General features: G+C 35.6%; 1 protein-coding gene across 1 annotated transcript; it reads left to right on the forward strand.

Annotated features, from left to right (window-relative positions):
- The first annotated feature begins 12,792 nt into the window (after positions 1 to 12,792).
- Positions 12,793 to 105,574, forward strand: PLOD2 (procollagen-lysine,2-oxoglutarate 5-dioxygenase 2). The gene is made up of 21 exons (XM_025376682.1): positions 12,793 to 13,530; positions 51,135 to 51,226; positions 54,100 to 54,236; positions 66,211 to 66,374; positions 69,978 to 70,090; positions 72,287 to 72,350; positions 73,746 to 73,843; positions 82,988 to 83,089; positions 86,228 to 86,353; positions 88,008 to 88,129; positions 89,624 to 89,728; positions 92,820 to 92,945; positions 95,446 to 95,587; positions 96,742 to 96,804; positions 97,774 to 97,887; positions 101,327 to 101,392; positions 102,019 to 102,123; positions 103,276 to 103,422; positions 103,532 to 103,657; positions 103,827 to 104,537; positions 104,868 to 105,574. Exons 1-20 carry the CDS (start codon positions 13,422 to 13,424, stop codon positions 103,980 to 103,982), a joined length of 2,277 nt encoding a protein of 758 aa, XP_025232467.1. The 5' UTR covers positions 12,793 to 13,421; the 3' UTR covers positions 103,983 to 104,537; positions 104,868 to 105,574.
- The last annotated feature ends 38,605 nt before the right edge of the window (positions 105,575 to 144,179 follow it).

The following is a 144,179-nucleotide window of genomic DNA, read 5'->3' on the forward strand; positions in this document are numbered from 1 at the left end:
ATGCTATAAAATACTTTTTAGTAAAGAAGTTTTTGCAAAATTAAGTAAATATGGGATGCATTCCCATTTAAATAAAAATTAAGGAATCAGTGCCTCAATATTAAATGTAAAATTTTCATTGAAAACAAATGCCACTTGGTAATGTTTTATTTTCTAAGTTAGATGCTTCATTGTATTATTCTTAATAGATTTTTAAATATTATACATATAATTTATTTATAATATTTATATCCATTTTAATTCTGGCCAATTATGATAATAGAATTCTCAGGAAAGTTATATTATTAGACTTACATAATTAAGTAGCTGTTTCTGAACATATTTAGACAACATGCATTGGACTGGTGCCCAGCTTAGGGTGTCTAAAGTCGGTTCTGTTTCATTTCCTGTCCTACCTACCAGTTAAAACTTCCTTCTATGAAGGAGGTTTTTAGCAACTATTAGGAGAAAAAAGATCATTTCTTAAAAATATTGTTTACTATAAGGAAAACAAATAAAATCTTATTTTAATTCTATTCGCTTTACAGGGGAAAAATAAAAAGGATGAAATTGAGCTGTCTTTGACCATATCCAGGAGGTAGAGTTGCCTCCAATCCATTGTTTACATGGCAGTTGGTAGAATATTTTTGAACAGCAAATCTGATTATGTTTCTCTTGCATTTTGAACTCTTCAACGACTTCCAATTGACTTTTTCATAAAAGCCAACTCTCCTCCACCAAACGTCCTTCCAACTCCACCCTGCCTCTTTAGTTCCACCTCCTCTCACACACTTTGCTCACTACTGGTGAGCAATTTGAGTCTGTCCTCATGCTTTATGATTTTCAAATCCCTGGAATACTCTCTCCCTAACTCCTCCTTCGTCTAATGAGTCTTACAATTTCGGTCTTCATTTAAACGTTTTCTTATCATACCCTTCCCTGACTATGTTAACCCTCCATACCAGCCCACATCCACACACTTCGTACTTCTTCCTTTCATCACATTTACAATGCTTTTATTATTTTTTCATCATCATCCCCTATGATAGATTGCAAGTTCTCAAAGGACTAGAAATGCTTCTGTTCCCAACACACTCTATTCCCAGTACACACGATATATACAGTGCCCAAAGCTCTACAGATGAATCAATACATTTTTTTATTTAATAAAGCATCAAAATAGTTTCATAAAAGACATTTTCATCCAGTCCCTGAGAGCTGCATCTATTGATTTAAAGCACCCTTAGCACATTTTATTTCTTCAAACAGAAGCATGAATAAAGCAGAGTAGTTTAGTTGGAATCACAAGTATGTCCTTATCAGCAGATAAAACAAACACAGACTTTCTACAAAGAACCCTTAAAACATTTTCCTCCAGATCACCTCATTCCCACAGGTCAAGCTCAAATTTTATTGAGGTGTAATTATACAGATACAGTAAAATAAATATATGTTATGGAATGTTGACACCATCAAGCTCACTCTTTAGTGACTAAGTTCATTTTGATGATACAGTTTTTAAAGAATATATGTTTAATATGTTGACCATTCAGACTTTATATACAAGTTTCAAGAAGCTGAAATGTGTATGCCTGCAGACGAAAATTTCAGTAAGAAACAAAGCATTTCTTGCTAGAAAAAGACTCGTAATTTGGAGCTACTATGTATGTTGGAATGTGAAATTATGTGATAGGGCCACAAGCCAAATATAAAGTCTTTATAGAAAGTCTCTGCACCTCAGATCTTCTGTCTTTCCTGGCATAGACAGAAAACTATTCCTCCCTTGACTCCAACTCTTCTGCGAAATGGAGAATTATTTTCTGCATTGTAGAATAGAGGGAATTGACTAAGGAACTCACCTAAGATGAATATAACATAAAGTAACGCACTAAAAATATGGCAGCTAAATGAATCTCTACATTCTGAGTAGTAAGACCCACACGATTATTTTAGCCCACCCTATTCAAGAACTAAAATATAACAGCCAAACTTAAAGGCCATACCTCCCCTACATTCAGGAAATTGAAGGTTTTTTCTATAGAGAAGTTGCATCAAGGCCAGGCACAGTGGCTGATGCCTGTAATCCCAGCATTTTGGGAGGCCAAGGCAGGTGGATTACCTGAGGTCAGGAGTTCAAGACCAGCCTGGCCAACATGACGTGACCCCCCTCTACTATAAATACAACAATTAGCTGGGTGTGGTGGTGCATGCTTGTAGTCCCAGCTACTAAGGAGGCTGAGACAGGAGGATCGCTTGTTGAACCCAGGAAGCAGAGGTTGCAGTGAGCTGAGATCACGCCACTGGCCTGAGTGACAGAGAGAGACTGACTCAAAAAAAAAAAAAAAAAAGAAGTGGCATCAAAAGAAAAGACAGATACTGACATTGGGAGCCTTCCCCAAACAAAATGTTTAGATGTTCTCTTCTCTCATCACCTTACAGAATGTATGCCAGTTGACAAACCCCACCTTTGCACATAGAGCTATCTGTCATCTTTTAAACACCTCGTCTGACTAGAAAGTCAAGGATAAGCAGACCATATGAGACAAGCTTTCACATAAATATAGTGGCCAAAACAAATGAACTGAAGAAAACAGAGTGCAGGCATGAAATTGAAGAAAACTATAAAAAAACCACTCTTATATTTGAAGAATTAAAAGACAGTATATTCATAAAACAATAATGGAGAGACATTTAAAGATGAACATTCAGAAAATAAGAAACAACTTCTAAAGTTTAAATTATGAAATAAAAATTTGAAAGTGGCAGATAAATTTAAATAATATTCTAAATAGAATAAAAAGGCAAATAAATGAAAAATCAGAGAAGGTAAGGAAATTACAGGATCAATATAGGAGAGAGAATAAAGAAAATGGAGTGGAAATTTTTTCAAAAAGTGGTTCACTGAATACACAGAACAATGAATGACAGAAGATTTACCCCAAAATGCATCATTATGTCACTGTGAATTTTAGAACACTGTGAATACAAAATATTTTAGAGGGAGGGAGGGAGACAGAGAGAGAAGAGATACAGGTTGTAAACACAACCTTGATCAGAAGTCATTGTAACAATGAAACAATCTGAAATTCTGAAGGAAAGTGAAAACCAATCTAAAGTCTTATATTCACTAAAACTAGCATTTAACTTATAAGAGTGGAATGAGGAGATTTTTAGGCATGAAAAGTTTCAAAACATTTACATTTCATGAACGTTTTCTCAGAAAGTTACTGGAGGATGTGTTCCACCAAAACAATGGAATGCATCACAGGAATGAGGATCTACTAAAGGAGAGAGGCTAAGGTATTCCAATGATTCCAATGATGAGAAATCCCATGGGAATTTCAGCTCCATCAATCCAGGTAGGAGAAGGATGAAGGTTTCCTCTAGGAGAGTCATCTCTAAGAAAAAAGAAAAAGAAATTGCTTGATGTGATTGACCACATTGGTTGAAGTTTTACAGCTTATCCCAAAGAATTAAAATGTAGTGATGGCATATAGAAAACTAAGTAACTGAATAAATAATTTAATGATAATTTATTACACAGTGAATAAATTTAAAAGGCAATTATTAATTCCAGGAAAAACAGAAAACATATAAGAAAGGAAATTAAATTATGGTAAATTACTTAGCTTACCAATAAATATTATTTATACAACCACAATCATGCAAACACTACATATTAATCTAACTAAAATTGTGACACACGTGCAGAAGATTGGCAATGGTACGTGTGTGAGTGTGAATGTATGTATGTGTGTGTGTGTGTATGTGAGGGGGAGAGGAAGACACAGAGAGAGAGAGAGAGATAAACAGAAAGAGACAGAGAGAGAAGACAGACTTCTACCAATCTACCATCTTCCTTGGCAGGCAGTCAACTAATAGGTAATGGACTATATTGGTTACCCAACCATTCATAATTCTTCCTTATGGAGCCGAAATTTTATTTACGTTTCCAAATCAAACTGTCTCTTGTGTGATTCAGAGAAAGCTGACATCATCTATAGCTCTAGTGATAGATAGGAAGCTAAACATGAATGGCAATCATTTTCTTCTGGCATGGTTGGTTTAAAAATGGCCACATGACCTAATTCTGGCCAGTAACACAAGGGGATGTCTTCTGGGCAGTTTCTGGGTAAAGACAAAAATAAAAGCACTTCTTTTTCTTTTTCTGGGTAACTTCCTGTCAACATAATGCCGAGGACTTCTGTAAACATGTTGCTACCAGTACAAGAACCATAGGAGGGCAGGGTCAATAACATCGGAGAGAAATAGAGGCAGAGACCTAATAGACTGTGCCTGGGGACTTCCCTGTCTCTGGACAACTTCATACGTGCACTAATAAGTTTTATTTAATTTCAGCCAAATCAAGAGGCTAAGAAACAGCCCAGGGTTTCATAGATGATAAGTGGCAAAATCAGGATTGGAACCCAGAGTGGCCTGAGTCAAAGACCTGAGGTCAACATAATGTCATACTGTCGTTGTTGAGCAATCTTTGAAGTATCCTCTTAAAAACAGAAATCAAATTTGTGATAGAGAAAGAAATTAGTGCATGTGAAAGTGGGGGGATGTGCCCTATTGTCAACAATGAAGACTACAAATAAACTCTAATTAAACTTACCTTCTACTGATTTATTCTCACAATAAAAAGTGGCATTTTTGGTTTTAGGTGGTTGCAGTATCAAAACTAATTATTTTCTTGACTATGAAATAATTATAAAACTTTAATTACTTAATTATAGACCAATGTCAAATACACTTTAGCAATATCAACAACAAATAACAACAAACTATTACCATAAAAAGATAATTCAAATTATTATTTTATCTGGGACACTGCAATATATTCAAAATAATCCAGTTTCCCAAATTGAGAAAATTTATTTTTTCTTTAATACGTTTTAATGTAGATATATTACAGACTAAATCAAGTTATAACAATTTAATTTATTATTTAGCACAGTGATTTGCTTTTGTATGTACATATTCAAAGAGAAAGCAGGATCTAATGCATTTTGAAAGCCGAAAGACAAAGAACAATGTCTGGAATGTGGTCCTTGCACTAAAACTATTTGTTGAATGAAAAACTGTGCATCTACTTTAAGAAAACCAAGAGTGGAATAAAGATAAAAAGAGATTTTTGACTTTTGGGATTGATTTTGGCCAGTCTTGCTGTGTGGATACTAGTTGTATCATTTATTTATTTTGATTTAGAAAATAAGTTATAATTATTGAAAAACTGAAGCATTCAAAGAAGGCATTAAAGTAGTTGATTTGATAATATTTCTCATTTCTTTAAATTTAAAACGTTTAGGGAAAAAATTTTTATTTAATAACCTGTTGTTCATATAAGTATTTATCTTTGATTATAGCTAAAACCTTTTTCGGTAAATACTGATAATCCTTTGCACTTAAATAATGTTTTTAGGATAAAATTGGTGTCAATAGTCTCTGAATTCCAATTTTTAAGAATCATGTTAACAGCCGGAAAAAAAAAAAAAAAAAAGAGTGCCCATAGACATTAACAAAGTAACACTGCAACAGTAATTAAGAAAAATACTGTGGTTGAAGTAAAAGATAAATTAGAGGGCAGTAACCAAATGGTTACCTTTCAATACCAGAGTGGCATAATGTAATGTTAGAGAACTTTGCAAAATAAGATGTCTGCAGGGAGTTCACCCACCATTTCACATGCATTCAGCAAATGGGCTGCATGATCATTATAGTGATCTTCAAAAAGGATGAAGTGGCTCTGTGCATTGTGATCTGTGCCTATAATACAGAAAATTATACCTGATAGAAACCATCCCTTTTAGAAACCTGTTATGAAAAAATACGTTAAGGAAGACAACACTTACAATTCTAAGGTGCTGCAGTCAGACTGGGCATGGTGTGGCACGCTGGCCAATGCCATGCTTTTCTCTACTGGTATATGCTTTAAAGTAAATTCTCCTTCCTTTCAGTTCTATTGCAAAAATGTTTCCTTTTTTGGGAAAAAAAAAAAAAAAAAGCCACAGAATGCATTACCCAGATTTTAAGAATGTAGATTAAGAATACCATTTGTACCTTTATGCCATATTTCTGAAGAATATCCACTTCCCTAAGGCCAAAGTTTTATAATTTTCTATGATTTTATCCTCTCTGTTCTTTATATAACATCTAATATTAGAGTTATTTACATCTTTAACAAAATAACATCTAATATTAGAGTTTTACAACTGTTTCATTACATAATAGATCTCAGTATTTTCTTAGGTAGACTATACTTCATTTCAAGAGAGCATCCTTAGAGATCTCACCAAGTAGAATTATAATACAATTGTTTAACTGAAAGTTTCTGTTTGAATCAAACACTTGTGATCAATGTATGTTAATCTCATGTCTATCATAAAAAGCTCTGCCAGAATAGGGAGGACCAGAACCAGCAGACTAAGAGGCATGGGCAGGACAGGTAAAGAAATACTTAATAGCAGATGGTAAGACAATGCAGGCAGGAGGCCTTGAGGAGGTTCAGGGGTTCAATTAAGTGACAGAACTCCATTTTCTGGAAAACTTAGAAGAAGATCAGGAAATATCTCAGTCTGAGATGAATTAGGCAATCAGACAGGGATCGAAGATAGTGACTAAAATACTTGAACCAAGGTATATAAGGACATGCTTAATCATAGAGGAATAAAGTAACAATATCATTATCGGAAATTGAGCATAGCATACAATCAAAACTGACTCAGAAAGATTCAATTCCATGCTGAGCCCAAGAATTATTGCTCATAGACTCCTTGTATTCTCAATACTTACGGAAAGGATTGGTTTTAGATTCTAGGGGTAGGAAAAGAAGCCAGTCAAAATTTATGGGGGTCTAAAGCATTAGAGATCCTTTTAAAAAATTATATGAGTTACAAATATAAAATAAAACAAAGAAGTAAGTCCTCATTTAGAATAAGAAAAGAAAACCTAATAATTTAGAGAATCCTTGGAGCTCAGGCACTTTTTTTTCTAAGATTTCCCCAGGCAGTTTCTGAGAAGTGTTTTCTTAGTGATTGTTCCTGATTACAGCCTGGCTTCCCTTCCAGCCTAGCATATTGTACAACTCCCAGACACTCCTAACTCTCACAGGGACCTTTGCAAGTGAGGGGCATTGACATTTAAGCTTCAATAGTTCCAGGGTAAATCTACCTCTGGGCAGAGCAGATGTCAGAGAAAGGAGCTAAATGGTCCCAAGAAGCAGGAGAATGAGAGATTATAAAGGCAGAGAGTCTTTCAAAAAAAATCATTAGAGGCCGGGCGCGGTGGCTCAAGCCTGTAATCCCAGCACTTTGGGAGGCCGAGACGGGCGGATCACGGGGTCAGGAGATCGAGACCACCCTGGCTAACACGGTGAAACCCCGTCTCTACTAAAAAATACAAAAAACTAGCCGGGCGAGGTGGCGGGCGCCTGTAGTCCCAGCTACTCGGGAGGCTGAGGCGGGAGAATGGCGTAAACCCGGGAGGCGGAGCTTGCAGTGAGCTGAGATCCGGCCACTGCACTCCAGCCTGGGGGACAGAGCGAGACTCCGTCTCAAAAAAAAAAAAAAAAAAAAAAAATCATTAGAAACTACTGTTGAACAAGAAAATGTTGACGATACATGGTGATTAATCATAATTAATGCTAATCTGGTGTTAGCTATGCCAACAAGTATGTCATCTTGTGGAACTGTGGTCAAACATATTTGGAAGACTGAATGTGAATGCCACAATGATTGCTGACCCTGTTGGATGACTCATGGCCTAGACAGTTCTGCCCAATCGTTTTGACTAGTCACAAACATCTGCTAAAATCATCTTCAAAATACTTGTGTTTGCTGGCATTCTTTCCTATCCTGGCATGCTCTTCTTACTTTGAACTTGACTGAGTTTCGTTTTACATCTGACATCATTTTGCTAGGTACAAGGGTTTCACAACTCATATCCACCTAAAGAAGATTCCAGATAAGTACACTAAGATGACTAAAACATAGAATTAGTGTTATTTAAAAAATATACTGAAAAGTGTCCTTATCCTCTCTTGAAGACAAATAAGAAACGAAAGAAATAAAACACCTCAGAAAATAAACCATGCTCATTTTCTCTGGGATAAATCACTGTTTATGTTGCACCAGGAAACCTGTTTGACTTATGGTTAAACAGGTCATTTTAATGTTTAAGTCTAGCTCCTAGGAAGTTCTTCCCCTTACTATTTGTGTTTGGTTCTTTTTATTTCTAATTTCTTAATGTAGTTGGTCTCATACAGGCTTCGTTTGAAAGGATGTTCAGCCTTGAAAAAGTCACCTGGTAAATCATTCCTGTCAAATTACAGCTTAAAGAATTTAAAGGGAAAACTGCTGGGGCCCACAGACTATACTGCAAACCTCTCATATGTAAAGGGCAGCTTCAGATTTGTGGCAACTCAATCATCCTAAAATTAGAGAGGTCATCCCCTGACATCTGCAGCAGAGGCCTGTTTAGAATGAAGAGTCACAGCAAAAAAGCTCTGCTTCATGGTGTTCTCTAAACCCTCATCTCCAGTTTGTATCTTATATTTGCTGTTGTTTCTGCTTCCATCTAAGTTCTGATCTTAAACTATGTTTCCCGACGCTACAATCAATGACTTCTCTGAGGCTTCCTCCTATTGCCCAGTCTCTCTTCTGTAAGACTTCTCCTATTTATCTGAGTTTAACAGTCTCTTTTGCCAATTTCTTTTTTCCTGTTTCCTCAAAAGGGTCCGCCTTCTCTGAGTTTCAGCTCTTGGATGTCTGGTGGTTTTTCTTTGTCCTCTAATTCATTTAACATCCCCCTTCATCTGTACCTCCAGGGTTATTACACAAATTCCCGAAGCTTTACTTCTTATTCACTCCACAAATATTCATTGAATAAATATTCGTTGACTCCTTTTTCTCTCTTACGCCCGCATTCAAACATCAAATTTTGTTGGCTCTACATTCAAATCTATCTGGAAATTGACCTTCATTTACTGCTATGGACTTGCTTAAAGCCTCCGTCATCTCTCTCCTGGACCACTACATTATCCTTCAAGTTTGTCTACAGGTCTACAGGCTTTCTGCTTCATTTCTCCACTCACCCTCCCTTATCTTCCTCTAATGTGGCAGCTGTGGACTCTGTCATCCTTTTTAAATCCTACTTCAGATCATGTCGCTGCTCTGCTTACAACCATCCAAAAGGCATTTCAATTCATCCAGGGTAAAGGACAAAGCTGTTACCAGGCTTTACCCTTATCACACTGTTTATCTGCTTGTCTCCGCCCTGCTTATTACCTCTCAGGCTTCATCTCCTACTATTCTTACCCATAGTCACTGAACACTCAATTGCCCTCTTGCCTCCTCATAACACTCCAGATATTTCTGGTCTCATGGTCCTTGCATTTCCTGTTTCTTCTGCCCGGAACGCAGGTTCCCTGTACAGCATGGCCCCCTCTTTTTCTCACCACTTTCAGATCTTTGCTTAAGAATCATCTTCTCAGTGGGGCTTTCCCAGGATCCCTTACTAAGGTTTCAGTATACCTCCCCTCCTTATTGATCCTTCCTAGTTACATTTCCTGACTTACTTTCTTTCTACCACTTACTACCATGACATGTTTATCTCTGTTTCACCTGAAACTAAAGCACAATAGATTTTTGGTTTTTTCTGTCACTAATAAATTTGTTTTTACCAACATCTATCTAGAACAATGCCTGAGATATAGCAGTCACGGAATATTTTTTGAATGAATCAATGAATAAACAAATGTGCTACTATGGTACTTACTCTTCAATGATGAAAAATAATTCAATCCTGACCTTAATAGATAGACTGTCTAATAATAATGCTAAGAAAAGACCCTGTCACAAATGAGAGAGGTTTGCTTCAGAAGTTAAAAATCATGGAACAGGGACATCTCTACCCAGCCTGAGGTACGGCAAGGTACCCCAGTTGGGCTTCCTGTAGGAGGTGGCACTTCAGCTTGACAGATTTTAGCCCGATGAAGGAAGGACAGGTTTTGTCATCCTTTTTTTTTTTTTTTTTTTTTAGATATAGGGATAACATGAACAAAGGTATGGTTGCTGAGCAAATGCTGCTTCTCTCATTTCTCCTCAAATTTCCTTACCATTTCTGAGCATGTCACCCTGAATTCTTATGATCAAGAGTTATATCATTGGAGTGGCTGCTACCACAGCAGGTTGGGAATGCCTGGGAATTAATGAGTGTCCCTCAGCCCTTAAGTCAATGACTGATAGGTTCTCTGACCAGTTCTCTGACCCATTGACCAGGATATTTTTGAGTGATATATAGTATATCAATTTTGCGGGATTAAGCTCCAATTACCCACTGTGGTTGATTTAATTGGATATTTTCCCCTTCCTGTGTCATTTTAGTCTCACCTATCTTGTTTTCTCGAAACTCTCCACAAACTGCTAGTCACTGAATTTGGGCTCATGCTCGGAGGAACCCAAATGATTCCTACCTAAACTTTAGAGAATGAAAGTGACAAAGTATTTGGTCTGCTTTAGGAGATAATAAAGCAAACTACATTGGTTGGGTCTAGTTTGGCATGAAGGGATCTGAATACTATGTTAGGGAATTTGTATTGTTTCCAAATCTCTTATGAAATCTGTTTGGGGATGAAGCAAGCAAAAGGACATGAGTATGATTCATCTAGTTGTGGTATATAGTGGTATTATACTGGTGGTAGGGAAAGTCTACAGGAAATGGCCTAGGATACACTCAAGAGTGCATTAGTTAGTGAGGTAGTAGTGAGAATGGAAAGGAATAGATGAAGACAGAACATAAAGGGGAAAAAATGACAAAATTTGAGTCCAGCTCTGTGAGCTGGCGGGTGTAGGGGATAGGAAGAGAGAAGTAAAAATGTCTGAGGACACATGAGTTAGAGAGCAGTAGTATCAACAGAGATGAGGGAGCTGACTAGGATCTGGATTTGATGAGTTAAAAGACATATCGGGCCGGGTGCTGTGGCTTACACCTGTAATCCCAACACTTTGGGAGGCCGAGGCGGGTGGATCACGAGGTCAGGAGATCAAGACCATCCTGGCTAACACGGTGAAACCCCATCTCTACTAAAAATACAAAAAAAATTAGCCGGGCCTGGTGGCAGGCGCCTGTAGTCCCAGTTACTCCGGAGGTTGAGGCAGGAGAATGGTGTGAACCCGGGAGGCGGAGCAAGCTTGCAGTGAGCAGAGATTGCACCACTACACTCCAGCCGGGGTGACAGAGCGTGACTCTGTTTAAAAAAAAAAAAAAAAGACATATTGAGTTTGTGCCAATGGAACATCCAAGTAGAAATGTTCAGCAGATGGCTGGAAATATAAGAAAGCAGGAAGGATTTGGTTTCAGAATTGGGGCTCTTTCAGACTGTGTTAGAAGTGTCTAGGTATTTTGAAAATCCCAAAGAAACACTTGCTTCATACGAGTCTCACAGTACAGACATTGTGATTCTTAACAGAGAAGGAAGAATGTCAAAGTAACCTGAAATTATTAGTGGACTTTTGGAGTTTACACACACACACACACACACACACACACACCCCTGTGATGCAGAGAAGCCGTTAAGCATTCATGAGGGGAACGGGGGTGCCAGGTTGTAGCTCTGCAAGCTCTTAAAGATACTGGAGAACCAAGGAAGCAAGAAGTCAAGTTCAAGGAGTTTGGCAATTGCAGGTTTGGCTTTCTGGAGACAGATTTGGCCAAAACACCGGCCACTCACAGCAGAGTCCTTGGACTCAGAGGACTGATGCTGTTTGCTTTGTGCCTAGTTTTATGAAGCTGTACTTGCCACACATGAAAGGCTGTCATTAAGGAATCCATCTTTTAGCTTTTTTCCCCCCTTCAGACTAAATAAACCTTATTTTATTCTTCTCACAGGTCATAGTTTCCATTTCTTTAATTATTTGTTACTCTTCTCAGAACTTTCTCCAGTTTTCCTCTTCTTTTAAAAAAGTGAGACCAAACCTTCAAAATAGAGTAATAACTGGCTTAGTTGTGGGCACAGGAAGTGATTCTTTTTTAAAATGTCACATCCCAGGCAACATTTCTTTGCAAGTTTTCCACCTGTTTCTAATGCTACCAAGATAAGATGAAAGCATTAAGTTCATGTTATCTTGATATGTTAATTTTAGACAAAATGTGATCATAATGGAATACATTTTTCCATAATTTTCGGTTTTAATTTCAAAGGCTCGGAGTTATAACGGGTGTTGTCTCAATTCTGTTTTTTTTTCTCATTTCACGAAAATTGAGGCAGGAGATTCCAGAATGGAAGCAGTTTGGTTCTCTTTCTCCTATAAGATAGCGTACGTCATTAAATGTATGAGGCAAAACTGTCAAGCGTTTTCTTAATTGTTCATTTGCTCCCACTCATTCCAACAAATTAAACCCTTGGCTAGTTAAAATGTGAGAACATAAAAAAGGGAATTTTCTTAGACATCAGTCAAAAATGGAAGGAGTGGCGGCCAAGGCTCAGAGACCTCGACCTCTCCGACCACGTCTTTAGGAGTAATTTTCCATGCGGACTGGAGGAAGATCTTGTAAGCACAGCCCTGGCATTACACACGTTGGGCTCTGATTCCGCAGGATTTACAAGCCTCATTACTGGAAAGAGTCTAAGGCTCTCTTGGCACAAGCGGCGGAACAAGAAATGTTCACTGGACAATAAAACTTTCGGTTTACGGAGTAAAATAAAAGCACGGCCTTCGTTTTACAGGGTGATGAACCTGCCCCTGAATTAATGAGGGGCGATCCATTTCCATGGCTTAGAGTCTGGCAAGGTTCCATTCAGACAAGATTGCGGCAGATCTGCAGTCACATCAGACTGGGTGGGGTATCCAAGGCCATAGAAGAGCAAATTCTCACCCTTAGCGGCTGCTGTGGAAGCTACTGGGGCTGGGACAGCAGAGAAGAACCCAGACGGGAGCACCGCCCTCCCGCCAGATTCCCGGCGGCTCCTCCTCTCTCTCCCAAACCCACTCCCAAAGCTAAGGGCAGTCTTCCCCGTTCCAGGCAGAAGCGCTGCGTGAGTTTCCACACGTAGCCGCAGGCAGCTCCTTAAATAGCGTCCGAGCTGAGCAAACAGTCCAGACGTGGGGCCCAGGAGGGCGAGTGGAGGCGACCGCACCGGGCGCGCAGCGGCGGCGGGTCAGCGGGCGGCCAATAGCCAGGGCTCGGCCCGCCCCGTCGCCTCCCCTCGGGGAGCCTATAAGGCCACTGCAGCGCCCCGGGCGCCTGCTGCTCCGCGCCTCCGCCGACGACCTGACTCTGCTGCGTTACGCGCAGCTCACGCTGCCGGCCCCGCGCCTTGCCCACCCGCTCCCGCCCGCAATCGCTAGCCCAGGGCGGACCCGGGTGTCTGCGCTCTCGCGAGAAGTGCGGCGCTGCGGGGCCGTGGGCGCCTGAGCCCGCGCGGCCCTCGAGGGCCGAACATGGGGGTGCGCACGGTGAAGCCTCAGCTGCTGCTCCTGGCGCTCGTCCTCCACCCCTGGAATCCCTATCTGGGTGCAGACTCGGAGAAGCCCTCGAGCATCCCCACAGGTGAGCACCCTGCGGTGTGCCGCTGTCCCGCGAGGTTCGGCCGGCGGGGGGGCAGTTCATTCATCCACCAACCCTTCCGCGGGGCTGGCCAGGTGAGTAGTGGGGGCCTGTCCCTCCCCTCCAGGACCGCCGGGGTCTTCCCCAGAATTGCGGTCGGGCGGCGCTGGTCCCAGGGGAAGTGTAGGGGCACCCGCGCTCGTTGACTCCTTGGAGTTCTCGGTGAACTCAGCTTGCCCGAATTTCCCTGCAGAACAAGTTGGAGTTTCCTTTTGGACTTGCAGGTCATGGGCACAACACCTTTCCTGCAGCTGTCCTTTCTCTTTCCTCCTTTCTGAGAGTTGGCATGGATTTATCCGTGGTGGACGAGGCAGTACTCCTTCTGTGACCTAAACACGGGGCTTAGTGTACTTTCTAATTGATGGTGACACATTCCTTCCAGCACCCCAGGAAGCAGCCGGTAACACCTCCCTCTTGCCAAAAACAACGCTTGCTCAGAAACCTTAGTTGTTTTCAATAAGGCTGCCTGGCTACCCAGTACCTCCAGGCGGCAGCTTTCCTCCTTTGGGATCTGAAGGGGAAGCTGTGGATACACGGCTGCTCCCCTTACCTACCCTTTTCTGGAGCCGGGTCCTGTTTCTTGTTTTCAGAAGCTGGAGCTGCACGAGAGTCTAGTCAAGTTCTTGTAAAACAAAACTTTTTACATTTAGCCAGATTAAAGAGAGTTTCACAACGTTTGTCTAAACGTGCTTTGCTGCCTTTTGTGGCACATGAAAAATCCTTGGAGTTTTCCACATTTGTGCTCTTTGTGCTCAACTCTCTGAAATTAGATCTTGCATTTGAATGACCTTCTAATGTCCTTTTGTTGTCGTTGTTGTTAAGTCATTTTGGCACCTTTTTTTCTCCCAAGTTAATAGAGTGCTTTTCTACTTGAACTTTTCTTAAGCCTAAGGACAGAAATTTCTATTTCAGAGTTACATTCAGAAAGTGACATTTGGTCTGCTGTCCAGCTCATCCATGTAGCAATAGTTTTGTTTTCATCTTTAAGTGTTTCAGATAACGTCAGCAGGCTGAACTGCCCATCTTTCTACAAAACAGTGCTTGCTTTGTTAGCTTGAGAAACTACAGCATTCAGATGGATTTCTATCAGTTACAGGATGCTTTTCTTTCTGTTAGGTATATGTGACCATTTAAAATGGATTTCTGAACCCGTGTGAGTCCTCTAAATTTGAACTAAACTTTTGCATAATTTAAAAATATTTCTTCTAGCATAATATCTAGAAAGTAGAAAGTAAGTGCCTTCAACAAATTTGAAAGTAGAGACAGAGACATTTAAAAAGGAAAAACAAAACAAAACAAAAAGACTTCTCCAGAAAAATGTCTTTCTTTGTTGAAACACCCAAGGAAACTTTAATTGGGAAATAAAACAATCTCTAAGGACTTTGTTATATTTAGAGAGGCCTCTTTGGCCTTTGTATATTTTATTCCACTTGATTGCCAACACCCCTTACTTTTTAATAGAGGACCTCTCTTTGTAGCTGCCTTTGTGTTTATAGTCAAAATCGACTTCCCTTCTCACTCTGGATTTTAAATTTCATGGAACTGGACAGTAAACTTTTAATGGATTGTGATATCAGAGAAAGAGAATTTTAGATATGAAAGTTTCCTCAGGAAAAGACCACATGAAACCCACTGTTTAAATCTGAGGACTGGTCACTTTTGGTAAGCAGGCGGGAATTCGGTTAGGATCGAAATGTGGGGAAATACTAATTTGTGATAGGTGAAGCCAGCACTAGTCAGTTTGGTTACAAATTTCGGTGTAGGTAGATGTTCTTGTAGGTTATGTGATAAACTAATAAACGTAGAGGTGAACTGCTTGATAAGGTGGGCAGAATCACGGACTGTGGTCTATATTATTCTTTACATATTTCAACTGAAAGTTACTGAATAGAAACCTATTTGTTGACATAAATATCAAGATCTTCTATAGGACCCTAAATTGTCTAGCTTAATAGTTCTTTAAGAAGAGTGCTTATCATCTCTAACCCTGTATATTTGTCAACATGTCCCAACTAACCAAGAAGAAATGGTTTAGATCACAATTTCTTGGCCCTATTGACATTTTGAGCCGGACACTTCTTTGCTTTGGGGAACTATGCTGTGCGTCGACGTTTAGCAGTACCCTTAACCTCTGTGCACTAGGTGCCAGTAGTATTCCCCTTCTAATCTGAGCACCAGAAAAAAAAACAAAACAAACAAACAAAAAAAGGCCAAATGTCCCCAGAGGGACAAAATTTTGCCCAGGGTTAAGAATCATGGGATTAGACAAATCTATTTGTATTTGAGGCAGTGTGGCATTATAGCGTTACTGAAATGATAACAGCAAATCATTTTTGAAAACAAATATTTATAATGATTTTCAGTTTACCCACTGTAGCTGGGAATGTGACACACATTCATCAATTTTTGGAGTGTAATTTTTCCTAGCTCTGGTGCTTTGTTGACCAGAGTTGAGATCTTAGCTTTTTGTTACATTTTTGAGAGTTCTGTGTGCTGTGTTGGTTCCTTTTGGTTGCCACTTTATTCTTAGCATGGAAAGACTGAATAAGATTTTGGTTAAAATGATCATTTTCTCTGAAAATAATGTATAGGAATTGTTACCTGAAAATCATATCCTTATGGGAACTTTCGGAGGCAGAACCTTCCTAATCAGTGCCAGTAAATCAGGTTCGTACCCTGATTTATCTTTCCTGCCTTTTCTGCCTTCTAGATGGAATAAGGAGAAGGTGGACATATTCCTGCCAAGTCTTTGCCGTCAGGTCTCTAGACGTGAATCAAATTTGTGTGTGTTTTCTGAGGCACCTTACTATTCTATGATCCAAATTGGGCAGAAACCAAGTTTTGGGCAAAAATAAAGGAAATGGTCTCAAATGTTTCTGTCAAGACCAGTATTTTTCTACCACATTCATTCATTTATAAACTCTCTAATTTACTGTGGTACATTCAAGGAAAAAAGGAAAGATTTGTCCCTATCTACTGATGCAAACCAGCAATTTACGGGGTGGAGAGGAAAAGAGCAAGGGCCTGGAGAAACCTCTGGAAGAGAGAGGGTCTTGTCCTCTGTACTTTCTGTATTCTGTGCTTCAGCCACACAGAATGACATATCATCCATAAACAGACTGTGCCTTTTATTTCACATGAAAGCAGACATATAAAACAACTCTAGAGAATGTGAAGACAAGAAATGAAAATTGAATTGAGCTACACTTTTCTATCCATCACATGGGACAAAGCATCTTAAAATAAACTCTGATTGTACCAAATGTCAGGATGGGAATTGACCGTTGGTGGAAGCACAGTGTTTTTGGAGAACAATTTAATAATGTCTACTGGAATTGAGAATCCACATGTTCTGTAATCCTAGATATGTACATGAATAGCTGTCTCAAATTTCTGTTCCTTTTTAGTTTTTTGAAATCCTGTTTATTGTTGAAGTCTAGCTCCTAGGAAATTCTTCCCCTTGCTGTTTTTGTTTGGTTCTTTTTATTTGTAACTTAATGTGGTTGGTTTATACATATCATATTTACTTTGTACTGTAGGTCCTTATGTTAAATACATTATAAACTCTTTAAAATGAAGGGCTGAGTTTTATTCATTTTTATGCTCTTCAGGGTCTACACTGTACTTTTGCCACAGACATCCTCAGGTTTTGTTTACTGAGTTTCTGGCCTGTTCTGAGAATTATGAAAAGTAGCATGCAATCGATGAGGTTGCTGGTTTCTCCTTCCCCCAGAACTTTACCCGAATTCACTGAGCTTCCTTTCTCTGCTTGGGAACCCATACGCTACATGATTTAACAGCTTACAAGTGCAGTATCTGCTGCCTTGTTTCTGAACCATGTTTGGCAACCCTTCTCCACGGGTTATATTTCTCCCTCTACCTGCTTTACTCAATACAAAGTGGCAGCTGCACTATTACTTTCAGGTAGTTGGGTGCCGTAATTTTTTTTATTGGTGGTGAAATGGAGATTTGGAATGGTTGCATAACTTGCACAAGCTCACATAGCTGGAAAACAGTAGAAGAGGAGGCTGTGCCCCTTCTTCAGGCTGTGCTTGTCTTTCCTGACCTCTTAATTGTTCTCTTGGACTTCTGGGACCTACGGGAAAGAAACAGAAACTGGCCATCAGTGACTTAGAGAAAGAAAAGGAAAGCTTTGCTAAAAGGGAAGAGACATAATTTGCAGGTTACATAAAAGGAGGAGAAAGAGTAGGCACAGGCTGAAGGAAAACTGGGCCTTAGGCAAGAGTGGCAAATTATGGCCCATAGGCCAAATCTAGCAGACCCCTGTGTTTGTGTGGTCTGTGAACTAACGGTGATGTTTACATTTTTAAATGGTTGAAAAATATCAAAAGGAGAATAATATACTCTGAAACATGAAAATTATATGAAATTAAAGTTTTATTGGCTCTCAGCCAAATTCTTTTGTTTACATATTGTCTGGCTGCTTTGGTGCTACAAGGCAGAGCTGAATAGTAGTTACAGAGACTGTGAGGCCTGCAAAGTCTGAAATATTTACTAGCTGGTCCTATACAGAAAACTTTGCCGAACCTTGCCTTAGGAGATGACATTCCCACTTAAGCTGTGGCTCATGCCGATCTGCTGCTCTGTGGGAAGGAGCTGGCTTCTGGACAGTAGCAGCTGGCTCTGGGCATTTCAGAGACCTGTTTTTCATTTTAGAATTTGCCAGTGATTCCTATGGTGTTTTGCATTCAAACATAGAGCTTCTCTGTTACATCTTTTTAAACACAGCACTTGAAGCTAACAAGACATGTTCTTTGGTGTAAATAGTGTTCTCATGATAAAAAATGATTAAAATACTGATGGCTAGTTGGAAAGGAGATGCAAATTTCTTCTTCAGAGCTTGAGTATATTCTAGAAAATAGTTCTTGAAACTTCGTTATGAATTTGTGGCTGAGCTCCTGGGAGGAAATAGTTAGCATGTTGATCAAAGAGTGTTTTTATTTTTCTTTAATCATTGCTATAAATTAGGCTTAGCTGAGAATTTGGTGGCTTTTAAAGTGACATATTCTTTTTAATTTACGTTTTACTCATTTGCTTTTGCTGTAGAATGGTTGCCTCACCAAACTAAACTGAAGAGAACTAATTTTCTTTCTTTCTTTCTTTTCTTTTTTTTTTTGAGACTGAGTCTCGCTCTGTCATCCAGGCCGGAGTGCAGTGGTATGATCTCGGCAACCTCTGCCTCCCGGGTTCAAGCAATTGTCTGCCTCAGCCTCCTGAGAAGCTGGGATTACAGGCGCACGCTACCATGCCAGGCTAATTTTTGTATTTTTTTTAAGTAGAGATGGGGTTTCACCATCTTGGTTAGGCTGGTCTTGAACTCGACCTCGTGATCCAACCCCTCGGCTTCCCAAAGTGCTGGGATTACAGGTGTGAGCCACCGTGCCTGGCCAACAAAACTAATTTTCAAAGCTATTGAGACTGCAGTTAAAAATGGTTATCTAGAATAGTAGAATTATAGAGACTGTGTTATTTTATTTATTTATTTATAGACAGGATCTCATGCTGTGGGTCAGGCTAGAATGCAGTGATGCTGTCATTGCTCACTACAGCCCTGGCCTCCGTGATCCTGTTTATCACCTCAGCCTCCCAAGTAGCTGGGACTGCAACTCTGTTGTTATTTGTTATCTTTATTCTGCTTACCACCTTAAAGCCTACGTCTTGCCACCCATATTTGGTAATTACACTACTAAAGATGGTGTAGCAGTACAGAATTGATTACTGCCCGACTGTGTCACAAAAATACCTCTTCGAAAACTACTGTTTGTAATTTAAAAATATAGTAACTTCAAATAAGTTTTTGTTTTCAGAGTAACTTTACAAGCTATTCAAAGAGCAAAGATATATTGTTTTTATACACAGAAGGAAGATTTTCATTACAGATTTTCTTTTGTGTATTAAAAGAGGGAAATGTACTTTTGTTAATTTTAATTTGGTTTTCTTCAAAACAATACAATCAGGTTTATGCATTTACATACTTAGTTACTGATTGACTCATGCATTTTTTTCAGGCCTTGATTGTTTTAGTAGCATATTGTGGCAGATTTAGGGAAATAATAATATTTTAAAATTTCTAATAAAATATGGATATACTTCCCCTTTCTTGCATTTATTTCTTAAATGAGATGTGATTAAGTGAGAAAATGCTTAATTTGTTAGTGTTGAAATATGCTTCATGTTTACAATTTCTTTTCTGTTATAAGAAATTAGGTTTAAATGAGAACACTTGGACACAGGAAGGGGCACATCATACATCAAGGCCTGTCCTGGGGTGGGGGGAGGGGGGAGGGATGGCATTAGGCGATATACCTAATGTAAATGACAAGTTAATGGGTGCAGCACACCAACATGGCACATGTATGCATATGTAACAGACCTGCCAATTGTGCACATGTACCCTAGAACTTAAAGTATAATAAAAAATAAGTAAATAAATAAATAAATAAATAAGAAATTAGGTTTAAAGTTTAGTTTGTATAGGTTTGTAATTAAATTTTAACCAGGGAAAAATCTATAAATAGCAACTGGATAACCTTTGCTCTTCATTTCAAGAGCCATTAACACTAATTATTATTATTATTTTTTGCTGTTCTTTTTTATTGTTAGTCTTCTCGCAAGAGAGTATCAGTTTCTGTGCAAGTTTGTGAGTGATGGGGATACTCCCCAGGCATTATCAATACAGAAGTGACAAGGTATACTACATTGGAGTGTCCTTTCCTTTTTTTGGCTAAAGAACTGTATTTATAATAAAAGTCAACACCAGAAGTTTAAAGTAAAAACCTTATTTCAAGTTTGTATACGCTAAAGAACATGATTATTACTGTAAATATATTCAACAGACTTTTAATACAAATAAAAGTCTTGGTGAACATACGGCTAAAATGAGGGGCTACTTGAGGCAGGGGAGTGGTCAGAAAATGTGTTTCATATAAACATTGGTGAATTTGCAAAAACAGGCCAGAGTTGAAATTAAATATCATTTGTTATACTGATAGTTTATTGGTTTTAATATTGCTTTTATTATCTTGTGTGCATAAGACATCCTGGTGCATTAACTAATCATCTGCTTATTTAATTTGGGGTTATATTCTCAAATTTTTGCAAAGAACTTTCTCATTTGCTTTCTAGTTACTGCTAACCTGTTTTAGGGTTCCTTCCTTAGGGTAGTGAGACAGGAATTTCCTCTGATTTAAATGCTGTTTTTCTACTCTTTAAATTTTTTTTTTTTTAATTTTTATTTTTTGCTGTGGACAGGTAAAAATTCTATATGGGACAAAGGAATTTTTAAGTACACATAATTTGTATTGTTCTTGACAGTACTCCTGGTCAGTCATGAACACTCAAGTGCAGTAAGGAGATATTGAATATGCATCATGCTCCACAACTTGACCCTCCCACAGGCACAGCAACAAGCAGAATAGATAATGTGGATTTTGGCAATCTTGGCTTTCTGATGCTAGGGCATCGATCTGGCTTGGGAGAAGAAAAGATCCAGAAGCTATACTTTATTCCAGAACCCCAGCACACAGTGTCTCATAGGCAAGGCTACTCTGTCATTGACTATTCTGTTTTAAATGATTTGGAGCCACAGCTTTTGTGGGCTTTCAGGTGCAAAATACTTACAGATGCTGCACACAGGGCTAAGAAGGGAGCCATAACATTTAGGTCTTTTTAAATGCCTTCTCTAACAGGTTCTTTAAGCATTTAAATCTTTCCTTCCTGTTTCTAGCAATGTACTGAATACCAACAGCTATTTCATCTTTAAAAATTTGGCAAATATAGAATTTAAATTATTTCTTTCTTAAAAAGGGAACCAGCTAACAGTTTACTGGTAGACTAAAATGATCTCCTTAATTTGATCACCTGGGGAAGTCTTAGAGCACTGTTGTTATGAAGAGGGTGGATGGGTTCTTTGATGGGATTTTCCAGTCTTGTCCAAGCCAGATCTGAGGCTGCTTGTCTTCAGAGGCCTCTTCTCCCGCTCTGGCTCTACTGGTTCTTTCCTGGCCTCCAGCTGGCACCACAGTGGTGACCAGAATGTCCTGCTGGTCCAGGGCCTCTGGAATTCCTGCCGGCCACGTCTAGAGAAGGACAATCCTCCTTTTCTTCTTAGTTTGGTTTAGACAAGGTTGGAATTTTTTAAACAGTGACTTTACTAAGTAACCAAGGGCAAAACAAAACAAAACCCCACACTGGAAAATCACCGAAGCAAAGAAATGAACAGACTTACCAAGTAGAGATTCAGAGTTCTTACTCTCCTCTGACTTTGGTATAGTTAGATACCTGCACACCTGGCACATTTTGAGGGTTCATGAGTTCTGTGCCTTTGCGCAGCGTTTCTTTCTCCCCTCTTCACTCTCATTCCTCACTTCTTCCTACCACTTTCTTTTACACCGACAACTCTTCTTCATGGTTGGGGTCCATGAGATCCATGGGTTGACAAGTGCTAATAGGTGGTCTAGGTATATTTGTCATTTCTTAGGGACATATCACAATACATATTAGCATAACTCTAGCCATTGGGCACTTTATTTTCTTCAATAGGTAGAATCTTTTTTTTTCTTTCTTTCTTTTTTGGTGAGGGGGAACAGAGTCTTGCTCTGTCATCCAGACTGGAGTGGAGTGGTGCAATCTCGGCTCACTGCAGCCTCTGCCTCCCAGGTTCAAGTGGTTTTCCTGCCTCAGCCTCCTGAGTAGCTGGGTTACAGGCGTGTGCCACCATGACCAGCTAATTTTTGTATTTTTAGTAGAGACAGGGGTTTCACCATGTTGGTCAGGCTGGTCTCGAACTCCTGACCTCAGATGATCCGCCCGCCTTGACTTCTCAAAGTGCTGGGATTACAGGTGTGAGGCACCGCGCCCGGACAATAGGGAGAAAATTTTTATGCTATTGTCCATAACAATTTTTGTATTGCATTAATTCTTGATTTTAGTAGCAATTTGTGTATGCTTTTATAATGCTACATAATTTAGTAAATCTACGTTAATTTAGCTAAGCTTTATAAATTCTCTCATAATACAATTTTTTTAGAGGTAACTAACAGCCTTTTAACTTTTTAAATGCAAATGTATGCCAACAATAATTTCCATTGTGTAATACTGTGAAATTTTTGTAATTAATTTTTTTTTTTTTTTGAGACAGAGTCTCACTCTGTCCCCCAGGCTGGAGTGCAGTGGCCAATCTCAGCTCACTGCAAGCTCCGCCTCCCGGGTTTACGCCATTCTCCTGCCTCAGTGTCCAGAGTTGCTGGGACTACAGGCGCCCACCACCTCGCCCTGCTAGTTTTTTGTATTTTTTTAGTAGAGTCGGGGTTTCACCGTGTTAGCCAGGATGGTCTCGATCTCCTGACCTCGTGATCCGCCCGTCTCGGCCCCCCAAAGTGTTGGGATTACAGGCTTGAGCCACAGAGCCCAGCCGGTAATTAATATTTTAAAATATATTTGGAGTATTTATTGACTGACTAGTCTGTGTTCTGTTGCTTTGTGTGAAGGAAAAAGAGAGAAAAAACAAAGCCAGAATGAACAAACAAAAACCACACAAGGCTCAGTTCCTGTTCTGTATTGAAATTCTAAGATTCTCACAGGGAAAATAATGTATATGTAAAACTGAGCAAATCAAAGAAGCACTTACGGGTAAGCAGCCTGGGCTAGAGGGAAGAACATACACATCTGGCATTAGGAAACCTACATCTAAGTTCTCATCCTTCCTCCTTCCACTCACCAACCTTGAGCTGATTCTTGAGCCTCTTCAGACTTCACTTGTAATTTGTGATCCTTATAGTGTTGTGATTTGATGTCTCTTGACTTTTTTGTTTTTGAGCTGGAGTTTCATTCTTTTCGTCCAGGCTGGAGTGCAATGACGCGAGATCTCGGCTCACTGCAACCTCCGCCTCTGGGGTTCAAGTGATTCTCCTGCCTCAGCCTCCTGAGCAGCTGGGATTACAGGCATGCACTACCATGGCCAGCTAATTTTGTATTTTTAGAAGAGACAAAGTTTCTCCATGTTTGTCAGGCTGGTCTTGAACTCCCGACCTCAGGTGAACCGCCCACCTCAGCCTCTAAAAGTGCTGAGATTACAGGCGTGAGCCACTGTGGTTGGCCAATGGCTCTTGACTTTTAAGTGTCAGAATGGTGGTAGAGACAGAGTGCTGCAGGAATCAGAAAAGAGGTCTCAAGAAAACTTACTATTATTTGTTAGGCCAAAGAAGGCATAGATATAAGGTTGTTTTGTGTTTTAAATTCTACTTTTTCTACTGGTTATTGTATCAAGATCTGGAGTTGACCAGGACTTGGTGTTACTTTTTTCTCTAATTAGATTTGATTTAGATGCAGGACAATAGGCCAAGAATAACTAGAATTAAATTTACATTTAAAAATATTCCAAGTGTTTTTATATGAGAAGAGAAAACAGTCTGGTGTTTTTATGAAGCTATTTTCTGTTTTCAGAGAGGAACCATATCCTCTTCAGTACATTTAAATTTTGTAAGCTGTTAAAAAAATAAACTTATATTCATCTGTTTCAGTCCTGAACTTTAAGTCAAATAAATTAATAACAACTATGCTGGTAACTTTTTTTTAACTTTTATTTTGGGTTCAGGGGTACATGTGAAGTTTTGTTACACAAGTGAACTCATGTGATGGGAGTTTGTTGTACNTTTTTTTTTTTTTTTTGAGATGCAGTCTCACTCTGTCGTCCAGGCTGGAGTGCAGTGGCCGGATCTCAGCTCACTGCAAGCTCCGCCTCCCGGGTTTACGCCATTCTCCTGCCTCAGCCTCCCGAGTAGCTGGGACTACAGGCGCCCGCCACCACGCCTGGCTAGCTTTTTGTATTTTTTAGTAGAGACGGGGTTTCACCGTGTTAGCCAGGATGGTCTCAATCTTCTGACCTCGTGATCCGCCCGTCTCGGCCTCGCCAAGTGCTGGGATTACAGGCTTGAGCCACCGCGCTCGGCCTATTGTACAGATTCTTTCATCTCCCAGGTATTAAGCCCCAGTACCCAGTAGTTATCTTCTCTGCTTCTCTCTCTCCTCCCACCATCACCCTTAAGTTGAGCCCAGTGTCTGTTTTTCCTTTCTTTGTGTTCATGAGTTCTCATCATTTAGCGTCCACATATAAGTGAGAATATTCAGTATTTGGATTTTTGTTCCTGTGTTAGTTTGCTAAGGATAATAGCCTCCAGCTCCATCCATATTCTCGCAAAAAAACATGATCTCATTTTTTTTTTAAATGGCTACATAGAAATTAAAGCGAAGTTTTACGATATGTGCTACTTAAAAATTGGGGACCCTTGTCTAACTTATTACATAAATAGTCATCAGAATACCTAGATTCAACTTTTAGATTCGTTATCTTTAAAATATGATTGCATTTAGTGAACTGAAAACATGGTAAATAAAAACGAAATCAGTTTGTGGGAGAAAAGTATTTATGTGCATATGTATACGTGTATATGTGTATGTACACATTTGTGTTTCCTAGCCATGGAGATTATTGTTGAGCCTTAAGAAAGGAATAGAAAGTAGGAGTACCTTTTAATCTGGACTTTTCTTCTTCGATATATAGCTAGGTTATTGTCACAACAGCATTTGTTCTACATGTGTTTGCATCTTTGAATGGAGCATATCTAGTGAGTGGTACACTCTGCAACTTAATCCTTGGAGAAGATGGTGGTATGCAGTGGTTTTTTTTCTGGCTATTTTTCCTACTGTTTCCAGATGGATTTTATGTAAATTGAAGGAAGCAGTTCAAACAGAACAATTGGAAGGGAAAGAGGGTGACTTAATTTTAAAAACGTATATAGTTACTTATACAGTTGTTTTCTAAGTGTAAGATTAGCAAATATTACAGAAGTATTTAGCCTGGGTGTTGGTTTTTGGAAATTAACAATTATTTATTGAATAAGTAAATAAAAACCAGTAGCTGTTTCTTTTGTACAGTATATTAGGTTGAAGAAAAATTTGGTTTATTAAAATGATAACTAACTTTTATCTTATTTAGTATCACTTGATATTTTATGTTCCTCAGGCATAAACATGGTTTTTTTAAAAAATGAAGTATTACATTTTAAACAACTAGTGTAATATCCTAAAAAACCGAGCTCCTCCTCCCTGAGTGGCTGTATGACACCAGTACCATCAGCTCCATGAGTTGTGGCAGAGTGGATAAGTGAGATTTTTTTTTAATGTTTTGATAAAAGATAAAGTAAGAAGTCTGCTTTATAGACACAAACTTAAAAAATAACTATGATTGATAATTATATCTCATTTTCTGTAACCAGATTTAAATTCTTTATTGATGCAAGGCATGAATTTTTCTTAATAATTCTCAGAATATCCCACACTTAAATTAGTTTTGAAGCATATTGGGTTTGTAGAAAATTCTTTCGAAAAAGAGTCCTATTCAGTTTGAAGAGGTGATGGGAGTGAGAGGGTAAGTGAAACAGAGGAAGGTAAGTTGCTTTTAAGTGTGGTACAGAATTACAAAATATGTGACTTGAGTGAGTTCACAATTAATTCAGAAAAATCTGAACTAGAAGCCACTGCTGAGTGCTGGCAAGGGAAATTTTGCTTATGTAAAATGTGACACTGAATTCTTCCCTGAACAGAAATATGGTTTGGGTAGTTTCATCCTTGGGATTTATGTATCTGGATTATGCTTATTGTGGTTGTAGCATTTCATATTAACGGCAACAAATGGAATATCTCAGCCATTCTTTGCATGCTATGACTTTCAGCCTGTGGTCCAGTGTGCATGGACCCCAATGCAGCATATACACTGAGACAGTGTATAGTGCTGAATTTGTTTTTTATTTGGTTTCAGGAAGTCAGCTGGTTACTTCAGTAATCAGCAGAGATTCAGAAATATAGATGCTGTAATATTATGATGCAGCCATGGATGTGTTTCATATCACTTTGCATTTCTGATAAATTGAGGTACAAATCTGTTGTGCTTTGAATTATTGGAGAGTTGTGTTATTTCCTCTTTTATTATGATTAAGTATATTACAAAGAATTTGGGATGATGTTTTTAAAATATTAGGGCAAATGCAGAAACAGTGCAGAGGAGTGCTTGCTTTCTTGATATAGCCAGAGGGTGCTCACTATACAAGGAGACTAGAGACCTCTAACTTTGAACTTCAAAACTTTGAAGTCACTTTTTCTCATTCCTCTGATTTATTCTTGATATTCAGGTATATTGCTTTGCTCATTATTTTGTCTCCGTCTTTTTTTGTTTGTTTCATCTGTAGTGGAAAATGTGTGCGTGTGTGTGTGTGTGTGTGTGTATGTGACTCCCTGCCTGCCTGTATAAATAATTAGATATCTGAAACAGGTAAAGATTATTTTTAATATGATTTTAATATTGTTATTGCATTCAGCAGTGATTCCTTAATGTTATTTAATACCTATCCAAATTCACCTTTGCCCCTTTTTCTCAAATATGTCTTTTTATAGTTGATTTGTTTGATCTGGATCCATAAATGTATCTTCCTAAACACCTTCCCAGCTGTCACTATCTTAGTCTACAGTGCAGGACTCTGGTGGCCTCAGGGTCAAATCTAGCCTGCATATTGTTTTCCAAAGTCTCAAATTAAGTTCTGTGTTTCAGGAAATTTTACTTAAAAATCAGAATTTTTCTTGCCTTGGAGGAAAAAAAAGGAAAAAAAGGCCTGGAAACCCTGGATTTTCCTTCCCATGTGGCAGCAATAGTTGGCTGGCTCTGAGGAGTCCTCTCCTTGTATGGGGTGCTTTTGCACTCCAGTCACCATAGCAGGGGCCTGGCCTCTTCACTGATGTGTTTGCAGCCCCCTGTCAGTATACATCACTGAATTAGATAATTATCGTTGTTTCTGAAATTATTTTTCTCGTCTCATCTTTCTTGAGTTCAGTGACTCTTAACCAGGAGTGGTTTTGTCCCCCCTGGAATGTTTGGTAACATCTAGAGACTTTTGTTGTGAGTAGTGGGTGCTCCTGGCATCCTGTGGGTAGAGTCCAGGGACGTTGCTGAAACGTCCTGCATTACACAGCATGACCCCATCACTCTCTCCCACCCCCACCCCAAGAAAGAATTATCTGGCCCCAAATGTCAATAGTGCTGAAGTTGAGAAATTCTGCTACAGTCTGATGGCACACTTCTGATATCACTGCCCTGCTTCTAGTGCCCTCTCTATTTCCAAATGTATTTATTATCATTTCCCAATTTGCGCTCTGTATTCGTACTGGATTCCTCACTATCCAGTCAAGAGATCATGCTTTTACCCATCTTTTGGGGGAGGGGGGATTATATTTCCAGGTTCCTTGACTGTCAAAATACTGTTTGTCATTTTTTAAGGCCTCTATCTAGCTCATTTGGCTAGTTGTTTCTGATGACACTTTATCGCAGTGTTCTCAAAAAATCATTTTGTTATAACTGGAAAATTCCTTGAAAATTTATTTGAACTCTTCCCCTCATTACAGTCCCTGCTTCTCCAGTACTGAACATAGATATATTAAATCTTATATTCTAGTTATTTTTTTTTGTAGATTTTTATTGTCCCTTCAGTGTTGAACTTCTACAGTATTCTCTGGAAATATATAATCTGTGATTTAAATTAGTATTTAGTATGTTATCCTCAGTCTTTTTATATGAACTGACTTTACATTCTTAGTTGGATTTTAACCGGCAAGAGGATAGAGATTGTATCTCTTGAATTGCTGTGCCTTAGAACTCCCAGCCTCTGAAGCTTCTCTGCCTATAGGCCTTACAGAGGGACAGTCCATTAACCCTTGGCTTGCCCTAGTCACAACTAACAAGATAAGTGGGCACCCTATGTTGGTCCGGGTTCTATTCAAATGAAGAACCCATTTTAGATATCTTGAACAAAAGTAGATTTAACAAAAGTAATTACAAGCTTATACAATTATTAGAAAGCCTGGAAGAATGGGCTTTAGCAAAGCTTCAAACTGTGAATTCTAGAAGAGCAGAAATAGCTGACCATACTAGGAGGCTACTACCTCTGTCCCAGCTGGGAATCAGGAACCCACCATTGGAAGTATTGAATTCAGAAATAGGCTTCCATAAATGTAACCCAGGGATGGAGAAGCTGTCTCCATTGATTCCTTATGCCCATGAGGCTGGTGACTATACCAACAATGCAGAATTCAACCACAGCCTTTGCTGCTGTCAATATGTCTGTCTGTCTGTCTCTCTGTCTGCCTCTCTGTCTCTCTTTCTCTCTCCTTCTCTCTCCCTCCATCTCCTTCCCTCTCCCTCCACCCACCCTCCTTCCCAGTTCCCACAAAGTGTGAGATTGACCCTAGAACACTGATGTAGGGTAAACCATATCCTTCTGACCATGCTTACCAATGGAAATGTCCAAAAGTGGTAGGGAGAAGACCATCTGTTTTTCTGATCTCATAGGAACACATCTTGGAGGAGGGGTATAATTTACATCCAAATGTTTAGCTCCAGAGAACTTGGAGAAATGCACCTTTAATATTTGATTTTTCTTATGACTTTCATCAGTAATTGTTCTTCTTGAAGGTTGGCAAAGCTTTAAATTATTTTAAAATTTTATGGATGTTTTTGACAATAGGGACCCAGTAAGGGCTTAGCATTACATGAAATATATGCTTTTTAACATGGAGCTCTATTACAAAGTTCTAAGCATGTTGAATACTTTCTCAGCTTCTAAGAAGAGCAATTTCTAAGAAAGTCATGGGAAAAAATAAACTAAACTATGAAATAGAGGCAACTAAGTAATCAAAATTTATTGTGCCTTCACCATCCTTATTGTTTTAAGGCCAGTGGATCATAACTTTTATGGAAGAGACAGCATGGTACAACTTAATCCTAATTATAATTTTATGATATTTGTTTGACTTATAGTTATTCATTTCTTATTCAGTAGTGCTTTTATTTTATACAGCACCCTCTAACTTTCAGTAAATTCTTGGCTGACTAATGTCACTTTTCTGAGATAAAGACAGTGGGGCTTCCTCACAGCTTCTGGATTTTGAGAATGTCAATAATAATTCTGGCTCATTAAGGAAGGAAGGATTTAATTTGACTCAGCCTTTTAAAAATTCATGATAACAAAAGTACAAAAGAAAACTTTGTGGATTACCGTAATTGTACTTTCTAATTGTAAATTTATGTTTCATGATTTTTATTTGAAAGTTTAGTTTTTATGTAATTGTTTTTTACTTTTGTAGTTTCTTTGCTCATAACAGTAACGGTAGTTAAGCTTATGGCTGAAACTCCTGCTGAACAAATCTACAGAGGAGTATCTTGCATTCAAATTAGAATGTTGATCTTCCTCACATTATTTGGAGTTGGGACACCCCAAGTAACGTGGTATTTATTTATTTTAAAATTTCATTTGTTTTGCTCACGGTGACAATTTCAGGTGCTAAGTAGATGTACCTTAGTGTTCAAATTAACACACAGACAAAACTAGATTGAGAATGGCTGGAATAGAACTAATACATGTCTATCTGTTACAATGCCACCATGGCAGTTTTAGTTTTTGGTTTTGTATGTGTGTGTTTAAAATGATACAGCTAAAAACATTTGCTTTTATTTTGATGAAGAGAAAAATATTTGGGAAATCTGGATTTATTTTGATGATATGCTTAGGATGTAGTCTGTTTAGCCCTTTAAATGACATTTTTCATCTAAATTGTTCTGAAAGCTCTGGTAAGAAATGACAGAGCTCCTATAAGAAATGTTGAAGCACCAGTAGAAATCAGTAAGAACTAGGATATAGTAGATCTAGTGAAGATGGCGTAACTTCGTTTAAGAGTTGAATTTTCGGTTACAATGACAATAATTGCTTGTAACTGAAAACAAAGATAGTTAAGAATAAATTTAAATTTGTCCATGAACTCACTATCAATTAGTAAACAATGTAAAACACTGTGATAGTATTCATTTTTTTCTGTTTGTATATCTTCATATATTTTCTTTATAAAATCAGGATATACATACATATTGATAAGCATACTGACAGTTTTGTATTTGTCTTATTTACGAAATAGTATATTTTAAGCATTTCCCATGGCATTGAATACTCTTCAAGCCATGATTTTTAAGTAACATTTTTATATCTGTCATGGGATTATACCATAATTTTTATAACCATTACCTTATTATTCAATATATAGCTTGTTTGCCATTTGACGCTAATAGAAATAATATTGTTAGGGGTATTATTGAAAATAGGTTTTGGTTTCCATTTTTACCTATTTTTATAGGAAAATTTCAAGAAACAAAATATTTAAATCAAAAGATATGTACTCTTTTTGTATCTTGTTACATATTGTGGAGTTGATTTCCAGAAGGTTTTATAAATTTTCACTTCCATGAGCAGTGTACAAAATGGTATGGAAATCTTAGCAAGCATTACTTTTCAAAATACTTTCTTCAAGGTTTTAAGGGAAAATTTTGTCTCTCTTTATCCTCCTTTTTTATTTCTTAAATTTATAGTGATTTATTTACTTGCTAAAATATTTTTTGCTACTTCTGTTTCCTCTGTGAGTTGCATATTCATATCAGTGGTGTGTACATTCTAGTGGAGTTAGAAAGGACAGTAAACAAATGTATTGGGAAGGTATAAATCTTAAAAAGAAAAATAAAATGAGATTAGAGTGATTAGGTTGAAGAATACCAATATAGGTACTGTTTTCAGGAGAGCCTTCTTATTTTTGATTAATTTGAGCATAGAAGGATGGAGGCTTTCTGAGAGAGGAGGGTTACAGGCAGCAGGGACCACGATATAAATGCTCTTGGCTGAGGATGTGTTTGATGTGTCTGCAGAGCAGCCAGGAGAACAGTGTGCCTGCAGTAGGGACAAGGAGGGTACAGTGATGGAAGAGATCAGATTGTCAGTCAAGACCAGATCGCTTAGGTACTTGGAGTTTGCACTAGGGTAAGGAGTTTGGATTTTATTGAGAACAAGAGGTAAACCCTTAAAAAAAACTTGGGGAGAAACGCAAGATATGTGTGTGAATTAGAAGAGGTTATCTTATCTGGACTTTTGGTTGGTGAATGTAATACGTGCTGATTTCAGTCCCATTTTCCCCTTTAGCCTCTCTAAAGGGTGGCTGTATTATATAGTTGCTAAACTATGTACATTGTGACCCTGAATTGATAGAGTTGTAGCTTTATCATTCTGACCGGTAGAAAGGAGAGATAGACAGTGGCCAGGGTAGATACAGGGAGATTCTCTAACAGATGATTTCAGTAGTCTAGGGAGAAGAGGATAGTGCCCAGGTTTAGACTAGTCACAGAAAAGATGGTTAGGAGAGAGGTTGGATCCTGTAATGCTGATAGAATTTGTGGTCAACTTAGATGGAGAATGTGAGAGAAAAACAGGAGTTAAGGATGACTCCAAATTTTATTCTTAAAATTTTACATCTTAGAAGTTTCAGTTTGTTTAAGTCTTACACAAATTGGGTATATACTCTACATGCTCTTTTTTAAAATATTCTCACTCGTGTTTACATAGACTGGAACAACTTTGAGGGACTCTGGTGACTGTTTTACTCTTATTTTGATAATTACTATTAAAATTTTTAGTCTTCTTTGTGTCTATAATGTTATCTAAATGTTTATTCAGTAGAATGCTAGTGGTGGAAAACAGGACCCTAAAAATATTTTTACAAGGGCAGTCGAAGTGTTTAACTCTAGGAAGTAGGCCAAAATAGCTGCTGTGATTCACTGAGCCGTGAGTTTGGGAAAAAGCATTCTGCAAAACGTTAGCCGATAGCATTGAAAAATAACAGAGCTGCTCGAAGCAGATTTTTCAGTTTACAGAAATTGTTTTATAACCAAAGCATGGGAGATGGGAACAAATGGCAGGGAAATCTGGCTACATGACTCTAAGATCAGTGCTGCTGCAAAGAGTCCCTGAGTCAGCTTTGGTTTGTACCAAGGCATCAAGTGTATTTGGTTTGACAAGAGATTGGAATGTGCTGACATTGCCCCTTTCTTATAATCTTAGGCAGTATATTACAAAGCTTTATTTTCAATGTAGCTTTTATTGTTTGTTGTTTATTGTACTTAAATTATGGTTAAAGGCAAGCACTGGGATATTTGTGTGCTTCAACTTTGTTTAAGGGCAAGAACTGGAGATTTATTTGCCTGGAACAGACCCTGCTCTGCCTCTAGTTTCCATTTAGGTCAGTGGGCAATTAATCTTGTAATATGAAAGGTTTCAGGTTTGTAGTGTTTTTATTGACCAACCTTTACATGAAAGTACACTTACCACGTAACCGGAAAAAGATCCCTGATGACTTTTCTATGTACCACCCTTAGTTTTTGGAAATAGGTAACGGAAGAAAAACTGACAGACTGAGAATGAATAGGCAGAGAGGTGGAAAAACAGTAGACAGAAGTACCAGGAGGGGTAGATTCATACAGCTGGAGGGTGAATTTGGCACTGATCCATTTTGCTAACTTAAAACTTGTTGGATTACATAAATTTCTATTAAAAAAGAAAACACTGCATCCATATTAATTTAGGCAGTATTTTTCTTGATGACAAAAATCTGAATAGAAAAAAATTAATTTCTTTTAATAAAGGACATAAAATATCAGTAGATAGTAGCTTTACTTGTAGTTTATTTGGAAGTACTTTCAAGGGAAACTTTCCTCATCTTTTTGAAAGTTATAATTTGGCAATTGTTTTCTGACAGGAACCTTTGGTTAATGATACAGTAGATGATGTTTTTACCAATATTCTAACTCTCTGGGAACAGAAATGGAGAATGTTGAATCCCGTTCCCCTGTTACACACATTTCTTCACCTGGTGAACTCATGTGTCCTCAGTTTTGGTGTGAATTCCTCACAATTTTTTTCATAAACTTCCAATTTAAAATAACTTCCTCTGTTAAAACCTTTCACCCTCTTTTTGTTTTTGAACTTATTCTTAGTATTTACTGCAGTTTCCACTTTAAATTGTTTGTGGAATTATTTCCTACTCTCTCCCATCACAACTGTATTGTAAGACCCATGAAGACAGGGATTGGTTTTTCCAAAAATGTTTATTGAGTGACTTCCTTCCTTCCAAACATATTTATTGAGTGCCTACTATGTATCAAGTAGGATTCGGGGATACATGAGGTTTACATTCTCTTCAATTCCAGCATTTACTTTGTTTACTATTATATCTCCAACATGTAGCACAGTGCCTGATGAACAGCGAATATCAGTACCTGTGGAAAGAATAAAGATGAAATCCCATTGAGGAGTATCTGCAGGGCTCAAATGTGGTGTGGAGTCAGGGGTTAAATCTGTGGTTGAGGAACACGAACTTCTCCCGAGGTGGGGGATGTGTTTCCCCATCTCAATCTGAAATTTCCAACTGTCCCTGTTCTAACTTTTCTTTCAATAAAAATGAGAACTTCCTTAGTGTTAGATCCATTTTGTAAACTGCATGTGGGGAATGTATGCAGTTTAAGTAAACTACAAGATAAATCACAGAAGAGTTAATGCAGTAGTGATCATTTTATTAGCAGTCCACATTAATAAAATACAGCAGTTTAAATTTTAATGTAGTTAACTTTGTACTTTTTTGGCTGTAATTAATCCAGCCATTTATGTTACTTATAATTAAAGGTAAGAAAGCCATTAGAGAACTCATTTGTTCATACTGTGTATTAAATTATCTAATTTATTATTTATCTAGTTTATTATGTACTGAGAGTACATAATAAAACTTAATAAAACCTCATAATAAAACTTATTAGGGGGCAGTAAATGAACAAACATGTTGTGTTTTTGACAGAGCAGGTACGTGGACACTCAGACATTAAAATGGAGGCCAAGAAATTAAAGGTCAGAAGCAGCATGTGAAAAACATTGTGTCTGGGGCCACTTTTTATAGGAATAAACAGCTCTGTAGATTTGGATGTTCTGGGGAAGTACCCTATCATTGGAAAGTATGGAAAGTGTTCATGAGTCCTCAAGAAGAGGTTATATTTGTTTGGTATTCTTTGCTTAATTATCACATTTTACAGAATGATTTGCCTTATTAGCATCATTAATAGAAAATGTTTAGAGAAAGTTGAAAGGCACCATGGTTTAATTGACGGGAATGCTTTATGACTAAAAATGCAGAGAGTAGTTTGTGAATTTTTAGAAACTGATCCTATTCTTTATTAAAGCGTATTGTGTATTTCTGAAAAAGCACACATAGTATAGTTTAATTCAGATTCTTTGAGCTGTGTATACTTCCAATTATATACTAGTTTATGAAATTATTGAGTTCCTTCTACTTTGAGAAATTCTGGAATTAAGAATAAGTGAGGATTGTTGGGGAGAGGTTGTTGAAGCTGACAGAACACTGAATGCTTACCCTTGTTTCTAGGTCACAGTGAAATCAGACTTCACTGGGGAGCAGTTATCTGATGAGGAATGTCATGAATCCTTTCAGAAATGGGAATGTCTCTATGTTTGTCTCTGTAATGTAGAGGCATCTTGAGGGGCTGGACTTTTGATGAATTGTCATAAGAACTGGCCCCATATAGCACTGGCTCAGCTTTCCAGCAAGGGGATTCTTATTTCCTGCTACACAGATTCCCCAAATGAACCATTGACTCTTTCAGATACAACCTCACCCAGTGCACTGGAGCATCCTGACCCTGTGTGGATTTATACTGCTGAGAATAAATTGCATTCAAAAGAGTGCAATTTTATGAACATCTACTTTAAATATGCATCTCGTTTATGACTAATTAATGCCTTGCTATGTTTTTGTGGAGCAGTCTTGAAGAACCAGGTGGTGAACCATTCGTTTCTAATGTGTTGTAGCTAGAAATTAGTTGAATATGACTGTATACGAGATGGGGAAAGAGAAAGGGAGGAAGGGAGGGAAGGACCAGCTTTTACACAGTGACATTCTTCAACCATTTTTTTTTTTTTTTTTTGCCAGCAGCTGATATTTCTTCCCTAGTGCTGTTTCAGTGCACATATTCTAAGCCTTGTAATAAATTTCTTGCTAATGACTTAAAGTGATGGCATTTGTACAGGAATGTGTAACTGTTGGCTTGATTTTGTTTTACAAACTGGTTTGAAAAAGAGAGAAAATCCTCTGAATATTCATTTCAGATTAAGTCCAGTGGAAATCTCAGTAAAATATTGGATGTGCAGAAAAGCTTTACACTTTAGAATGAGCTGCGTTATTATCTTTTTCCTGCATCCTAATAAAACCCTTAATCCAACATTTAGGTTGTTTGATAGTTGGCGTTTATAACACTACTGGGGTGAGCATTTATCAAGATAAATTGTAGAGATTTATGTTCCTTCAGGATAGGGAATGTGGCATTTAGAATTCTTATTGCTTAGAAAGTCACAGAAGATACTTTAAACATTTTCTTAAAATTTTATTTATGTAACAGACTCATCTTTTCAGGTTAGTTTTATGAGATAATTTGGAGTCCTTCACTACTTTAAACATTTTCTTAAAATTTTATTGATGCAGAGACTCATCTTTTAAGATTAATAATTTGGAATCCTTCTTCACTGCTCTTTTTCACAAACCCCATTTAATCTGTCAATCAATGTTGTTTAGTCTGCCTTAGAAACATATTCAAATGGATGACTTTTTACCTTCTTTACTACTACTGTTCCTTGTCTGTGTCACCTGGTCTCTAACGTAGAACACTGTTTGAAACACTCTTCAACAGACTTCCTAATTTTATCCTTGGCCTCTTTCTGTGATAGCAACCAGGGTAATCCTGTTAAACTTGAGTCAGATTATGAGATGCAGTATTGCATAGCAGTTAAGAGCACAGCCTCTGGAGCTAGTCTTTCTCAGTTCAAATAGGGCTCTGCCACTTACCATATATTTAAATTTGGGCAACACAGTTAAATGTAATATTGGAAGAGCAGTAGTACTTGGATTAAATGAGTTAATAGTATCTATATGGTAGACATTGTTATTATATTGTTATTACTATTATTTTAGTAGCTATTATGTCATCTCTTTACTCAGAATCCTCTACTAGCTTGCTATTACATTTGAAATAAAAACCAGAGTCTTTACAATGACCTCCTAGACCGTGCACAATCTATTCATTCTGACTTCCGAACTCATCTGATTTTCCCTTGCGTAGTCTCTTCTGGCCATTCTGGATGCCTACTGTCCTCCCTTTTCTTCCACTGCTAATATATGAGGCCTGAACCCAGCTCAGTCAGATTCTCTGTATTTGTTGTTTCCTTTTACTGGAAAGATGTCCCTCAGATATCTGCATAGCTCACTTCCTTTGCTTCAGGTCACCCTCTCAGTGAAACTTGGTTATGTTATCCAAGATAGCAACCCATTCAGGACTCCCTGTGACACTCTATGACACTTTGTTCTTTCTCTTTAGCTGTGAAAGTTAAATGCAATTTTTTTTTTTTTTTTTTTTTGTCTCTCTGTATTGGAATATAAACTCCATGATGGCAGAAGCTTATTTTTGGTCTCTTGTCCAGTCTTGAATGCTGAGTCTCTAGAACAGTGACATGTAGTAGGCACACAGTAACATTGAAGGAATTAGTGAACTTATGGCACCTGGTTAATTCTCTTCTCAAACCCTCATGTGGTATCATCTTTCCCATATATACCCAGCATTCTTTCAGCTGTGCCCTCTGTGGTCTGTGATCTGCTCCATCTTGGCTTCCAGCTATCTGCTCTTAATTCTAAATGGTAATTTGCAATTAACCATTTCCTGTCTTTTGAATAATGAAAACACGAATCCCTCTCCATTTCTAACTAGCAGTGTTTCTCATGTCTTTGAGACCCACTTAACTGTTTCTTCCCCCTGTGGTTTTACCTCACCTTGTCTTGATTTCTTCCTCCTCTGATTTATTGTTGCCCTTCATTGTTTAACCTCCGCATTGTGCTGTTATCTAGAATCAGAAATACCAATTTTTTATTATTTGGCATACCTAGGATGGTATTTTTTTTAGTGTGATTCCTGTTGAGCGTCGTCTGCATCTCTTCATGACGATGCCTGGTACTCGGAATTTATTCCCTAGGAGCCCATGTATACTGAATCAGAAACTCTTGCTGGGGTGTGACCCAGCAATCTCTGTTTTTACAAGGCTTTGGGTAGTTGTTCTAGTCTATGCTAATGTTTGAAAAGCACTGAGCAAGGACATTGGCATGATAGGCCAGTTTCCAGACTGGGAATATCTGAGATTAAGGGTCTAGTTGGGGCCAGCACTGTGGCTCATGTCTGTAATCCCAGCACTTTGGGAGCCCAAGGCAGGCAGATCACTTAAGACCAGGAGTTCTAGACCAGCCTGACCAACATAGTAAAACCCTGTGTCTACCAGAAATACAAATTTATTAGTGGGGTTTGGTGGCGAGCACCTGTAGTCCCAGCTACTCAGGAGGCTGAGGTGGGAGTATCACACTTCAACAGTGGGAGCTAATTGAATCAGAGGTCGTTATGTCTTAGGAGAGTTTTTGTGAATGTGGCAGATAGAGCTTCTTACTGAATCAAAATGATGCTATAAAGCCAATTATTTGGAAACAACATTATGGAGCTGTATTATCTTCCTGTTATTTTCAGAATTTTTATGCTTTGATATATAGAAAATACCTTTCAGTCATTTCCATCTTTTTTAAAAACTCACAGGTCATCTTGGAATCATAGTTGAAATAAATAGTATTTCTCATTAAAGCATTAACATGTGAGTTCATCATAAGTTTGGTAATTCAGAATGGAACCAAAGCACTTCATTGTTTGGAATACAGGTTGGATATCCCTTATCCAAAATGCTTGGGACCAGAAGTGTTTCAGATTTCCAATTTTTACAGATTTTGGAATACAATCATCTTGCATAATGACAAAGATCTCTTCTGAGAATTGAGTCATTAGGCGATTTTGTCATTATAGAAACATCATAGAGTGTACCTATATAAACCTAGATGGTGTAGCTTACCACACCTAGACAATATAGTATACACTGTTTCTACACTACAAACTTGTAAGGAGTGTTACTGTACTGAATATTTAGGTAGTTGTCACACAATGGTATTTGTGTATCTAAATATACCGAAACATGAAAAAGGCAACCCATTGTGCTATGACTGCTACTATATCACTAGATGATAGGAGTTTTTCAGCTCCATTGTAATATTATGGGACCAGTGTTGTATATGTGGCTCATCATTGATGGGACCATCATGTGGCACATTACTGTATTTATATACACATAATGAGATATCTTGGGGATGGGACCCAAGTCTCAACATGAAATTCGTGTATGTTTCATATATACCTTTTACATATAAGACAATATTATATAATACTTTAAATAATTTTATGTAAGAAATAACGTTTTCACTGTCCTCCTCACATTAGGTCAGGTGTGGAATTTTACACTTGTGGTCTTTCAGCACTCAGAAAGTTTTAGTTTGAATTTTGGATTTCTGGACTAGGAATGCTCAACCTGTAATATGAATTAGTAAAGTCTTATCAGGTTCAGTATTTCATTTATTCAGTATTAAGCATATGACAAGGTATCAGTGTAAAAAATGAAACTATAAAAGTACTGGAAGAAAATATGAATAATTATTTTATAATTGCAACATGTAGAAGGCATTTCTGAAGTGTGAGAAACAAAACCCAGAAGATGTAAGAATTAATGGCTGATTTTAAAAAGTCATAAAAATAAAAATTCTGTCTGGGAAAAAATCATACAGTCAAAACAAAGTTGAAAGATAAGTGGTAAATGGGGAGAAAATGTTCAACTCACACGGTTTACTTGGAATTTATTGTAGAGATACAATCTTACATGTAAGAAAATTACTTGTGAACATCATTATCAATTGCAGCATTTTAATATTTAATTTTTATTTTTTTAGCACAGCAGTGGAATGGAAACAGCCTAAATTTTTACCAGCATGCTGGTTAAATTATGCTTCATTCATACAGCAGAATATTATATGTCTGTACTCTATTTGGAAATGTCTCAAAGAAATACAAAATTTTTAAAAAGATGCAGAGTGGAATAGAGAGTATGCACATGTATGAGAAGTATTCACTTGTGCATGCATTAAAATATCTCTTAAACCATACATCAGAACCAGTATTATTGATATTTTCTGTGGGGAAGTCAGTTAAATGTCTGGTAAAGATTATCACTTTCTACTTCACCTAGTCCAAAAGTTAAATTACAAATAAGGAAAGATCAGCCATGTATATAAATACATGTTTTAGATCTCCAGCTTGGCACAGTGGATGCTAGAATGTTTTTTGTATTTTCTGGGATATACTCCAAAAAAAGATGTCTCCTTACATAAAGATGAGAATTATGACAGTTTTCAACACGGAGTGAATAATAAACTTTTTTGGAGTCTTGTGGTAATTCTATAGAAGATATTTGTAGTTGTCTTCATCAAATCATCATTTAATTTTATGTACTGAAAATATATAATATACAGATTCAATTTTCTGAATTGAATTCTAGTAATCTTTTATATTGCAACTTCAACTCGTGGAACAATGTGGAGAACTAGCAACTTGTTGGGGGAGGATTCTGAGCTTCCAAAACTGATACCATAAAACTTTCAAGACAGTATGAGGATGAACTGCTCCTCAAGTTAAATGTACTTATTTTATGCAAGGTAGATAACAATGGAAGATATCTCCTTATAAAAATCATATTATAATGTGTTCATGGCCATGTGGAGTAAAGTAAGCAAATATTTCACTATAATTAAAGATGGTAAATGAAAGTTATGTCTTCTCTCCATTTTTGTTCCTGTTTCAGTCACATCACACTTTATCAGGTCTACATTTAGTTTTGTGTACCTGATTCATTTATTTTCATTGCTTTCGTTTTGGCAGACTTGTGCATAAAGGCTGTTCTTTTTCCGTTATGAAGAATAAAATGTTATCTTGATTCAGGCACCTCACCCTTACAACTTTCTCTTAGAGCATGGCTTGCCTAAGCGTAAGTCTAACTCAAGCTTTCTGTTCCTGGGCAACTCTCCTTATTCATATGCAAATTGGCAGGAATATATTACCTCAGCCTGTGCTTGTTTGTCCTGGTTCCTAACTTTACTATTGATCCCCTTTTCATATAAGCATTGGAAATATTTTTAATGTCTGTGTAAAATATGAAATAAACAGTAACAGATCGTATGTGTTTCAACAAGCTATGTAACCTTGGTACCAGATTTCTGGCAGGCAGTTCATATTATCTAATAAAGCATTTGGCCAGCAGATGGGTTACCCCATCCCACTCAAAGAAGGTTTCTCATTCATTTGTGGAGGTTGCTGAAACCTTTGAACCCTTGGAATTCAACAGATTAAAGTACTGTATTTGTGAAGGGACAGATCCATTTTCCTTTGACGTTAAAATTATATCTAGTGTATATATTTTTATAACATTTGAAGGGATCAATTGTATTTTCCAAGTCATAAATTTTGGAAAATGGTCCTATACTCTTTGTTTTAATTTTTATAAAGATAGGAAACATACTGCTTTGCCAAGATAATCTTTTCATTTTGGATGTTGTTTATTATACTTTGTATTGATATGTAATCCGCACTCCTCAATTAATTCCTTTCTCTCTCTCCACCCCAGCCAGTTCTTTCCACTAAAATCATTTAGAGAAAATCTAGTATTGCTTTCTCTAAAAATGTAATGAGTTGGTGGGGAGGTAGTGAATCTTTCTTTTCTTTTTTTCATGTAGAAAAATTCTCAGTCTCTCAACTATTCAATAATGATATGATTGCTAGACCCCTGAACCTACTGGTTAAACTCCTTATTTGTCAAAATTCACCTTAATTTAGCATCCCAAGTTCTTACAGTTTCCACAGATGGGCTATACAGATTGCAGTGTAATCATCACTTCTGTTAAGATAGCTTTTGTTTTTGTTTGTTTGGTTTGGTCAGCCATCTCACATATTGGCTCATTTTTGAGTTTGTATTCAAGTAAGGCCCATAGCACACTTTTTTCCCCAACTTCTTAAAATCAAGTTTTACTCTGATTGAACCTCCTCCCTGCCGTGTGTGATCACTCTTTGCTGTTTGAATTTTACTTTTCCCTTCTGAACTCTGGAAAGAATTTGCTGAAACTCAGTGTATAGTCCTTGGCTGCAATCCATTCATTTCATCTGTGTTTCTGGGAAGGGATTGGCATACATGTGGAGGAGCAGCTCCCCCTTTTTTTAATTGCTTATCATGTTTAGGTTGAGTTCTTAACTTTTAGGTCATGGACAATTGTTGAGAGGCAGAAGTAGAGAAGTACAGAGGTGATGAGGGCCTGTGGGATTTACTGAAGGGAGTTATTGCAAGCAGTTCTAAGTAAAGTGGTTTTTTGTACAGATTGGAAAAATTATAGGGTTCATATGTATATATTAATGACTTTCTAAAGTATATGGATACTGTTGAGATTGTGAGAATGTAAATTTATTTAAATGTCACTGTATTTATTTCAACATTTTCTCATAATTTTCTTGATCAGTTGTTGCTATAATATGGCTATAGAGCAGACCACAATGTTTTATATTAAAAATTACACCTCATATTAGGAAACTGGAGCCTTTTATTTTATTTTATTTTTATTTTTTTGAGATGGAGTCTTGCTCTGGCACCCAGGCTGGAGTGCAGTGGCACGTTCTCCGCTCACTGTAAGCTCCGCCTCCTTGGTTCACGCTATTCTCCTGCCTCAGCTTCCCAAGTAGCTGGGACTACAGGTGCCAGCCACCACACCCAGCCAATTTTTTTGTATTTTTAGTAGAGACCAGGTTTCACTGTAGCCAGGATGGTCTCAATCTCCTGACCTCGTGATCCACTCGCCTTGGCCTCCCAGAGTGCTGGGATTGCAGGCGTGAGCCACTGGACCCGGCCAGGCTTTTATTTTAAGATTCAGATCTTTGTCTAATATTTATTCAAGTTTTATTGACCATAAATATACTAATTTTGGTATTTTTTGCAGTATAATCTGTATGTTTTAAAAAAATGTCTTGAAGCTTTCATAGCATTTTGAAAGTAACTACTACTAGAAATTCTTGATCATAATATTCCTTTGAGTTCTGTCTTGAAATTTGTCATCCATTCACTATTAGGTTACCTAACAGACAAAAGCTCACATGTGGGTATATCACTGGAAAACATGAGTATCCAAAAGGACGATTGGGAAACCTAAATAAAAAGTTCTTAATATTTGCGTGTATAACATTTTTATTTCAAAAAATGATAAAGATATATCATGGCTTGGTTTGAAGTATTTATAAAGGTTGGGGATGGTCTCGGTGCACTTGGTCTTTCACATACCTGTTATCTCTGGAAGTGTTGATCTATTTTTCTTCATTTGGTATCTAGTTAGTGTCGGACCTTATGGTTCTAGAAGGGTTTATTTTTAACTTCATGACTCCTATCCAGGACCATTTGTCTTACAGCCTTTCTGTAAATAACTGGCAATACTTGCCCTCTCCATCCCACTGCACATACTGCTGTGGTGACCAACTCATTCCAGTTTGCCTAGGACTTTTCCAGTTTTAAAACTGAAAGCCCTGTATTTCTGGAATCTCCTCAGCCCTGGGCATACTGGGATGGTGAGTCATTCTGCATACTACCCTCTACTTTTCAGCACTTCTCTTAAGTTGTGGTTTGTCTGTTCATTGTCCAGAGTGGGCTGTGGAAGCCCAGGCATCCATCTGAAAGCTAATGTGTGTGAAGATGCCTTGTATGTAGCGTTAGAGGTTGGAAGTGACTTTTTTCTTTAAGCATTCCATTGACCCTCTTTTTCTACAAAAATGGTAGGAAATCATTGGATATCTCTTGACACATCCTTTTTAGGTTTCTTTTTTTTCTTGTTGAAATTGTGACATGAATTACCCTTGAGGAATTTTTGTCTTGAATTTTTTTCAACAATTCTGCAAAATAAAATTAATTATCTCCAACAATTCCACAAAATAAAATTAGACTGCATGGCTTCAGTTTGTCATAGTTTTTGGTGACTCAATACTTAACAAAGCAACAAAATTGTGCAATAAAATCTAGGAAAACCAAGTTTTTTAGTAATTGTGAATCCCAAGTTATCTTAGATTGGTTACCACTTAACTGCAGGATCCTGGACAAGTCTTGTTTTCTCTTTAGATTATGGTTTCCTCCTTCATGAAAGAAGCGGGCTTTGCTAGACTGACCCTGAGGTCATAATTTACGTTAAAGGAAATGACTTTCAGTCAGTGGAAGAGCAGGGTATAATTGCTTTATGTACCAAATACTTATTTTCTGGAGTCCATTTGGAGTCATTTTTGTGTCTCTCTAGCTTGGCCTCTGAGTACAGAACACAGCATAATGCACTATCCCCATAGTACCTCTTTCAGATAAGACTTCCTGACTGTAGCTAGGATATTATGTCAGACATCCCCAAGACTTATCCTTGGGGTTCAGTGATTCACCAGGAGGACCTACAGGATTCGGCATATAGTTGTACTCATGTCTATGACTTATTACTCTGAAAGGATACAAAGCAAAATCAGCAATGAGAAAAAGCACATGGGTGAGGTCCAGGGAAAACAGGAATAAGCTTCTAACAGTTATTTTCCAGTTAAGTCACAGAAGATGTGCTTAATTCTCCAAGCAGCTAACTAGTTGTGACAACATGTGTGAAATGTTGAAATGTTTACCTACTATGAAAGCTCATTAGAGATTCAGTGCCCATAGCTTTTCTGGGGAATGGTCACATAGGCAGCCTCTGTACCAAAATTTCAAACACCCAGAAGGAAGGCAGATGTTCAGCATAAACCACGTTGTTTGTATAATTTAGCCATAGTGAGCCATCTTATCTAGGAATGATGGGAACCCTTCCCATTGGAAAACCATCTGGAAACCATATGGAATCCAACTTTTCAGATGCCTGCCAAGGACCAACCTTACAAGCAGATCTTTCTAAGGATAGAAGTCTTAAGTTGCTATCTCTTTTCTGAACGTAGTAAAACTCAAAGATTGCTTCAGCCCTTAACCTGTTGTCCAAGGGAGGCCACATGACATTGAGGAGTAACTCTGAAGTTCTCCTTCTGGCCCTACTAGTAATTTGTTAGGTGACTTTGGCTAAGTTGAGAGGAACTGTACCTTCTTCACCTATGAATTTGAGATGATTATGCTAACTACATAGGGATTTTGTTAAATTATTTTATGCACACGTACGTGCAAGATATATGATATTACTTGCCCCTGAGTCCACTCATTCTGAAATGTTTTTTAAGAACCTACTGTGTGCTTAATATTGTGATAAGCTCTGGGGGTCAAACTGTGAGCAAAAGAATGTTCTCTGCCTTTCTGTAACTTATAGTCTCGTTGGAGAGAGAAACTTTAATCTCACATAATTTGAGAGTATTCATAATTTGAGATTATGCAAATTAATATGTAATTACAATTTGTGGTGAGTGTCCTGAAAGAGAGTTAGAAAGTGCAGTGAAAAATTTTATGGGTACTGACCTATTCTACTAGGTCAGAGAGGGTCTCTCTAAGGAAATAGTATATGTGTAAGAATCTCAAGTTTGCCTGGGCAGTGGCCACATCAAGATGTCAGGGAGGAGTATTAGATAATGGTCTTGAAAAGGCTCTTCTCTTTGAATGGGAGGGTGCAGACATTATTAGAAAATAAAACACAGGCCAACGTGGTTGAAGAAGAGAGAACAAAGGGGAGAGAGAAAGTGGATGAGACTGGAGAGAAGTAACCTAGGGCCACATTGTAGTAATGGAGTTTCTCTACTATCCTAAGAGGGTATTTACCAATGAAGTGACATGATCAGATATCTAACTATTTTGAAATGATCACCCTGGCTGCTTTGTAAACAAAGGTTTAGAATGTACAAAGTTGGCTTAAGAGGCGATTGGAGAAGCCTGAGCTAGTGCTGATTATAACTTGAGTTAGAGTTATTATAGCTTGCTGGGAGATGGAGAGGAATGTAAAGATTTGAGAAGGCCTATCTAGAGTTACTTGCTAAACTGTTTGAATAAACAGTTTCATGACTGTTTTTCCATAATTTTTAAAAACAATCTGTATAGCATCTCTGGTAGAGAAAGGGATGGGAGTTATAACTTGCTGAGTTTTGCACATCAGCTACAATCTATCTTGCCCATGCTTCCTTTGAATATATATAAGATACTGTCTAACACATACGTAGGAGTTTGTGTCGACTGCTTCATATATACTAACTCATTTTACTTTCATGGAAATCTTGTCAGGTAGATGCTATTATTACAGACATATTACAGTTGAGACACAGAGTTTAAGTAACTGACCAAATCAAAACAAATAAGAAATAGTAGAGCTGGGATTTAAGCTAACTAGTTTGCGTTCAGATCCATATGGCCAACTATATAGATAAGTAGCAAACTTATGACCCTTAGGCCAATTCTGACCCATGGCTGTTTTTGCACAGCCAGCCAGACAACTACAAATTTTTAAAAATTTAAAGGGTTGTAAAATATAAGGAAAAAATAAAATTTTGTTAGTGTATGTGGCTCACAAGGCCTGAAATGTTTACTATTTGACCTTTTGCAGAAGAAGTTTCTCAACATCTCTATTATGCTAACTTTTACTACGAAAACATTTTTCTTTAGTAGAAAATTGAGAAACTTTCTACTTTACAGATAAAAGATGCGTCCAGTCATAAAATCAGTTAGTAGTAGAATGAGAACAGTGTACTCCCTGTTACTTCTGTGACAGAATAATTTGTTTTTTATTGTTGCCAGTTTAAAATTAAGAACTGTGTTTAAAGTTACTTGAGAAGATATGGATAAAAGGCAGCTGGGCTAGTGCTGAGTTACTTAACTGTGATGCCCTCATTAAGAAAACGGATTTCAGCGCCGCTGAGACTCCGTCTCAAAAAAAAAAAAAAATGGATTTCAGATGGATTTTATAAGCTGCTTTAGCATTTGGTGACATGATATATTAGCAAAAACAGTTTCTGTTTTGAAACCATGGTTTGTTTTTAAATAGAAAAATTGTGTCACTACTGAATATTGGTAAATTCTGTTCCGATATCAACAGCTATTTGGAGAAAAAAATGACTCCAACAATGCATTTTTTTTTTCTTCCAGACCTTTGAGGACATAGCATGTTTTAGCCTTTCTAAGCAAATTGACCTCTTGATTTTTGGAGAAATTATAAATTCATCTGAATTTTCAGACGGAGAAAAATAACCATTTAACAAAGATTTATTAAATCTTACTGTAATGTTAGGTATTTTGGAGGATTATGTAAAGATGATTACATAGTCTGCCACAGGTTTTCATTTGGTAAGTGGTTGTTCAAATCTACCACACTGTATAGATGCATCACCTGTTTCTTATGCATGGAAACTGTATTGATCTGTTGTCTAATAGAGTCTGAAGGTGGCAATAGAGGTTACATTTGGCTACTGATGAGCTTCCATTTGCTTGTTTTTTTAACATCATGGTGCCAGGTATCTTGCTGAAACCAAGAAAAAGAGATAGCTGTTGCTGTTATAGATTGGTGGTAGCAGTGGATGGCGGGTGCCTGTTATTGAAGCACCATTCCTCAGTCATCTCACTTCATCATTCATTTGGCTGGTGGAGGGTGGATTGGAAAAGGTATTAATTATAGTTATTTAAATTATAATATTGTTTGGTTAAAGAACTCTGTATATTGTATGTTTCATTATCCTTAGATGATTCAGTCTGCTAAAAGATCCACATTGCAGAATTTTCTATTATTTTTTTTTGATTGGAAGTTTAGAGATTTTACCTAAAGTTGTACTCTGTCTTTATAGGAATTCTGTATTTTTAGTTATTTGATAACTTTCCATACTATTTTCCATAGAGGTTGAACTAATTTACATTCCCACAAACAATGTGTAAGCGTTCCCTTTTCTTTGCATCCGTGCAGACATCTGTGGTTTTATGACCTGTTAACAATAGCCATTCTGACTGCTGTGAAATGGTATCTCATTGTGGTTTTGATTTTCACTTCTCTGCTAATTAGTGATGTTGAACATTTGTTCATGTATTTCTTGGCCACTTGTATTTCTTCTTTTGAGAAATATCTCTTCAGCCATCCCAATACTGGGTATCTACTCAAAGGGAAAGAAGTCATTATATAAAAAAGACACCTATACTCATAAGCTTATTGCGGCACTGTTCACAACAACAAAGTCATGGAGCCAACCTAAAAGTCCACCAGGAGTTGACTGGGTAGAGAAAATGTGAAATGTGATATATATGGACCATGGGATATGACACAGCTACAAGAAAGAATAAAATCATGTCCTTTGCAGTAGGATGAATGGAACTGGAGGCCATTATCCTATGTGAGCTAACTTAGAAAACCAAATACCACATGTTCTCACTTATAAGTGGGAGCTAAACAATGGGTACACATGGACATATAGATGGAAAAAATAGACACTGGGGACCCCAAAAAGGGGGAGGTTGGGAGAGGGTTGAAAAGTTACCTGTTGGGTACAGTGTTCACTATGTGGGTAATGGATATACTAGAAGCCAAATCCTCACCAATATGCAATGTACCCATGTAACAAACATGCACCTGTATCCTCTGAATCTAAAATTAAATTTAAAGAAATAATAAAAACAAGAACTATTCAGCTGAGCTCATATTGTAGAACCATACGAAAATAAAGTTTTATATTTTTTAACACTGAATTTTGTGTTTGTGTGCAACAGTGAGTAACTGAACAAGGGACTTGGAAAATATGTGTTGACTCAATAAGTAAATGAATGAATAGATGGAAAAATAATAATTATAGGGATTTTTAAACATACAAAAAATGCAGTTTCAGTATTTATCACATATGACCAGTCTTGTTTTAATCTGTCTACCCGAATTAACTTTAAAACACATTGTAGGCCTGATATCATTTGATTGGATATTACTTCAGTATGTGTCTCTAAATTATAAGGACTCTTTTTTTAAAAAAAGTAAATGAAATTAGCATGCTAAAAAATTAACTAATTTCTCAATATCACCAAATATCTAATTAGTATTCAAATTTCTCTAATTTTCTCACAAATGCTTTTTTATAGTTTTTACAAATCAGGTCCGAACTCAGGTCCATGACTAACATTTGTTTGAAATGTCTCTTATGTTAATATTCTATATATTTCCCTTCCCTTTTGTGCCTTTTGCCATCGATTGCATAAGTCATTTGTCCTATAGAATTTTTCATGTTCTGAATTTTATTGCTGACATCTCTTTCCTGTCACCATATCTTTGTCTCTCTATTTCTGGTAAATTTGTAGTGTAAATGGTAGTGAAATCCGAAAAGTATGTATCCAGTTTAGGTTACATTTTCTAACAATAATACTTCATAAATGGTGAGATGGTTGAATTTTTGAATTGGTTGATAAAAGCATGTGGGTGATACATGTCAACACTATTGTTTTTTTTTTTTTTTTTTTTTTTCCCTCCAACTGAGATTTATTTCTTATTGCAGTCATGATGATACTGAATAGCAAGTTAGAGGAAACAGCTGTTCATGTGTAATGTTACTAACCAGACCTTTCTTTAACAAAGTTACGTATTTGTGATTTGGTTTAGGTTATTTATAAAGAGCAACAGCACTGTGAAACAGTAGGAGTTCTTATTTGGCATAGGATTGCTAGACATGGTCAGACTACACATGAGTAAGCTTTGCCTTCTGAGTCATTGGATTTGGTTACATTTTTGTCTACTCAAGGGTCTGGCCAACTTTACTTTTCCTACTAAGGATGATGAAATCCTTGCTGTTAACTTTATGCTGGAATTGTAAGTGTGAAAATTCATCCAGTAAAACCCGAAACTTGTAGTTAATTTTTATGATTTATATAGAAGAATTTAAGTAAGAAATGTAACTTTAAATAGAGTAATTTTATTACAGATAGACTTTAAAAGCCTCTTTGTTCTTATAAAATAAAATGTGGTATTCCCTATTTTGAAATTTATTCTGAATAATGTTAAATTTTCATAATCAGTTAAGCTCTGTTGGAAACTTTATAAACGAAAATTTTTTTAAATAGTTGATTTTAAAAAATATTCTTAAAATATATTTACTTGGGCCTGATCACTCAGACTGGAGTGCAGACATGTGATCTTGGCTCACTGCCATCTCTGCCTCCCGAGTTCGAGCGATTCTCCTGTCTCAGCCTCTTGAGTAGCTGGGATTACAAGTGTGTGCCACCATACCCGACTAATTTTTGTGTTTTTAGTAGAAACGAGGTTTCACAATGTTGGCCAGGCTGGTCTCAAACTGCTGCCCTCAAGTGATCTGCTCACCTCATCCTCCCAAAGTGCTGTGATTACAGGCATGAGCTACTGTGCCTGCCCAGGAAATACCTTTTTCTTAGAAAAAATTCTAAGACTGTTGATGTTTATCTTCATGGAATTTTTTTTTTTTTGGTTGACTAATGAGCGTTTGAATTTAGTATTTCTTTGTATATTGTACTGATTTATATTTTATTGTAGTTATTTTCAAAATTTGATGGATAAGTATATTGGTTTATCTGCTGTAATTTTTATAATGCATTATTGCCATGTTTGGTGATTATTGCTTAGGGGATACTCAAAACCTGTATTGTTTTCTTATAAATAGAGTGCAAGTGAGAAACAAATGATGTTACTCAGAGAATATTGAAAAGATGTTAGTTTTGCTTTCTTAGAGTGTGGGTCCTTCTAAATCTTTAGTTAAAACAAAAACAACAACAATAATAACAACAAAAAACTGTTCCAGCCCTTTTGGCATTTGTTGATGCACTTGTTTCTTTTGTACATTTTCCAACATGCCTTTTCCTATTAATAATAATCATTATCTGTAGTAGCTTATTGTAGGTGTTTTGAGACAATTCCTTAACTCTGTCTACTTCTACTGAAAAGTGTTATGTGGGACTGAAAATAATAATTCATTATAAAATGGTCGTTAACAGTTGTGTATTTACTAGGGCAGTGATTATTTTGATTTCATTTATTCTTTAAAGATAAACCAAAACACAATAAATAATGTTGTTGCTTATAAGAATTTTCATAAAAAAGCAATCTTGGATAGTAGAAAAAAATTAAGATTTTGTTTTTAAATATTTGCTCCCAGTCGTCACAATTTATTTTAGAAAATTGGGATCAGATTTAATGGTTGTATTGTTTTTTGTATATGTCATTATTTTGATGAATATAATTTGCTGATATCCTCGCTGATGTCATAAATCAGGAATGATTTATAGATGATAGTGAAGTTTGTTAATTAGATAATGTCAGAGAATCAATCATTATGGATTATAAAAAATGTTCATTTTATGGAAGTTTTTCTCAATGTTGAAATACTCTATTGATGGCATGCTTTTTCTTAATCATCAGTGTACTTTTTTGCATTGAAATAACTGTCATTTGAAGGTTCATCATTTGTCAGTAATACAACCAATTTGAATCATCTGTTGTTTCAACAGCTCTTTGTTTAGTCTTGTATAGATCAACAAACCAGAATATTTCCATGGGTTTAGTGAGGTCTCTGATTATTGTAGTGAGTTGTAAAATGTGAGCATTTGATCTCTTGGTAAATCTTCTTGTGTTTCCTTTTGTCTTTGCAGATAAATTATTAGTCATAACTGTAGCAACGAAAGAAAGTGATGGATTCCATCGATTTATGCAGTCAGCCAAATATTTCAATTATACTGTGAAGGTATGGTATATCTTTTAACCTTTGAAGATCCTGTAATGTGTGCCTAAAGTACAGTTTTCATAATAACAGCACTACAATCTGTAATCCTCACAAGGAAGATAGCATTTGGTTACATAATTGCTATTAGTTCATATAGTTTTTGGCCTTATTAATATTTCCTAACACAAATAAATGGTAAATGCTTGAGGTGAGGGGATAGCCAAGGTACTCGGATTTGGTCATTACATGTTGTATGCCTGTACCAAAATATCACATGTACCCCATAAATATGCAACTATTATGCACCTATAATACTTAAAATAATACTGTGCCACTTAAACAATAATTTCTTAATTTTTGCCAATGCTTTGTATAAATATGTTCTATAAAACAGCAAAAAAAAATGTTAATATGTATTTGCATATATATATATAATTTCTTTCTGGCAGGTCATATACAAATACAATGTAAATAAGATTTGGCAGGGATTTTTTTCACTGAATAATTTTTTCTGTAATGGACTTTGCTATCATAGGATGATTCTTTGTTTACAGAGAATTAGAAACATAAATGTGAAGAGGGTGCCTTTTCTGTCTGTTGAGAATTTTCTTTTTTTTTTTTTTTTTGGTTCATTTGTTTTCATTTAGAGGAATTTGGGAGCATTGTTATTGTATTTTTAACCAAAGCGTTTTAGAAAATTTATCTCCAGGTGAACATCTCATTGACAAGTGATCAGAGGAAACTTGGGGAAACTGATAGAACTATTAAACTTAGCTATGAGAGGTCTGCCATTTTATTTACTTACTTGTTTTTTCTAATAGAAAGAAGGATCTGTCAGCCAAGTCTTTTCTACAAATAAGAGGAGAACAAGGAGATACCTAGGTAGGAACACAAAAAGCAAAAAAACTTTTTTTTAAAAAAAGAAGAAAGATTACTTTTTGGAGAAAAAACTGATCCATTTGAGTATATAATGTATTAAAAAGATAGTTTTTATTAAATAACCACTGGAATGCTAAATGTAGATGTAAATATAGAACAGCTTAATGTTAATATAGAATAGCTAATAAACAGCTAAACTTTGCTGAAAAGGAGATATAGTGGTAATAAATAGATGTTTAATATAGGATAAATGAAAAACATGTTACAAATATGTTACTATGGTAGAAGAAAAATGTATGCACCAACAGGAGACACTGTGGAAATAAAATTAAAATTAAGATAAAATAATACTGAAATCTAGTTGGGGAATCATTAGGGTTCAGACTGGAGAGAGAGTGGAATGTTTCTTATATGCAAGGCGCCTTGTAGGGAAATTTATATATTATATGCTGTTAAGTCACTATATGAACCGCGTAACGTGGATACTACTTTATTTCTGGATGAGGAAAACTTGTCCTAATGCAAATAACTATAAAGTATAATATCAGATCTTGGACCCCATCCCCACTTAACTTACTGGAATTTATGATCCTTTTGCTGTCTCCTCATGTAATGCAGTGGTTCCCAAAGTGTGGACCTCAGACCACCACCATCTGCATCACCTGGCTGCTGGTTAGAAAGGAAAAATAGGCTCCACCTCAGACCGACTGAATTACAAATTCTGGGAGTGATACCCTGAAGTCTGTGTTTGAACAAGGCTTCCATGAGATTCAGATGCACACTGAAATTTGACAACCATTAGTGTAGTGGAACGAACATAGAGAGTGGTGCTTAACGTGGTGTATTGCACAGAGCAGATTCTCAGATGTCATTGGGTCCAATATTGCTTCAGAGTTAGGGATTCCAGATGGGTTGTGAAATAAATCTCAGGGCCAGAGGAGGCCAGTTTTTAGAGCAAGTACTATTAATGCTTCAAGATTAGCCTAGTTTGAATCCAGATCCAAAACAGCTTGAGTTTTCTTGGGTTGTATTTTTCCCTCAGCCTTCCGCAAAGGAGGTGATAAGTTTTAACAAGACATTTGAGGCTGGGAGCCCCACAGGCTTTCCCGGCAAGACTTATCTCTGACTCAGTATTAAGTAAAGTTAGAACTAATGGTATTTATTATTAAATTTTATTTTATCCTTTTCATGTGTGTTTATTTTTAATTTCATTCTCCATTAATTTCCCAGATCTCTTAGTAGATTATTATAATGGCAACTTCAGACTTTGTTTTGATGAAACGAAGAGAAAAGGTGTGTGTTGTGTGGGGGAAGGGTCATGTATTGTACTTTCTGTTCCCTTAGAGTCAGTGTGTCATAATGCATTTCCAGTTCAGGGAGCAGCTGCTGAGGCTCAAGCAAATAGTGAAGAGAAAGGGTACAGGGTAATTAAAATGAAATTTAAAATAATCGTACTTAGGCAGTTTTTTGCATTGAAAAATCCTTGTTAAGCTTTAGACAATTACATAAGTTTAGGAAGTATAAGGTAAAGAAGGTGATTATTTTTTTTTTCTTGATGCCCTCTGTAATTCCCTGAAAAACCCATTTGGGTTCAGTAGGAAAATCACTTAAAGGCCTCTCATCAAGGAGTTGCTGAGCTTCAATATTGATCATAAAGATTTCTTGCCAGATTAAAAAAAGTGATATGGGAAATGTATTCGTTTTTCTTCTTTTTGGTCTAAACAAATAGGAAGAACATGATACAATGTGAGAAATACTTTCTGGGTCTACTTCCTTGGGTTAGACTCACAACTTTTGAGATGGTAAAATTGAGAAGGGCATTTTGTGGATGGATAACATTAAAGAATTATGATCTCACTTAGGTATCTAGATTTTTTTTTTCTAGCATCATGATTTCATGAAACATTAGAAGAGTGGTTATTGTATAGTACTGTTCAAGTTGATGATGTCTTTAAGTTTTTCATAGTACTTTCATAATTTGAGTTTTGCTCAGGAATGAAATGTTTTGTTCATAGGTCCTTGGTCAAGGAGAAGAATGGAGAGGTGGTGATGGAATTAATAGTATTGGAGGGGGCCAGAAAGTGAGATTAATGAAAGAAGTCATGGAACACTATGCTGATCAAGATGATCTGGTTGTCATGTTTACTGAATGGTAAGAGAAACACCTGTGAATTTTAAAATCTGTATTAAATTACTTTTTAAAGAGATGAGATTTGTATTTGTAGATGATGTATTAAAATACGCTTGGATGGGTGGCTCACGTTTGTAATCCTAGCACTTTGGGAGGCCTAGGCAGGTGGATCACAAGGTCAGGAGTTCAAGACCAGCCTGGCCAAGATCGTGAAACCCCGTCTCTACTAAAAATACAAAAAATTAGCCGGGCATGGTGGCGGGCACCTGTAATCCCAGCTACTTGGGAGGCTGAGGCAGAGAATTTCTTGAACCCAGGATGTGAGGTTGCAGTGAGCCGAGGTTGTGCCACTGCACTCCATCCTGGCGACAGAGCGAGACTCCATTTAAAAAAAATTATTGACAAGGAATCATTGTTTTAAAAAGTAGATATTACTCAGTTATAAAACTGTTGTATTAATTAGTTCTCATGCTACTATAAATTCCTGAGACTGCATAATTTATAAAGAAAAGAGGTTTAATTGGCTAACAGTTTCACAGGCTGTATAGGAAACATGATGCTGGCCAACTGCTTGGCTTCTGGGGAGGCCTCAGGAAACTTAGGATCATGGCAGAAGGCAAAGGAGGAATGAAAGTCTCACATGGTTAGAGCAGGAGGAAGTGAGGGGAGGTGCTACATACTTTTAAACAATCAGATCTCGTGAGAACGCTGTAATGAGAACATCACTAGGGGGATGGTGCTAAACCATTAGAAACTGCCCTCATGATCCAGTCACCTCCCACCTGGCCCCACCTCCAGCACTGAGGGTTACATTTCAACATGAGATTTGGTTGGGGATGTAGATTCAAATTATATCACCCATGGTCTGACATGATGTAATGCCATCAAAGACAATGAATTATCATGAACACTAATGAGACAACATGGCAAGAGCTAACTAACGTTTTTGTGAAATTCATACTTTAGTCTTGAGTTAAGAATAAATATCATATTGAGCTTTACTCTTGAGAAGGGTGACTTAATGGATTCTGGTTAAACAGAAGAAAAAAGACCACGCAAAGTTATAAATACAAGTGAGAGACATAAGAAAGCCTGTGTTACTAAGAAAGAAGAACCTTTTTAATGTAAATGTATTTTGTGTAATATTTCCCTCTCCTAATTAAAATATCCACTGTCTTTTTTTGCCATCTTCTTATAATTTTATAGTAACATCAAATTGTCGTGAGTTATTAGTTACTACTTCCTTTCTTTTATTCTCTGTATCTTATTTGTTTTTGCTATTGATTGCTCATTTTAAGTCCTCGTGAATTTTCCCCTCTAACTTAGGAAAGTCGTTTTATATGTTTCTTCTCAACTTGAAAATGTAAAGACACAAATTATTTGCAGATGAAAAGAGTAATATTTTTATGCATTAATATACATAAGAAAGTTGTAAATTATGAAATGAAAATAGATATTAATATAATGAAGTGTGCCATACACACTTAAAAATTTTCAAAAGGTACATAACACTTGCATCTGTAAAATTTTCCTGTTATATTTTACGCAAAAAATTAAGTTCTACCTGTGGTTACCTATTTTGCAAGATGAAGTATGGTAAGGCAAGTGTTAACCATAGTGTACTGGCAATTTTTCTACAGCATTTGTTGTTTTTTTTTACACTTAGAAAAATAATACCAAGTTCATTAAAATAGCTCTGTAGAGTAAATACTGAGTATGTTTTGGTTTGAAATTACCATGGATTTCAAACAACCATATTAGTCAACTTATACTTGTCACATGTACATTTTCACTTTGGCTCTGAGGCAGATTCTCCTTGTAAGAGTTACTACATATGAGTCAGTAAAGATTTTAGATCCCCAAGGTTCCTTTTGGGTTTTAGGAGGAACTCTTTTTCTCTACCATTACTCTCACATCACCATCTGCCACCTCTGGCCCCCTATCTAACGTTTATCCTTGTGGACAGCTGATATAGTGAGGGACCTATTTTTTTCTCATGAGAATTAGGACACTGTGAGATACCTAAAGCTAGCTTGAGTTTGAGTTTGTTGATTTAGATGATACTTTAAGACCTAGCTTGACAGAAAAGGTAATAAAATTTTAATGGAAGACACAGTGTCTTCCAGGCACTGTTAGTGTTTGGGATATATCACGGAAACAAACAGATAAAATTTCTTACAACTCCTGTGAGAACAGCCAGCTAACTGAAAACATGGGTGCCCACTCAGCCAAATAATTGTCTAAGAAGAGTTATTAACATTTTCTCCGTCATAACCTACCATGACTACCCTGTGGAAAAAACCTAGGGGTCATGAGAAAGTAGCCAGGGGAGTAAAGAGGGATGAGCAATTGAAGCCACATAAGAACTTTTTTTTAACCCCACTTATTTTTTAAAAACAACACACTTTTTAAAAAGTATATACAGAGTGATGAATTTAGTTGAAAATTGTAGGTAATCTAGGGCCCGGGAGAATGAATTAAGTGAACTAAGCTGTTTGTAAATGGTTTGAAATATGATGCCCATTCTGTAACACAATTCTTAAACTCTTAATTAAGGTTAGTTCTGGTAAAGGGCTGGAATTCAGGATATATTTATTTTAATAAAGCAAACACATTCTTATTTTTTACGTGGTATTTTTAAGGACAATTCAACTGTAATAATTAGTTTTATGGAAGCATAGGTCACTATTATATGAAAATATACAGAGATTTATAAACTTGGTGGTTTAGATGAGCCTTTTAAGAAACACAGCTTTGTTATGGTATAATTTATATAACATGCCATAAACATTTGTAAGTGTAAAATTCAGTGAATTTAATTAAATTTACAGAGTTGTGCAGTCATCCCCATTATTCAATTTTAGAACATTTCCAATACCCCATAATTATCCCGTATGCCATTTAGACATGCTAAAAAGCCCGAATTAATTTGGAAACAATTTTGTCACATTCCTTCCATGGAATATGTATACTAAAATTACTTTTGGATGAACATTTAAAATTAGAAGCTGGCTCTTTATAAATATAATGTGTAGGGTAAGATTTATTATACTTAATTTAGATAAAAATAAATATTTGGCAAGGTTTTAGGTTATTCTCAGAACAAAAGGAAAACTGAAGATATCCATATAATAAATTCAATCTTTTTTGCAAGTTATTTCATGCTTCAGTGTTTGTGTGTTTCCTTGCAATTAAAATGGCTTATAAAGTTTGATAATCTCTCCTTGATTAGAACACCAAAAAATATGAATTTGGTGATTTTTTTTTTAAATAGGCTAATGAAAATTTTGGGGACAAATATTACAATTTGGTAGCTATCAACTCCTTTATGGAGAAAAATGATGTCATAAATATTTTATAGTATACCTTAATCAAGTGAATGAGCATGTTGAGTTTTGTAACTGGGTACTTTACATTTGTTTTAGAATTAAGTTACAAAGCTTATATTTCTTCTATTATCGTCATATTGAAGAGAAGTGATCAGACCTAATTATTATATGTTGGCTAGTGCTTTCTTATTATTTTTGTAAGGATAATATATAAACCAAAATATAATAAATTATTTGTGTTCTTGGGAGTAAATTTGATACATAGTTAATATCCTCACACAACTTTTGCTGTGCTGCTTACAGTAAAATATAAACTAGCAGAGTCTCAGGCCCTAAAATAAACCTGTGGTGAAGTAAGTTTTCCAGATTTGGGGGCATCAAATAAAGTCACCTAATAAAAATTTTGACTGTTCTTTTTTCTTTTTGACTAAAAATTTCTTTTAGATTTAAGGAAATTTAGAAGAAAACCAGTTAGAAATAATGTTGGCGTAATTAATACTTGAGTTTGAATTTGGGACAGGACAGACATTTACACTTTCATTGGTGGCACTTTGTGTAACTCAACTGATTAGAATGTAGATGTGCACCATATTGAAGACTCCCGGTATATGAAATATTTGAAAGACATTTGGTGGTGGTTACTGGCCTTACAAAAAAGGAGTATTTCTTTTATGGAAATATCTACTCAAAGATATTGATATATAGAAACCTCCCAGTTCTTTGAAGTATTTGTTTAAAGATGATTATGAGTTTGAGGTAAGATAAAAGAATTGGCTGTTGTGAATTTAAGTTACCAGTAGGAAAGACTAAACAGAAAAAAAAATTGGAATGGTAGTCAATGGTGTACTATACAAGTTGATATATATAATTAAAATAAATGTAAAGCGTAGTCATTATTTGAGCAGTTTCTTAGGCAGCTCTGATCTGCAAAGTTGATCCAAGATAAATAAACACTGGTTAAAATGGAAGGATAATTTCAGTCACACAAATCCCTGCTGTTCACTAGTGTACCTTATCACTTTGATTGTATATGCATAGTTTCTTTTCAGTTATGCTGAATTGTAATTGTGTGTTTCACACAGTGAAGCTGGCGCCTGTTCCTCAATTACATACATTCAGGGTGCAATAGCAAGAAATCAGTTGGGTAATGGTGAATTGCATTAGAAGAAGAAACAGGCCTCTTAAGAAGGGAAAATAATGGCAGATGCTTTGAAACTATTTTTTGAGATTTTTTGTTGTTCATTTGGAGAAATAAGATGACTTCTAAAGGCAGGAAGGTATCTGAACTTTTTAAATACCAAAGGATGGAAATTATTTAAAAGTTGAATTTTGATTAGAAAATATGAATATGAGGATATTGTTTCTGATTTCATATGTCAGCCAACTTTTGTTTTCCTTTTGGCTTCTCATTGATCATTATTTTGCTGAAAAAGTGGCATCAGTGAACAGGTTTTCCACTTTGCATTCAGGATACATATGTTGAGCACAAAATGTAATCCAGACATTGAAGTTAATACTATAGAAAAAGAGATATAAATAGATGCCACCCTCAAGGAATTCTCATGTATATTGTACTAATTCTGCAGACAAAACAGAACAAACATTGTGGAAAAAGAATGCATAGCTTTTAAAAAACCTGAATGTTGGCATAATGTCTTTAGAATCATTTATTTTTGGGAAAGTTGTGAAAGATTGTGTTTTATTGAGTCACTTAGATATTATTTTGAAAATAACATTTTTATGATTTTGTTGTTATGTTGAACAATAATTTATATGTGTTATTCTAAAGGTGACCAGATCTCACTTGTATTTAGGATACATTTTATACCTCTCATAATTCAGATTGCATTCCTAACATACTTGACTTTTATATTGTCTTACATGATTTATAGAAAAGACAAAGTTTTTTGAAAGAAAAACTTGTAAAATACAATATCTATAATTTTAACTAACAGTGGCAGATTTATTTGACGCTTTCTTGGTGGTGATGACATTTTAAGTGTGCAGATGCAAGGAACTTAGTCATTAGTGAAGGGCAGCATTTCATTATATTAGTGTAAAGGAAAGCCAAACCACATCATGGATCCTAGTTTCTGTACTGCTTTCTTCTTCCTCTTTTTTTTTTTTTTTTGAAGGAAAGATTGAAATTATTAGCTGTACTTAAATATATTGCACTGCCTTCTGGTTCATCTAGAATAGTGTGAAATGTGTTTAGGAATTAAGTAGAAAATGAGTGACGTTTCCTTTCTTAAATTGTTCAAATGTTCTTCTTAATGTTTACTGAGTATGGACAAGCATATTCGCGAGTAGATTGAAATGAGGGAAAAGAAGGTAATGTACAAAAAAGTGTTAGATGTTCACATATGTGTAGATTGCCCCTGGGTATTCTTATATGTGATTATTTTGTCTGACTATTATATGTATGTAGGTGTGTATTCCCAAAATGGATTGTCTGCTTGAATTTTATTCTTCTTAGGAAAATGTACTAGGCATCAATCATGTTCAAAATATGATGCTGGCTGCTGTGGCTGGATCTGTAAAATATGCTTCTAGCTGCTATGGCTTGGGGACTGACTGGGGCAGAAATTCTCATCTCTGGATATATTTCTTTCTCAGCAACTTGGTATTTGTTGTATCTGGCATGTGGTGGCTACATCATAATAGATGATAGGAATTTCAATTTTTTTCGTAAATGTTTATTTCTTAGTTATTCATTGATTTCATGAACACTTATTGTGCATTAAATATGTATCATATTTGAGATTTCTAATATTGCAGAAATAAACTTAACTGTCATTTCTTAACTAGAGGGAATTTTTCATTTAATTTATTCTATCATTTCACAAGTAAAGAGACTGACCCCGAAACAAGTAGATATTGCTTATGGTCCTACAGGTAGATAGCAGCTTGAGCAGCTTGCAGTCTTTGCCACCATTTTCTCTTTGGCTGCTCTTTATCTTAGGTGGTGTTATAGCTCTTGGACCACTCTCAGAAGTCATTTTGGAGGAAGTAACCCTCCAGCTAGACAGTGTCCTCATTGACTTCCACCTCTGCCCAGCTTCAGCCAGGATTTCATATTCAGCAAATGAAATTATATACTATTCCAAGGAACATCCCCCACATAATATTTAGCTTTTTTATTGATGCATAATATTTATACGTATGTATGTGGTACATATGATATATTGTTACATGCATAGAATGGTAATGATCAAGTCAGAGTATTTAGGATATCCATCACCTCAAATATTTATCATTTGTATGTGTTAGGAACCTTTCAATACCTATCTTTCAGCTGTTTTGAAATATAGAATGTGTATTTGTCCATTTTTATATTGCTGTAAAGAACTGCCTGAAACTGGGTAATACATGAAGAAAAGAGGTTTAATCGACTCACAGTTCAGCATGACTGGGGAAGCCTCAGGAACCTTATCATCATAGTGGAAGGCGACGGGCAAACAAGGCACCGTCTTCACAAGGTGTCAGGAAGGAGAAGTGCTGAGCAAAGCGGGAAGAGCCCCTTTAAAGCCATAAGATCTCATGAAAACTCACTATCATGAGAACAGCATGAGGGAAACTGCCCCCATGATTCAGTTACCTCCTCCTGGTCTCGCTTGACATGTGGGGATTTTGGAGATTATGTGGATTACAATTCAAGATGAGATTTGGGTGGGGACGCAAAGCCTAACCATATCACAGTGTGTTAACTATAGTCACCTTACTCTGCTATAGAGTGTTAGAACTTACTCTTTCTATCTAACTGTGTGTTTGCATCCATTCACCAACTTCTTTTCATCCCACTTGGCCCCCACACACCCTTCCCAGCCTCTGATAACTATCATTCTGCTCTCTACCTTTAACTTTTTTTTTTTTTTTTTTATGGAGTCTCACTCTGTTGCCCAGGCTGGAGTACAGTGGCGTGATATCAGCTCACTGCAACCTCTGCCATGTGGGTTCAAGCGATTCTCCTGCCTGAGCCTCCTGAGTAGCTGGGATTACAGGCACCTACCACCATGCCCCACAAATTTTTGTATTTTTAGTAGAGACAGGGTTTTACCATCTTGGCCATGCTGGTCTTGAACTCCTGACCTCGTCATCCACCTGCCTCAGCCTCCCAAAATGCTAGCATTACAGGTGTGAGCCCCTGCGCCTGGCCCCTTTAACCTTTTTAGCTCTCAGATGTGAGTGAGACCATCTGATACTGTCTTTTTGTGCATGGCTTATGTCATTAACCTAATAACCTCCAGTTCTAACTATTTTGTTGTTGCAAATAACAGGATTTCCTTCTTTTTTATGGATGAATAATATTCCATTATATATGTACTCCATATTTCCTTTATCCATTCATCTGTTGATATATACTTAGATTTGTTCCATATATTTGCTATTATAAATAGTATCGCAGTAAACATGGAAGTATAGGTATCCCGTTGATACACTTATTTTCTTTCCAACAGCACAACAAAAATACCCCATGATCAAGTGGGATTTATCCCAGCAATGCCAGGATGGTTCAATATTTAGCTGTTAAAATAATATTCATTTTATGCCAACTAACTCCCTTTCCCTCCCTCCAAAATTTATAAAATAATTTTAATCAATTCATTGCGATTTTTATCATAATCTGTTGTGCAAGGTCAGCTGGGTAAGTGGGTACTTTTAACTGTGTGTGTGTGTGTGTTTTGATGGTGGGTGGTTAGGAGTGGATCCATAGTATTGGTTTATGGTGTTAATTATCTCTGGAAATACAGACATATGTTTCAGGTGAAGATATGATGAAAGAATTATCAGGTGTGAAACTACTTCTGTGCTGCTGATAGTTTGGATGATTATAATTTTTCACTGAAGTTTATGCCTATAATGATAAAGGATCAGGGCTCAATGACAAGGTTAGGGAGCACTTCTGTTGCTTTCTTTTTTGGCTATATGGGAGCTTTTGCTTCTTGTTGAGACTCAAGATGATGGATTCTGTGGCTTGTAACACTGCCTGTTTTTGCAAAAAGTTTTGTTGAAAAGCAGCTGTGCTCATTTGTTTACATATTGTCTGTGGTGGCTTTTGCAGCACAGCGACAGCGTTGTCACTGTGACAGACAGTATGGTCATCAAGACCTAAAATATTTTCTGTAAAAGGCCAGAGAATAAATATTTACTGACTCCTGCTGTAGGCCATAGTTGAGAACCATTGATATGGTCTGGGAACTGGCACAGAATGATTTTTAAGAGTTTGTCAGACAGTCTTAATTATGAGTGGGGAAGAGATAGGTAATGTGGAGGTCTCTAGGGTTTTAAAATTAATCTAGCCTTGTGGCTTCTAGTGGGAGTGGAGAGGATTTGAATGCAAAATAAATTAAGTAGACACAATCAATAGGATTAGGGAAAAGATTCCATGAGATAGACCATGGAAAGAGAGGAGTGAAGGCTGAATGAAAGATTTTCAACCTAGTTAACTATGTGGTTGATGGTGTCACAGAAGTAGGGAACACAGAAGGACAAAACGGAAAAACACTTAGGAAAATCTCAGTCATGTATTGAGATAGAGCACTGACATGTCTGGCAGGGGACTCAGTATGACCACATCAGGTAGAGTCTTATGGTCTTTGCAGGACCCAGGCATACTTAGCACAGTTATATATGGCAAGTTTTATTTTCTTCATATGTAAATGGACTCAGTTTCTGTGAGAATATTTTTATGACCTGTGTGCATTTTTAAAAATTTGACAATTTGACTTTTTGTAGCCAAAATAAATTTAAGTAGGAAACCTTTCTTGCCTTTTGAGAAGTTTTAAATAAGTTCAAATAACTTTTCTAAAGTATTTAAACACAGAAATAGCAGTGCTACTAGAATGAGATAGGAAAAGTTTCAGCAATGTGAAATTTTTCTTCAAAGGCAAATTTTTAATTGAATTATGTGATAACTTTTGTCTTGACTTTTTGCCTTAAAATAATTGTGTTTTGTTATAAAGATAATGCAGGCTTATAAAACACTAAATTATAAGAGTTGCCATAATTCCTTTTCAAACAACTGACATTTATTAATAGTTTGAGCTGTACTGTTTATATAATCTGTATCCATCATTAGGGTTTCAAAGACAAAAACTATTCACTCACATTCCGAAGTGCATTTATAACTTTTTTTAATTTTTAAATTTTATATTTATTTTACTTCAAGTTCTGGGATATATGTGCAGAACGTGCAGGTTTGTTACATAGGTACACATGTGCCATCGTGGTTTGCTGCACATATTACCCTATCATCTAGGGTTTTTTTTTTTTTTTTTTTTTTTTTTTGAGACCAAGTTTCGCTCTGTCGCCAGGCTGGAGTGCAGTGGCGCAATCTCAGCTCACTGCAACTTCCACCTCCTGGGATCAAGCAATTCTCCTGCCTCAGCCTCCCAAGTAGCTGGGATTACAGGTGCACACCACCACACCCAGCGAAGTTTTGTGTTTTTAGTAGAGATGGGTTTTCACCATGTTGGCCCGGATGGTCTTGATCTCTTGACCTCATGATCCACCTGCCTTGACCTCCCAAAGTGCTGGGATTACAGGCGTGAGCCACTGCGCCTGGCCTCATCTAGGTTTTAAGCCTTGCATGAATTAGGTATTTGTCTTAATGCTCTCCCTCTCCTCTCCCCCCCGCCCCCCCACCGACAAGCTCTGGTGTGTGATGGTCCCCTTTCTGTGTCCATGTATTCTCATTGTTCAACTCCCACTTATGAGTGAGAACACGTGGTGTTTGGTTTTCAGTTCCTGTGTTAGTTTGCTGAGAATTATGGGTTTCCACCTTCATCCATGTCCCTGCAAAGGACATGAACTCATTCTTTTCATGGCTGAATAGTATTCCATGTAGTGTATGTGCCACGTTTTCTTTTTCCAGTTTATCATTGATGGGCATTTGAGTTGGTTCCAAGTCTTTGCTATTGTAAATAAGGCTGCAATAAACATATGTGTGCATTTATCTTTATAGAAGAATGATTTGTAATTGTTTGAGTATATACCCAGCAATGGGATTGCTCGGTCAAATGGCATTTCTAATTCTAGATCCTTAAGGAATTGCCACACTGTATGCATGCTGCTACCTGCAAAATTTCATATTCAGTTTGGTCGGAGTCTCCAATCATAAGATGCTCTGACATCACAAGCTATTTTTCCCCATCTCCAGGCAATGCACAAAGGCTCTGTTTATCACTCGCATGGTAGTCTCTGTTTCAGAGACTGGTTTATTTGCCTCACTTCTCATGGCCCAATTACCCATAAAACTGGTCTTATTTCCCAGTCTTCGTTATTAAAAAAACAATTATCAACAACTTACAGTCTTGAGGAAAATACTACCATTAAATCGGGTTGAGGAAATCAGTTGTACTTAGCAGAAAAAGTACAGTGTTATGTTTTGTAATGTCAGATTAATCAGTTTTTTTAAATATACGCGGCAAAGTTTGGGGTTTCAGTCAGAAAAATTTTATTGTAACTTCAAGTTCAGTTTCAAAAGTACAAGTATTTGGCTAAAAATAAAATTATTTTAACCTACAGATTTGTAAAAGCTTTGAAGTGAGTTTTCCTCTGTCTCTCCCTTCACTCTAGTCCCTTTCATGTTAATTTTTAACTTTGTTCAGTGTTTACAGTGTGCCAGGAATTATTTTTAATTTTTTAAAATTTTAACTTGAGGATATAGATACTACTTTTCCCTCCATTTTATACTTTACACTTAAGTAGTAAAGTATAAAGAGGTTTAGTGACTTGTCCTAAGGTTATTCGCATATCAGGTGGCAGAGCTGGGATTAGAAACCCACCTGGCAGACTTCAAATTGTAAGACGTGAGTGGCTTTACAATTATGCTATTAGCTACCTGGGATGGTAAGTCATTAATTTATCATTACTGGAAACCTTTGGTCTTAAGGTGCACTGATGTAAAAAAATGTAAAATAATTTGTGATTGTAATGAGTAAATAACTTATTGCAAAGTAGAAAAATTTTGATAGTGACTTTTATATTTCACATTTTGTTCATTCATTGTGATTCTGTGAATGAACTATGAAGAAGAAGGTCATCAGAAAAATCAATGAAATTATAGATATTAAATGGTAGTGTCATTTTTCATAAAAATTTCCCCCGAGTATATTGAGCTTTAAAAACCTACAGTTTTCTGTACACACTTATTTTAAGATTCCGTGCTAAACAGTCATTCAAATATTCAACATATATTGATGACATTTTGCAGTTAAACACATTTTGTCAAAGATAATTCTTCAGAAACTATAATGGACTGGTACAAATTTACTAGAAATATTAGGCAGTTATGGCAATTTCTGTAAATGACTGTATCTGTATTATTAAGTTATACAACAAGTAACTGCATTTCTAACATTTCAATCCTGTTTTAGAATTTCAATTTGGGAGTAAGTGATTATTGAAAAAAAAATTAAGGCTAACACTAAAAAAGCTGTCTTTCATTTGGACTTCATTTGCTAATGTAATATAAACACTAATAATTCAATACAATTCATATAATTTGAGAGAAATTTTGTTTGGTGTTCTGTGTAAATAGTTGGCACAAGTATTAATCTTGCATTGTATTCTAGATTCTGACTTTTGCTAGGGAACTTTTCATGGTTTATGTGCCTAGATTCTGACAAGTGTATTTTAAAACACCTTTTTTCCTCATTGAACAGCTTTGATGTCATATTTGCTGGTGGTCCAGAAGAAGTTCTAAAAAAATTCCAAAAGGCAAACCACAAAGTGGTCTTTGCAGCAGATGGAATTCTGTGGCCAGATAAAAGACTAGCAGACAAATATCCTGTTGTGCACATTGGGAAACGCTATCTGAATTCAGGAGGTGAGTTAGATACTGGAAGAAAAGTTTAATGCAAGTTATAAAGACTAGTGAAACAACTATTTTTGTAGATGTAGTAACTTTAGATATGAAGTTTTAAATAACCCTTATATTACTATTACTATATTGACAAAGCATTTTCCCATTTATTATGTGAGTTGGTGTTCCTAAAAACACTAGGTAGTATGAATGTTATAATTTCCACATTATAAGTGAGGAAACTCATGTTTTTCAAATTTAAGTGACTTCTAGAGAAATTCTGTTGTTAAAGGAAGAAAATTACGGATCCAGTTCCTTTAATTATGACACACTGAGAATTTTCTTGCTATAGGATAATAAGATTAGTAAGTTTCCTTACTTGAAAAAAATTATTCTCAGTCTTCAATCAAGTAGCTTTTAAGAATAGGTATTACTTAATATTATCTGATTTTAAACATTTTGGGAGTAAATAAATGATCTGTCTTGAACTCAGTAGTGAAAAATATCTAACATTGGGTGTCTGGGTATACTTAATATTGCATTAGCTGTGTTACCATGGATTAAAGGAACGAACTACCACATTCCTTAGTTCAGCCTTTTGGAAATTAAATAAAATTAGGCTTTGGACATTGCAATGGCTACAAATTTATTTTAACTAGTTTGAGATTAATGTAAACGTAGGGACAAAAGACATAACCAAATGGGATGAAGGACATGTTAGAGAAACAAATTGGGTACAAATTGCAAACCACATTGGAAAAATGGATTTTGGGGATGGTCTACATGTATATAACCAATACTTTCCAGGCTAGTTAAAATAAGTGCTGCTCCAGATTCTAGGCTTTGCTTAGCGACTGGGGTGTGATTTAGTTTCTTGGTAATGCCTCAATTTCAGCTCTTTGCACCTGCACTTTATTTTATCAACCTATTCTCACAGTTGTACGTTGGAACTTTGATAGCTCATATAGATTTTGTACTTTTGAAACCTTAAATTCCAATTTGTACTGCCTGGCTTCAAATCTCTTTTCCTCTTCGTCTCAATATTTCTACAGGTAATGCTTTCTGGGATCTCTTGACCATTTTCTTTTCTCCAAATCTATCTACCACCTTTGGATTTAACTTCCATATTCAAGTGAGCACCCAGGGTTTATCATATTGGTTACTCTGTGCTTCTTGCCTTAGCAGTCTTTCTCTGTTGGACTTCCAGTTCGTGAACCGTCAAAGCCTCTCCCTAATACGGGTACCCACCCTCACTTCTCTGCTTGAGCATTCAGCTCATGGATGGGTGCTGCTTCCACATCATGGCCTCCATACTGTCAAGACTTCAGTAACATATGTCTAATCTTGCAACTTATTCTAAGTCCTCCATTGTTTAAAACCATTTTTTTAAAGGAAATATGTAGCTATGGAACTCTGAGACATGTTTTATTTATACTTGTTGAACATTTTCTGAAGATGACTTGCAAGTGAAATCTCATGTAAATTTATCTCAAATAGTGATGTATGTACTCAAGTGGTTAGGTTTCAGACAGACTCACAATGCTTTGGAAACAGCAAGAAATTAGCAAGCAAGTACAGTTGTAAGCCAGTTTAATTAAGGAAAAGGTGTTTATAAGTGGGAAAGTAATCATAAAAGGATATCAAAGCATCATCCTTATGCTTTCTATAGTCAAAATAATTAGAGAATGGCAGAAAATATAAATGTTTAATAAAAATTTGAATAATTTCACAGATCACATATTTACAGTTATTTAAGGAACATGAGTTGTTTATGGGCATACTATTTAGTTTTTAAAAGTAGTTTTAGGCCAGGCACCATGTCTCAAACCTGTAGTCCCAGCACTTTGGGAGTCCTAGACAGGAAGGTGACTTGAGCCCAGGAGTTCAGGCCAGCCTGTGCAACATAGGGAAATCCTATCCCTACTAAAAAAATTTTTTTTAAATTATCTAGGCATGGTGGCACATGCCTGTGTTCCTAGCTACTTCGGAGACTGAGGTGAGGAGATTGTTTAAGCCCAGGAGTTCGAGGCTGCAGTGAGCCATGAGCGCCCCATTGCATTCTAGCCTAGGTGGCAGAGTGAGAGCTTCATCTCCAAAAATAACCACAAAAAAAGTTTTTAATAGAAAAATATAAATCAGATAAAATATGTAGTGTGAAAATAGATGCTTTTTTTTCATTTATTGAGGACATTTAGGATCTGTCAAATAAGGAAACAATTTTTGAAGAACAGTAATATAAACCATTGGAAAATGTTGCATGTCTCTGTGTGGTACATTTTTCATCATAGAAGATTGGCCATGGGATTTAAAAAATGTGTTATCTTCTAGTGTTATAGAATGTTTTTTATTTGATGCCGGGCCTGGTGGCTCACACCTGTAATCCCAGCACTTTGGGAGGCCGAGACGGGCAGATCACCCGAGGTCAGGAGTTCGAAACCAGCCTGACCAACATGGTGAAACCCCATCTCTACTAAAAATACAAAAATTAGCCGGGCATGGTGGTGGGCACCTGTAATCCCAGCTACTTGAGAGGCCGAGGCAGGAGGTGGAAGGTGGAGGGGAACTCGGGAGGCAGAGGTTGCAGTGAGCCAAGATTGTGCCTTTGCACTCCAGCCTGGGCGACAGAGGGAGACTGTCTCCAAAAAGAAAAATTTTTTATATGGCAAGAACCAAAAAATGAGCAACCAGTGATTGGTTTTGGTCATGTTTTCTTTTTCTTTTTTTTTTTTTTTTGGTAACAGTAATTTCCCTGGACCTATTTTTTAAATTCTTTTAAGAAAATTTTAATTTTGACAGTTAAAAAGGTTTTTCTTCAACTTACAGGAGTAACATTGGTTCCTTTTTCAAAGTACTGAATGTCAATGAAACATAGCAGCTTGGCTGCATTTCCATAATTCAGAGGAAGATTCAGACAGGAAAAATGATTCCGTTTGTGTCTTTAATAGACAAATGTTATTGGCAGTCTTAATGCTTATGCTCTAAGGCCAAGGAGAACAATCCAATTTTAGACTTCCTTTTTCCAGACTATGACACAAAAAACCTAGCCAGAAAATGGTTTAGCAGGCACAATGATGACTGGCCAAAGTAATGGAAACATTTCCAAAATGTCTTAGATATAAAATTTCTTTGGGATGTTTGCAGTTAGTGACAAATCCAGCATTCCTTTGATTGCATTAGCATCTCTGGCACTGACAGTAAAACCATCGTAGTAGAGATTTTATCCTGTAAGAGAGTTTTCTGCAGAGAATCCAAGAAGAGCTTTGTAGAAGGTCAGAGAAAAAATTCTTGTCTCAATCTATTCTTTTCCTAGTAAATCTGTTTCCCTTAGGAGCCTTGGAAAACATTAGTTCTCCCTCCTTTGTCAATTAATTTTGGAGACACATTTATTTAAAAAGAGTTTGGTTATTTTCTGTTTTGCAGTTGGTAGCAAACACTCTATTGGAGTTTATATATAAAACAAGTGGCACTCAATAATTCATATTTCTTTCATGATGAGGTGTGAAATTCCAACGTAAGAATTAGACTTCATGACTTCACAACTCTGTTCAACTGGTCAGTGAAATTAATATGACACCAGTTTTGGTCTTTGAATCCTAAATTATCTACTTTCTCTCTGCTGTGTTGCAGGATTTATTGGCTATGCTCCATATATCAACCGTATAGTTCAACAATGGAATCTCCAGGATAATGATGATGATCAGCTCTTTTACACGAAAATTTACATTGATCCACTGAAAAGGGTGTGTAACAGCTGCAATTTTTTTTCTTTTATTGATTTGGTTTTGTGTGTTATATTGTGTTAATGTGGAGTGGTCAGAAACAAAGGATTTTATGATAGTGTGGCAACTGGTAAACCGAATTTCAAAATGTTCTTGGTGATAACATATTTTTAATAGGTGATATTGGTTTATGTCACCTGACTGGATATCCGCACTAGCTTAGTGTGTCTTTATGGCTTCTCTTTTGTGGCCAAGTCGGCACACTCGCCAAACTTGGTTGGATGAGGCAGAAGGAAAGAAGAACTATGTAATGCAGTGCTATATGTATTGAAACACATATTGAAATGACTTCATACTAAAATGAAATGGCAGCCCTCACACCGTTGTCATGGCCCTACCTCCACTGCATACTCACTCAGGCTGCCTTAGAATAACAGAATAAATTACATTATCAAAACTTCTGAGCTTGGAGATTTAAAGAAACAATAATGAAATCCTAAAGATTCTAGAGAATGTCTTCTTTCATAATCTTGAGTAAATAGCTGTCATTTATCAACGTAGAGCATTATAAATGTGTATTCTTGTATTCACTCCATCTTGCAGCTATAACTGTTTTCTCAAAAGCTGCACCAAGCCATTTGATACCAGAGTGAACTTCTGCGGTTTAAAAAATGCAGTGTATTCCCACTTGTAGTCCTTTAGCCTTGCAAAGCCCTTTTATAGCTCTCTGAGCTTCTTTGATCCTAGATAGGCTAGATGCTAGACTCTGTATCCACACTTTATCCATAGAGAAACTGAGACCACATAGTCAGTGACATTGTAGGGACTGGATCCTTGGTTCTCTGAAAACCAAAATCTGGACTTAATTTTCTATTTCATTTGATAATAACATAGACTCTATGTGTTTAATTGGCTACAATTGTAAAAGAACACCTTTTTTGATATTTTGAAATGACATGTGACTGAAGCCACTCAAAAGACAGTTTTTAATTTGAAAATTACCTGTAATACCCCTGAGGACAGAGACCTTCCTCTGAGATTTGGAGCCTGGATATCATGGGTGTTGAGAAAACATTGAGGCCAAAAGCCCTGGTCCTTGTTCAAGTGTTTGGTGGCCCAGAGTGGATAGAGCTTGTAAGGATGGGTATGATCCTTTTTAGGAGACTTTATAGCCAATTTGTGGATTTTAGATATTTGAAAATATGGAGCCTGAAGATTTAAAGAGATGATAATGAAATCCCTAAAAGGTTAGAGCCTGAGGATCCATGGGACTATGCTATAGACACAGGCTTTTGCTTTTTATTCATAAGAATACTTAAACTGTAGTAAATAAAGCAACGCAAAATAGCAGTGGTCTAAATAAGAAAGATATTTTTATTTATTTTTCCTTCTCCCACATTAAAAGTAATTACGAGGTAGGGAGCACAAGGCTGTTAGGGAGGCTTTATGCTGTCAGGAGGGATAGCTCTTTTGTTGCTCTATCATTGGCCCATAGCTCCCAGTTTTAATCTTACTTCCTTGTCCAAAATGACTACTTGAGTTTCAGTTATTGCATTCATATTCTGGGCACAAAGAGGCACAGTAATAAAAACAGGCCATCTCAGTTTCATCACTCTCTTTAAGTAGCCTTTCTAGAAGTCTTACCGAATGGTTTCTCATACTTTGATAAGAACATATTTATGTGCCTACTCATAATACCCAAAAGAAAATCTGTTGTTTTTTTTTTTTAAATTTTAAGCAGATGTGTGCTACTAAAATCTGAGTTCCCTTATTGGGAAGTTGAGGGAATGTTGGGTACAATAAGCAGTCTCCCATAGGCCCTAGATAGAATATTCCTGAAATTGATGTAAGTGAAACTTTGGAGAACAGTAAAGCAAGATTTTCTAATTTGGGAATACTTTTATAATATTTACCAATATAAGTTGATATTTAATAAATTTACTATATATACTGGATACAGATATAAAAGTTACTTAATTGTGTGTGTGTAGTTGCTGTCATTAGGAAACAAGATTTTCTTTAAGTGTATTTTGCAATGAGTTGCAACCATAGCAGTTTCTATGTTTTAGCTAAATACTTTAGTCATCTAAATACTTTGGTTAGACACTTAAGATATAAGAATATTTAACTTTAAATTCCCTCAAAGAACAAACTGTATTAATAATGTTTGCTGCTTTTGTTGTCATTTTCAGTATCATTTCTATTCTTATGTTTTAGGAAGCTATTAACATCACATTGGATCACAAATGCAAAATTTTCCAGACCTTAAATGGAGCTGTAGGTATGGTTCCTAAATACCGGATTGCTTAAGTACACAAACACCTGTGTTTTCAACTATCTTTCCTTTGTTATGTCCATTTGGGGGCTGTGACTAAGGTTGACAGTGTAAATATTGTAATTATTGTAACTTAAAAAAAAATACTGGACTTGAACTTAACTTTGGTACATTAAATTAAAATCATTTCCTATGACTAGGGTGAAAAAGATAAGCTTCTGGCTTTAGGTAACTTAAAATTTAGTGTGTCACCATTTGGGAACTTTAGATAAGTTTATGAATTGATTACACTTTATCATTACACATTTTCCAGTGAAATTCTTTGTGTCACGAATTACCCAGAGTGTTAGAGTAGATCTTTTTGACCCAACTGAAAGATAACTGGTGACAACTAGACAGGTAGACCAGGGAAGAGTGTGAGTGTGTGTGTGTGTGTATGTGTGTGTGTATGTGTGTACATGCTCATGTGTGGATATACATATGTGCCTGTGTATTGTAGCTACATATATCTTGATAATACATTAAAACTAATCAATACAGTAAAATTTAAAATATTATAATTAACACATAAATACTTTAAAATATATGCATAAAATTGAGAATATATTGTAATTCAATCAGTACTCCAAGTCAGTTCATTTAGTAAAAAGATTCTTAAAATCTAGTCAGGCATGGTGGTGCGTGCCTATAGTCCCAGCCATTTGAGAGGCTGAGGATTGCTTGATCCCAGGAGTTTGAGGCTGCAATGAGTTGTGATCATGCCCTTGTACTCCAGCCTGGGCCAGAAAGTGAGACCCAGTCTCTTAAAAAAAAAAAAAAAGGATTCTCACAATGCAAAATGTTTAGTTTGGATTGCTCAGTAAATTTTAAAAAGATGGCTGTGCTCCCCTCTGACTTGAGTTTTATCTTAATTAATGTGCTAGGTCTGATTTTTAAGAACGGGAAATATTGTCATTGGTAGCCAATTGCAGAAACCTTGCTTATGCCAGACAATATTCTACTCACCATGTAACCCTAAAAGGCAAGCATGGATACCATTTGATAGATGACTAAACTGAGATACTACTTTAACTTGGCAAGAATAACATTACTATGAAGGGGCAAAGGCAGGATTACAAGATGAATTATTCTAACAGACAGCTCAGTGGCTTTGCACCTCAGTCATTTTACTGGTGCCAGGTTGGAGTGAGTTTGGTATCAGTATCTGTTGTCACTGTCATTCTTCATTTTGGGTATCTGCTGACTTGGAGTAGATGAAGTTACTAGAAGTGTTGTAGCCCTTGGAATATTACATTCATGAGAAATTTTTTAATGATGACACACACACAGACACACGAATACAGACACACACACACACACATATTTTAAATTACTAAAGCCTATTTTCTCTTTTTAACCCAGATGAAGTTGTTTTAAAATTTGAAAATGGCAAAGCCAGAGCTAAGAATACATTTTATGAAACATTACCAGTGGCGATTAATGGAAATGGACCCACCAAGGTACGTAACAGTTACTTTCATTTGGCTCTTTCTTGGAGATAGACTATGGATTGATATGTGGAATTTCATCTATTTTATTTTTAAAAATTTCTTTCAAATACTTTATTTTGGTGCTAAAATAAAGGCTTCATCTTTTACACAGTATATCATCTGGGTTTATACTAATTAATTAATCAAACTGATGATTTTTCCTCAGCAGAGTGATAGCCTTTTATTGTATTTATAGCACATTTAGTGTTTCATTAAATAATAACAATTAACTTGGGAGTGAGCCACATGTCTCTATACTGGGTATCCTTTCTCATTAGGAATTGCTCAGGACGTTAAGAGATCATTTGTTTCACCTGACTTGCCGTTTTCTAAGTTAACAACACTGTTAAGATTGGGGTATTACATATGTCCAGAAAGTTTCCTCTTTTTCTTATTTCATTAACTACAGTAATGAAAGTGACATAATTTGACCAATAAAATTTTGGATCCTTTCTGTTTCAAATGTACATAATTGAGCTTGCTAAAAATGTTATTGACTGCAAAATTTATAGATGAAAAGTTTGTTTTGCGTGGTCCAATCAAGCTGGAACGTAAGTTGCATTGAAAAAATATAGTAAAAACAACCTTCTGACATGCTGAAATGCCTGGTTTAAGTACCTAGAAAAGGGATTTACAGATTTTCATTGTGGGAAGAAAATATTGGGGGATGTGGGCTTCTGTTTTAACATTTGAAAATGGAATGAGTGATCTGAATTCCAGGAAAAGATATGTGAATGGAAAGAAATGCAAGGAAAACCCATGCTGGCAACTTCTGCTCCATCAAACTGAAAGAAGTAGATTCTTGTCTCTTCTAGTTAATCTTTTCCCTTTGGTTTTTATCCCATTCTAGCCTTCCTACAAAGCAATCTCTGTCTTGTGCCCTCCTTCAGTCTCTATCTTATAATCAGTTTCCCCAACTCTGTCATCTCCTTATTAGCATTTTGAAGACCCTTAAGTCTCCTCCATCTTACAAACCAAACCCAACCAAGCCAACACAAGGTAAAACATCCTTTTCAACCCACACTGCCTTCCAGGCTGCACCTGACTTTTTTATTCCCCTTCACAGCCAAACTTTCTTAAAATATAGATAACTCGCTGTCACTATTCCACTTCTTCCCATCACACTAAGAAATGCTCTTGTTAAGGTCTGTTGTGAAATCTTTGTTGAGTAGTGGACATTCTTCAGCCCTTATTTTTATTTCACCTGAAGACAGCATTTGACAATTTGTTGATCTCATTTGGTCCTAGTTGAATGCTCCTTCCTTTTGCTTCCACGATGCTCTGCTGCTTTGTCTATTAATTTTCTGGGCTTTCCTCTTCAATCTCTATTGTTCTTTAAAATACTTATTTTTAAGTTTGTGTGCATGTAGTGACATGCTGTAGTGACATCCTTACTGTTTTAGTAAATGTTCACAGGGGCCTGTCTGAGGCCTCTTCCTTTTCTTTTCTATATACTTTGTTGGGTAATTTGAGTCATTCCCTCATCAGTGAATTCTCTAAATGCTGGTGGTTTTCAAATCCTTGCTCTAACTCCTGTGTCTTTCCTAAACTCCAGGTCAAAATACTCAAGTGGTAGATTTCTGTGTTATATATATCCAGAAATTAAGACTCGCAGCCTTACCTTCCCTTATAACCCAGTGGTTAACCAGAACCTCTGTTTTGTTTTGGCTCTAGGCACTTCCCACTCCAAAAACCCTCTGTTCCTAACTCCTGTGCATGCTGGTTTTATCTGATTTTCTTAGTGGCCATAGCAACTTTCTTAGTTCAGGCCACCTGCAGCCTCCCAGTAGTAGCAATCACACCCCCAGGATCCTGAAACTAGAGTATTCTGCCAAAGCAGAAACCCTGTCACTCTACTCACCTATATAATGACTTTCTGTGAACTTAGGTATAAAGTTGAAAATCCTCAACTTGTCTTACAAGGCTCTTTATTTTGCTCCTGCTTTAGTGGCCACCAATCTACCACCCCATTCACTGTCCCACTCCCAACACTGCTCATATTCATACCCTCTTCACATTCATTTTCTCCTCCTTTCTCCCTCTCTGCTCAACAATACTACATTACTTTCAATTTTGCAGAAGTTTCATGTTGCTGTGTCTGCAAGTCTTCTGTACATGCTTTTTATATATCCTGGAATCCTCTGCCCCAATTCCTACCTGCTGTATCTCTACCTGCTAAGTCCTCCTTATCTTTTAGGTGTCAGTGTAGTCTTTACTTTTCGGGTCCCTTGTATGCTTTTGTAATATCTGGAACTACTTCTGTTACAGTACATATCACACACTGGACAGGAATGATATTTGCCTGTTTTCTGGTCTCTCTTACTTATTAGGCCTTTGGTCTAGGAATTACAGAAATCTTATCTGTCTTGTTTACTTTTGTTTCCCCAGGGTCCAGCACATGTGAGGCAAATACTAGGCTTTCAACAAATCTTAATTGAATGTTAGAGTCAATAATCTAATGACCTAGCATTATTCTTGGGAGTAGTAAGGCAGATTATTTTCTGGCAGGGCAAACGCATTATCAGATTACTATTGGTTGGCTGGGCACGGTGGCTCATGCCTGTAATCCCAGCACTTTGAAAGGCTTAGGTGGGTCAGATCACTTGAGGGCAGGAGTTCAAGAGTGGCCTGACCAAGACAGGGTGAAACCCTGTCTCTACTAAAAATACAAAATTAGCCGGAGGTGGTGGCACATGTGTTTAATCCCAGCTACTTGAGAGGGCTGAGACAAGAGAATCGCTGGAACCTGGGAGACAGAGGTTGCAGTGAGCCAAGATCGTGCCATTACACTCCAGCCTGGGCAGCAAGAGCAAAACTCTGTCTCAAAACAAACAAACAAACAAACAAAAAAAAAACTACTCTTGGTCACTGTAACTTTCCCTAGGCAAATCTGATAGATGAATCCCTTTACTATGTGTGTGTAGTCACTGTTTTAGCTTTCTGTGATACTGTCAGTGCCAGTTAGTCAAGAGTTGGTAGAATCCCACTTTTCCCATAACTACATAGTGTTCTGTTCCTCCTTGGTAATATAATGTTTTAATCAAGTTTAGGCCAGTGCAGTGGTTCATGCCTCATGTCACAGCCTGGCCAACATGGTGAAACCCTGTCTCTACTAAAAATACAAAAACAAAACAACAACAAAAAAATTAGGCAGGTGCTTGTAATCTCAGCTACTTGGCAGGCTGAGGCACAAGAATCGCTTAAACCTGGGAGGCAGAGGTTGCAGTCAGCCAAGATCGGGCCACTGCACTCCAGCCTTGGCGACAAAGCAAGACCATGTCTCAAAAATTTAAATGTCTTTGAAGAGTGATTTTGGTCCTGAGAATTTAGTGATTATGGATAAGGCCTTATGTTCAGTGATTTCAACGTGATCACCAATTCCTTCCAAATTTCCAGGATGATGCTGACTGGAGCTTTAAAAAGTAACTAAAGGACATATCACAAGAAAAGGAGCACGAATCCTTAATCATTTAGAAAGACCTAGGTGTACTAAGAAATATTAAGTCTTCCTGGAAACATTTTCAGTTTGCGCTATCACTGTTTCTGGCGTTTCAAGCTATGTGATGCTCGTATTATGTTTTATCTGATATGATCATATCTAGTTCATTTTATTATTCTATCAGACAATAAAATATGAAGTTTTATTATAAATATTTGGTATAATACAAAAACTCAAGAAAATTTGAATATGTAAACGTTTAACTAACACTAATGCTTTATAATATTAGGTTAAAATTAAATAAATTCAAATGAGTTTGTCACATATTCTTCTTATCCAGGCTGATGGGAAAAGAAAGCTGATCACTACAAACATTTTTTAACCTTTATAAAAAGTGGAAGGATTTTTGGTATAATTTTTTGTAAGTTAGTTTTACTTATTATTTTGTTTAGTAATGGATGTTTATAATGACAGGGTTTTGAGCCATAATATTGAACTAAACATTTAAACATTTTTTTTCATTAAAAATATACACAATCTATAAGTGGTGAAGTGATTATAGTGTGTTCATAATACTAAACTATGTAAAATGAGCTTGTTTCCTACTTTCTCCAAATTTTATGCCATCAGAAAAAATAATTTTAATAATTTTAAATAATTTATACTGCCCTCCCATATGGTTTTAATTCATAGCTGCTTTCAGTTTTTATGTCTCCTCAGTGTATATCTTTGAACATTTATATTTTCATTTGTTTTCATAGTAGTATATAAACAATTTTGTGTTTCTGAATTAACATTTTATTTACAACGTGTTTAGGTACTTTAAATAATTATTTTCATACTTGTCTGTATAAATCTAACATGAATCAATTTTTAGATAGAAACTGGTTTCTAGTTTGAAGCTTTACTTCTTTACTTTTTATTCTTGAAACCCATTTATTGTTAGTAATGTATAAGATGCACATTTTAATGTTCAACCTTTTAAATATCAAACAATATACATCTTAATTGTCACGAATTTGGTTGCTTTTTAAAATTTTACTTTAAGTTCTTGGATATATGTGCTGAAAGTGCAGGTTTGTTGTACGTAGGTATACATGTGCTATGGTGGTTTGCTGCACCTGTCAATCTGTCATCTAGGTTTTTGTTTTTTTTTTTTTTCTCCTTGAGACGGAGTCTCGCTCTGTCGCCCAGGCTGGAGTGCAGTGGCCGGATCTCAGCTCACTGCAAGCTCCGCCTCCCGGGTTTGCGCCATTCTCCTGCCTCAGCCTCCCGAGTAGCTGGGACTACAGGTGCCCGCCACCTCGCCCGGCTAGTTTTTTGTATTTTTTAGTAGAGACAGGGTTTCACTGTGTTAGCCAGGATGGTCTCGATCTCCTGACCTCGTGATCCGCCCGTCTCGGCCTCCCAAAGTGCTGGGATTACAGGCTTGAGCCACCGCGCCCCGCCTGTCATCTAGGTTTTTAACTTCGCATGCATTACGTATTTGTCCTAATGTTCTCCCTCCCCTTTCCCTCCACCCCGTAACAGGCCCCAGTGTGTCATGTTCCCCTCCCTGTGTCCATGAGTTCTCATTGTTCAGCTCCCACTTATGAGTGAGAACATGCAGTGTTTGGTTTCCTGTTTCTGTGTTAGTTTGGTGAGGATGATGGTTTCCAGCTTCATCTTTGTCCCTGCAAAGGATGTGAACTCATTCTTTTTTTATGGCTACATAGTACTTCATGAAATACGCGGTATTTCATGCCACATTTTCTTTATCCAGTCTATCACTGATGGGCATTTGGGTTGGTTCCAAGTCTTTGCTATTGTAAATAGTGCTGCAATAAACATACATGTGCATATGTCTTTATAGTAGAATGACTTATAATCCTTTGGATATGTACCCAGTAATGAGATTACTGGGTCAAATGGTATTTCTGGTTCTAGATCCTTGAGGAATCACCACAATGTCTTCCACAATGGTTGAACTAATTTACACTGCCACCAACAGTGTAAAAGCGTTCCTATTTCTCTGTATCCTCACCAGCATCTGTTATTTCCAGACTTTAGTGATTGCCATTCTAACTGGCTTGAGATGGTATCTCACTGTGGTTTTGATTTGCATTTCTCTAATGACCAGTGATGTTGAGCTTTTTTCCATATGTTTGATGGCCACATAAATGTCTTCTTTTGAGAAGTATCTGTTCATATCGTTCGCCCACTTTTTGATGGGGTTGTTTTTTTTCTTGTGAATTTGTTTAAGTTCCTTGTAGATTCTGGATATTGGATGGATAGATTGCAAAAATTTTCTCCCGTTCTGTAGGTTGCCTGTTCACTCTGATGATAGTTTCTTTTACAGAGCAGAAGTTCTTTAGTTTAATTAGATCCCATTTGTCAATTTTGACTTTTGTTGCTATTGCTGTTGGTGTTTTAGTCATGAAGTCTTTGCCCATGCCTGTGGCCTGAATGGTATTGCCTAGGTTTTCTTCTAGGGTTTTTATAGTTTTAGGTTTGCCTTTAATCCATCTTGAGTTGAATTTTTATAAGGTGTAAGGAAGAGGTCCAGTTTCTGTTTTCTGCATATGGCTAGCCAGTTTTCCCAGCACTATTTATTAAATAGGGAATCCTTTCCCCATTGCTTGTTTTTGTCAGGTTTGTTGAAGATCAGATGGATGTAGATGTGTGGTGTCATTTCTGAGGCCTCTGTTCTGTTCCATTGGTCTATATATCTGTTTTGTTACCAGTACCATGCTGTTTTGGTTACTCTAGCCTTGTAGTATAGTTTGAAGTCAGGTAGCATGATGCCTCCAGCTTTGTTCTTTTTGCTTAGGATTGTCTTGGTTATACGGGCTCTCTTTTGGTTCCATATGAAATTTAAATTAGTTTTTTCTAGTTCTGCGAATAAAGTCAATGGTAGCTTGATGGGAGTAGCATTGAATCTATAAATTACTTTGGACAGTTTGGCCATTTTCACGATACTGATTCTTCCTATCCTTGAGCATGGAATGTTCTTCCATTTGTTTGTGTCCTCTTTTATTTCATTGAGCAGTGGTTTGTAGTTCTCCTTGAAGAGGTCCTTCACGTCCCTTGTAAGTTGTATTCCTAGGTGTTTTATTTTCTTTGTAGCAGTTGTGAATGGGAGTTCACTCATAATTTGGCTATTATTAGTTTATAGGAATGCTTGCAATTTTTGCACATTGATTACAAAAGAGAAAGTAAACGAGGGAATAGCCAGTGACCTGATCTGCACATGAACATAACTCATTTCTGAAACTGATTTGTAATAAAAATAGAGATGTTAATTTTGTGTATAAAAACTGTAGTACTTCGGTCACTGTGACCTTGAATAATTGGATATAATTCTTAAAAGGAAGAAAGAGGAAAGAATTTGGGTGGAAAAGTTTCTTTGTCAATGAAAATCACATCATGCTTGGAAACATTTTGATATTGTGAAAGAAGAATCAGGAAAATACTACCACCTAGTAGCCCAAGAGTGCCCGTAGCAGCCTAACTGCATAAACAGCCTTCTGCGCCGTCTAGAGCTGCCAGCAAAAATGTCTGCAGTTTTCATGAGGAAAACAGATGTGAATGGGAGGTGGTGATAGTGGATAACCTCTGCCTGTGTGGTGAGAGGTCCAAAAGAGGGAAGTTTCTAGTCAAAAGTAATGGTTCTAAAAGATCTTAGTTATCTAGGAAACAAATTGAGATAAAAAGCAGAAGGTAGGAAAGTGACAGGTTTAATTCTGGAAACTGAAAGTGCTGTCTTTTATGCTCTAACATTTTAAAACTAGTGATCATTTTAATATTCATATAGGGATTCTAGTAGACTGATCAATAATTCATGAAATAAATTTTACATTTTTAATAAGATTTCTCAGGTGGTGGAAATACCATTCTTTATATATAATGGAGATTTTAGATATGGCCAAATATTTGGGAAATTTTTTCTGTCTTTAAAAAAAAACTTTTTCTCAGGATATTTTAAACAAAACTATGCTTTTCACCCTTGCATATTCTTCATCTTTTTAAAAAATAATGCTAAACAGGAATACATTTCCACATAGATATTTTTCTTTCAAAACGGTGATATTTTGTAGAACACAAATGATTAATGTTTGCCTTTGTCATTTGACAACAGTAAAATATTTATTTTTGTTTTTATTATCAAGACACATTAAAATGACCACATCGACTCTTGAAATGTCATTAATATCATGACTACATATTTCCTGCCTTGTAATTTGTTTCCTGAATTATCCTGTAGTCCAGAATAAATTTTTAAATGGCTTACTTGTCCATGTCTTCTAATTTTGCTGTAGAGATTCAATGTAGCTATATCTGTACAACGCAAAGTTTTTCCCATTTTAAAGTTCTTGTTTCAGCAGTATTTGTTTCAGTGTTTCAGTACGATAAGAATATTTGAACAGGATCCCAAATATTTGAGAGGAAACTGGCAAAATGGTACCCAACTACTTCATGTATTCCTCACCTTAACATCTCCTTTAGGACTTTAAGAAGCTAGAAAACTATAGTTGACATTTTTGTCCATTTTTTTGATCCCCATGTTTAACATGGACTTTCTTTCTTTTGATTTCATTTTACCTTTCCAATAAAAAACTATTGACCATATAATCATAATAGGGATTTTAGGTACTTCTTTTTAATAGCATGAGGCAAAATTATAGTTTGTGGAAAGAAAATTTGAAAAACCTATTAATGCTCAAATCACTACTGAGTATTAAAATTGCGATGTAGTAATTTCACTTATTATTTACTCAGCAGGATTTTCCCTAACGTGTTCAAATTCTAGGGATATTAAAGATTTTGTTTGAGGGTTCAGAGCAAATCTAAGTGTGTCTACCTCCATCACCTATCCTTCCTCCCTGACACCATCCCTCCCCAAAACACACAGAAGAGCACAGATTTTTTTTAACAGTTAAAATGAATGCCAATAGCTGTTTAAGGACTGATACTTCACAAAGGGGATCCTCAGACAGATTTGAAAGAAGATGGGTAGAGAAATAATATTGTACTTTAGCTTACTTTCAATAGAATTTGGCAGGTGACTGTTATTAGGGGTTGCCCTGGATCTATTTTGATCTGCAAGCTGTCTTTTCCTGAATCAGTACCCCTGAATCACCACCCAGAAGCTTAGCTTATAGCAGCATAGTTTCCTGGAAGAGCTTAGTGTCTTTTGGTTAACAAAGCTTACTTAGTATTTATTTTGTGTGGCGTTGTGCTAGTTAGAGGTCACATTTACTACTGCCCCATTTACTGTAGGTGTCTGTGCTCAGCTTTAAACAGGTTTATCTTATTACTAAATTACTATTCATGTGACTCTTATTTGTATTTGTATTTTTCCTAATAAGTCTTACTAGCCTATTTAAAACACCGTTTCATTGTTTGCTTTTTCTTTTTGATCATCCTTTCCAGTATTATATCTTACATAATATGAAATAAAATGACCTTTATGATTTAGAAGACTTTTTTTGGCATTTCTAGACATACTTTTTCCTGCTTTACAATTCATATTCTGGAGAAAACTATTCAGTGTGCACTACAGATGATATATTAGTAGAATTACTAAAGGAATATGCCTACTGCAGAAAACATGCTTTTAAATTAGATGATTATAGAATGAAACCACATTGATGAAAGGCCTGCTTTCATTAATAACCTTTTCCTTCATTTACAAGATTCTCTTGAATTATTTTGGAAACTATGTACCCAATTCATGGACACAGGATAATGGCTGCACTCTTTGTGAATTTGATACGATCGACTTGTCTGCAGTAGATGTAAGTGGAATTGATTATGTGTGAAATGCAGTAATAGAAAGTACCTTGTCATGAAATACGGTGATTTGTAGGAAAAAAGGCAAATTATTTTATAGTTTTGATTTTATGATAGATAACAGGTACCTAGTTTTAAAACATGGTGATTCAGCCAATTGATAGATTTGTGTTTCGGAACTGTTTTTGAAAGAAAAACCAGCTAATAATTGAACCCAATGAAAGAGTCCTATGGTTAATATTTAATAGCTTACTACGATTGGGTGCTCTTATGTTCAGTCTGTTAGCTTAGGCAAAGCATTGAGAAAAAAATCATTACAAGGCTTCAGTATTTTTATTGACTAATTTTATCTGTGCTGGATTTTCAAAATTGATATGTAAAAATTAATATTACCTGATTATATAACACACTAGTGTTCTAACTACTTTACGTATAATAACTCATTTAAACTTCACAAAACTCCTAAAGTAAATAGTACAATTGACTCAGTTTTACAGATGAGAAAACTGAGGTGCATAAATGTAAGTAACATGTTTAAGAGCACACAGTTTTAAGTGTTGGAGTTGGGATTTGAATATAGGGAGTCTGGCTCCAGACTATGTTCTTGACACTGTGCATTTTTACCTGTGTGATGTGTATATTCTAGGCATGGTGTTACTTGTATGTATTTCATAGACAGATATAGTTATATTTTATCATTCATGTTTTGAGGGTGAACAAAGAGTTGAAAATATTTATTATTAGTCTATAAAACATTTTTATGTATCTTTGTTCTAACATCAGCCAGAGCTGATGTCTTACAGTAACATTTTTCTTCCAAAAAATTGCTCTCATAACTTGGAAGATTATATGTACGAAGCATTGATTCTAGGGAGTTATTTTGTCATTAAGACTGATTTTTTTCCTTCATTCACCATAGTTTCATTGAGTACCTGTAGCAGCCAGAAACGTAGAAGCTATATAGGCAAAAATAAAGCTCTTAGGAATATAGTACTACTAACTCTGGAACCCATGCAAATGCAAAATACTTTTACTGTAATATGTTCAAGCTCCTGAATTAAATAGTTTCTATTCTTACCATTGTCTGAAAGGAGTATAAAGAGTAACTCGTGTACATGTAGGAGCTTATGAATAGAGCCCTATTTTACTTGAAAGTAAGGTTTTTGGCCAGTCTCTCAAATAGCAAACTGTTTCCTATCTGGAAAGAATGCCAGAATATTTCTGAATGAAGCTGCATCATGAAGATATTTAAAAATTTATCCTGATCTTTTTTGCTGAAAGTAGTGTTGTCTTCTGGAGGGCAAGTTAATAACTTTTTATCTATTTTGTGTCCTTTTATATAAACTTTCTGGTGCAAAGATAGAAAAATATTTATATTAACATTTTTTCTTTTTGCATGTTAGGAGTATGTGATTTAATACTTAAGCTATTTTGTCTTACAGCTTATTAAAATGTGCTAGAAAAGAAAACTATTCATTCCATTATGCACAATAAAATTATGTGCTACATACAGCTATTTTTCAATAGGGATATAAAAATTAAAATTGTGTAGGTAGTTAAATCCCAAGCCTATCGTAATGTTAGATGTGGGCCATAGGCAAGTTTCTTTAGATGTAAAGTCGTAGTGACTTTCTCAGAGTGTTGGTAGGAATGTTAAATGAAATTTTATACACATATATATAATGAATATATATAACAAATATGTAAATAATACTTTATTTGTATAAATTTAATATACATATACGAAGTGGTCAGCCTTCAATAAATGTTAACTGTTATATTGTTGTTATTATATAAACATGAACTTAGGTTGATAATGGTGATGTAGTGGATTGAAACCCAGCACTTTACCCTCAAATATGTGTGTTCTGGGTTACTTAAATTTCTCTAAATCTAATTTTCCTCATGTGCAAATTTGGGAAAAGACCTCTAAGGCTTTTATGAAAATCAAATGAAATGCATCATCTCATTTGATAAAGGACAGTGTTGACCTACTTTTTAAATTATTTTTCCTATTAAATTGAGAACTACTAGAGAGTAGATATTTTGTGTTCTTTGTATTTGTTTATTCATTTAATAAATATTCGGGCAAGTGAATGAATGAATAAAGAAGTATGATAGTGTACAAGGTGTACTTTTATGCAAGCATATGTTATTATACAGATAATGGAGAAATGTGTGAGGTACTGTGTATGAAAAAATGGAATAAGGTTGCTAATTCAGCACTTAACATATAAGGTATTTAAAAAAATTTGTAGTTCTTTTGTTCAGACTTTAAGACATGGCTTTGGTAAGACATTATAAACAAGTCTTCCATAGATTTCTGGTCATGACACTGTTATGTGGGCATTTACTTGTGTTTCTGTCTTCCCCATCTACTTGAAAGTCTTTCAAGCCAGGAACTTTCATTCCTTTTGCTAAATATTGCCCATGATGTGGATTGGAATGTATAATGGCTATTTCAGAATTGTTTGTGCAATTAATGAAGGATAAGCTCCACACCAAAACATATCTAAAGAGAACTTAAGAAAATATATTAAAACATATACATTAAGATAAGATATATTAATATTAGTGGAAGAAGATAGCTCTCCTTATACATAATATAATAATGAAAGGAAATAAAAGGATAAAGTCTCAGGTCTCCCACGATTGCTTTTTTTGTGCTCTAAATTAAGCCCTGAACTTTAAGCCATGGAAACAAAAAGAGAAACACAATTAGTATTTTGTTTCTTAGATGAAGCTTTCAAAATAGCTTTCAGATGTGAAGAAGTTTCGGCAAGGGCTATTTTAAAGGAAGCATTGACTAGTAGTGTAAGCAGTACCATGAATTACATTCATGTAATAAATATGATAATTTCATCTTTAAACCCAACTCATAACCAAGATGGGATTCAGAAATATGATAATTTCATTTTTAAACCTAACTCATAACCAAGATGGGATTTAGTAAAATCACTTTGATGAGAGGGCCACAAAAATTTGTTTCAAGTGTTAGAGAATTGCCATGGGGCAATTCAAATTTAGCAGATTATGTTGAATTGGTATTCTAGTATTTTTTGTGTCATGGTGATTAAGATTTGAATAAAATTTAAAATAAAACCATACTAATGATAATTTTTTATGTTTGGTGTAAAACAAAGGTCCATCCAAACGTAACAATAGGTGTTTTTATTGAGCAACCAACACCTTTTCTACCTCGGTTTCTGGACATATTGTTGACACTGGATTACCCAAAAGAAGCACTTAAACTTTTTATTCATAACAAAGTAAGTATTTGAGAAAAGAATGTTTTATGTCAAAACTATTTCTGGTCTTTTTTGGAACTATTTGTTATTTATGTCTAATAAAATTCATTGGGTTAAGTTCAGTGGAGGATTTTTGGAGTAATTATAGCCCTGCCTTTTTAGGACCTAAGGATTTTAGAGTCTAGAGACTAGCACCACAATATTGATAGGAGCCACATGAAACTGCCAGTTTCTGTAGATCAAAAATGACTGAATATTAGCCATCATCATATAGCTTAAATTAACATACAGTGAAGGAGATTCAAAGGGCCTTAAATCCCTTTGCCTTTGGGTTAGTTATGGTACTTTCTTCTATAGAATTGGTCATTAAATTGTTTGCAATTTAAAACAATAACATATCATCAAAACTTGAAACAATTTCCAGATAGAGTACTGTTTTGATGAATCACACAAGGGCATGCCATTCCCCAAAAGATTTTGATACTGTCATTTTCTTCAAAAATATTCAGAGCCTCCTACATACCTCCCACATATTTCTAAACTTGAAGATATTTTTCCTCAATATTTTTTCAGTTATTTTTCATCTGCTAAAACAGTTGGTATTTAACATTGTCTAGAAAAACTCAATAGCTGTGAATTGTGCGATTTTCTCTATTCTGTCCTAATACTGTTTGTTTACCATTGTTCTTTTTTCCTAATGTAAATGTCAGCTAACCATTCACATTGTCCAGGGAATATTTTAACTGCAGGAAGCTAGCTTAAATGGATTTAAAATGGGGAAAAATTGAGCATTTGCTTTGTAAAATATGTTGTAATATATATACTTTCACTAAAGTATTTTGGTTTTTATGTATTATCTTTTATTTATATTTTCCCTGCTTTCATAGGGCCTTAAAATCCTTGATGGCAGAAGTTTTTTCTTATCTTCAGTTATTTAGTATTAACTGTATGTTGCTTTTGTGTGATAAGTTATTTTAAAAATCTGCAAACAACAACAGCTTTTCAGAAAACAGAGACTTGACAAAAATCTCTGAAATACTCTAATGACGGAGACAGATAATCTTATGTGAATTTTAGCACAGTTGAATCACACTAAAATTGGTAACTTTTATGTTGATGGTTTTCCCATAGAATTTTGTTAAATTTTTCCTTTTTTTGGTAAATAAACAACTTGTATATGACCATTTATTTTGCTCTCTGGTTTCAAAGAGTATTTTGTAAAATGTCATTATTTAAATTTATAACTTAAATTGATGACTATTATGCTTGGAAGACATAGTTTTCTAGACATTTTACAACATCTATCTAAGATTTCCAGGCTACCGGCCATGTTTCTTCTCCAATTGGAAACATTTTATATTACTCAGGATTTAAGTATTTATGCAAACACCTATTAAAGATTTAAGTATTTATACAAAGACTTGTCTAGCAGTAGATGTTGACAGATTTTTGAAGCATCTTTAAGAATATTGATATATATGTATTTAAGATTATTCATGTGACATTTAAGTGATATCTAAATATACCATGTTTAATGTGGTTATTATTTTATATGTAATTGAATATCTGAATTGTAGAATTCATGACTTTGAATGTGAAGCACTCTCTACATATGAATACTTCAGTCATCTTATTGTCTTATTCTCTAATTTTTGATTTTTAAAATATGTTACAGGAAGTTTATCATGAAAAGGACATCAAGGTATTTTTTGATAAAGCTAAGCATGAAATCAAAACTATAAAAATAGTAGGACCAGAAGAAAATCTAAGTCAAGCAGAAGCCAGAAACATGGGAATGTATGTTTTAATAAATTAAAATTAAATTATTCTACTAAGGAAACTTTAAGAAAAAATAAACTTTTAAATTAAAATTGTTATGCTAAATTTGGGTGTCTCAAACTATTTGTGTATGCAGTAGCCAACTTAGACTGCGTTTATATTTGTATGTATTTATACATAAAGGGCTGTAGAAGTTACTTATGTTTTTCTTTTAATGGCTGTGAGTCAATATGTTTAATCAAATGATGACTCAAAGTAAGATCAAGATTTTTTAAACTGCAGATAAATGAATAGTATGACTTTCATAGCAGTGACTTAAAGTTACATGTACGCTCTGAAGGTTGTGTGTAGTAAAAGTGTGTTTTTAGACTGTGGGGGAAACAGGTGCTTTTACTCTCCAGTTGCTCACTGATCTAGATAATACTGTAATCCCAAGAAGGGGTATTGTAGGCCTTTTGTTTAGCCCTGTTAATACTTCATTCTACTAATAAAACTCTAGTAGTAGTAAAAACAATCGTGTATTCAATGAATGTTAATTGAATATGCCAGGAAGTGTGTTAAGAGCAGCTGATAAAAAGGTGAAGACATAATCCATTCTCATCAGGAATTAGTCTTATCTACTACGAACCCTCATGCCTGTGCTGCAGAAGCTGAGGTCCCAGAGGGTTGGATTCTGACTAGGTTGGGGGTGTAGGGATAGACAGAAAAGAGGCCTCTGAAAAACCAAACTGATGTTATTACTAATGATTCCATGATTTATTCATTGGAGAATCCTCTGGGTCCACATTCAGAACATATTTTTTTAAATTTTTTTTCATGATTGTACCAAGTGTTCCTGTCTGGTATTTTGTTTGACAGTTGCTTGGAACAAATGTAGTGTGGAGAGACACACTGACAACAGCAAAAAGTGCTGGCTGGGACTGACAGGGAGGGGAGCTCAGAGGTAGGAAGTTGATAACCCAAATGTCATCTGGTATCTTCAGTTGTTCATTCCTTGATATTCCTGATGATAATGTTACAAACTGTACCAGGGAAAGCAAAAATAGTCACTGCCCTTGGTGAGAAGGCAGGGGAATAACTATCTTAGAAAACTTGATGCAAATCAAGTTCTTAAAATATTAATACCTGAAAAATCATATACTTTTATCTCCAACATTCTTTTAAAACTGAGTTGTGGGATATACAAGTTGCATTTGTGTGCATGTGTATGTATGTGTGCAAAAACATTTTGATTTGTGGATGTTTTATGCCTTAAAATGTTTAGTGGCTTGAAAATATATTTTAACTGGCCTAAAATTTTAGAGGTGATCTCCTTATGAATATCTGTGTTAAATTGAACATTTTGAAATTTAAGACAATATATATATCCTTTCAGCTATTGTCTTTCTATTTTGATTAGAAAAGTATGCTAGAGAACCATATTTTACATATAAGAATATTTATGTTAACATTTTTCAGTCAGTAGATACTTATTTTATCTCATGCCCATTTCATTTTCTTTTTCAATGTTAGGGACTTTTGCCGTCAGGATGAAAAGTGTGATTATTACTTTAGTGTGGATGCAGATGTTGTTTTGACAAATCCAAGGACTTTAAAAATTTTGATTGAACAAAACAGGTACTGTCTAAAATTCAATATCAATTTATGCTTAAAATGATCATTTTTCATATTGATGTGAACATAGTGTAGTTATTGCATGTTTAGTAAATTGAGGGAACTTAGTTATATTCTACAGCTTATAAACTTTCAATTCAAGTTAATTATTTTTCATTTTAAGAGTCATAGAAAACAACCTGAATACATCTAGAAATATTTAATATTAGTTATAATCACAAATACAATTACTTGGCCCATTTTTCTGTTTAAAGCTAGGTGAAATTATGATATATCTGATACTAAAATTTATAGTTGTTTTATTCTCTATAGATATTTTTAAAGTAGAATTTCACAAAACTTCTGACCAAAATAGTTACTGCATACAGAGTTGTAGTCCTTAGTATCAAAGAAATTTCAGAGGTACAAATCATCCCACAGTCATATTTGTAGCTTTATTTACTATTAAACTAATTAACACCTGACAGCGCCTATTTGCTCATTTAACTCAATTGAAATGGGTAAAAGACACCACGTATATCAGTTTATAATGATATTAATGTTTGTTTGTCAATACTACTACTAATACTACTAATACCATTTTTACTACTCTTGCTAAGGACTCACCATTAACAAGTGCTTATTAAGTGCCAGGTGTTGTAAGTACATGTATTAACACAATTATTTCTCATAATAAGTAGAGTGTTTAGCAGATGAAATGTTAGAATGACTGTTTTTATTTTGTTAAGTAAGATACATGAGAAATCTAGTATACTTTATTAACCCACCCTATATATAATATCTATATCTATATCTATATAGATACATCACTAGAATTTGTAAATTTGAGAATTTAGTTTTTACTTCAAAAATCTAAGACCTCTCTGTAGCAATCTGTATATACAACACAACTGTATAGCTGTGTTATAGATACTCAATATCTAAGTTAACTATCTATACATTGTAGGTAATTTTCCAAAGCATATGAATGAGGTTTTGATCATTTGGCAAGGAAAAGCAGTTGTGATACCCTAGAGATACGAAATAGTGTATGATTTGTAACTCTTGAAACCTAGTTTAATTCAGTACTATTTTCTTGAATTTGCCTTGCTTTCTCTTAATTTGATTGAAATGCTATAGTGTGTAATGCACATATGCTTTTTAATAATATTTAGATATTATTATATGGCCCAACGTGTGTTTATTTTATTTCACTTTTGTGCATATAATAGGGCGCAGCTGGTCTTCACAAGATAGAGGTATTTAATAATATTTAGATATTTTCATTTTATGACTATAATTTAGATATTAATTATTCTCTTGGTGAACTATTTAATGAATTTACACCATGTATTTGGCATATATCCCCCTTAATATTAAACATTTTAAACCTTATAAAAGAAAAAAAAATTTCCTCATAAGGAACTTACCTGCCATCTGGGTCCTTGCCCCTTAAAGAGTAAAACTCAAGCCATGTCTCCATGGAATTCTGTTAGTCAAAGGTTTAGGTTTATGCAGTACCTATGGTTCTTGCTTCTGTATCTAGACATGCGGTTTCTATAAGCTATTCACATATGCCAGGAATGTTGCAAGATTTAGTAGATTCGACTGAAGGGTAGAGAAAGAGATGTGACACATCTTGGGCATGTGGCTTTCTAGCTTCTCATCGGCTCTCTTTTTTCCTCTCCTCTTCCTATCTCTATTTGCTCTCTTGCTCTAAATTTTACTCCTTAAATTGTATAATAATATGAATTGTTCCTCGGCTGCCATCCTTCCTTTTCATTCACAAAAACATCGAGATATACAGCAGATGGATTTTGGTTTCCCAAATTTGTTGGTTTAAACCTTTTCAGGAGGCAGCTGGGGTTATAAATTACAAGTTGTTTTTAAATTAAGTATTTGATAGTTATTCATACTGAATTATTTCCAAAATTAATGTATGTAGATTCTAATTCATGTTATTATTTCCAATATTGTAGGTATTCAAAACAAAACAATATATGTGTTTCTGATTAATAGTTTAGTAGGAATTTGGAAGAATAAACCAAAATGTATTATTTTGCATGATGTGTGTTTATTTTTATTTATTTTTTGAGACGGAGTCTAGCTCTGTTGCTCAGGCTGGAGTGCACTGGCACGATCTTGGCTCACTGCAACCTCCGCTTCTCGAGTTCAAGCAATTGTCCTGTGTCAGCTTCCTGAGTAGCTGGGATTATAGGTGTGCGCCACGATGCCTGGCTAACTTTTTTTGGTATTTTTAGTAGAGATGGGATTTCACCATGTTGGTCAGGATGGTCTCAACCTCCTGACCCTGTGATCCGCCCACCTTGGCTTCCCAAAGTGTTGGGATTACAGGCATGAGCCACCGTGCCTGGCCCGATGTGTGTTTATTTTATTTCACTTTTGTGCATGTAATAGAAAGGGCCCAGCTGGTCTTCACAAGATAGAGGTATTGTGAAATAGGGTTTTTTTTTTTTTCTTATAAAGAATAGTTGTTCCATAAATTTGCTTTCTAAAATAAAGTTTAGTGTTGCCAGGGCTAGCTTACTGTAATCACAAGTCATTTTTTAAAGTCATGGAAAACTGGAAACGTACTTAAGTAATTTGAGACTTAATTACAGGAAAATTGTGCCTATTTACAAACGTCTCAGTTCATTTTCATTCATTTTTTAAAAATTCAACAAATATTAATTGAATATCTTAAATGCATTGGGGCTCTTTGCCAAGTGACAATAAAAATATTTGTTTTCATTTAGTTTGGTTCCAAAATACTTTAATTAAACTTAAATATAATTAAATAAAGTAGTTTCCCTCTGTTGGATGTAAGCAAGGCATTTTTAAAAGTCATTTTTATGTATTCATTAGCATTTTCAATTACTTTTTCCTTCTTTGTTACTCTTTTTAAGAAATATGGTTGAAAATTAGCAATATACTTATTTAAGCAAAGATGTTGAGAAAGAAGATCCTTATTTTATTTTTATTAACTGCAGGTTTGTTAAATGAGCTTTATTGTGTTATATGTCATGCTAAGCCCAAAATACATAATTCTGTGGTAATTTAAAAATAAATAATTATATAGGTTTCTCTCTCTCTCTCACTCTCTCTCTGTCTTCAGAAAGATCATTGCTCCTCTTGTAACTCGTCATGGAAAGCTGTGGTCCAATTTCTGGGGAGCATTGAGTCCTGATGGATACTATGCACGATCTGAAGATTATGTGGATATTGTTCAAGGAAATAGAGTGTAAGTTACTTGATTTAATATTTTAATGTGAAATATCATAATCTAAAGATGTAGTCTTATTAGTATTACTTGAATTTTTTTTTTATTCATCTCTTTTCTTTATAGTTAATGGGAATTTGGGAACCCAAGACCACTTGGAATCCTGAAATACCAGTATAAAACTAATATTTAAAAAAATTGTTTTAAAGTCCCAAATCTTCAAAGGAACAAGCTCATTGCTGTGGGGAATACTAAGAGATAATATATGGTTACCATACTCACAGTATGGTTGATAGAAGAGTAATACTCTTTATGTAAAAGTTTGGAAAGGGGATTTAGTTTACTGACTTTTTAATGGTTATAATTAAGGGTTGTTTTGATAGGTTTTAAAATTTATAATTAAACCAACAATAACACTAACAGCCAGAACACTCCAGTATTCCTGATTGCATGATGTTTTTGTGTGTGAAATAACTATTATTCTGCTTTAAATATAAGTTTTTTCACAAATACTAGATTTTTACTTCTAGAGATTGAAAAGAATATATTTACTGAAAAGTGTGTGCATGATTTATATTTATTTCAGAGACAATGGTTGATTACTAAAAATAATCACAATTGAAATAGTTTTGCTAAGGTAATATTGGGGAAGAATGTCATTCTTCTTTTCATACATATGATGGACCAGAGTGACTAAGATATTACATGCTTTGCCTTAGTTCTCAAACATGTCAGCCTGATTACAAAGGGGCAGTACACTCTCAGGACTAAAAGGATGTGCCCTTAAATTTAGAAGAAAAAAAAGGTACACGTTTCTGTTCAAATAGTTGAGTAGTAAAAAGATGTGTTGCTTGTTGAAATAGTAATTGGTGTGGAAAGCTTCAATCTGAATGATGTAAATACAATAAAGGTTTTTGTTAGCTGCAATTAAAATGCATGGTAGAGGAGAAAATGCTATTAAGATTGTGTGCTGTTGTTTCTATGCAGTTGTATTGACTCTGGGTGAGTTGTATAGACAGTATACCTGATTGTATCTTGGGCACATCAGAAATGAGGGTTTGTGAAGGAAGAATGGAAAATTCGTTTCAAATTGCTTTAGGCATTGGTGATTTTCTGTCCAACCTCCTATCATTGTTGTCTAAAGTATAAGGAAAAAAATATGACAGAGGCTTTTGAACTGGAATACACTTCATGTCCAAAAGCTACACGAAGGAGCAACTTTGTGTGTGTGTGTGTGTGTGTGTGTGTGTGTGTAAGCTGAAGCACTGAATAATTCCCCAGAGATTAATTTCTGAATTTAGCTGATACGTTCTATACAGTAATTCCCCCTTATCTGTGGTTTTGCTTTCCATGGTTTCAAGTCAACTGTGGATTGAAAATACGAAGATATGTTGAGATAGAGAAATTGTAAACATTCATGTAACTTTTATTACAGCATATTGTTATAGTTCTATTGTTGTCTTACTGTACTTTATAAATTAAACTTTATTATAAGTCTGTATGTGTAGGAAAAAACATAGTAGTATATTTGTAGGGTTTGGTACTATGTGCTTTCAAGTATCCACTAGGGTCATGGAATGTATCACCCTCACATAAGGCGGGGACTGCTGTAACTCCTTAAGGCATTTTTCTTTGAGGCTGGTCTAGTAAGATACAATATCATATTTCTTTTAATATCTAACTACATTTCTTGGTCAAGATCTTGCCTTCATGTTCTCTAAAAGCAAGGCACACAGTCTTAGAGGCAAAACTTGTTTTGCAGTTTTTATAAAATGAGTCATTTTCAGAGTGAGAATATAGATGTGGGAAAGGATGAATTACAAAAGAACCTTCCAACATTCATGTGCTACCAGCTGTATTTCTTCATGTTTTCCTTTTTCTATAAGATATTTAAGATGGCTTAATGAATGGTAAGAGAATATAGTTTTGGAGAATTTTAGGCTGTATTCAGTGGTATGCTGGTCAATGTGTAACAACTGGCTTCTGGAGGTGGAGGATTCCCTGGTTTAAACAGCTTGCCCATTTGTTTGGAGTAAATACTTCTACCATGGCTGATTTTAAGTTTCCAATGTGAAATTACTGAACACGGACTTGGCAGTAAAAGTTAACTTTGGGGAGCCAGTATGAGCTGTGTCTAGTGTACCACTGGTTGTGTGTTATGATTCATCCTATCAAATTCTTTAATTTTAAATAGAAACACCTTCTATATAACACATTATAGTAGTCTAATTGTAACAACTGATTGAGATATGATAGCTATAATAAAAACGCCAAACAAACACCAACCCAAAATTGAAATGTATTCAAAGGGGGGGTGGTTTATCTCCTGAATCTCATTAAATATACTATAAAAAATGTAATCGTATATATAGGGCAAATATCATTGAATACATTTGTATATTGATTCAATAATGTGTGTATACAAAATCTAAACACAAAGCATTTATTTTAAAAAGGTAAAAATGAAACTTAAAATTGTTTCTATTTGTGGTATTTAAGAATGTCTTCTCTTTACTTTCAGAGGAGTATGGAATGTACCATACATGGCTAATGTGTACTTAATTAAAGGAAAGACACTCCGATTAGAGATGAATGAAAGGAATTATTTTGTTCGTGATAAACTGGATCCTGATATGGCTCTTTGCCGAAATGCTAGAGAAATGGTAAGATATGCAATGATGGCTTGCTTGAATGTTCTTGTAAGATGGCTTGCTTTACCAGTTGGTGTGTCACTGTGTTTTGATGCCCTTTGTCTTGCTAATTTGTAAGTACTAGCCAATTTTTTTGGTTCTGTATTAAAAATTGGGGAGCAATTTTGGAGATAATTTAACATTTACTTGTAGAAATGGCATGAAAAATGTTAGTTTTTGTGCTCAGGCTAATTCATAGGCAACAGAGTTGGATTTCAAAAATAAAGTTGTGTTTGTTACAAATCGGCTTTGCTCTTTTAAGAATACATCTTTATTTTAATTTGAAATTCTATAGTGAACACTTGACCTAATTAAAATTAATTAGATAAGCTTTGATGAAACAATATTTCCAGATTTAAGGACATTTTTGTTCTAAAATTAATGTCTACATTTTCTCTAACCAGGTGAAATTTTAAAATTATTATTAACTTCACATTCTTAAAAAGCAGCATTATTATCACCAAACTAGTAGAAAAGTTGAGATACGTAGTATATTTACTCTAAATAAAATACTAATGATACCTTGCTGCACTACAAATAAACTTAAAATGACTAGAAAATTCAAAATGTATAGATATGGTTTAGAATATATTGGTATGATTTTTGGTTTTGGAAATGATAGGGCTATTTTATTTCTGATTTCCAAATTTATATAAGCAATTGTGATTTGATGAAAAATCAGAAAAGTTGGCAAGTATTTTTTTTCTTAGTTTAACAAAGCATGTGTTGTTTGAATATGTTTGTTTTCTCTACAAACCTATGTGCATTATTATGTGATTGTATTTTGTGCTCATGTTTGGCTAATTTGACTCAACAGCGCATCATGGAATGGCCTCTCTCACTCATTTTTTCCATTGTCTTATGTGTCTAATGAAAATTCTGCTAAGGAATGAGCTTAGACTTATGTTTGACCCCCCAACACCTCCCAAAAAGAAAAGAAAGGGCTGAAAGAGCTGGAGATGTTTCTTTGTGTGCGCTATAAGCTTTGCTTGTTCTGCATGTTGTCTATGAAGGACATTTCAGAATGTTAGCTTTTGATCAACAGCTGCTATTATTTTTATTTACCAAAGGATACCTGAGAGAGCGGGTGTACAGGTCAACTTACCCAATGCTTCTCTTCATTTTAGACTTTACAAAGGGAAAAAGACTCCCCTACTCCGGAAACATTCCAAATGCTCAGCCCCCCAAAGGTGTTATTTTTACTTATTTTATTTATTTTTGTTTATTTAATATTTGATATAGTATATTGCCTAGTAGTAAAGTTTCTTTAAGGGCCTTATTTGCATTTAGCTTGGTAAAATGTTGATATTCATCAGTCATCTGTTTATGTGTGTGTGTGTTTTGTGTGACTTGGGCATGGGTCTTGTGCGATAGTCAACTCTTGGCTCTTTCAGCTGATTTATATTTTATGGTTGACAGGTGAGAAAGTTAAACCTAAGTCCCTTTCATTCTTTCTTTAGGTTTTTATTTCTTCTTAAAGGGAGAGAAGGGGATAGAAGTAGGTATAAAATAGAATTTGATTACAGTCAGGTTTAGGTGCACCTCATTGAGTTATTAATCACTAACTCTTTTACCATTAAAACAGGTCCAAAAAGAAACAACATTACCTCGTGGTGTTTTCCACATTTGTCTGGTTTGGGGCAAGAATATGAGACTGGTTTTCTTTATCTGCCTTTATAATGCATAACTCCTTTGCGCGTTAGCCTTTAAACATCAGAAAAAGAAAGGAATGAAACAGACTGGTGAAATATGACTGGCAGTGAATTCTTATTTAAAAATGTGATGCTTTCTTTGAAAGAGAAAGAAACCAAAAGAGGTATAATTCATTGCGCTGTGTCTCAAAAATATTTCTGCTTTCAAACAGGAATTTTTTTCCCTGATGTCTGCATCTAGGATCAATGAGAAAGGGACAAAAACAGTCCATTCTTTTTTTCAGTTGAGTGTCAGTGCTATCTACTAGTTTTGTGTGGTGTCTGAATTCATAATCAAAATTTGAGTTTTTTATTTTAAACCAGGCACTTTTTATATGAATACTAAAAATGCATGTTCATAAATGAAATACAAAAATTGAAATTAGTATCTTCTATATATTTTTCATATGATTAAATTTACTTTTGTACCTACCTCTGACATTAATGCTGTTATTTTCTGGCATATAGGGTGTGTTTATGTACATTTCTAATAGACATGAATTTGGAAGGCTGTTATCCACTGCTAATTACAATACTTCTCATTATAACAATGACCTCTGGCAGATTTTTGAAAATCCTGTGGTATGTATTTCATATTCAACTTTATTATTTTTCTGTAACTCTAAGTGGTTATAAATCAGTTGTTTAATAATATGAAATGTGGTTAAAGGCTTTAAAAAAATGACATAATGTGAAATGCACATCAAAACCACAATGAGATACTGTCTCACACCAGTCAGAGTGCCTATTATTAAAAAGTCAAAAACAGATATGGGTGAGGCTACACGGAGAAAAGGGAATGCTTGTACATTGTTGGTCACTATGTAAATTAGCAATTTGGAAAGCAGTTTGAAGATTTCTCAAAAGATCTTAAAACAGAGCTACCATTTGACCCAGCAATTCCATTACTGGGTATATAGCCAAAAGAAAATAAGTCATTTGACCAAAAAGACACATGCATCTGTATCTGTTCATTGCAGCACTATTCACACAGTAGCAAAGACATGGACTCAAACTAGGTGTTCGTTAATGATGGATTGGATAAATAAAATGTGGTACATACACACCATAGAATACTATACAGCCATAAAAAAGAACAATATTATGTCATTTTCAGCAACATGGATAGAGCTGGAGGCTATTACCCTAAGTGAATTAATGGAACAGAAAACCAGATACTGCATGTTCTCACTTATGAGTGGGAGCCAAACATTGGGTACTTGTGAACATAAATATAGGGACAGTAGATGATGGGGATGACTAGAGGAGTGAGGGAGGAGGGAGGGGGACAAGGGTTGAAAAATCAACTAATGGGTACTATACTCACTACCTTGGTGATGGGATCAGTCATACCCTAAACCTTAACATCATGCGATACGCACTTGTAACAAACTTGCACATATACTGCCTGAATCCAAAAGCTGAAATTATTTTTAAAAAGTAAATAAAAAGAAAAAAATTAAAACGACATAATTAATTGTATTTCATGATCTATACAGTAGATCTAAACTTGACCAATAACTTTCTTTTTTATTAGGACAGTTATTAGATTTGGGGAAGGAAATTATCAATTTGTTGTCTTCCAATATTCTAGTATTTTTGTTTTGTGTATTCAAAAGCAGCATCCAGTCTTAATCATAATTTTAGAAGCATGTCTACAAATAGCTCACATATTATAATAGTTTGATTTTTTAGAAGAAAATTCAAGAATTTTGTTTAGGAAAATACATTTTTTAAATTATTTTTTGGCAATTTTGTGAATGTACATCAAAGATAGCCAGAGAGAATTGCAGAGAACACTGATTCAGCATATGAAGAGAGTCTTAACTTGAAGAAACGGTTTCTTTTTAACATCTGTTTTCTTCTTTCTTTTTTTTTTTTTTTTTTTTTAACAGAGTTGAATCTACAGTAATTAGCTCCTTTTGTGTTTTACAGGGACATCTTTTTGTTAGGCAAGTGGCACACTTATTCAGGGGAAAATACTCTCTTCAACAATCAGACATGTAACACAGCTGTAATGATTTTCCCCTGGCCAATAGTAAAAGTTTTAAATTGCAGACTAAATCCACCTGAGGAGAGTTGTCCTTTGTTTTGTAGGAATAGTTAAGATACGGGGATAGTAAGTGTAGTACTCTCTGAATATTCTGAATAGGAATATAACATCTTTTGACATTTTGTTATTTTAAAAGTACTTTTGTACCATTTTAGCCACATACCTTCCTCTTTCACAGAAGTAAAGTTGAAAAGAGGTGTTTTCCAGTCGTGAGGGTAGAATTCCATATTTCACTTCACCATTGAATCTCTTGGTGTTCTTAAGGGATAGAATTATTTGATTTCTTGGATGTCATTAGGTTCCTGGTAGGATGTCCTGAATTATATCCTGAATTGTAGATATTTGTGCAAGGATTCAAGTCTTTGGAAAGTAAACAATGAAAACATCAGAACTGAGTAGGAACAACTTTTCTTTCCATGGCTTTCTTTGTTCTCTGTTAAATCAACCTGTTTAATATGCCTCGTGAGGGATACCCCGTAGCAACATGCATATTGATTATCCCATTATCAGAATATCTAAGAAATTAATAAAGTCACAGTTTACTCAATGATTTAAAAGGTGATCTAAAATGAAATGTTAATACTAATGCCCTAAAATAAAATCTTGGGGGATTTTTTTTACTTGAAGAAAAATCAGTATTGATGCACAGGTAAAAATGCTATAGGTAAAAATTCTTAAATCTTATGGATGATTATTCAGTTTCTTCCCATATTTTAGAATCAGAAAGCTAATTAATATTAGAGGGAATAATGAGATAATATAGAAATCTGATCCATATATACCATATAAACATGAAATTTATTAAAATTTTGAAGATTACCTTTGTTTCCTCCACATGAAAAATGTTTGAGTTCCATATAAACAGATATACAAAACTAACGACATAAATTATGATATAAATATTCAGACCCTAAAATGGAGCCTCAAAAGATGTATTTAAGGCAAATATCTTTTGAAACATCTTTTGATTGGAATTATTTTGAATCTGTGTCTCACTTCCTCCCTGCTGGCTCTTTGTATTTGCACTTTGTAAAGAGAAAATTAACAATTTCTAGAAATATTCTAAATTTAAGAGATCTTTTTGGATACTTGTATCACTCCATATATTAATATGTTCACGTTTTAGTAAATACCCATATTTGCATAAAGAACTTGACCCAATAAAATAATTATTTAGCTTCTGTTGAAAAAAGTTTAGATATCTTTATGTGTGGATTTTATGCCAGAGATTGGTCAAAAAGAATCAAATTCATGAATTAGAATAAAGAGGAACTGTTTTTCAGTATAGAGCCCTAACCCTTATTTTAGTAACTGAAAGAAGTGAAAGTGCTAGTAAACTCATGTTTATTCCTTGATAAATATTAATGACTGAAGTGAAGGCAGAAATTTTTAAAATTCATTAAAGAAATCAAAAAAAGAATAATGTACTATAGACATATAAGACAGACCCTAGTTAATTAATTCACTAATTCATTTTTGCAAATATTTTTGGTAGAATTTTGCCCCTTGTCTTTTACCTTTAAGCATGCATTTGTTTACCTACTCTGTGTATATATTAAAATACTGATGGTCCCCAACTTATGGTGACTTGATTTAGGAATTTTCAACTTTATGATGGATTTATCAGGGTATTGTGTGTTTTTAACCTCCCACGGGTTTATTGGGACATAACGTCATCGTGAGTCAAGGAGCATCTGTAAAATGTGTAAATCTATTCACCATAAGATTACTTAAGTTAAAAAATCCTGAGGTACAGTATTTCATAAATAAAAATTTTGTATTTCATAGAATGACATAAGCATATTCAGAACCAGGCAAAGATTAAACCATATACTGTGGCTTCTGAAAATTACTATTTTGTCCACTATACATAATCATTTATAAGTTGAATAATTTCTAAAATGCATATGCTTTATACTTTTCAGTATTTATAAAGATATTTGTTTTAATATGTACTTCTTTTTATAGGACTGGAAGGAAAAGTATATAAACCGTGATTATTCAAAGATTTTCACTGAAAATATAGTTGAACAGGTTTGTATTAATGATTGCAAAGTATAGAAAATTTTGCTGTTATTTTCCAGAAGAAATATTATTAATATAATACTACTTTCACAGAAGATGTGAAAGTGGAGAAACTACCTTTTAGGTAAAATTTATGTGACTCAATTACCGATTAAATAGCCTTAAGGAACATACACTTGTAAAATGTAGAACATAGAAATTAACATTTTAAAAGCATGCCTTTTTAAAAAGCATGCTCCTAAGTGTCATAGCTTTCTGACACCACTAGATACAGGAACTGTTGACAGATCTCTGATGTAGAACTCTTACAGTGAAAGCTTATCTTTGGAAGAGACTTGGCTCTCTTTCTGAAAGAGTCTTTTCTCAGAGACATCTTCAAAACATGAATTCTCTTTTAGCTTATTGTTCAAAACTATTGTTAATACCTAATTTTTGAGAATGTAAGATGTCATCAATTCTGAAGTGCACCATTATTTATGTACCATGAGAAAAAAAATACTGTCAATAAACCATGAAAGAAAACTATGTTTCCTAGTCATATAGGATTTTTTATTTTATACATATTAAAATAACTATTTTAGACTATTAAGACACTGAAGTTATTATGTCTTCTAACAATGATGCATATTTTATAGCCCTGTCCAGATGTCTTTTGGTTCCCCATATTTTCTGAAAAAGCCTGTGATGAATTAGTAGAAGAAATGGAACATTACGGCAAATGGTCTGGGGGAAAACATCATGTAAGTCGTAATTTCACACTAAGAACTAAAATGTGTGTGTGGGTTAAGTAGATACTCAGATAATTCTGAGGGGTTATACACTTTTTCTCATATGTCTTTGAGTCCTAGACCTAGAAAAATTGGCTAGCCAAGGCTCTGATTTCAGTCTACTTCTCCCACCAACCAATTATTTAACACTTAAGTAATTTCATCAGTCTGGGTGGGTTTCTCATTTATGCATTTGATTACACTGGATGTTTGCTAAGGGTCGGTGTCCTCAGGCCAGAGTTAATGTTAGGTAACACATGTCTTAGAGTGATACCACTGTTTTCCAAGGCCACTTTTTATTCTTGCATTTTCACAGTGAGCTGTGGTGAAAATTCTAAGACAAACTTTATCTGTCAAAACTGTGTTTTTGTGTGTAAAGATAGGAAGGAGGGATCTGAGTGCCTTAGGTGTAATTCAGTTTTGCATTTGCATTCAATGTCAAAGACTTGGCAGGAAATACCCCTGCCAGTGGTTAGATGTGTTTCTTTTCCTCTAAGAACGACATGCCATTTTAGTAGAATACTCTGGAATATTACTGCCTCTGCACTGGAATATTACTGCCTCTGCACGATTATGTCCCCCAGCTAATGAGCTGATAAGGGAGAGGGAAGCTTAAGGTATAAGGAAAAACTTAAAGTTGGTAGGTGGTGAAATAATGAAAAGCAATCGTTCAAAGACTTTTGAGTGTTACAAATATAGAAGTGAGGAAGGGCGGGGAAAGCTTGTTTTCAGTATTTGGTAATACAGAAAGCAGATATGCCATCAGTATGCTCATCTAGCAGCTAAGACTGCCTAAAGGGTCAGTGTAAAAAAAGACTCATTTTTAAGAGGGGATATGAGGGCTTAGGAAGTCAATTTTATTTACTTTATAGTTAAACTTTACATATACATATAAAAAGTAGGAAAGGAGTCTACTGACCTTATTTACTTTGTTTCATCATTGTATCATTGACAAAGATGTTACCTAAGTTATTTTGATAATTTTACAGTTAAAGCAGATGATATGCCACATTGGAACTACTGTTATTTTTCTTGTCTATTATGATCTGTGGTTGAAAAAAAACTATAATATAAATGGGAATTGCACGTGGACAACACCTATGATGTCATTAATGTTGTTTCTAGGATAGCCGTATATCTGGTGGTTATGAAAATGTCCCAACTGATGATATCCACATGAAGCAAGTTGATCTGGAGAATGTATGGCTTCATTTTATCCGGGAGTTCATTGCACCAGTTACACTGAAGGTCTTTGCAGGCTACTATACGAAGGTAGTTATCCTCCCACCCCTCCAGCCTCTTTCTTACCAACTTTTACACAGGTGTTCTTTTTAATGTTTTTATTAATAAGCAAATCCACTGGCTTACTTTGCTTTTTCAGGGATTTGCACTACTGAATTTTGTAGTAAAATACTCCCCTGAAAGACAGCGTTCTCTTCGTCCTCATCATGATGCTTCTACATTTACCATAAACATTGCGCTTAATAATGTGGGAGAAGACTTTCAGGTAATTATGACTTTTGTGTTTTTAGATTTTTCAAAAGAAATATGTCATTATGAAAAGGACTTTGCCTTAGGCCTTACTTTCTTTTTAAAATTTTGCTCAAATGACATAATTTGAATTTTGCCGCTGGTTAAATATAATCTGATATATTCCTTCATTTTAACTTTTTTAGGGAGGTGGTTGCAAATTTCTAAGGTACAATTGCTCTATTGAATCACCACGAAAAGGCTGGAGCTTCATGCATCCTGGGAGACTCACACATTTGCATGAAGGACTTCCTGTTAAAAATGGAACAAGATACATTGCAGTGTCATTTATAGATCCCTAAGTTATTTACTTTTCATTGAATTGAAATTTCTTTGGACGAATGACTGGCATGAACACGTCTTTGAAGTTGTGTCTGAGAATATGAGAGGAATATTTAAATAGCGTCAACAGAACAACTTCACTTTGGGCCAAACATTTGAAAAACTTTTTATAAAAATTGTTTGATATTTCTTAATGTCTGCTCTGAGCCTTAAAACACAGGTTGAAGAAGAAAAGAAAGAAAAAACTTAAATATTTATTTCTATGCTTTGTTGCCTCTGAGAATAATGACAATTTATGAATTTGTGTTTCAAGTTGATAAAATATTTAGGTACAAATGACAAGACTAATATTTTCTTATTTAAAAACATGGGAAGATTTTTATTTATCAAAATATAGAGGAAATATAGACAAAATGGGTATAAATGAATTACCATGTTTTAAAACCTTGAAAATCAGATTCTAACTGGATTTGTATGCAACTAAGTACTTTTTTGAACACCTATGCAGGTCTTATTTACAGTAGTTACTAAGGGAACACACAAAAAATTACACAACGTTTTCCTCAAGAAAATTAGTACAGGGGCCGGGCGCGGTGGCTCAAGCCTGTAATCCTAGCACTTTGGGAGGCCTAGGTCGGCGGATCACGAAGTCAGGAGATAGAGACCACCCTGGCTAACATGGTGAAACCCTGTCTCTACTAATACAAAAAAAAGAAATTAGCCGGGCGTGGTGGCGGGCCCCTGTAGTCCCAGCTACTCCGGAGGCTGAGACAGGAGAATGGCGTGAACCTGGGAAGCGGAGCTTGCAGTGAGCCAAGATCGCGCCACTGCACTCCAGCCTGGGTGACAGAGCGAGACTCCGTCTCAAAAAAAAAAAAAAAACAAAAAGAAAGAAAGAAAATTAGTACAAAACACAACCGAGGAGCGTATACAGTTGAAAACATTTTTGTTTTGATTGTAAGGCAGATTATTTTACCTTTGTATTAAAAATCAAACCCTATGTTTCTTCAGATGAATCTTCCAAAGTGGATTATATTAAGCAGGTATTAGATTTAGGAAAACCTTTCCATTTCTTAAAGTATTATCAAGTGTCAAGATCAGCAAGTGCCCTTAAGTCAAAACAAGTTTTTTTTTTTTCTTTGTTTCCTTTTTTAGAAAGTTCTAGAAAATAGTGAGGAAAAAGAAAAATTTCATTGAGATGAGTAGTGCATTTAATTATTTTTTAAAAAACACTTTTTAAGTACTTGAATTTTATATCAGGAAAACAAAGTTGTTGAGCCTTGCTTCTTCCCTTTTGCCCTTTGTCTCCTTATTCTTTTTTGGGGGGGAAGATTATTTGCTTTTTTATCTTCCTGACATAATTTCCATTTTATTCTTCTGAGTGTCTATATTAACCTCCCTTTATCCCACTTATAAAAAAATTCTCCAACAAAAATATTTGTTGACTTGATGTTTTATCATTTCTCTAAGTAAGGTTGAAATATCCCTATTGTAGCTACTGTTTTTAATGTAAAGGTTAAACTTGAAAAGAAGTTCTTAATCATGGTGCCAAAATTCATTTTCTAACACTGTGTGTTAGAAAATTATAAAAAATAAAATAATTTTAGAAAGTTTTGTTGTTATCTTTATTATTGGTGTTTATCTTCAGAAGTGAATACATGATGAAATTGTCTGAAAGAATGAAACCTATGATTTTTCATTTTGCTTAGTAGATTTAATGATATGTGAAACTATTGAATTATAAATGAAATTATAAAATCTTCAATTTTAGGATGACTAGGGATTTGATCTAACTTGTTTTACAAGTGAGAAAATAGAAGCCAAACGTTATTCAATATAGGTTTATTTGTTTATTAATATTTTCCGAGTCTCTATTATGGTCCAGGCACTGTTCCAGGCACCAAGGATATGTTGATGAACAAGACATTATAGTCACTGGGAGATGGACTTTAAAAGATAAGAAAGTTGGGTTCTACCCCGTTCTCTTCTTTGGCGACACTTAATACCCAAAGAAAATTTCTACTATCCATCAACTAGGATGAGGAGACATTTTAGTAATGATTTGTGAATTATGTTACTATACATCAGGAATGGTTTTCAAAATATGTAACACCTGGTATGACGTAGATGCCAACTCATCAGAACAGACTCTGGTTATAAAAGCAGATCAGTTCCTACCAGTGCAAGCCAGCTTAATATCTCTTGTGGTACAATTCAAAGACATCTCCCAGATACTAGTTCTTTTCCATTTTGGTATCCATGGGTGGTTTCCTAGCGTAACTATTTCAGTCTCATGCCAATTTTTCAGAAATGGGATCCAGGTAGGCTATTGAGCACACTTTTTTGTCTTTTCTCTTATCCTGCATTCCTTGAAATAATATGAAATGTGGCTTTAAAAACATGATTCATAATTAGTGAGGGAAAATTAGAAAAATTCCCATAAGTAAATTAAAAAATTTGAAAAATAGAAAACAAGTAGAATCGGAAGGATGGAGAAAAATACAGTTTGAAACACACAGAGCAGAAGACACAGAAAGTGTATCTATTGTTTGATTCATTCATTTTATGCAATATGATAAAGACTTTTAAAAGAAAAAAATACACACACATACCCATATATATAAACAATTATCCCCTGAATAATGTGAGTGTTAGGGGCACTGATCCTGTGCAGTCAAAAATCCACATGTACCTTTTGACTGCCTCAAAACTTATCAACTAATAACCTACTGTTGACCGGAAGCCTTACTGATAACAAACAGCTGATTAACATTTATTTTATATGTTATATGCATTATACACTGTATTGTTACAATAAGCTAGAGAACAAGTTATTTAAACAATTATAAGGAAGATAAAATACATGCACTATTCATTAAGTGGAAGTGGATCATCAGAAAGGTTTTCATCCGTGTTGTCTTTGGGCTGAGTAGGCTGAGAAGGAAGGGGAAGAGGAAGGGTGTCTCGGGTGGCAGAGACAGAAAAAACCCGCATATACATGAGCCTGCATAGTTCAAACACATGTAGTCAAAGGGCTTATTGTGTATCTCCAACAATCAGATATCTCTGACAGATGAACCTGATAAAGTCACACTGTTTAGAGTATGATACCATTTATGTTAAAAACAACAAAAAAAACTATATATGTGTGCATAAACCTACAGCAAATTTCCGAGAGTGGAACAACTCTGGAGAGGTATGAGATCATGGAGGAGTAAATGGGATTTATGCCTTTTACCTTTTACACTTGTGTTTTTGAAATATTATAGAAAGATATTTGTGTATTGATTAAAGAAAAAAAGACTAGAAAGGAGACATTCACGTAACTAATTTGAATAAATGAAAGCATATGGATGTCAATAGTAACCGTGCGCGTGTTTGTGCACAAGTGTGCATGTGTGTGTATGTATATACATACATTGCCAAGGTGCTTTAAATGCTCACCGTGGTGGAATTTTTTCTAATTCTTAATGTGCATAGGAATCAATATGAATATTTTCCTTAATATAGATACTTCAGTAATAGTCCAGTGCGTTAATCTTCATTCTGCTTCATCTTTGAAAACACTAGTAATTTATCTGTATTGGTAACTTAACTAAGAAGTCAAATATCCTTCTATGGAATAGAAATGTGGAAAACAATGAATATATGAGTTGAGTGGTCCATTCTCGTCACAGAATCTCGTTTTATACCCACTTCTATTTTCCTGTCTGACATATGTATGTCTTGATTTATCTGCTTTTTATGCCCTAAAGCCCATTTTACATGACATGCTGGTAACTTGTCATTCATTTGGAATTTGGAATGGTTATTCAACAGATTTCTTAAAGTTGCAGAAGAGCCCAGTAGAATTTTTAGTCATAATTGAGTCTGTGTAAATAACTCCCTCTGACTAGATGTTAACTGTTGTGGAATATTGAAGTCTTCAAGACTTCATGAAGCAGTGTATCAAACAGAACTGTTTGTTTTGTGTCTTTTAGAGTAGCAAGCTACAACATTGTTTAAGAATAATTAAGAAAAAGCCATTGGGAAGAAAAATAGGGAAATGTATAAAACTTTTTAATGCAACGAGTTTTGGATTAAAATGGAAGAGAAGTACACTGAGAAATAATGAGAAGAGAAAGTTGTACATGTAGAAATGCTTTAAAAATGTGAAGTATCGTGTAATTACATTATTTTGATAAAAGAAATTAGAATGGGAAGGTAAGTAAACAGGTTAGGGATTTGTGAACTTTATAAGTCTTAAATCTTTCTAATAGCATTTAAAAACGTACTTAACATCATTGTTTATCAGAGAAATGCGAATCAAAACTACAATGAGATATTATCTCACCCCAGTTAGAATGGCTTATATCCAAAAGACAGGCAATAACAAATGCTTGAGAGGATGTGGAGAAAAGGAACTCCTCACACACTGCTGTTGAGAATGTAATTCATTACAAACACTCTGGACGGTTTGGAGGTTCCTCAAAAAAAACTAAAACTAGGGCTGCCATATGATACAGCAATTCCAGTGCTTGGTATATACCCAGAAGAAAAAGAAATCAGTATATCGAAGCAGTATCTGCACGCCCATGTTGGTTGCAGCACTGTTCACAATAGGTAAGATTTGGAGACAGCCTAAATGTCCATCAACAGATGTATGGATATATTTTAGTTTTATTCTTAATATATTAAAATAAATTAGGAAACATTCATTTGGAAAAGTGGTTTCATTCCTGACAGGTATTAATGAAGTGTGGTGGTAATGTTTGTTTAATAAATCAAGAGACTGATGAGCTTAGCATGCTATTCTATCTTCACTGAAACTTGGTTGACTCAAAATCTGAATATTCTCTTTTGAAAATTAGAAATTTCTGCCTTTTCAACAATACAAAACACAAATAATCAACTGCAAGAATAATTTTAGAAGATAAAATGGGTGACCCTGAAGTCAGTATTAGAGTTCAAAATAAATTAAGCGATGGAGGAGAAAAAAAAAATACATTTTATGATGGTTAATGAACTAGTCTGTGATTAATTATAAAATAATTTTAAAAGACATTATTTTAACACTGGTTTAAAGCCACTAAATCTGTTTGGGATCGTGATGTGAAATGACAAAATAATTCTGCACCTACTGAAGACAATTTTATATATGATAAAGCTCAATAACTGCTAAGTGAGAAGTGGACAAATTAAATGATAGTTTTCTTCTGATAATGTTTGGAGAATTGATTAATTTTAAATAGTGCATATTTGCAAGATGAGACTATCCTATTATACTTTGTTTTATTACATTATTTTCATCTGTATTTACATGGTTTTTGTATCTTACAAATCTTGCCAAATTGTGACATCACAGCTCCACCTTGTGGTCAAAATAGCTAACGGAATCTAAATTTAAAGCAAATGCAAGAGCTTTATAAAATCATGTTCATCAATTTTTTTCCCAAAGACTAATACTAATAAAATGATAAATATTGGATGCTTTTATTCAGGAATTATTTATATGTTTTTAAGTATGATACAATACAACATTTTAAAAGGAAGAATTGTGACACCTTATTCTGAAATAAGGGGTAGCTAGCGTATTTCCAGTTAATACTGATGATTTGTTTTCTATTTTTATTTAATTTGTAAACTGCTTTAATCTATGTTCAATAGAGAATATTTACTTGGATTAATAATAAAATAAGCATAAGAGTAGTGAGATTCGACTACAACTGATAAAATAATTTGTTTAGAGTAGATAAAATTACTTAATTTACATAATATTAAAACAGTTCCATAGGATCTTATTGTAAAAACAAAATGTTAAAAATGTCTGTTTGTTAGGAAAAGGTAAATCATAATTTTTCTTTATTATCAGTACAGAACTGGTAAGTGCAACAATGAGGACAAGAGTCTTGTGGTACTCAAAATTGGGTGATTCAGATACTGTGAAAATTATAATCTTTGTTTTGACTTTTTGAAGATTAACAAAATTTATTCCTGCTGAAGTTATGCACCAAAGTAGTTCTAATTTATTCCAGCTGTTGCACATTTACTTATTGACCACACAGCCTCCTAGATCACCCTTTTCCTCCTTTGGGTCACTTAGTGTCTTAGCTGCTGGATGAAATCAAGGGGATCCTCAGCTAATGCTGGAGTAGTGTCATTGATTTTCATATTGTCTCAGACAGCTTTCCCATTGACCTTCTATGAGCCAAGAGGAGAGGGAGTTTTAAAAATGTGTATTTTTGAAATGATTTTGTGCCTGTGATAGCAAGTCGACAAAGATGGTCCTCAATGAACCATGCTTCCCAGTACTCGTACCATTGTGAACCCAGGTGGGTCCTCTGTAACCAACAGAATGCAGTAGAAGTGACTGCCTAATTTCCAAATTGAGTTATGAGAAGCTTTGTGGTTTTGAGCTCTTGGAACATTTACTGTTAGGACATTCTCTGTAGGATCCAGGTGCCATGCTGTGCCCATGCCACATGGCAAGGCCATGTGCAAGCACTCTGGCCAACATCTGAAACCAAGCTCCTGCATCAACTTCTACCACATAAGTGAATTATTTGGACATCAATCCCAGATGAATATAGCTGTTGTCAACTTCTGCCTGCAACCACATGTGAGACCCTTCAGCCAAGAAACACCCAGCTGAGCTAAGCAAACCCATACAGAGCTATAAAAGATGGCAATTTATTAAGTCACTACATTTCCACATGGTTTGTTACACAGAAATGCATAACTGAAACAGGGTTAATTGCCTATAGTGTATCTCTAATAGGCTTTCCTTCTCAGAGCACTTTGCATACTGGATTGTTTACTTACCTTTCATTCTCCTCAATAAGTCCATGGGCTCCTTGAGGGCAAGGACTGGGTCTTATTCCATCTTTTCAGTTTTAGACTCTAGCATACAGTCTGTCATATAGTATGTATTTGTGTGATAACTGGAAGTTGGTTTTATGTCTGAAATTTTATTGTATTTGAATCAAAATGATCCCAGAGGGGGAATAGGTGTTTTGAATTTAAGAGGTAGCCAAAAAATAAACTTATGTGTACTTTAATGGTGTGAAGTAAAGATGTGTGAAAGATTGTACAGTTTGTCCCTGAATAAAAGAATATGTAGGTGGCCTCAAGTTGGATAGAGTGACGCACTAAGACAGTATAAAAGGAAACTGCTGTCACTGTTATCCTCAGCATTCTAGGCCAAAGGACTGAGAGAGGGAGAGTTCAGTTTATGAGTAATTTGCTTAGTATGTGTATTAGTATGTGCTTACTATGTGTATTTGTATGAAACATTCAGTAAGTGTTTCAAATTGAATTTGCTTTTATACATCTTAAAGCAGTTTTCTAAAAGGTGCTTTAAAAAGTGTTATTTTATATAGTGACTACAAACTCTATATATTATCCTCTAACTTTAAACTAGAAAATAATTCTAAAAGAGAAATATGTGAAGACAGTGGATTTTTCCAATGCCAAGGAGAGTGTAGCTTTGATAGTTACTGACACTGGAACTAGTGTTGTTACCCCAGTTACAGATTCGATTGTCCATTGGGTATGGCCTCTCTTGGTTTTGACCAAATGTCATTTTAACATCTATTCAGTCTGGTCTTATAAATGTGATAAATAATGGAATGAAAACTTTATAATTTCAGAATTATGAACCTGTAGGACTCTGTTCAAAATATGAATTATTTAGGAAAGTTGTAACTGCGGTGATGTCAGAAAAAATAGAACTTAGAACATCTCTTGAGGTTCTTGTGAAGTTGTGTTTTTTAATCAATATAGATGAGCTATTTTTAAAATTGGTAACTGAATTGCCGAATCTGAGACATTTAAAAGGTACCAAAGAGCAAATTTAAGTGCATGAAGTAATAAGAATTAAGAGGGAGCAATGAGATTCAGGAGTTATGATTAATCTAATTATATTTCAAGTAGGTATGTAGAGAATGAACATAAACACATCCAATTTACCATTGATTAGAGGGGTTTCATCTAATAATTTGGGACATTTGTTTTGACATTAAATTTTCTGATCTATTATTTTTGGACAGAATATCATCTACACTGTATTCTAGACAGTTTCATCCTCCGATAGATTTTCTTGCAGATTTTTAATCCAATGTTACAGTATTTTTTTAAGTTCTAAAATGAAGACAGAACAAGAATTACAGAACGTGTACTTGTCTGTATGACATAATTAATGTGTACTTGTCTGTATGACATAATTAATTTGTGTCCTCTCTCAGATGCTGGTAGCCCTGAATCTTAATCTTCATTGATGGTTTACTTTTGTGACAGTTGCATGTATAGCTAGCTGAATATACATTGGTTTCCCAGATTTCCTAGACATTGATAGTTAGGTGGAATTATGGAACTGCTTTTGGCCAGTGGCCAATGAATGGAAGTTATGTGGATTACTTGCAAAGCCACACATTTATAAGCCCATTTTAGAGACCCTTGAAGCATAGGTATTGAGATACCTGGATCTCTGAATCACTATTTGAGAGTAAGTTGTCCTTAATAGCTGCTAGGACTACAACAGATTTCTGCGAGAGAAATAAAGTTTCCTATGTTGAGCCACTGAAGTTTCAAAGCTTGCAAGACCGCTATTTTAACCTGACGAAAACAATAATCACAAGTGTGAGAAAAAGATAGATACTTTATTTGGAGAAGATGGATTTAAGTTTATGTTGATTTACAAATAATAAAAATCTAGAGTTATCTTAGGATTTTGTGATTGAATTTGTGTCATCTAACAATAGAATCTGAGAATTGGGAGTAGTGTTAAAAGCTATATAGTCCAAGGTCTGTCCTACCTCGACGCTAAATAAATCATCTTTAAGCCTACCTAGTTGTTGAACACTCAGGTTTACTTGAAAATTTCTTTTAGTGAAGGTTTACTTGAAAATTTCTTTTAGTGAATGTTTATGGGTATCAGTTACAAGCCCATCAATGTACCTGAAATTACAAACATGAGTTAGATATCAACCCTGCGTTACAATCTGGTAAAAGGCAATTTACTGCATTCTAACATAGAAACAGCAAAGTGTTTTCCATAACTGTAATGAAGACTGTCTTTTGTAAGTAAAGTTTATATGGATACACTTGGTTGGAAATTATATGAAAAACCTAGTACCTTTTAATGTGGGTTTATAAAATATTTAACAGCTGTAATCACAGCAGTTGCTTCCCACCTACCACCCCTCTATGCCTCACCTTACTACCTTTTCCACATTTAGATATACCAGATTCTTCACTAGTCTTTCTCTGACCACCCTCACTGCTCCTCCCAGCTGACGGGCTTGCTGATTTTACGAAGTCCTAGTATCAGTATCACTCTCCTCTACATTTGGAATGGTTTATCAATATAGCCGTGGAAGGGTGGTGGCTAGATCTGAACTTAATATGCTGGGTAGTACTAGGGATAAGTGGTATAGAAGTAAAGAAAAGACTCATTCATATTTTGTATTTTTGTTAATAAAATTATCAAATTACTTTTGATGAGGGATGGGCAACTGTATTATACTGTTGATAATTTGCAGTCAGGAAAAATTTTGTTTTCCTTCTCATGACAACACTGTTAAGCTATGACTTCAGTTTATAGTACTTGCTATCACATTTTTCTTGAGCCAAGTATAGAATGCTATTAAATTAAATTTTATTGGTTTTAAATTATAGTTTTAGCCTATTTCGATCTTTGTGAAAGCTAATTCTATCACTCAACATAATTTAGTTATTCTCCTCTTGGGCTCATACCACCCAAAATGATGAGCTAGCTTTCGACAGCTGAGTCTTGGTAATTTACAAAACTGTTCAGAAAGACGAACCAAAATTCCAATGGCTTGCTGTGTTCTTTATAAATTTATAATCAAAAGTCTGATCATGGCTACAGGTTTTTTTTTAACTTGTTCTGTTTTTCAACAAACAATATACTTATTTACAATTAAATGAAAATAAAGCATTGAATTCTGAAGTTTTAGAGAACGACCTTAAAAATTTTTAGTGGTTTTGGCCTTAGCCTCCTATTAAAATCATCTGGGAACTATTAAAAGCATTTAATGTTGTGACCCTACCTAGACCTATTAAATTCCATTCTCTGGGGTGAAGCCAGGCCATCAGTTATTTTAAAAGTTCTCCAAGTGCTTCTAATTTGCAGCACAGGTTGGGAGAATCTGATCTAGTTTAGCACTTAAAGGTTATAGTGATTATTTCTACCACTACATAACACTTCTATACTGAGTTTACTGCAGTGTATTAATGGAACTATCTTAAGTGAAAAATGTCTGATCAATCATTAAATAGCAATCTAGGTGAAATCTATAACTAAAATTAGTATTTTGAAAGACAAAAAGAAAAACCAACTTCTCTTTGAGGGTATGCTATACCCAGAGGCTTGGCTAGGGCTAAGGAGGGTGTGGTAGACTTCCTGAGGTCACACAAAGAACAAGCAGCTCATGCTTGGTTCTGTCCAATAGGCTGAGTCCCCTCAGTCCTTCTGTTGTAGCCTCTAAACCACTAGGACATGATTTGAGAAATTTCATGAAGCCTCAAGGTGTTCTTTCAGATTATTTGTATGATGGGGAAGAAAATATCTATAGTTCAACCTCTTTCCCATGTCCATGACAGATCACCTGGCCTGTGCTGGAGTATTTTATAGATTGTTCATCTGTGGCTGAAAAGCTCTTATCAAAATGCTCTTACTTTTATTGAGTTGATAAAGTTGCCATCCTAACTTCTATCCATTGGTTCTGGCTCTGCCTCCTGGAGGAACACAGACTATGTTAATTGTCTTTTCCCTGTGTTAGCAATGCAGATGGATTGTAATGTTCCTAAATCTGCTCGTCAAGATAAGATTTCAGGTTTTCAAAACCATATCATCATCCTGTCCTCAGTGACACCTGTTTCTCTCCTTTGTCAACAACACCTTTCACAATGTGTCACCTGGGTAGCAGATAGAACAACCTGGCTATAATAGTGGTTCCGATAGCCTCCTTTGATCTGGTCATTGTATTCTAGAAATGAAGCCCAAGGTTTTATCAATTTTTACCACCGTCATACCACGTTAATTTAAAAGATCAATGATTTTCAAGCCAGGCTGGACATTAAAATCACTTGGGAGAGCTTTGAAAAAAATATAGCCATACCCTATTATACCCTTGATCAATTAAATCAGAATCTCTGAGGGTAAGACCCAGGTATGGTAATTTTTAAAAGTACTTCAATGACCCTAATAGGCATCTAAGTAAGTTCTATTCTTAAATGTGGTTTCTCTCAACTTGTAGGTATATACAATATGTTGTTGTTGTTTGAATGTAAATATCAGGCTTTTGATCTGTTCTACTTTAATTTTCTGATAATAGTAGTCCCCGAATTTTCAAATGCAATTCTTTAAGATTGCAGTAAAATTGGAACACTTATGTTACTGTTTATGTCCAAAAATGTTTAGAAAAGTTTGAAAAGGATTTTGAAAAAGTAAAGATTAACTTAGTGTTAATATTTCTTATATTGCTGGGTTTATGCATAATATAATTTGGTTAATATGTATCATAAATAAAAGTATTTTAAGATTACATCATGAACTTGTATCATCATTGATAGCAAATGACATAGCTCATAAGCATGGGATCCAAAACTGGTTTTCCAAATTTAAGGACTTTCCAAGTAGAACAAATTTTAATGTTACGCTCATTGCTTCTCTTTTTACTTAAAGCATTGGGTTTTAAGACATAACCAAAACTACTTTTTATTCCTTTGATTTTAGATATCTTTCAGCTGTTAAAGGGAGTGCTGTTTCATAAAGCCTGGCAGAAAACTTTCAGTCTCTCTCATCTGAAATTAATCGCAGTATTGACTAAGAGTTACCCGGAACAACTGCAATGATTTATGGTGACCCTGGATCATTTGGCAAAGGCATTTTTTCCCCAAAGTTTTTAAGATTGCCTAAGTATTTCAGCATAGTGAATAGAATTTTATAAAAATCAGTGTTATTAGCCATTTACATAAAAGGCAAATAGCAACCTTTGTGGTATCACCCATTATTCTTGAAATACTGCATACATTGTTGGTGAGATCAGGACGTATAATTCTAAAGGCACTGGTTCATAGGCTAAAGTATCGTACATTGATATTTATACTATCTGTCACACTCAAAATGAATTAGAGGTAGTCCAAAGGAATAATGTAAATACTATTAAAATGAAGACAAAAAAGGTCAGAAAACACTGAGACAAAGCAGTGAGAGGCTTATTGTAATTACACACACACACACAAAAACTAACATTAAGCTCTTTTGATGCCAGCTCAAAAGAAACACAATGGGTTATGTATATTAGGCCTTTTTATATTGTCATAAAGGCATTCCTCTTAGTTAACCATCATCTTTTCTATGTATACATTAGAACTTCACCAAGAGATTCAGTCTTGCTTTCAGCTCTGAGTTCTAATCTTATCTGTGCTTACGGGCCTCAAATAACTTTTCACGTATCAAGTTAACACTGATGCCTGCTTCGCTTTGACTTTTTCTTTCAAATCTGTTAACATCTATTTTGAGCCAATGGATAAACCATGTATTCCACTTACTAGAACTGGATTTGTTTTGTTCTTTTTGTTGGAACATCTTCCTAGATATCTTGATTCTCATAGCTGTTACCATAAGACTGAAGTCCTATTAGGGATTAGAGGTCAGTTTTTGTTTATGAAGATTTCCATTAGCCTTTGACATGCAAAAGATTACATAACAAACCACCTCCAAACACAGTGCTTTAACATGCTGATAATTAATCTTATTGATCTATGGGTTGGTTAGGTTTAGTTTAGCAGGATTTTCTCCACTACACATCTCTCATCTCCCTCCCAGGGCAAGTGGGCTAACCCCAGCAATGTTTTCATCATAGCAACCTCAGAGGTAAAAGAGGGCAAATGGAAACATACAAGGCCTCTAAAGGTCTAGGCTTGAAACTGGCACATGATCACTTCTACTTTATTCTTTTGCTAAAACAAATTATATAGCTGAACCCAAATTGAGTGATGGAGAAATACTCTTGGAACTTTTACTAGGAGAAACTGTAACATCACATGGCAGAAAATACTGAACCTAGGAATGCTTTTGGAAGATACAAAGTGTTATTTAAATACATTAAAATTTGTGATTTCAATTTAAAAATTAATGTGTTGGCCGGGTGCGGTGGCTCACACCTGTAATCCCAACATTCTGGGAGGCCGAGGCGGGCAGATCATGAGGTCAAGAGATCGAGACCATCCTGACCACCATGGTGAAACTCTGTCTCTACTAAAAATACAAAAATTAGCTGGGCATGGTGGCGCATGCCTGTAGTCCCAGCTACTTGGGAAGCTGAGGCAGGAGATTCGCTTGAACCCGGAAGGCAGAGGTTGCAGTGAGCCAAGATCATACCACTGCAATCCAGCCTGGCGACAGAGCAAGACTCTGTTTCAAAAAAATAAATAAATAATAAAAATTAATGTGTTAATGTATTATCAAATTACCATTGTGACATCTACCAGGAAAATGATTTTTCCTTTATCAATTCATGTCTTTCAAGACATGCTTGAGGGTCCAGTCAGAAGACTATTTACTTTTACTTCTGACATAAAACTCACATAATCTTGGGCAATTCAATTAAGATTTTTTTCTCAACAAAACTGTTTTTTTGGTGTACAGTTTCAACATAATTTTAACATAAAGGTAGATTTGTGTAACAATCATTATAATCAGAATATAAACAGCCAAATCACACCAAACCATTTTTTTTTTTTTTTGCCCCTTTGTAGTTAAAACTTCCCCTTCCTCATAGCACCTACTAAACTGATCTTGTATATAGTTTTGCGTTTTCTAGATTGGCATGTAAATGAAATCATACAGTGTGTAACCTTTTGAAAATGATTCTTTCACTCAGTATAATACCTTTGGAAATTAACAGTGCTATTGCATGGATAAATTTTTCCTTTTTATTGCAGAGTAGTAATCCATTACATGGTTAAATTACAGATTTAACCCATTTACCTACTAAAGGACATTTGAGTTGTTTCCAGTTGTGAGTAAATACAAACAAAACTTTTAGAAACATTCATTTACATGCTTATTGTGACTACAGATTTTCATTACTCTAAAATAGATAGCTAAGAATGATATTACAGTATCCTATGGTAAGTAGCTTCTGTTTTTCATTCTACTGTTTGTGCCTTTTTGGATTATTCAAATGTTTTCAGAATTCCATTTTATCTATTAGATTTTTGAATACCTTATTGTATATCTTCCCAGTGGCTACTCTAGAGATTACTATATATATATATTTAACTTTTCACAGTTTACTTAGAATATTCCCCTTCGTGTTTTAATTGTAAGACTTATTAACTCTGTATATTAAACAACCTTCCAAAATGTTATAATTTTTGCTTTTAACAATTATACATCTTTTTGAAACTTAGGCATAAAACAGTCTATAATATTCATGTGCATGCTCCCATTTGTGTTGCTCTTCTTTCAAGTTTCCCTCTGGTACCTTTTCCCTTCCACCTGAAAAAATTACGCATTTCTTTCATAGCAGATTTGCTGGTAATGAATTCTATTAGTTTTCATTCATCCAAAACCGTCTTTATTTCATCTTTGTTTTTTATTGTTGCTATTGTTTTAATTTTTGTGGGTACATAGTAGATGTCTATATTTATGGGGTATGTGAGATATTTTTGATACAGACATACAATGCATAATAATCACATCAGGATAAATGGAGTATATATCACCTCAAACATTTATCCTTTATTTGTGTGACAAACAATCCAATTATACTCTTAGTTATTTTAAAGTGCACAAATTTGTGTAAATTCTTGTTGACTGTAGTTATGCTGTTGTGGTATAAAACACTGGATCTTATTTATTGTACGTATCTATATTTTTGTTTCCATCAACTAATCTCCCTGAGCTCCCATGACCCTTCCTAGCCTCCGGTAACCATGATTCTACTCCCTTTGTCTATGAATTCAATTGTTTTAATGTTTAGCTCCTACAAAATAAATGAGAATATGTGAAGTTTTTTTTGTGTCTGGCTTATTTCACTTAACATAATCGCCTATACTTCCATCTGTATTGCTGCTAATGACAGGATCTCATTCTTTTTATGGCTGAATAGTGTTTTATTGTGTATATGTACCACATTTTCTTTATCCATTCATCTGCTGATGGACACTTAGGTTACTTCCAAATCTTGGCAATTGTGAATAGTGCTGCAATAAATGTGGAAGTGCAGATATTGCTTCAATACACTGATTTCCTTTGTTTTGGATATATTTCTAGTAGTGAGATGGCTGGGTCATATGGTAGCTTTATTTTAAGTTTTTTGAGGAACCTCCAAACTGTTCTCTATGGTGGTTGTACTAACTTACATTTCTACCAATGGTGTGCAAGTGTTTCCTTTTCTCCACATCCTCATCAGCATTTTGTTATTGCCTGCCTTTTGGATAAAAGCCATTTTAACTGGGGTGAGATGATAGCTCATTGTAGATCTGATTTGCATTTTTCTGATGATCAGTGATGTTGAACACTTTTTCGTATTACTTTTTTTCTATTTGTATGTCTTCTTTTAAGAAATGTCTATGTAGCTCTTTTGCCCATTTTAAAATCAGATTATTAGATTATTTCTATTGATTGGTTTGAGCTCTTTATATATTCTGGTTGCTAATCTCTTTTCAGGTAGATAGCTCACAAATATTTTCTCCCATTCTGTGTGCTGTTTCTTCTGTTGATTGTTCTCTTCACTGTGTAGAAGCGTTTTAACTTTACGTGATCCCATTTGTCCATTTTTGCTTTGGTTACCTATGTTTGTGAAATATTACTCAAGAAATCTTTGTCCAGGTCAGTGTCCTGGAGAGTTTCCCCAATGTTTCCTTGTAGTAGTTTCATAGTACAAGATCTTAGGTTAAAGTATTTCATTCATTTTGATTTGATTGTTGTATATGGCAAGACATAAGGATCTATTTTCATTCTTCTGCATATGGATATCCAGTTTTCCCAGTACCATTTATAGAAGATGTTGTTCTTCCTCAACTTATGTCCTTGGCACCTTTGTTGGAACTGAGCTCACTGTAGATGTATGGATTATTTCTGGGTTCTCTATTGCGTTCTATTGGTCTGTGTATCTGTTTACATGCCATGACCATGCTGTTTTGGTTACTACAACTCTGTACAATAACTTGAAGACAAGTGATGTGGTTCCTCCAGTTTTATACTTCTTGCTCAGGATAACTTTGGTTGTTCTGGATCTTTTATGGTTCCATATAAATTTTAAGATTCTTTTTTTCTCTGTGAAGAATGTTATTGGTATTTTGTCAGGGATTACATTGAATCTGTAGATTGCTTTTAATACAAAAATTTTAACAATATTGATTCTTCCAATCCATGAACATGAAAACATTTTCCATTTTTGGTGTCCTCTTTAATTTCTTTCAGTATTTTATAGTTTTCATTGTAAAGATCATTTGCTTCTTTAATTAATTCCTTTATCTTATTTTTAGCTATTGTAAATTGGATTACTTTTTTCTTTTTCAGATTGTTTAATGTTAGGATATAGAAATGCTACTGATTTTTTATGTTGATTTTGTATCCTGCAACTTTACTGAATTTGTTTATCAGTTCTAATAATGTTTGGTAGAGTTTTTAGGTTTTTCCAAATGTAAGATCATATCATCAGCAAACAAGGATAATTTGACTTCTTCCTTTCTAATTTGAGTACTCTTTATTTTTTATCTTCGTTTGTAAATGAAGGTTATTTTTACAGAATAATAATTCTAGGCTGACAACTCTTTTCTTTCAATACAGTAAAATTTTCACTCCACTGTGTTCTTTCTGATGAGAAATGTACAAAAATTTGAATAGTTATCCTCCTATATGGAATGTATTATTTTGCTTTGGCTCCTTTTAACATTTTTTCCTTATTTTTGGTTTCCATCAGTTTGATTACAGTGTGTATGGGCGTGCATTTCTTTGAGTTCATTCTCTTTTGGGTTTGATGAACTTTAATTTGTAAGTTTATGTCTTTACACAAATTTGGGAAGTTTTCCAACATTATTTCTTCAAAATTTTTTACTGTACCACCATCTTCCTCTTATCTTCCTGGAATTCTGATGATACAAATGTTAGACCTTCTGATATTGTCCTCAAGTTCCTAAGACTGTCCTTTTTTTTCAATTTTTTTATTCCCTTATTCAAATTAAATAGTTTCTATTGATTTATCTACAAATTTACAAACTCTTTCCTCTATTGTCTTCCTTCTGCTATTGAACCCATCTACTGATTTTTTTTTTAATTAACGGATTTAAAAGAACGTTAGTGGTTTTATTTCCATTTGGTTCTCCTTTATAAGTTCATCTCTCTGATGAGACATTTTTTTCTTTCCATTTTTAAAAGAATGTTTGTTGTGACTTATTGGAGCATGCTACAAAACCTTTTTTAAAAACTTTGATAATTCTCCATGTGTTTCCTATTGGGTTGGTGTCTGTTGGTTTTCATTTCTCTTGGTAATTTGTCAGACTTTTCTAGTTCTTTTATATGTGGAGTAATTTTGGATTGGATGCTGGACATTTTCAGTATTAAATTATGAGGGTCTGGATCTACATTAAATCATATGGATAATGTTTCATTGTTGTTAGGTTTGTTTTAGTAGATAGTTGATCCAGTTGGGTGCTGGCTGCAATTTCTTACACGCTTTATGTGTACTGTAGTTCAAATATCAGTATATTTTCAAAACTTTTTCAATGTTGTTCAGCTCTTCTGCATGTGTGCCACCCATGGGGCAGGCCTCAGATGTGTGTGGTAGTCTCCCTCATATTTTTTGTTCTCAAAGCAGTTTAGGCATACCATTTAAGATCAGATCCACCATTCAACTCAGAGGTGAGAACAAGAGTTCATATAAAACTTTTGGGATGCCTTTCTTGAATCCCCTTTTCTCCACAGTCTCTCCCAGACCCCAGACTGCCTCACTCCCAGAGTCCTTCCTTCTTGGTTGCCTGGCTAAGTCTCCTCATCCTGCTTTGTACATTATTTGACTCATTCTGCCTCCAGATCCAAGTGGCAGGAAGAAGAGGTGAAAAAAGGAAGGGTTTTTTTTTCTTTTTGATATCTTTTTTTTTTTTTTTTGGTTAGAGAGACAAACTCTCTCCTCTTTAGAGTTTTCGGTACCTGCCTGGTTGCCATGACTAACTCCCACCACAAAGTTGAAGATTCAGGAGTGTTGCTGTAGGCAAAGTGGAGGAAACAAGAAAAGGTCAGGGAATTCCCTCAACTTTTTCTACTTCATAGAGACTCTACTTCCTATGCACAGAACCAAAATAAATAAAATCATAATTTTGAAAAAGTGTATCGTGGAGCTCTTCTATGCCTGCTACATTATCTATTCTGGGATATTATCCTTTAAGGCAAGGAGATATGGGTGGAAAAAGAGGAAAACAAGAAAACTCCCCACTGGATTGCGTGTACTTTGGGTTCTGGATTTTTTCCTCAATCCAGCTGCTATCATTTACTTTTCAGAGTTCTCAAGTAGCTGCTTCATGCATTCTGTGAAGGGCTCTTGATTCCATTCAGTTGAGACAGAGTTCACTTACTTTATATCCATTGGATCTGAAACCATCGCTTAAGTCGAAGTTACTTCATCTTCAAAATGAATGTGATTAATACTTGCCCTTTCTGTCTCACAACATATTTATAGAGGTAAAATAAAATGGCATATTTGGAAGTATCTCATAAATTGATTGTGATAGTGGTAATACATTGATCTTTTAATATATGTACACATAGTTTGAATTTATTTTTTCCATTTCATCTTTATCATTCTTGGCAATTTCCCAAGTAGAAACTGCCATGTTATGTAACTGCCATTATGTTTGTTGTCTGAAAAGTTGAGAAACCCTACGATAAACAAAGTGAAACAGATTTACTTACTGCAAGACTTCCTGAAGTCTCTGATAGGTTAATGTATATTTTGAATTCCCAAGTTATAATTCAACATATTTCAGAATTTATCTCTCAGCTGTTTTATCTCCTATTGATCTCTTAAACCGAAATACATGCAGAATGATTATTTTGTAAACATTCTAGAAAATTCTTCATATTTAACATCAGTAAGAGTGTTGTAAGCTTTGGCAGAACCTTTACTCCCCCTTTAAGTCACCTTTCAAGCCTTGCTCATAGATAGAAATATGGCTAAAGAAAGAAAAGGTATTTCAGGGGTAACAGGGTTTTAATGAAATACACAGATGCAAAGCAAAATATTATATATCTGCATATCTTCCTGATGTTTCATCCAAATAAATATGTTCTGTGGCTTCATTTTTCAAACCATGGCCGATTAATGTGATAGTAGTTAAGGGATATTCTTAAAATTTGGTACTGCAATAAAAATCCAGGCCGCACACTTGTACTGCAGTATATTTCTTACACTAGAGATAAAACTTATGTCTTTAGAAAAGTTTTATCTAAATCTAATATGTTTGTACTTCCTGCTTCTTTCAGTTAAAAATATTTTTTAGAATTTAAAAACATAACATAATAGGTTTCATGAATGTAACCTCACTTTCTTCATTGGACTTCAAATTATTTCCTATCTTTAAGAGTTAAAATTGGAAACATTTAAAAGAATTTATCTCTTCTAGACATTTGTGTAAATAAGTTTGTACTAAGACAAACTGCAAGTAGAATTTATACTTCTTAGACAAAGAAATGAAAACAATATAACTTTGGATAATGAATTTAACGTCTTGAAGATTAAGTACTGACGTCATCTCATAAATCAGTTTAAAATTTCAAATTCACCATGTAAGACAAATAATTCTGGAAAAGAGTCACTGAATTGTGAACATGTTGATCTATATGTATACTCTAAAAGGTGGTAAACAAAGAGAGGAATTTACATTCACAAAAGTCCTGGACTTTGACCAAGAATCAACTTAAACATAATTATTGTGAATTTAGTCACATTATAATCCAATTCTAATTGTGACCCTTATTTGCAACTACTTCTTCCTGGAGAAACTTATCAGCCCCTAAATGCCTGTGGTCTTATGCCACGCAGACAGTCCTGGGGTTTTCCATTCATGCATATTTGAGAGTACAGACTACCATGTCTTGCAAATTTACAGATTTTGGTTAAATAAAGCATAAAGAGTGGTAATTCAAGCTTAACCACAGTAACATGTCACATTTGGGGTCAAGTCTGGATATATCTAGCATCTGACCAACATCTGTCCCGTATTATTGAGAGATCAACCGTACTTTCTGAAGAATAACATTTTATGGACAGTATGTTAAGGCACTGTGCAAACACTCCAGGATTTTTTCACTAATTTAAACAGTTTACATATTTTGGTTTTTTTCCTTTTATAGTAAGCAGGGGTCAAAACATTTATGAAAGGCTGCATTAGAAAAGGCTAATATTCTCCCTATTTGTAAAGAATATTTTTATTTCTAGATAATAAGTTATGGTGTATTATTTGTCTCCTCATCAAGTCATCTAAATGTCAAAGTTTATGGGCAGATATAGGCCTCTGGCTGCCTATAAGCCATTTAAATTTCTCACCTACTTCCACTATTGAGGCTGAAAAGTGAAAATATTCAATTTCCAATCTTCCCTGGGCAAGACATCATATCAGTCCTGAATCTAAAGTCTATATTTTTGAAAAATGGAATTTTAAAAGATTGTGGAGATGTTCTAGATTATGTGCTACAAAGAAAAGAGAATATAATGTTTTTAATTCTCATGATTGAAGCAATCAAGAAAAAGTTGTATTTTTTAGATAAAAAATATAACAAAAATTTTTGCCATAAAGCCACTTTTTTCTGTTTTTAAAATCAAATTCAGTTTTAGTTTGAAACTGTTGTTCAAAGGTAATCATCTGTGATAAGAGACACAAACTGTTTCAGAAAGTGGCTGCATCAGAAAGCAAGCTGTTAAGAGTTGCAGGTCGTTAAATTCGCTTTGCATGGCAGTAGATAAAAAGTGTTGTTGCACTTCGGTTTTAGTTTATTTCAGAAGCTTCCTAAGAAATCAGACCTGAGGCTATGGTAGCCTAGGCACTAAAAACAACAACAGCAGCAACAACACAACAAAAACAAACAAACAAAAAACAAGAAATCAAACAAAAAAATACTCAGCAAAACCTCAGGGAAATCTCCACCTGGGGGAAGTTTACTTTGTTGGCTTTTTATACAGATGGCCACTGAGTGATTCTAATCTGTTCTGTCATTTTCTGCCAATTGGGAAGAAAGGGTATGGGAGTTGAAAACTGGAAATACTAATGAAGAAGAATTTCTGATGTTTAGCGGAAGTATGTGATATCTCTTGTGTCTTGGGGCTTCTTTGAAGTCTGGCATTGCTGGCTTACATACCTCACCTGTCAGAGTTTGATTTTCTCACACAGCTAAAATGTACGAAGTATAAGCTCATTAAAACAACATAATGGCTTAATGAAAATTTGCTGAAGTTTACCATAATAAATTGCTAACCAAAGCAGTGATAAAAAGTGAAAAAAAACCTGCATTATTTTCATGTTTTATTTAGTGCATGGTAAAGGTAATTGCATTTAGCAATTTTAATAGCATATTTTTGGCAATAAAAAAGAAATATTTTAATAAAGGAATAACTAATATGCAGTGAAATGCATACATTTTAAATGCAAAATTTGTAGAGTTTGAATATCTGCATACATCCAAATAATCCATAATCTATCAAGATATAAAACATTCTCAACATCCTAGAAATTCTTAGATTAATCCTTGTCACTGCCCTTACCTCAAGCAACCACTCATGATTTATTTCTCCATTGCTTAATTATCTTGCTCTAGAACTTTATATAAGTAAAATCATACAAGATATACTCCTTTGTGCCTGTTTTCTTTTGCAGAATAATATTTTTAAGATTCTTCCATGCTGTTATTGTGTATAAGCAGGTTTTTTATTTGTCTGTTTGTTTACTACTAATACTATTTCATTGTATAAAACACAATTTATCCATTCACAGTTGATGAACATTTGATTAATTTTAGTTTTTGGCTACTATGAATAAAGTGACTATGAGGATTCTTGCATACTTTTTTGTTAACATATATTTTTCATTTCTCTTTAGTAAATAACTAGGGATGAATTTTGTGGGTTATAAAGTCAGAACATCTAGAATTTTATAAAACATTTCAAAACCAATTTTCAAACTAACTTTACCAATTTATATTTCAGTAATGTGTGAGTTTTCCAGTTGTTCCACATTCTTGCCAACATTTGGTGTTGTCAGTCTTTTTTATTTTTTTAATTTTAGACATGCTAGTGGGTATGTAATGGCATTTCGTTGTGACTTTAATTGGCATTTACCAGGAAACAAATGGTATTGAACATCTTTAATGTGTTCATTAGTCATTTGTATTTCTTCCTCAGTGAAGTGCCTATGTAAATCTTTTGCCAATTTTTATCTTAGGTGTTTTTTCTTATTATTGAGTTGTTGAAATTGCTTATACATATAGTCATCTCTAAGTATCCATGGACGAATAGATCCAGGACTTCCCACAAAGACCAAAATGCACAAATGCCCAAGTCCTTCAAATAAAATAGCATAGTATTTGCATATAACCTATGTACATCTTCATGTATACTTTAAATCATCTCAGGATTACTTACAATATATAACAGAGAGTAAATGCTGTGAAATAGTTGTTATACCATATTTTACAGGAAATAATGATAAGAAAAAAATCTGTACATGTTTAGTAAACATACAATTAAAAAATGCTTTTGGCTTGTGATTGGTTGATTCCATGAATGTAGAACCTACGAATAAAGAGGTCTGACTGTATTGTAAATGTTTTCTTATAGTCTATGGCTTTCCCATTCAATTTCTCAGTAGCACCTTTTAATGAGCAGAAATGTGAACCTTGATGACATCGATTATATCAATTTTTTAAATGCTTAATAGTCAATAGTTAAAAATGTTAATTTTTAATAGTTTAGGATAATTAATTCTAGATCTTGTCTTAGAAATCTTTGCCTACACAAAGTTTATGAAGATATTCTGTTATGCTTTCTACTAGCAACTCTATAGTTTTTGGTTTGTTTGTTTGTTTGTTTGTTTGTTTTTACATTTAAGTCTATAATCTATCCCAAATTAATTTTTCTGTATGGTGTGAGGGATGGGTGGAGGCAAATATTTTTCCTCATATAATACTGATTTTTTTTAACTACTGAAGGAATTTCTTGGTTATCTACAATCTTTGCCTAACATAATACTAATTAGATTACTTAACAGTGATGGTAGGGAGTGCACAGTTACCCTAAGGTCACAACAGTCACTCAGTGTCAGCCAGCTGGGGCCTTGCCTGAAGGCTGGTGCAGTGTTGCTTAATGTTATGTATTTTTATTATTTTTAAAGAAGCAGAAATTCAAATACAAGTACAATTATTTCATTATTTGCTGACAGTTACTTTTCTTTCTTCAGGTCAACACTGAAGAAACTCAGATTTATATTATGAGGGCAATTTTCAAATTTCTGCTTAGACTATTGACTCAAGGTAAATGTCACTATTTCTTAATGGTTACAAAGAAGAAATGATTAGGCCACCATAAGGTGGACTGTAGAAACAAAGCCTTTTAAGTACGTCTTGGATATAAGGTTATAGACACTCACGTCTTAGCTGGACACAAAATTTGTTGAATTAAACAGTTATCCAAATGGTTTTCCCAGTGGAAAATAACTGTTTTTGCTTTGTTGTTGTAGAGGTAACTTGGCCAGAGTCAGCATTTCCTCATATTCCCTGTTCACATTGTTTTGTGTTTGAAAATTTAAATTATAGAGTCATTGGTGGTGATTCAGAAATCACCAGAGATACCCAAGGCCCTGTTCAAACCATTAAACTAGAAATTCATTTGTACATTCATTCACCAGATATCAATTATTGAATACCTTCTCTGTGTCAGGCACATGCTAGGCATAGACATTTAACAGTTAAGCAAAACCAAACAAAAAACAGGATCTGTGATCACACAGATTGATTTTAAGTTGTGATTAAGAGATGATATGGTTTGACTCTATGTCCTCACCCAAATCTCATGTAAAATTGTAATTCCCATATGTTGGAGGAGGGGTCTGATGAGAGGTGATTGAATCATGGTGGCTGATTTCCGCCTTGCTATTCTTGAGATAGTGAGTGAGTTCTCATGAGACCTGCTTGTTTAAAAGTGTGTTGCACGCCGGGCATGATGGCTTATGCCTGTAATCCCAGCACTTTGGGAGGCTGAGGCTGGTGGATCACCTGAGGTTGAGAGATCGAGACCAGCCTGAACAACATGGAGATATCCTGTCTCTACTAAAAAGACAAAGTTAGCAGGGCGTGGTGGTGCATACCTGTAATCCCAGCTTCTCAGGAGACTGAGGCAGGAGAATTGCTTGAACCCGGGAGGCAGAGGTTGTGGTGAGCTGAGATCATGCCATTGCACTCCAGCCTGGGCAACAAGAGTGAAACTCCATCTCAAATAAATAAATAAATAAATAAATAAATAATATGTTGCACTTTCCCCTTTGCTCTCTCTCCTGCTCTGCCATGAGAAGACATACTTGCTTCCCCTTCTCCTTTCTTGTAAGTTTTCTGAGGCCTCCCAGCCATGCTTCTTGCGCAGCCTGCAGAACTGTGAGTCAAGTAAACCTCTTTTCTTTATAAACTATGCAGTCTCAAGCAGTTCTTTTAGCAAGACGAGAATGAACTAATACAGAAAGTTGGTACTGAGAGTGGGGTATTGCTATAAAGGTACCTGAAAATGTAGAAGTGACGTTGGAACTGGGTAACGGGGAAATGTTGGAACTGTTCGGTGGGATCAGAAAAAGACAGGAAGATGAGGAAAAGTTTGGAACTTTCTGGAGTCTTGTTGAATGGCTGTGACCAAAATGCTAATAGTGATATGGACAGTAAAGTCTAGGCTGAGGTGGTCTTAGATGGAGATGGGGAACTTATTGGGAACTGGAGTAAATGTCACTCTTGCTATGTTTTAGCAAAGAGACTGGCAGCATTGTGTCCCTGCTTTAGGGATCTATGGAATTTTGAACTTGAAAGAGATGATTTAGGGTATCTGATAGAAGACATTTCTAATCAACAGAGCATTGAAGAGTTGACCTGGTTGATGCTGAAAGCATTCAGTTATATGTGCTCACAAACAGATAGTTTGAAATTGGAACTTATGTTTAAAGGGGAAGTAGAGTATAAAACTATGGAAAATTTGCAGCCTGACCATGTGGTAGAAGAGAAAATCCCATTTTCTGGGGCCAAGCCCAAGGCCCCGTTGATCTGTGCAGCCTTGGGACATGTAACCATGTGTCCCAGCCACTCCAACTCCAGCCACAGCTAATAGGGACCAAGGTACAGTTTGGGGCATGACTTCAGAAGGTGCAAGTCCCAAACCCTGGCAGCTTCCACATGGTGTTGGGCCTGTGGGTGTGCAGAAGGCAAGAGTTGGAATTTGGGAGTCTTTGCCTAGATTTCATAGGATGTACAGATATACCTGCATATCCAGGAAGAAGCCTGCCTCAAGGGTGGAGAACTCATGAAGAACCTCTACTAGGGCAGTGCAGAGGGGAAATGTGAGGTTGGAACCTCCATGCAGACTCCCTACTGGGGCACTGTCTAGTAGAGCTGTGAGAAGGGGGCCACTATCCTTCAGATTCCTGAATGATAGTTCAACCAACGGCTTGCACTATGTGTGTGGAAAAGCCATAGGCACTGAACACCATCTTGTGACAGCAGCTGTGGAGGCTGTATCCTGCAGAGCCATAGGGGAAGAGCTGCCCAAGGCCATAGGAGCCTACCCCTTACCTAAGCATGCCCTGGATGTAAGACATGAAATGGAAGGAGATTATTTTGGAGCTTTAAGATTTAATGAATTTCCTGCTTGGTTTTGGACTTGTATGGGGCCTTTAGCCCCTTTGTTTTGGCCACTTTCTCCCTTTTGGAATGGGAGTATTTACCCAATGCCTGTACCCCCATTGCATCTTTGAAGTAACTAACTTGTTTTTGATTTTACAGGCTCATAGGCAGAAGAGACTTTCTTTGTCTCAGATGAGACTTTGGACTTGGATTTTGAGTTAATGCTGAAATGAGTTAAGACATGGGGGACTATTGGGAAGGCATGATTCTGTTTTAAAATGTGAAAAGGACATGAGATTTAGGAGGAGCCATGGGTGGAATGATATGGTTTTGTTGTGTGTCCCCACATAAATCTCATGTTAAATGTCATTCCCAAGTTTTGGAGGAGGGGATCTCATGGGAGGTGATTGAATCATGGGGGCAGATTTTCTTCTTGTTGTTCTCAAGATACTGAGTGAGTTTTCACAAGGTCTTATGGTTTAAAAGTGTGTAGCCTTTCCCCCTTTGTTCTCTCTCCTGCTTTGCCATTGTAAGACATGCTTGCCTCTCCTTCGTCCTGTGTCCTGCTATAACTGATAAGTTTCCTGAGGTCTCCCAGCCATGTCTCCTTTACAATCTGCAGAACTGTGAGTCAATTAAACCTCTTTTCTTTATAAACTACCCAGTCTCAGATATTTCTTTATAGCAATTTGAGAATGGAGTAATGCAAGAGATTACACCTAACTCAAATTTCAATTTATATACTCAACTATTACTCCACATCTCCACTTAGATCTGCAATGGGCATCTCAAACCTGCCATATCCTGAATTGAATTATTGATATTCTGCTTCTAAATCTGGTCTTTTGATAATCATCCTTGTCTCATAATACAGTAGTATCCCTTATCTATAGTCTCACTTTCAGTGGTTTCAGATACCTTCAGCAAACTGTGGTCTGAAAATATTAAATGGAAAATGCTAATTATACCAATTCATAAGTTTTAAATTGTACACTGTTCAGAATAGTGTGATAAAATCTCACACCATCCCACTCTCTCGTAACTGGAATATGAATCATTGCTTTGTTCAGCATATCCTTGCTGTACATACCACCTGCGTATTAGTCACTTACTAGCCAGCTTGTTGAGTATCACTGTATCACTGTGCTCTGTTCAAGTAGCCCTTATTTTAATTAGTAATGGCCTCAAAGCACAAGAGTAATGATGCTGACAACTTGGTTACACTAAAGAGAAACTGTAATGTGCTTCCTTTGAGTAAAAAGGTGAAGTCTCTTGAATTAAGGAAAGCAAAAAAGAAAAAAAAAGAAAAAAATTGTATGCTGAAGTTGGTAAGATCTAAGGAAATTGACATGGTTTGGCTATGTCTCCACCCAAATCTCATCTAGAATTGTAACTCCCACAATTCTCACATGTTATGGGAGGAACCCAGTGGGAGGTGACTGAATTATGGGAGTGGGTCTTTCCTGCGCTGTTCTCATGAAAGTGAATAAGTCTCATGAGATTTGATGGTTTTAAATACTGGAGTTTCCCTACACAAGCTCTCTCTTTGTCTGCTGCCATCCATGTAAGATGTGACTTGCTCCTCCTTGCTTTCCCCCATGATTGTGCAGCCTCCTCAGCCATGTGGACTCTAAGTCCATTAAAACTCTTTTCCTTCCCAGTCTTGGGAATGCCTTTATCAGCAGCATGAGAACAGGCTAATACAGTAAATTGGTACCAGTAGAGTGGGACATTGCTGTTAAGATACCTGAAAATGTGGAAGTGACTTTGGAACTGGGTAACAGATAGAGGTTGGATGAGTTTTGAGGGCTCAGAAAAAGACACAAAAAAGTGGGAATGTTTGGAACTTCCTAGAGACTTGTTGAATGGCTTTGCCCAAAATGCTGATAGCAATATGTACAATAAAGTCCAGGCGAAGGTGATCTCAGATAGAAATGAGGAACTTGTTGGGAACTGGAGCAAAGATGATTCTCATTATGTTTTAACAAAGAGATTGGCAGCATTTTGCCCCTACCCTAGAGATTTGTGGAACTTTGAGCTTGAGAAAGATGATTTAGGGTGTCAAGTGGAAGAAGTTTCTAAGCAGCAACATATTCAAAATATTACTTGGGTGCTGTTAAAGGCATTCGGTTTTAAAAGGGAAATAGAGCATAAAAATTTGGAAAATTTGTAGCCTCATAATGCAATAGAAGAGAAAATTCCATCTTCTGAGGAGAAATTCAAGCCAGCTGCAGAAATTTGAAGAAGCAATGAGGAGCCAAATGATAATCCCAAAGAAACAAAAGAGGAAATGTCTCCAGGGTATGTCAAAGGTCTTCACAGCAGCCCCTCACATCACAGGCCCAGAGGCCTAGGAGGAAAAAGTGGTTTTGTGGGCCAGGCCCAGAGTCCCCAGGCTGTGTGTAGCCTAGGGACTTTGTGTCCTGCGTCCCAGTCGCTCTGGCCATGGCTGAAAGGGGCCAATGTAGAGCTTTTGCCATGGCTTCAGAGGCTGCAAGTCTCAAGCCTTGGCAGCTCTCATATGGTGTTGAGCCTCTGGGTGGACAGAGGTCAAGAATTGAGGTTTGGGAACTTCTGTCTAAATTTCAGAGACTATATAGAAATGCCTGAATTTAAAGACAGAAGGTGGCTGCAGGGGCAGGGCTCTACTGGAGAACCTCTGCTAGGGCAGTATGGAAGGAAAATGTGTGGTTGGAGCCTCCACATAGAGTCCCTACTGGGGCACTGCTTAGTGGAGCTGTGAGAGAAGGGCCACTATCCTACAGACCCCAGAATGGTAGATCCACTGATAGCTTGCACTATGTGCCTGGAGAAGTCACACACTCTCAACTCCAACCCATGAAGGCAGCTGGGAGGGAGACTTTACCCTGGAAAGCTACAGGGACAGAGTTGCCCAAGACCATGGGAACTCACCTCTTGCATCAGCATGACCTGGACATGAGACATGAAGTCAAAGGAGATCATTTTGGAGCTTTAATATTTGACTGTCCCACTGGATTTTTGGTTTCCCATAGGGCCCGTAACCCCTTTGTTTTGGCCAGAAAGCGTGAGTGATAGCCACATTGTTTATGGAATGGTTCCACCAATGCTTCATCCTGGAAGTGAAAAATACTTGGAAGATAAGGGATTGGAATTTAAAGTCTTTTTAATAATAGGGAATGCACTGAAACATCCTGAATATTTGCTACAAAAATGAAAATGTTGAGGTTGCATTTTTACCTCCAAATACAACCTAATTGCTTCAGCCCCTTGACCAGGGTATCATCTAGTCTGTCAAGGCCACATAAACCTGCTTAGTATTTGATTGAATTCAGTTAGCAATTGACGCAGACCCTAATCTGGACATTATGCAGTGCTGGAAATCACTCACAATTGCTGTCACCATAATATTAATTACATTGTAATTGGTGAATTAAAACCAAAAACTGCAAATGTCTGCTGAAAGAACATATGGAATGAAATTGTGAATGATTTTAAAAGCTTCCTGAAGATTGATGGTGAAGTTAGGAAAACAATTCCTGCAGCAAAGGAGAAGGATTTGCCAACATACTTGCTCAAGTGGAAGAACATTTTGAAGGCCATCAGGAAGTATTAACAAATAAGGAATTGGAAGAACTTGTTGAATCATTTACAGAGGAAGAGGGAGATGAAGAAGAATAAAGGACAGAAGCAGAATCAGCAACGTGGACATTACCAAAATTTGCTGACATGTTTTCCGCTGTAAAGACATTAAAGGACAAAATTATGGAATACAATCCTTGGATCAAATGCAGCATTAAAGTCACCCATATGATTATGATTACCAAGGGATTACAACCTCAGCAGCAACACTTTGATGAGTTAAAAAGAAAGAGACAACACACTTTTATTACAGTTATAATGTTCTTCCAAAAGATTTTGGCAAAAAACTTCAATTATAGAATCCTCTACCATCACATTGTCTGCTCCAGGCATCCAATCATGGCTAAATGATCCATCACCAGAAGCAGATGATCTTCTTTCTGACTTATTAGAAACTTGATGGCAGCCTAATGCTTCATCATAATGCCTGTCATTCACCTCACTTCATCTCATCATATACATAGGCATTGTATCATCTCCATCATCATCATCACCATAAGAAGGGTTAGTACAGCAAAATAAGATATGTTGAGAGAGAGGGAGAAAGCATATTGATATAACTTTCATTACACTATATTATTATAATTGTTCTCTTTTATTATTAGTTATTATTAATATCTTACTTTACCTAATTTATAAATTAAACTTTATCATACATATATATGTATAGGAGAAAACATAGTATAGATTTTGGTACTATTCGTTTTCAGATAGTCACTGGGATTTCTTGGAACATATCACCTGTGGATAAGGGAGGATTGTTATAATGATCACCATACTTTGCTACTTGATCAGACAAAAAATATGGTATGATGCTTGACTACGTTCTTTCTCTCACATCCTATATTCAATTCATCTGCACTTTACTTTTAAAATATGTTCCAAAACATCTACTTCCTACAGTATCTAATACTGCACAGTAGTCCCAGGCACTATCATCTCTTGCCAGAACTACTGATGGCTACAGTCTTCTAAATGGTCTTTTTCCCCACCTTATTTCTTACAGTCTTTTATCCACACCACAGACAGAGTGATCCTTCTAAGTTGGTTCATATCACAGCTCTATTCACATCTCTCCATGGCTTCTATTCCAGGCAAAATTAAACCCAAGTCTACATCAGAGTGTCCATGTCCCCCATGATTGTGCCACTGTGCCACTCACTTCACCACTTTGCCCTCATTCTATCATTCTTTCTCTTGCTTGTCCTTTCCATGTCTGGGATTATGCCAAGATCATTTCTATTTTAGTGTGTTTGTGTGTATTATACTGCCTGGAATCCTCTTCCTCAGAAACTCACATGACTTGTTTTCTCACTTTCATGTCTCATCTCCCCTGTTGGTTTATCAAAGAAGCCTTACCTGATTACTTTGAACTAAAGATTTCTTCTTGCCCCAGTCACACTCTATCACATTACCCTCTCCATACTTCTGACACTTACTCTCCAACATGTATTTCTTTCTTAATTCAATAGTGTTTGTTGAAGTATAAGCCCATGAGAGTAATAACTTGTCTGTTTTGTTCACCACCATACTTCCAGCATCTAAAACAGCACTTGGCGTATATAATAGACACTCAGTAAATCTTTGCTGAATAAAGAAACATGTAATTGCATTATAGTGCTATAAGTGCCAAGATACGGAAAATACATTATGCCAGTGAAGCACTTAGGAAATGTCAAAGAAAGCTTTCAAGGGAAGTGATATCTAAGCTGAGTTCTGATGAATAAATTAGACAGTTAAGGTTGGGAGAAGGGAATAAATGGAGTGAAATGAGGAAGTAGTCCATGGGAGGTAGAAGCTGAAAGCTCAGTAGAAACACTTAGACTGGGGAAACGATGTAGGACTTAGACTTCACCTTAAGAGCAATGGGGAGTTATTGAAGTGCTTTACCAGATGAGTGCGGTCAGCATTACATTTTTTAAGGATCAGTCTCCCTAAGAAACAAATTAGTTGTATAGGGTTGAAAATGGAGAAGCTATCTCAGTTAAGAAGATATGACAATAATCCAGGAAACATATGGTGTCCTCCAATTTGAGTATGAAGAAAATCTGGTAAATTTTAGGCAAATGAGATTGCTGAATAAAACCGAAATGCACAATTGATTGAATATAGGGAGAAGATGGAGAGGGAGAAAGATGAACCAACACTTACTAGGTTTCCGTCTTGGGAAACTGGATGAATAGTAGTTCTACTACTGTGGTAAAAAGCATGTTTTTGTTCACTGGAAGATGATAGGCTTATCTGGGTATGGTGAATTTGATGGCCTTAGAGGCAGTTAGATGTGTGAGGCTTAAGGTCAAGAGAGAGGTTATACCTAAAAAGAGATAGATATAGGAATTGCTAGTGTAAAGGTGGTATTTACTACCATGGGCTTAGATGAGACCCCCCTAGCTCAGGAAGACTTTTAGAGCCTGAAATGAATTGAAGCTGTCTCCATCTCCATGGGATCAGGGTTAATAACAGAATCTGAGAAAATGTAGGATGGAGAAACAAGTTTCTCAATGATGGAACAGCTGAGGGGAGGGCCTCATGTGTATGAGTCATCTTAAGAAGTTCTGTGCTCCTACATAGGCTGAGGCTTAGACTGTCTTACAGGAATGCAAGGCAAAAGGAAAGGACTAGCCGGGCGCAATGGCTCATGCCTGTAATCCCAGCACTTTGGGATGCTGAGGCAGGCAGATCACTTGAGGTCAGGAGTTCGATACCAGCCTGGCAAACATGGTGGAACCCCCATCTCTATTAAAAATACAAAAATTAGTCAGGCATGGTGGTGCGCACCTGTAATCCCAGTTACTTGGGAGGCTGAGGCAGAAGAATGGCTTGAACCTGGAAGGCCTTCTGCCTAGAAGTTGTGGTGAGCCGAGATTGTGCCACTGCACTACAGCCTGGGAAACAGAGCAGGACTGTTGTCTCAAAAAATAATAAGAAGAAAAAGAAGGAAAAAAAAGGATTTCTCTAGGGAGGTATAAGATATTCTGCATTTTGAAATACAATAATGTATTATTTCTTCTATGGTAATAACACTTCTAGAAATGAATTTGATTATTGAAAAGCAGAACCTTCCATAAGTAACACTAGTAGAGAAAAATAATTCAACCCCATTTTCTTGTAACTTTGACTTTTCTTTTTATTTCTCAATTTTAATTATAATTACTACACTTCCTGTTCCCAAAACTTTTGTGTCTTGTCTGCTGCTGATGCTGTCAATAACCTTAGACAACTCTGAAGATTTGGCTTAAAAATACAAAACATATTAGCCATATTTAATTAAATTCTGTTGGTTGAAAGCTCATGAAAGAATTTCCCATGTATGCATAGCTGATTATTGCCTTTACCAAAACCTCTTAGCCTTCAGAGGAGACTACTGATGACAATAATCACATCAGCTCCCAAGAGGAAACTAGGCCTCTGGTTTCCAGGGATCACCAATTCTTTTGGAGTATTAATAAATATTTTCCTACCAACTCCCTCTTGTATGTAAATAGCAAACATCTTTGGTATGAAAGCAGACATAATTTCAGTATTTATAGTTTAGATTAGTAATGATTCACACAATAATCATGATTGTGTGAGATTTCTCTGGAAATTCATGAAGCCAATTTTAGGGTATAAAATAGACTTACATGGTGTTGGGTGATTATAAGTGAGCTTTGACACTGAAGAAGCTGCAAACTGATTTTACATAACTATTTTCAAATATTGCCTTAAAACTTCTTTTTTTATATGATTACATAACTACTTTTCAAATACTGTGTTAAAACTTCCTTTTCCTCTGTATGATTGAAGGCGTTTTGAGGGATGTCTTTATTACAAAAATACCTTTTAAGCCATATTTACAGTATGGTCAGGTGTCTCAATGACAGTGATACCTTCTTAGAAATGTGTTGTTGGGTGACTCATTTGTGTGTGGACATCATACATAAACCTAGATAGTATATCCTACTACACACTCAGAATATGGGGTGTGGCCTATTACGTCTAGGCTGCAAACCTGTTCAACATATTACTGTACTGAATACTATGGTATTGCAGTGGTATTTGCATATCTACACATAGAAAAGATACAGTAAAAATATGATATAAAAGATAAAAAAAAAAAAAAGGTACACCTGCATAAGGTACCTCCCATGAATGAAGTTTATAGTACTAGAAGTTGATTTGGGTGAGCCAGTGAGTGAGTGGTGAGTGACTGTGAAGGCCAAAACATTATTGTACACTGTTGTAGACTTAGTAAACACTGTGCACTTAGGCTACACTAAATTTAAAAGTTTTTTCTTCAATAAAAAATTAAGTATAGGTTACTCTAATGTTTTTACTTTATAAACTTTTAATTTTTTAAAATCTTTTGATGCTTTTGTAATTACACGTAGCTTAAAACTCAAACACATTGTACAGCTGTACAAAAATATTTTCTTTCTTTATATCCTTAATCTAGAAGCTGTTTTTTAATTTTTAATTAATTAATTACTTTAAATTTTCCTTTTTGAATTTTTATTAAAAACTAAACTAAGACACAAACACACACATTAGTTTAGGCCTACACAGGGTCATATTCATGAATATCACTGGCTTCCACCTCCACATCTTGTCCCACTGGAAGGTCTTCAGGGTCAATAATATGCATGAGTCTGCCCTCTTGTATGATAACAACGACTTCTTCTAGAATATCTTCCTAACGACCTACCTGCAGCTGTTTTACAATTAGTTTCTTTTACTAAGTAAAAGGAGTACACTCCAAAATAATGATAAAATATAGTATAGTAAATACACAAGCCAGTAACAGTCATTTATTATCATCATCAAGTATCATGTACTGTACCCATTTGTATGTGTTATACTTTAAATAACTGGCAGTGTAGTAGGTTTGTTTAGACCAGCATCATCACAAATACCTGAGTAATGTGTTGCAATATGATGTTACGATGGCTACTAAGACACTAGGCAATAGAAGTTTTTCAGCTCCATTGTAATCTTTTTTTTTTTTTTTAGATGGAGTCTCACTGTGTCGCCCAGGCTGGAGTGCAGCAGCATGATCTCGGCTCACTGCAACCTCCACCTCCCGGGATCAAGCGATTGTTCTGCCTCAGCCTCCCAAGTAGCAGGGACTACAGGCATGCGCCACCACACCAGGCTAATTTTTGTGTTTTCAGTAGAGAGGGGTGTCACCATATTGGCCAGGCTGGCCTCGAACTCCTGACTTCGTGATCTGCCCGCCTTGGCCTCCCAGAGTGCTGGGATTACAGGTGCAGCCACCGCACCCGGCTGCTCCATTGTAATCTTACGGGACCACCATGTATAAGCAATCCTTGGTTGACTGAAATGTCTTTAAGGGGTGCGTGATTGCGTAATAAAATAATGTGACTCCTTAAGAGTGTGAATATCCTCCTTTATTCCTGGCATATGAGTTTTTCCTCTCATGTTTAATAAACTTTCTGTCCCTTTTACCTTTTATAATCATCTTATGTAGCATCCTTATGCTACCGATTATTTAGAATTTGCTACTTTCAGGGCATCTTTGATTCTAAATTTTATCTACACAAGTTAAGTCAGAGTACTTTTAAAAAAATAAAGATATTTAATACATCTGTATTTTTAGAGCTGCTTTTTTATTCAGTGCAGCACCAACACTTTGGAAGTGTTTAATTGGAAAGAAAGAAAGATTTCAAAACATTAGGCCCAGGGCGCAGTGAATATTTTAGTTGCACTGACTCCAACTCTTAGAACCTCCACGAAACACCAATGTGTTTAACCTCTTCCAACTTGCTTCCCAGATCGAGAAAAGATTTACTTAATGGACCAGAGCAACACTGGATTTGGATTTTTTTTTTTTCTTTTGAGTTTATTGGAGACTTTTCAACCAAGCTGCTAAGGAGAGGGAAGCACACAAGCAAGGCCACTGCCAAACTCTGGTGAAAAGGAAGAAATCAGTTTTGTCTGTGAGTACATCAGAATCTTCACAAGCCAGGCAGGCAACTGATCTGGGAACGAGGAAACCTGCCTCCTAACATGTTCTTGGCTCTACCAGTAACTAGCTGTGTGACCTTGGCCAAGCTCCTTTCATTTCCTGAGCCAAGCTTCTCACTTCTAAAATGTATGGAATCAGAGCTCTGGTAGCCCATAGATGTGATTTATTTGATTCACATGGCACTTGCCTTCCTTCCTTCTTGTTTTGAATCAAATAATCTTGAACATTAAACCAGCCCCTCGTGAGAAATTAGATCTGCCAATTCAGTGTCTGGGTGCTTACATGGCAAAAGCAACTGAAACTCAGTGGTGCTATCCCTTTTACATGGGACAGAAACTCCCTTGATTGCCACAGAGTACCCACTGGGTCCCCTACAGCATTCATGTCTCTGACCTCAGTAAGCACTTGGTTTTGTGACCTAAGGGATTTTAAGCTTTGTGATCTTTATGATGCCTTCCTTTCATCTCAATAAGCCTGTAATTCTCAATGGGCAAACCAATAATTACATCTTATTTATATTACCATTTCAGCAGCCAGGCAAATAAGCTGGAAAACCTTAGAACAAGACCAGACTTAATTAACATAACCAGAAATTATTTCTTCCCCAGATTTTCCTTGTAGGTGGCAGAATTTCTATACCATGTATCTTTCTACATCCTTCTTTGGAAATGCTAGCTTTCCCTTTTAACTATTGTATCCTCGTAACCAGATGATATACTTAAAAAAACTGGCCTCCTGCCCTCCCTTAAAACTGGTTCTTCTTTTGAACTGTCAATATATGCAACTTTAAAACTCACAATGCCATTGCTTAAAAATTTAACCAACTCCAGCTCACCTAAGTCCTAAAATGATCTCCTAATCCTTTAGGAAAAAAAAATAAAGAGATCAATAGGATTTTCTTTTTTCCTCGTTCCACTTCCCATGTATTACTGTATATCCTCCCCCAGTTTTCATCTCAATGCACTTGCTCTCCTTCCTTTTCCTTATTTTCCTTCCTGTTACCCCTACACACCTCCCCTTCTGCATGACTGTGGCCTGTCTGCCTCTACTCGGTCCATTTTGCCTTCTCATCTCCCTTAATGACAGAGGACAGAAAGGAAATATAAAAACATTACATGAAGCTTGCTTTCAAATAGTTTTTTTTTATGTTAAGTTCAGTTTCACAGGGATATTTATCTTGTTTTAAATTTGTGTGTGTGTGTGTGTGTGTTTTAACCAAACAATGCACTCTGCAACATTATAGATTTAAGTGAAATTGAAGCTACAAAAAGTATTGTTGAAGGTAAGAAGTTTTCTGTTAACATTTTTCAAATACACCTTGTGGAAGGAATCTGGGAAACTATGATGAAAAGATTTTCTTAGTGTTTAGGACTGAGAATCCTATGGGAGCTTCTAGTTTGTTTAATTGCATCTAGGCTCACATTCTCTAACTGACTGATGTTCCTTTGTTTTTGAATAGTGATTCTTCGATGCATTGTAAAAACTAACCATTTCCTCTTGTCAGATAAATTACTATTTTCTATGTTGCTCTTTATTTTAATGCATCAGACTTACGCATTAGGAAAAGAAGCCTACTTTCTGCAAAGGAAAAGAAGTCTATTTGGGTTTATGAAGAAAAAGGCAAGATGAATGCGGATCTTATTGTTTCTTCTTTGATGTTAGCAGAGGTTAATTCTAGGGTGCAGATATTCTTTTCCTTGGAACAAGTGTTGATTTCTGTAGGTGCTGATAGTGGGTCCCCAGTGCCATCCATGGCTCAGTGGGAAAGGGTTACGTTTTCATAGCTCAAAGGGATAACAAAGCAGATGTGGGTCTCCAGGCAGCATTTAATCTGGAATGATGTAAGGCTGTCTGCAGCAATTCTGGTTTGCAATCAGAATCAGGACTTCCATTTTGCTCTCAGGTAAATTCTACCCATTAGACAAAACAAATACAAAAACAAAACCATTTTTACAAGCCTCTCTCCGCCAAGCAGAAGAAGATGTTATTTTTCATTGGCTGGTTTCCTGATAAGTTACAAGTCTAAATATATTGACTTATAGCTTTACCTTATCTAGAAAGATAAATTTAACAAACCTTACTAGGTCTCCCAACCAGTGCACAGACAATTAATTTGTGGTGTGTCAAGAGAAAAAAAATGCTTGCATATTTTTAAAAATTGGGAAAGGCACTATCATGAGGTAGTAAAGGCCTAGGTTCTAGAGCCAGATGCCTTTGATTTGAATATTGGGATCAGTTTTGGTTTTAATATGGTTCAGTCACTTACGAAATGTGTAATCTTGAGTAAGGAACCTGTCCTCTGTGGGTTTCAGCTTTCTAACTTGTAAAATATAGATAATACTACATTTATATTTCATAGGTTTGCTGTAATGATTAAATGTGCTTAAATTAAATAGATTATTGAGATAAAATTAACAAAGATTCAGGATCAGAACTCAGCTTTGGATAAAGCAGACCACCAGAAAAAAACATATACATTCTTCTCATTGCCACATGGCACTTACTCTAAAGTTGATCACATAATTCATAGTAAAACACTCCTCAGCAAATGGAAAACAACTCAAATTTTAATAAACAGTCTCAGACCACAGCACAATGAAATTAGAACTCAAGATTAAGAAACTCACTCAAAACCACACAATTACATGGAAACTTAACAACCTGTGCTTGAATGAATTCTGGGTAAATAGTGAAATTAAGGCAGAAATCGAGAAGTTCTTTGAAACTAAGAGACTAAGAGACGATGTGCCAGAATCTCTGGGACACAGTTAAAACAGTGTTAAGAGAGAAATTTATAGCATTAAATGCTCACATCAAAAAGCTAGAAAGGTCTCAAATCAACAACCTAACATCTCAACTAAAAGAACTAGAGAACCAAGAGCAAACCAACCACAAAGCTAGTAGAAGACAATAAATAACCAAGATTAGAGTGGAACTGAAGGAGAGAGAGATATGAAAAACTCTTCGAAGGATGAATGAATCTAAGGGCTGTTTTATGCAAAAAATTAATAAAAGAGACCACTAGCTAGACTAATAAAGAAGAAAAGAGAGAAGAATCAAATAGACGCAATCAGAAATGATAAGGGAGACATCACTACTGACGCCAGAGAAATACAAACAACCATAAGAGAATACTATAAACAACTCTATGCACAAAAACTAGAAAATCTAGAAGAAATAGATAACTTCCTGGACAGGTACATCCTCCCAAGATCGAACCAGGAAGAAATTGAATCCCTGAATAGACCAATAATGAGTTCTGAAATTGAGGCAGTAATAAATAGGCTACTAGTCAAAAAAAGCTCAAGACCATACAAATTTACAGCTGAAATCTACCAGGGGTAGAAAGAAGAGCTGGTACCATTTCTATCAAAACTATTCCAAACAAATAAAAAGGAGGAATTCCTCCCTAACTCATTCGATGAGGCCAGCATCATCCTGATACCTGGCAGAGATCAACAGAAAAAGAAAACTTCAGACCAATATCCCTGATGAATATTGATGCAAAAATCTTCAATAAAATACTGACAAACCAAACCCAGCAGCCCATCAAAAAGCTTATTCACTACGGTCAAGTTGGCTTCATCCCTGGGATGCAAGGTTAGCTCAACACACACAAATCAATAAATGTAATTCATCACATTAACAGAGATAAAGACAAAAAATACATGATTATCTCAGTATACACAGAAAAGGCATTGGATAAAATTCAACATTCCTTCATGTTAAAAACTCTCAATAAGCTACGTATTGAAGGAACATAGTTTAAAATAATAGGCACCATATATGACAAACCCACAGCCAATATCATACTGAATGGTGAAAATCTGGAAGCATTCCCCTTGAAAACCGGCAAAAGACAAAGATGCCCTCTCTCACCATTCCTATTCAATGTAATATTGGAAGTTCTGGCCAGAGCAATCAGGGAAGAGAAAGGAATAAAGAGTGTTCAAAAATAGGAAGAGAGGAAGTCAAATTATCTTTATTTGCAGATGGCATGATCCTATATCTAGAAAACCCTATTTTCTCAGCCCCAAAGCTTCTTAAGCTGAGAAGCATTGTCAGCAAAGTCTGAGGATACAAAATCAGTGTGCAAAAATCAGTAGCATTCATATATACCAGCAATAGGTAAACAGAGAGCCAAATCATGAATAAACTCTTATTCACAATGGCTACAAATAAAATAAAATACCTAGGAATATAGATTACATGGGAAGTGAAGGACATCTTCAAGGAGAACTACAAACCACTGCCCCCAAAAATTAGAGAGGACTCATACAAATGGGAAAACATTCCAAACTCATGGTTAGAATCAATATCATGAAAATGGCCATATTGTCCAAAGTAATTTATAGATTCAATGCTATTCCCAATAAACTGCCACTGGCATTCTCCATATAATTAGAAAAAAACTATTTTAAAATTGATATGGAACCACAAGAGAGCCTGTATAGCCAAGATAATCCTGAGCAAAAAGAACAAAGCTGGAGGCATCAAGCTACCTAACTTCCAACTATACAACAAAGTTACAGTAACCAAAACAGCATGATACTGGTACAAAAACAGACACAAGGACCAATAGAATGGAATAGAGAACTCAGAAATAAGACCTCACACCTGCAGCCATCTGTTCTTCCACATACCTGACAAAAGCAATGGAAAAAGAATTCCCTATTTAATAAATTGTGCTGGGAAAACTGGCTAGTCATATGTGGAAAATTGAAACTTGACCCCTTCTTACACCTTATACAAAAA

Source organism: Theropithecus gelada, chromosome 2, assembly GCF_003255815.1.
Source record: "Theropithecus gelada isolate Dixy chromosome 2, Tgel_1.0, whole genome shotgun sequence".
Taxonomy (NCBI): domain Eukaryota; kingdom Metazoa; phylum Chordata; class Mammalia; order Primates; family Cercopithecidae; genus Theropithecus; species Theropithecus gelada.

Coding starts and splice junctions, on each gene's coding strand:
- PLOD2 (XM_025376682.1), top strand. CDS start 13,422: ATGGGGGTGCGCACGGTGAAGCCTCAGCTGCTGCTCCTGGCGCTCGTC. Junction 86,354..88,007: donor AACTTTTTATTCATAACAAA/GTAAGTATTTGA, acceptor AATATGTTACAG/GAAGTTTATCATGAAAAGGA. Junction 88,130..89,623: donor GAAGCCAGAAACATGGGAAT/GTATGTTTTAAT, acceptor TTTCAATGTTAG/GGACTTTTGCCGTCAGGATG.